Genomic DNA, 144,179 nt, shown 5'->3' on the forward strand with positions numbered 1-144,179 from the left:
AGTTGCAGGAATTGATGAGAAAGAGTGGTCATTGTGTGCATGTGACAACAATATCCCAAATTCTCCAAAAAACATGGCTCGTATGGGAGGGTAGCAAGAAAAAAGGTTCTCCTCAAGAAAAGCCACATGCAGTCACGACTATGTTTTGCCAAAACGCACCTTGAAAATTGTGAGGCCACATGGAAAAAGTGTTGTGGTCAGATGAGACTAAAACTGAATTATTTGGTATCAACGCCAAATGATATGTCTGGCATGTCCAATATAACACAATTCCTACAGTAAAGCGTGGAGGTGGGTTTTTCCTGTTATGGGGGTGTTTCTTTGGAGCAGGGGCTGGAGCACTTGTCAGGATAGAAAGAAAAATGGAAGGGGCAAAACACTCAAATTCTTCAGAAAAACCTGCTGCCCTTAGCCAGAAAGTTGTCAATGGGAAGAAGGTTTACCTTCCAACATGACAATGACACAAAGCACACAGCAGAAATCACCACACAGTGGTTGAAGGAGAAGAAAGGGAATGTTCTTGCTTGGCTAAGTCAGAGCCCAGACTTAAACCCCATTGAAAATCTTTGGAATGACTTAAAGACTGCAGTCCACAAACGGTCACCATCAAATTTAACTGAACTTCAGCAGTTCTACAAAGAAGAGTGGGCACATATTGCAAAGTCTAGATGTGTAAAGTTAGTAGAGACATATCCAAACAGACTAAAGGCTGTAATTAAAGCAAAAGGTGGTTTAACCACTTGTCGACCAGCGCTGTAGTTATACTGCAGCAGGTCAGCTCTGTCCCACAAAACAACGTACCTGTACGTCGCTTCGCGAGACCGCTAGTTGGGGCGGCGCACTGCCAGAGGCGTGCACGTGCGCTCATTCGCCACAGGAGGAACCAATCAGCTGGACCGGCGGCCGCAATGTCTGCCGGGCACCCGCGATCACCTACCAGAGAGGCAGAACAGCGGTGTGCCATTGTAAACACAGCACACCGCTGTTCTGTCAGTGATGGACACAGGGATCCTGTGTTCCTCCTATTTAGGAACACAGGTCTCTGTGTTCATCCAGTAAATAAATCCCCCCCACAGTTAGAAAGCATATGCTAGGCACATGTTTAACCCTTTGATCGTCCTTGGTGTTAACCCCTTCCCTGCCAGTGTCATCAGTACAGTAACAGTGCATGTTTTTAGCACTGATTACTGTAGTTATGTCACTGGTCCCCCCAAAAGTGGCAAAAATGTCAATCAAGTGTCTGATCTCTCTGCCACAATGTTACAGTCCCGCTAAAAATCGCTAATCGCGGCCATTACTAGTAAAAAAATTTAAAAAATAAAAATGACATAAATCTCTCCCCTAGTTTGTAGACGAGATAACTTTTGCGCAAACCAATCAATATACACTTATTGGGATTTTATTAACAAACATATGTAGCAGAATACAAATTGGCCTAAAATGATGAAAAAATCTTATTTTTACATTTTTTTTTATTGGGAATGTTATATAGCAGAAAGTAAAATATATATATATATTTATTTTCGAATTGTCGCAGTTTTTTTGTTTATAGTGCAAAAAATAAAAATAGCAAGGTGATCAAATACCACCTAAAAAAAGCTCTATTCGTGGGGAAAAAAATGACATCAATTTTCACTGTAGGGATAGTATTGGCCAGGCGATAAGCGGTACCTGGTTTCCTCCAAACATGACGCTTGCCATTTAGGCCTAAGAGTTCAATCTTTGTTTCATCAGACCAGAGAATTTTGTTTGTTATGGTCTGAGAGTCCTTTAAGTGTCTATTGGCAAACTCCAAGTGGGCTGCTATGTGCCTGTGCTTCTGTCTGGCCACTCTACCATACAGGTCTAATTGGTGGAGTGCTACAGAGATAGTTGTTCTTCTGGAAAGTTCTCCTCTCTCCACAGAGAAACGCTGGAGCTCTGTCAGAGTGCCCTTCAGGTTTTTGGTCATCTCCCTGACTAAGGCTCTTCTCCCCTGATCGCTCAGTTTGGTCGGGCAGCCCGATATAGGAAGAGTCCTGGTGGTCCAAACGTCTTCCATTTACAGATGATGGAGGCCACTGTGCTCATTGGGACCTTCAATGCTGCAGAAATATTTCTGTACCCTTCCTAAGATCTGTGCCTTGATACAATACTGTCTCGGAGGTTCCAAGACAATTCCTTGAACTTTATGGCTTGGTTTGTGCTCTGACATGCACTATTAACTGTGGGACCTTATATAGACAGGTTTGTGCCTTTCCAGTTCGTGTACAATCAACTGAATTTACCAAAGGTGGACTCCAATCAAGTTGTAGAACAACCTTAAAGTGGAGTTCTGCCTCCCCCTCCACTCCCTCCAAAAATTAAAAGTCAGCAGCTGCACATACTGTAGCTGCTGACTTTTAATATTAGGACACTTACCTGTCCTGGAGTCCAGCGATGTCGGCACCGCAGCCGATGTTTCCATCGGCTGTCGGGTGCTGCCGCTGCCATTGCCGATAAGGGAACCCAGCTGTGAAGCCTTGTGGCTTCAGGAGCGGGTCCCTACTGTGCATGTGCGAAGCGCGCTGCGCATTCCTATTGGCTTGGCGGCGGAGGAGGGAGGAGGGGGCTGATCTTCCGTGGGACGGCGCCACGGCGCCGTATCCCGGAAGTGGGGAAGGGTACCTGTCAAAAACAGGTACCCGTTCCCCCCTCCCCCCTAAAAGGTGCCAAACAAGGCACCGGAGGGGGGGGGGGGGACAAAAGAGCGGAAGTTCCACTTTTGGGTGGAACTCCGCTTTAAGGACCATCACTGGAAACAGGATGCACCAGAGCTCAATTTTTAGTATCATTGCAAAGGCTGGTAATACTTATGTACATGTGATTTTTTTACGGTTTTTATTTTTAATAAATTGGCAAAGATTTCAAACAAACTTCTTTCACGTTGTCATTATGGGGTATTGTTTGTAGAATTTTGAGGAAAATAAGGAATTTAATCAATTTTGAAATAAGGCTGTAACATAACAAAATATGGAAAAAGTAAAAGCACTGTGAATACTTTCCAGATTCACTGTATGTAACTCACACTTGGTGCCCAATGAGGAGGGGAACATGGAGGAAGTGTCTCCCGAGTCCCGCCTACCCTACATACATATCAAGAATTAGGTCCCGGTACACACTGGGGCAACTTGTCAGGCGACTTAGCCGCCTGACAAATCGCTCTCCATTCAGTGCAATGGAACCGTTCTAATCAGATTAACTCAAGTCGCTCCGACTTAGAAAAAGGTTCCTGCACTACTTTGGGGGCGACTTACATTGACTTCTATTAGAGAAGTTGTTTGCAAGCCACGTTGAAGTTGCGCTGCACAGGGCGGCTTCACAGTCGGGCGACTTTGAAGCCGCCCCAGTGTGAACCCAGCCTAACTTTGATCTTAGCTGTAATATACTTCAAAACACACTGAGGTGTGCACAGACCTTTGACCTGTTCCAGCTGGCCATATGCATCAATGAAAGGGTAGGTGGGTGAGTTTTAAAGTGGAAGTAAAGACAAAACAAAATTAACGTTAAACCTACTCCCAGCCACATTCTAAGCCTAATCTATCTAGCCCTGTAAAGAAAAGATCACTATACTTACCTACAGGGCCGCCATCAGGGGGGTACAGCCCATACATATGTAGGGGGCCCAGACATCTCAAGGGGCCCAGTCCCGAGGGATGCCCAGGCTCCAAGTTGACACCTCCCCTTTTTTCCTTTCCTCCCCTACACTGGCAACTAGTCCCCACTCTCGCTAGTGCCACCCGCTGCACTGGCACCTGACTCCCAGCCTCCTGCTGGCCACCACTGTCAAAATTATTGTTTGCTAGGACCCTGGCATCCTAGCATTCAATCATATGCATTCACAGGCCCAGGCAGAGGAGAAGGATGTAACTTGGTGGGCAGGCCCGGGGGGCCAGGCCTAAAGCTGTGTAAGGGGCCCCAAAACTTCTGATGGCTGACCTGCTTACCTATTTTGAAGCCCCTCAGATCCGGTCTCCAGTGGCGCTCTTTGTGTGCAAGAGAAAGACAACATTGACTGGGAAATGCCTGGGAAGTGACATCACCCCTAGACTTACTATGAGACTTCCATTGTCAGCTGCCTCTTCTACACACTGAAGCTGCTAATGTTAACAGCTCAGCCTGGGACCAGTCGTGGGCATATGACAGCCAATCACAGTGGTCACATAATCTGAAAGACCTCCTTTGCCTCCTAGCATTCAGATCCTCCTAAAGGGCCAGTGGGCATCAGCAAGGGGTTAAGATGACCCTGTCACCACAGGATCACTTCTACACACAATGTAACCTGTAAGAGAAAAGGGAATATGCTTACCTTTCTGGGAGCCTGAGAGTTAAAAAGCTTCCTCTGTGTTGCTCCCCAGCGGCTGTCAGTATTCTATACTTCTGGGTGTATAGCACATTTGCCCCCCTGCTGAACACTGTGGTTCCTTCCACTGGCTCAAACACCATTACAAAATGTCCAAGCTGGCAGAAGGAACCAAAGTACATGGTGGGGGTATTTAAGGCACAAAAGAAGTCAAATACTTGCAGCAACCGGGAACCAGTAAATTGGCAGATTTTTAATACACAGCTCACTAGAAAGGTAAATAGATTTCTTTTTCCGTTACAGGCCATCTTGAGTGTAAAAACCAAAAATAAATAACTGGCGCACAACGAGGAATATATATCACCAGGGGCTATACCAATGTCACCGGACATACAACTAACCAGTTAAATAACAATAGGTAACAATCAATGGAAAGGGCAGATTGGAAAATAGAAATAAAAATCCATATTTGGCAATGTCCATAGAAAGGTCCATAAAAAGTCTATGAAAAGCTCAAGGTGCACTTCTGAGGCAGCTCTAGTGACAAGTAGAAGATACGCTTGGAGTCAACTGGAAGAAAACACAGGCGCCACTCTAAGTGCAGTAACTTGAAACTTTAATTGGGATAAACCCCTATATAGGGGGGTACTCACAAAGGGGATGATTAAGAACAGCTCATAAACACACTCCGGTAGGAATCAGGATGGCTCGAGCGGTGACAGGTAGACAGGCTGTAGCGGTAGCTACCGCACTTCCTCGTCCCGGGGACACTCAGAAAACCTTCCGTCGTCACTTCCGCAAGCGTGGTTACGTCATGGCGCCGGCGACGCGTTCTCGGAGCATGCGCTCCTTCTTCAGGCCGATAGCGCGCCATCTTGGATATGGGCTTAAGTAGAGAGGGAGCCAGGATCTGCCGGGTCCTAGTGTCCACCTGGAGTTCAAATATTACGGCGGGTTTTTCCATTATGATACGTGTGACAGCATCTAAACATGGCTAGAATGCTTTTTTGTATATACAGAATGGTAATAGAAATGTTTTAGCAGTGGTTACAGCTGTCAAAGTACAACATTAAAATACAATACAATACAGCACAACATGCTTGCAGTGAACAATGTCGTGGACCATAAAAAAATATAATAAAAAACATAATAAAAAACTGGTGGAAGTTGTTATAATCAAAAATAATGAATCAATGCTAATAGAGAAGAAAATAAAAAGATAAATAAAAAGATAAATAAATAAATAAATAAATAGATAAATAAGATAAATAAGATAAATAAACTCATCTTGAGTGTAAAAGTGAGCTTGTGATGACAGGGTTACTTTAATTTCCTAATGAATCTAACAACAAAGAAATAAATTCTGAGGTTGCCAATGGGCAACAACTTTACAGTCCCTTTAAAGAAAACCTTCACTGTAGGCTGCCATTGCTGACTTTTCCTGAAAATGCAAGTTACCTGGCTGCCATGCTGATTCAATAGGTTTAAAGCAGTACTTAACTCCTCCCACTACCCCATGTTTGTTTCCTTACCTGTAGTGCTCCTCAAAGCGCATACTCACCTGCACAGTGAGTCCAGCGTTGTCCCACTGCGATCTGAGCGCATACTCACCTGCTCACTGAGTCCAGCGTTGTCCCACTGCGATCTGAGCGCAAACTCACCTGCACAGTGAGTCCAGCGTTGTCCCACTGCGATCTGAGCGCATACTCACCTGCTCACTGAGTCCAGCGTTGTCCCACTGCGATCTGAGCGCATACTCACCTGCACAGTGAGTCCAGCGTTGCCCCACTGCGATCTGAGCGCATACTCACCTGCACACTGAGTCCAGCGTTGTCCCACTGCGATCTGAGCACATACTCACCTGCACAGTGAGTCCAGCGTTGTCCCACTGCGATCTGAGCGCATACTCACCTGCACAGTGAGTCCAGCGTTGTCCCACTGCGATCTGAGCGCATACTCACCTGCACAGTGAGTCCAGCGTTGTCCCACTACGATCTAAGCGCATACTCACCTGCACACTGAGTCCAGCGTTGTCCCACTGCGATCTGAGCGCATACTCACCTGCACAGTGAGTCCAGCGTTGTCCCACTGCGATCTGAGCGCATACTCACCTGCTCAGTGAGTCCAGCGTTGTCCCGCTGCGATCTGAGCGCATACTCACCTGCACAGTGAGTCCAGCGTTGTCCCACTGCGATCTGAGCGCATACTCACCTGCACACTGAGTCCAGCGTTGTCCCACTGCGATCTGAGCGCATACTCACCTGCACAGTTAGTCCAGCGTTGTCCCACTACGATCTGAGCACATACTCACCTGCACACTGAGTCCAGCGTTGTCCCACTGCGATCTGAGCGCATACTCACCTGCACAGTGAGTCCAGCGTTGTCCCACTGCGATCTGAGCGCATACTCACCTGCACACTGAGTCCAGCGTTGTCCCGCTGCGATCTGAGCGCATACTCACCTGCACACTGAGTCCAGCGTTTTCCCACTGCGATCTGAGCGCATATTCACCTGCACAGTGAGTCCAGCGTTGTCCCACTGCGATCTGAGCGCATACTCACCTACACAGTGAGTCCAGCGTTGTCCCACTGCGATCTGAGCGCATACTCACCTGCACAGTGAGTCCAGCGTTGTCCCACTGCGATCTGAGCGCATACTCACCTGCACAGTGAGTCCAGCGTTGTCCCACTGCGATCTGAGCGCATACTCACCTGCACAGTGAGTCCAGCGTTGTCCCACTGCGATCTGAGCGCATACTCACCTGCACAGTGAGTCCAGCGTTGTCCCACTACGATCTGAGCGCATACTCACCTGCACACTGAGTCCAGCGTTGTCCCACTGCGATCTGAGCGCATACTCACCTGCACAGTGAGTCCAGCGTTGTCCCACTGCGATCCGAGCGCATACTCACCTGCACAGTGAGTCCAGCGTTGTCCCGCTGCGATCTGAGCGCATACTCACCTGCACAGTGAGTCCAGCGTTGTCCCACTGCGATCTGAGCGCATACTCACCTGCACACTGAGTCCAGCGTTGTCCCACTGCGATCTGAGCGCATACTCACCTGCACAGTGAGTCCAGCGTTGTCCCACTACGATCTGAGCGCATACTCACCTGCACACTGAGTCCAGCGTTGTCCCACTGCGATCTGAGCGCATACTCACCTGCACAGTGAGTCCTGCGTTGTCCCACTGCGATCTGAGCGCATACTCACCTGCACACTGAGTCCAGCGTTGTCCCGCTGCGATCTGAGCGCATACTCACCTGCACACTGAGTCCAGCGTTGTCCCACTGCGATCTGAGCGCATACTCACCTACACAGTGAGTCCAGCGTTGTCCCACTGCGATCTGAGCACATACTCACCTGCACAGTGAGTCCAGCGTTGTCCCACTGCGATCTGAGCGCATACTCACCTGCACAGTGAGTCCAGCGTTGTCCCACTGCGATCTGAGCGCATACTCACCTGCACAGTGAGTCCAGCGTTGTCCCACTGCGATCTGAGCGCATACTCACCTGCACAGTGAGTCCAGCGTTGTCCCACTGCGATCTGAGCGCATTCTCACCTGCACACTGAGTCCAGCGTTGTCCCACTGCGATCTGAGCGCATACTCACCTGCACACTGAGTCCAGCGTTGTCCCACTGCGATCTGAGCGCATACTCACCTGCACAGTGAGTCCAGCGTTGTCCCACTGCGATCTGAGCGCATACTCACCTGCACAGTGAGTCCAGCGTTGTCCCACTGCGATCTGAGCGCATACTCACCTGCACAGTGAGTCCAGCGTTGTCCCACTACGATCTGAGCGCATACTCACCTGCACACTGAGTCCAGCGTTGTCCCACTGCGATCTGAGCGCATACTCACCTGCACAGTGAGTCCAGCGTTGTCCCACTGCGATCCGAGCGCATACTCACCTGCACAGTGAGTCCAGCGTTGTCCCGCTGCGATCTGAGCGCATACTCACCTGCACAGTGAGTCCAGCGTTGTCCCACTGCGATCTGAGCGCATACTCACCTGCACACTGAGTCCAGCGTTGTCCCACTGCGATCTGAGCGCATACTCACCTGCACAGTGAGTCCAGCGTTGTCCCACTACGATCTGAGCGCATACTCACCTGCACACTGAGTCCAGCGTTGTCCCACTGCGATCTGAGCGCATACTCACCTGCACAGTGAGTCCAGCGTTGTCCCACTGCGATCTGAGCGCATACTCACCTGCACACTGAGTCCAGCGTTGTCCCGCTGCGATCTGAGCGCATACTCACCTGCACACTGAGTACAGCGTTGTCCCACTGCGATCTGAGCGCATATTCACCTGCACAGTGAGTCCAGCGTTGTCCCACTGCGATCTGAGCGCATACTCACCTACACAGTGAGTCCAGCGTTGTCCCACTGCGATCTGAGCACATACTCACCTGCACAGTGAGTCCAGCGTTGTCCCACTGCGATCTGAGCGCATACTCACCTGCACAGTGAGTCCAGCGTTGTCCCACTGCGATCTGAGCGCATACTCACCTGCACAGTGAGTCCAGCGTTGTCCCACTGCGATCTGAGCGCATACTCACCTGCACAGTGAGTCCAGCGTTGTCCCACTGCGATCTGAGCGCATTCTCACCTGCACAGTGAGTCCAGCGTTGTCCCACTGCGATCTGAGCGCATACTCACCTGCACAGTGAGTCCAGCGTTGTCCCACTGCGATCTGAGCGCATACTCACCTGCACAGTGAGTCCAGCGTTGTCCCACTGCGATCTGAGCGCATACTCACCTGCACAGTGAGTCCAGCGTTGTCCCACTGCGATCTGAGCGCATACTCACCTGCACAGTGAGTCCAGCGTTGTCCCACTACGATCTGAGCGCATACTCACCTGCACACTGAGTCCAGCGTTGTCCCACTGCGATCTGAGCGCATACTCACCTGCACAGTGAGTCCAGCGTTGTCCCACTGCGATCCGAGCACATACTCACCTGCACAGTGAGTCCAGCGTTGTCCCGCTGCGATCTGAGCGCATACTCACCTGCACAGTGAGTCCAGCGTTGTCCCACTGCGATCTGAGCGCATACTCACCTGCACACTGAGTCCAGCGTTGTCCCACTGCGATCTGAGCGCATACTCACCTGCACAGTGAGTCCAGCGTTGTCCCACTACGATCTGAGCGCATACTCACCTGCACACTGAGTCCAGCGTTGTCCCACTGCGATCTGAGCGCATACTCACCTGCACAGTGAGTCCAGCGTTGTCCCACTGCGATCTGAGCGCATACTCACCTGCACACTGAGTCCAGCGTTGTCCCGCTGCGATCTGAGCGCATACTCACCTGCACACTGAGTACAGCGTTGTCCCACTGCGATCTGAGCGCATATTCACCTGCACAGTGAGTCCAGCGTTGTCCCACTGCGATCTGAGCGCATACTCACCTACACAGTGAGTCCAGCGTTGTCCCACTGCGATCTGAGCACATACTCACCTGCACAGTGAGTCCAGCGTTGTCCCACTGCGATCTGAGCGCATACTCACCTGCACAGTGAGTCCAGCGTTGTCCCACTGCGATCTGAGCGCATACTCACCTGCACAGTGAGTCCAGCGTTGTCCCACTGCGATCTGAGCGCATACTCACCTGCACAGTGAGTCCAGCGTTGTCCCACTGCGATCTGAGCGCATTCTCACCTGCACACTGAGTCCAGCGTTGTCCCACTGCGATCTGAGCGCATACTCACCTGCACACTGAGTCCAGCGTTGTCCCACTGCGATCTGCTGTCAGGTCCCACATTGACTTTTGGTCCTCTTCAGGTGGTTGCCCCTTCTTGGTGTAGGCAGCCTGGACCCATCACCCAGCCCATCCTCTGGACCACCCTCTGGCCACTCTGTGTACAGATCCTTCATTTTCCTGAGAGATGTGATCTGTGTACCCCAGAAGGCTGCAGGATCAGGTAACTGTCATTGGGAATGGCGGCAGGGGGTGGGGCTAAAAATGTAAAAAATATAATATAAGGCAAAAACAAACAAAAAAAAATACCTGCAATTCTGCTTGCGTTGGGGTTGGTTTAAAACAAACTCCCTTTTGAGAGTTAAGTTCTGCTTTAATACTTTCTCAAGCACTAACCTGATGCAAGTATGCAAATCAGGATTTCTGACAAAACAGGAAGTGTGAGGAAATCTCTAGTTGTCACAAGAAATAGTGTCCCCATTGGAAGGTTTTCCCTCTATTCCTGTTCAACCCAAAATGTAGAACTTTCTTTCAAGTTCAGAGATAACTGTAAGCAAGATAAATAGATAAGGTGAATCTCCCTAATGGGGACACATACAGCAATAAAAACCTGTCATTCCAGAAGTGCGGTGCTAAAAATAGCAATAAAACATGTGTACACAAAACGTCGGCGGACTCTGTTTTTCTCAGCGGGGGATCAATCCACCAATCCCCGCTGAGCAGGCGGATGACAGGTCCGTCTCTGCTCACTGTGCAGTGATGGACCTGTCAGATCCCCGATCTCCTCTATGGGAGATCGGATGAAAACTCACCACCTGTCCGTTTTCATCAAATCTCATCTGATCCTCTAGACGGATTGAAAATAGGGTCACCATCCGTCTGGCAGAATCTGATCGAATAGCAGCAGGTGTTAGTGGACACATCACCGCTACCCCATAGGGGTGCATGGAGCATCCGATCAGGTCCACCTGAAAAACTGACAGACGGACCTGATCGGAAAGCCCATGTGAAAGGGGCCTAACCAGAGCAAATAGATTCCTTAAAGCGGAGTTCCACCCTGGATTTTTTTTTTTTTTTTTTAATACCCCCGGGACAGTCAGGGCTAGTGCATTCCACAATGGCTAGCCTCTGATCTGTCCCGGGTTGCACTAACCTGTTAGGACAAATACTTACCTTGCAAACGTCTTGTCCAGCGCTGCCATCTCAGATGTGGGCAGCTTGAAGCCAGCGCGTCCTCTTCGGCGTCTTCTTCCGCCTTCTTTGGTCCCACGATGCTCTGCGCCGGCCCCGACGTCACTTCCGGGTCGCGCGCGTCATCCCTCCACAGCTTCTGGGCATGCCCAGAAGCTGTTTAGAAGGGGATGACGCGCGCGACCCGGAACTGACGTCGGGGCCGGTGCAGGCGCAATGATTCCTGGGAGCTATGACGTCCAGCTCCCAGGAATCATTGCAGAGCCAGGAAGTGACGAGGGGCCGCGGCCGAGGAAGGAGGAAGAAGGAAGTAAGGTAAGTATATTTTCTTCGCTACGAGGTAAGTAAAAAAAAAAAAAATATGCGATTATCCATTTCTTTTTCAGGTGTCCCGGAGCAAGAAGATGGAGGTAAGTATAAAAATAGGGTGGAACTCCACTTTAAGATAAAAAGTCAAGTATATCCAAAAGGTCCCCTGCTCAGAATTATGAGCGTCCAATGGGTTCTGTTACAGCCTCATAGATGTCACATCAATGACCAGCCATTATCCACGTCAGATCCAGGCCATTTCTGCCGCTTTCTGTTTACATTTAACAATCAGAATTTTTTCCTAGAAAAGGAACCCCCAAACATTATATATGTTTTAAAACATATAAGGCCCTAAAGAATAAGTTGGTGAGGTTTTGCATTTTTTGTCACACGGCATTTGAGCAGCTTTTTCTGCAATTTTCGTGAAAAAATATTTTTTGTTTTTAATGCAAAAAAAACACAATACATAACCCATTTTTTGTACAATTTAAAAGAGTATGTTACGCCGAGTAAATAGATACCAAACATGTCATGCTTAACAAGTGCACACCCATTTTTACTATCTCTAGAGAACGCTTTAAAAACCTTTATAAGTTGCCACTTTAGGTTTACAGAGGAGGTCTAGTGCTAAAATGACTGCCCATGATCTGACATTTATGCTGACACCTCACATGTGTGGGACAATCACTGTTTGCGCATATGCAGAACTGGTGCATGCCTTCACCTTTGCGCATGAGCATGGGGGGGGGGGGGACACTTTACATTTTTTTTTGTTTTGTTAATTATTCATTTTTTTATTTATTTTTTTTATTTTAAACTGTTGCTTTACATTTTTGTAATCACTTTTGTTACTTTTACAAGGAATGTAAACATCCCTTGTGACAGCAATAGGCATGTGACAGATAATCTTTATAGAGAGACCCCAAATCCCCCCTCTAGACTTAATAGCATTCAAAACCCCAAGATCTAGGTTCTTGAATTATTTTATTTTTTGGAAAATGGCGCTGATGACAGCTGGGTAAACCGGAAGTGATGCCAGTTCATTGCTTCTGGGTTACCCGATGGAGACCCGATCAAGGCAGATCCCGACTTTGTTCAGGTGTCTGGCCAGCCGGTGGACATGTCGGCTGGTTGCTCGGGTCCCCCGGTGGGATGGGGGAACCTGAGCGAGCTGTAGAAGGGGGGGGGGGATACCCATCCCCCCCCCCTGTTGCTTGTAATGGCAATCGAGTGGCTAGTTAGCTTGCAAGTGAGCTGACCACCAGCTCTAAAAAATGGTATTGGGATGATGCCTGCAGCTGCAGGCATTATCCTGGTACAACCACTTGAAGTCAAGCGATTTTACAGCGTTTGGCAGCAAGTTGCTGAGGGAACATGTAGAAGAATAAAAGCATGGAAGCGACATAGTCTATGGCAAATCTGAGTTGGTGCTGTGGGCTAGGTACATTGATGACATCCTCTTCCTCTGGAATGGCGACCTTGAGTCCCTCCAGTTCTTTATGGGGGATCTTAAACTCGGAACCCTGCGTTCACTATATCTAGTTCTCACCCAGTAAACAGAACATGGAAATGCGATAGTTTTAGTAAGTATAAACTGCTTAATACCTTTTCTCATCAGCAGTATATAGCAGTCTTTTGACTTCTATCAGTGTCTAGTTAAAGCTTATAGGAGGAGTTTTATTCTGCTCTGACTGTCCTATGAGGATACAGGACCCCTGACCGTACAGTGCTGATTGGCCCCGTGCTGATCACATGCACTCTCCCAAGAAAAATAAAACTCTGTAGCAATACATACCGAACTGTGCATGTGCAGAGTGACTCCAAGGCTCTCCTACATCAGGAGATGGTTTGGGGACTGTGGAAGAAGGGGAGGATCAGACAGGCTTTTTACACAATGTGGATGATTAACCCCTGAGATTCCACAGTGAGTATAACAAGCATGCTTTACTGCATATACAGACTGATTTTTTCTGTTATGGGTTTAGTAACACTTTAATACCACAGCATTTTTTTTTGTCTTTTGAAGCTAGTAAGGAGTTTATTCATTTTTTGGATCACAAAATAAGAGTAGTTCTTCATCGGTTGATAACCAGCAACTCTTTCTAATTGATAGATCATAATTCTTTTATAGCTGTGGATAGTTGCTATCATAGGGCACGGTTGAATTCTCTACCTCGTCAATTTATGAACTATTTGGTATTGCATTCTTTTGGACTTTTCTTTTTTTTACTTTATTTGTCCTATTTACATGAATATTTATAGAGATTTTGTGTATGCGTGTTTTATTGCTATTTTTAGCGTGCCACTTTTGGAATTATATTGGTTATACCATTTTTATCGATGGTTGTGCCAGCAGCTTAAGTAGGGCCATTCTATTTTTATACTTAGCAGTAAAAACGTGACAGGTGTTTTATTCCTTCTCCAATGTATCCAAAACCTAAAACAAAGTTTTGCCTTTAGTTATACCTTATAGACCCCAGCCAAGCATGTAATATTAAACCAGACATAGCCCCTCCTATCTCTCTCAGTGCAGGAATCACATGTCTCATAGGTACGGAGTGACGTCACCCGCTGCGCCCGCTCTCGCCGTACACCTTTCCAACTCGTGTATGACAGACTGAACATGTGACTTAGAATGCTCGCTCGCCACGCCCTCTCCTCTCAGTTGACAGCTGCCGCTGTACGGGCACGCCTTTTCCGGTTGTGGGCGGAGCCCGGGAGAGTCGCTGGAGACATCGCCATTGTAGGCGGGCACCGCTGGGTGACGGGACCGGGAAGGAGCTGCAGGCCGCCTCATCGGATAGCTCGCTCGGGACCGGCTCCGGGGCAGCCGTGACCATGGCCGTGGATAGCAGCAAGTTCAACCATCTGTCCCTCACTCAGCTCAATGAGCTGCTGGAGGATGACGCCAAGCTCGGGCAGATGGCTCAGGAGATGGACGAGGTAAGGGAGGGAGGGGGCGGCTGAGGGCACCAATCAGAGGAGGCCTGTCCTGGGGTGGGAGCTCTTTATTACCATCATTGTCACTGCTAACAATACAATCACTGGGCAGCTTTTTATATAGTGGGGAGGTGGGTTACACCTTGTCAAGGTTTTCTCCCTGTCCCCATTGGGGAGATTCACCCTCTACACAGGTGACTCTTGTCACTGAAAGTGAGGGCGGATCCTAAATGTTAGCGTTGTCACCAGGACAAGAGGTGAGGCTAAATCTTCTAATGGGGACACCTGTGTCAGGGTTTGTTTATAGGAATGAGCCTGGGTGTGTTCAGATCCCACTTGAGTGAGACCGCCAGGACGCTGTCACTGTCCTGGACCAATCATAGGCGCCCGAGGCACTCCCTACCCCATATGTATACATGGGCCTTGTCTGTCTGCGTGTGGGGTGGGGAGTGCCTTGGACGCTTGTTGTTGGCCCAGTACAGTGACAGCGTTCTGGCGGTCACGCTCAAGTGGGATCTGAACACACAAGCTTTTACCTACGCTACAGAGTAAGAAGATTGTGCAGGTTTGGATCACTAATGTGTGTTAGCTCAGGGAGATTTCCTCTAACTTCCTGTTGTGTCTCTGGAACAGGAAGTGAAGGAAAATCTCCCCAATGCTACACAGGCAGCATTAAGACATAACCCTTCCCTTCACTATATAAAACAACCTTTTGGCTCTTCATAGGTTTTACAATTTCCCTCATTCATGTCATTTGTCATGTCCAAGGATCACATTTGTGTTGTAGTTTTTGTTATTAATGATATTTTGTTCTGGAAAAACTGACGTGTATTCTGTAAATGCTGGTGAAACGAGTAGAAACGGTCACTGTAGATATTGCGTCCTCCTCCCTGTATACAGTTAGTGCAGTGAGGCAACACATGGCGGATTTTACATCATTTTTTCTAACAGAATTTTACATCCTTTTTACTTCTTTCTAGCACAGTGATGTGGACAGCTCCCGATCTGTTATGTGATAGTGTGTGTGTGTGTATATATATAATTATTTTTTTAAGAGGGTGAGAACTTGTCAGGTGTGTTAGGCCCCATTCACGCCTTCATTTTGTTGGTTGACAGCGTTTAGATGTGAGGAAATCAGCAGGGGGTCCCAGCGATTGGTTTCGGGAGGCTGTCGGCTCCTGCAGCTAAATGACAGCACTCGCAAGCAATCATTATGCAGCAATTGCCTGCATGTGATTGGTCCTGGACGCAGACAGGCAGCAATCAACACATGACCTAGATTAGTGGTCGCGAACCTTTTGGACTTCACGGACCACTGAACTCACAAGTTTGAGTCCCGTGGACCGCTAACATAAATTTTACATGCCTTCTACACGCAATGCTGCGGTTCCCTCCCCCTGGATCACACTCCTTCTTTTTTTTTTTTTTTTTTTATACACACAATAATATCTGGCTCTCTGCCCCCCACCCCCTTGGATCACACTGCTGCCTTATACACACAATACTTCAGCTCTGCCCCCCACCCCCTGGATCACACTGCCTTATACACGCTATAATCCGGCTCTCTGCCCCCCACCCCCTGGATCACACTGCCTTATACACGCTATAATCCGGCTCTCTGCCCCCCACCCCCTGGATCACACTGCCTTATACACGCTATAATCCGGCTCTCTGCCCCCCACCCCCTGGATCACACTGCCTTATACACGCTATAATCCGGCTCTCTGCCCCCCACCCCCTGGATCACACTGCTGCCTTATACACACAATACTTCAGCTCTGCCCCCCCCTGCCCTGGATCACACTGCTGCCTTATACACACAATAATTCAGCTCTCTGCCCCCTGGATCACACTGCTGCCTTGTACACACAATACTTCAGCTCCCCCACCCCCTGGATCACACTGCCTTATACACGCTATAATCCGGCTCTCTGCCCCCCCTCCCCTGGATCACACTGCTTTATACACACAATAATCACACAATAATCTGTCTCTCCTTTCCCTCCCCCTCATCACACTGCTGCTTTATACACACAATAATCCGGCTCTCCTTTCCCTCCCCCTCCCCTGGATCACACTGCTGCTTTATACACACAATAATCCGGCTCTCCTTTCCCTCCCCCTCCCCTGGATCACACTGCTGCTTTATACACACAATCTGGCTCTCTGCCCCCCCTCCCCTGCTGCCTTTTGCACAGTTCTCCAGATCTCTGCCCCCTCCCCCTAGATCACACTGCTGCCTTATACACACAATGCTCCAGCTCTCTGCCCCACCCCCTGCCCTACTCGTTCTCTACATCACGCTACTGTTTTAAGTAGACTCATCATTGGATCTCACCTCCTTCTCCAGCCATGTGCTCGAGCTCTGTGCTCCCTCCCACAGTCTGTAATCAGCGCTTTCATTGAAAGACCCCTCCCCCTCTGATTTCACAGGACTTGGCACTACAGAGGAGGTATTTGGTATCAACTGTCAGCACGCATTGAGGTATACATCTGCCACAATGTTGATTTGCACCCAAACTCTTGGGAACCACCAACATTTTCTCGTGGTCCACTAAGCGAAAGCTGACTTATATTTTAACTCTTCCCTTGAGCTGTTTTCTAAATACAGTAGGCCTGTGTACAAAATCAAAAGTTGGGCCTCCTTCACCAAGAAAATAAAAAATGGTGATGCCAATGCACAGTCTTCTAAAACATTCCCGGGCTAGACACCCAGGTGTGCCAGTGTTCCCTATAATGGGTGGACAACTTGATATGGAATTCAGGAATCAGTCTTTCCAATTCAATAGCCAGTAGGATTTCTTTTCAGGAGCCAGCTTCATTAACAAAGAACTATCTGTAATTTTTTGGCAGCATTGGCTACCTGGCTGCTGGGGTTTGTCCAGCCCTGCCCTATAGATAACTCAATCTGCCGCAAAACATACTCCTATAGGCTATAAATGATACAGCTATCTTCTATAGCGAATCCTTTGCCCCCTATCTCACATATGTCTCATCACACAGACATGTATTTTCCATTGTGGAACCTGGCTCAGCCACACCTCACTATAGTCCCTGTGCAAACTCTTCTCAGGGCAGTCTGCTGCCTTCAGAGGGTGAGCGTGGATTCAGTGCACAGGAGCCTACCGCCAGCTTATATCACTAGAGGGAAATGGATAGTGAGGTGTGTGTAATGGGTACAGGACTCTACTCGTTAAGGTTGATGTACCCTGCCTAGTGCCCGATGATGGGTGGTGTTGCGGCTTTCTGAATCAAGTCCCCATTGCGTGCAGTGAGTGTGCGCAGTGGGCCCCCTCCCCCTTGGGGCCTGTGTGCACTGCACACAATAGGAATACACCAGTGCCTTTCCCTCTCTAACTAAAACTAAAATAACCTTCTTATATTGGAATCTTTTAAGGCCGGTTTACACCAGAACGCACGCATTCCTGTGTGATCCTACATGTTCCTGTGCCGTGTAGTTTTGACAGCCCATTAATTTCAATAGGCTGGAATACAGAAAATATAGTGCTAGAACTACTTTTTCAGAACCCACCAAACCAAATACTGTGGTACTATGTGATTTAGTGGCTGCATTTTTCCAGTCGTGTTTGGGGTGCTGTTATCAATTCATTGGCACCCTCTTGCTTCTCACATGGGCAGCGCATTCACCTGCCGTTCGGGAAACCCACACAGAATGCACCTTTCCCGCACTGCATTTTGGTGTGTGTGGGCCCTTAACATACTATTTATAATTTTCTCTGAATATCTATTTATACTAAGTGATAGTGAGGGATTGGCACCGGCTGTAACTATTACGGTGCTTACTGAAGTTCCATTCTATTTCTTATTTAGGATTTATATAGCGCTAACAATTTGCACAGCGCATTACAACCTTGGGTGCATACAGGACAGTTATAATACAATTCAATACAGGAGGAAGCAGAGGGCCCTGCTCGCTAAAGCTGACAATCTAGAAGTGTTAATTTCGTCGACCAAAACGTTTTCGTCGACTAAATTACAATTTTAGTCGACTAAAATACGTCTAAAACTAAAAATTCAGATGACTAAAATACGACTAAAACTAAAATGGCATTTTTAGTCCTAAGACTATAACTAAAACTAAATTAAAAATTTACATCAAAATTAACACTCCTCTGCTGGCCATTTCTATATCGGCAACACAATTCCATCCAGAGCCTGTAATAATAGCACATTAAAGTTTAAACATGTATTGCAGCATACGCATACGCATAAGTAAGGGGCATCTACTAAGCTGCTGAAAACTAAAAAAATTAACGAAAAGGCTTTTCTTATATTTTTCCCTGATATTTAATGTTGGTAATATATTCAGGTAATACGTGCAATGACATTACAGCCAATGGAGTTCAGTTTATTTGGGTTTTTTGTATTTTAAAGTTGCACTTCGGTTTGTCAAAAAGCAATATTTCTGAAATGAAACTTGGTTTTATTTGTAAAGATGTTATATATCACAATGGCTAAGTGCCGATTCACACTAGTATGACTTGTCAGGCGATTTGTCAGCCTGACAAGTCGCGGACCGTCGCGGTCCATTGTGTAGTACAGGACCCGTACTAAAGGAGTGACACAAGTCGCTCCGACTTAGAAAAAGGGTCCTGTACTACTTCAGGGCGACCTGGAGCGACTTGCATAGACATTCATTATATGAAGTCCGTGCAAGTCGCGCTGAAGTCACGGTGCACGCAACTTCACAGGTCGCCCCCGAAAGTCATGCCGCTGCAGTGTGCACCAGCACTAAATCTGTGTCTGTAGTGCGTGTTCAAACCTTCTAATAATATATTATTCGATTTTTACTCCAGGAGTATACAATTCATTTGGAAATGCTAGAGAAATGTTTAAATAATGCATTACAAAATTAACCTAAACCCATTTGATTTGTAGTATGAGATTTTAGTCGACTAAAACGTACTGGAGATTTTAGTTGATTAAAATATGACTAAAATAATTCAGATGACTAAAATAGGACTAAAACTAAAATGGCATTTCAGTCAAAAGACTATAACTAAAACTAAATTTGCTGTCAAAATTAACACTGCAATCTAGATAATTTCATCTTTATTTTTTTTAACTGTTGCTACGACTCCTGAATCTCCCCCCAGCAGATTTAGTTTGTCCCAGCCCCTGCCAACTGTAACTTTTATGGGACAGTTAGTACGCAGACATGATGGAAAAAAAAGTAAAAAAAACATGTGATACTTAAAGAAGGAAGTAATATGATGATTACTATCATTAGAACTGTTAACCACTTCCACTGAGGGATGTCTGTTTAGGGAGAGAAGTGTTTGTAGACATATAATGGTTCCTCAATCAGACTAAAATAGGAGTATACATGCAATATGGATGCAGGGATCTTCCCTCACTGCTCTATTATATTCTGATAGGAGGGGCTCCCCCCGCTCTTCAGAATACACTGATCAGTGCTGCAGCTATTGGCTGATCGAATGCTAGCTTTCCAGCAGGACATTTCAACAGAAGTCTTTTGTTGGACTGGCTTCTGTTGAACAGACAGGGGGACGCACAGACCGAATTTCTGTATGCTTATTCCCAGCTTAACTGGCTGGATTGGATAAATATCTTTTTGCTCTTTGATTGTGAGCTACAGCACTATATTTAATGAGAGTTCGTCTCGGCTGAGCTTGTTCCTAATTTGTTGATATGGCCATGAGAACAGGAGGGGGGTGGGGGGGTTGATTGTTGAATCAAGCTGTTTAGTCTGTATTGGCTTGAATGTCAGCGATCGCTCTGGATGATCAGTGTCATATCACAGGCAAGCTTTAATCTCTGCTGCAGGCTCAACAGATTTTGGTTAATTTTTTTTTTTCACCCCTTAAGAGAAGTATGGAGAAAGCTTTTTGGCCATACTTCTCTTGTGGGTGCACGCACTTCTGCTCTCCTGAGACCCATATTCAGCCAAAGGCTAAAGTTGTCTGTTGAGTGATGCCACAAAGCCTGTCCGGGCTCTGGGAGAATCCCAACCATATTGTTGGGATCCACCCAACTGCTTTGTTGACAGCTGGCTTCAGCTCTCAGCACATGGCTGACAGACGATGCCAGCTGTGCCCGCCTTCTCTCCGACCCAGTGAGCGCTAGAAGAAAAGAGAGTGATGCCTAACAGTCCCTGATCTCCGTTCTGAGAACTGATTGATCAGTGGTCATGTGATCGCTCAGCTCTTGATCTTAGAGCCGGAGGGGGACAGCTGCTGCATCAGTGATGTTGCAGCACAGAGTATGTCGTTTTTTATTTTTAATCCCAAACTTTTCCTTTAGCCCCTTTAGGGGGTTTGACATTCTGGGGGGCAAGGCTTGTGACCATGATGTGACCGCCATGTTTGGCTGTCATGGCAGTCGCAGTATCTGAAAACTCCCGATCATCAGAAGCGATCAGTAGCTTTCTGTGAGCTGCTGGTCACTGCTGGGAGTGTGCAGAAGAGGTTAAAGAGTAACTCCACTTTTGTTGAGAAAAAAACATTCCCCTCTGGGTAATCAATGTACATTACAAGGATTTTTAACAAACTTTATTGCAGATTCCTACCTTTTGTTCTGAAGAAATAGCGGTTTGTCTGGGTCCATGTGTAGAGTAAATCTTTGGGAGTGTTTTTTTTAATTACTAAGCTGCTGCACTTGCAGGGCTCTGAGGATATTTGCAGGGTCTGCCTCCCTTTAGACGTGATTTCTCTTATTGGGAGTAGTTCACCAAAAATGACGTTTGTTGTAGGGGATGCTCAGAATGTGACTTGTATCTTAGGCTCCAGTCACACCTGAACATGTTTTTTTTTTTTTTTTTTTCCAGGTATTTGGCGGCAGGCATTGCCCTTTATCAAAAACGCTTGTAATCTGCCCAAAAAAAAAAAAACTCGTGCTTTTTTTGAGCTTCAGGTGACAAAATGCTCATATGTGAACAGGGGCCATTGAAATGAATGGGATTTTGCTTGTTGGGCACTTTGAGACTGCAGAGATGAGCATTTTACGAGCTGAAAAACGCTCAGGTGTGAACAGTGGCTAAGTGCATTTCTGTGGGGGGCGTTCTGTATACCATCTGCCTCCATTTTGCCTTATTGTATTTTACAGAAAATTGCAGGGCTGCAGATGGAAAAGGAAAGGGCTTTTTTAATAACATTCAATTATAATATGACTTGCTTTGCAGTTGTATACGCTATATTATACTTTTTATTTATTTTTTTTCCCACTTTCATTGCATCTGTCTGTAATTTCCTTTTTTTTTTTTTTTTTTTGCTTGGCCAACATTTTTCAAATTAAGTCGAGGTTGACATGGGGTGAAGACTTGTTGTATGTGTTTATTGTGCACCGCCATTGAAATTGTTTGGAAAACTTTGCACATTGATGCACCAGAACATAGGTGTAAATGGGCCCCATAGAAAAGGGTGGCAATCCTCTTTTATGTAGTAATGCGCACTGGCCAAAATACCTTTAATCATACGTGTAGATGGGATTTTGTGGTTCACAAACACAAAGGGGGACTTGGATAACTTTACATTTTTTTGTATTTTGAGGTGAGATGTTGGACCACTTAAAGTGATTGTAAAGGATTTTTTTTTGTAATCACAATCCTGTGTATACCTTTCTCTGTGGAGTGGTTTTGCACAGAGCAGCACCGATCCTTCCCCCCCCCCCCCCTCCTCCTCTCTTCTCAGGTCCCTTGCTGTTGCTTCTGGCTCCTCCTCCCTTACTGGTGTCCCCAATAGGAAACTGATTCCCATGGGGGCACTCGTATATGCTCGCTCCCGTACCCCGCTGCTGCGTCTATTGACGCAGACAGCGAGACTTGGCTCTGCCCCCCCACTTCTTCATCATTCGAGTTAATTGACGAGCAGGAATCAATGGCTCCCACTGCTAACGATCTGCTCAGGGAGGAGAGACAAAGCCAGGGGAGCAGCAGCTTTCATGCACAATGATGGGGTTCAGGTAAGTAAAAGGAAGGGGAGCCTGTGACAGAAGGTTTTTACCTTAATGCATAGATTGCATTAAGGTAAAAAAATCTCAATTCACCAACCCCCACCCCATCCTAAAACAGCATGTCCTCAATTCTTACAGAGCTGTTCTCTGCTCACTCACAGCTGTCCAAAAATAAAAAGCCTCCAGCAAATGTTTATTAACATTGTTTATTTAGCAGAGACCCTAGAGAATAAAATTTGCGATCGTTGCAGTCTTTTTGTCACACTGTATTTGTGCAAAAGTCTTTCAAATGCAATTTTTGGGGAAAAAATACACTTTTTATATAAAAAAAAAACTAACTGTAAAGTTAGCCCAATTTTTTTTTTTATATAACGTAGAAGATGTTACGCCAACAATCGTGATCTTTAGTCTAAGCAAAAAAATTGTGTTTCTCATTTTATCGAGAATCGTGCAGCTCTAATCCCAGACTGAAGTCTATTGATCTCGGTCAGACCCTGCATGATAGACTTGTTGGTAAAATAAGAGGATTAGCAAGGCCTAGAAGAAGACTACACAGGTCTTATGCGCTCATCTGACTTAGGTGCGCCTGTCCTCACTGGCTGTCAAGTTCTTTGGATACATTTCACTCATTTATTATAGATGATCTGATTGGAGATGTGTGGTGAACAGTCTGTATTGCCCCCAGAGGCCAATCCGTTTCTGTGTTTTTAGGGCAGCTTAGAAAATAAAAGTGAGAATCCATTTGCTATGAGGCATTTAGACATTTCATACATTTACTGTCATTAAGCCCAGTGGTAGATGTAAGCATTCATCGCTGACTGTTGGGAATGCAGAAAGTACCTGTGCCTCGTACACATGATCAGGTAATCGTATAAAAAAAAAATAGTTTTCGAATTGATTGCACGATATGATCGTTCGTATTCCACTTTGGACAACGTTTCGTCGAACAAAATCGTTAGGGACAAACACGAAAACGTTTGTTGTACGATAGTCTAGCGAACGACAATAGTGTAATCAGTACAGTCAGCATCCACTAAATTCGATGGACAAAGACCACGCATGGTCAGAAGCACGGAAAAAGCCTGGCTGCCATTGTTTTTGTTTTGTACTATCTGATACGTAGCTACACAACCAGGAAACGTTTCCAGAATTGTATGAAAAAAATCATACGGTTAGAACGCATTGTTGAATTCGATACTAGTATCGGACAACTTATTGTTAGTATTTTGTTGCTTAATCTGATCACGTGGACGAGGCATAAGGGTAACATTCAGTGCCGGTTCACATTTCTGTGATGCAGGAACGCTGCGAATATACAGCGTGTTCCCGCATCGAATACGCACCCCTGGCAGCTCACACTGCCAAATGCGATACGCTGGGGGTGTCAATTTAAAAGTTAATGACACCCCCAGATCAGATCACATATCGCAGTGCGATCTGAAAGTTTGCACAGAATCGGATCGCACTAGTGTGAACCACCATGCGATCCGATTCTGCTGCGGATAAAAAAAGGGTCCTGTGCGTGTTTTAGTGCGATTACGGTGCGAATTCAGCCATACAAACTGTATGGCTGAATTTGCACGCATGTAATTTTAGGAGCAGTGCGCTCCGAATTACATGCAAACTCTGTGATCGCACAAATGTGAACCGGCACTCAAGGTATTTGTAATTCCTTATTGTCAAAAATTCATCTATCCCTCCCCCAATGAATGTTGAGTAAATACAACTCATTGTGAAGAGTACTGTTGTATCCTAGCGCTGATGAATAAAATGGAATTCTATAATACAGGGCTCCACAAGCCCTAGGCGCCAGGTAGCCAGTGCGACCAGAAGTTTAGACCTGGCGCCAGGGTTGCCGCCTAAATGCTCCCCACGCCTGTGTGTGCCCAGGACTGGCATAGCGGGTGCCGCCATGTATAGGGGAGGGAGGAGAGCGGACACGCGTCTGCTCTCCTCTCCTCCTAGTTGTTGACCCAAAAGTGATGTCGTTTCTGGGTTCTTTGAAAGTTTCTCCAGCCATCGAAGGCTGGGAAAGAATGCAATGCAGTGTTGATGTGCATTACATTCAGTGGAGCACAGGGGAGACATGCAGGGTCTTTTAGACTCATGAAAGATAACCATAAAAAAAATATTTGCATTGAGGACTTTTTTTCACCTATGTGTTTGGGGGAAGGAAAAATGGTTTTAATTGTAAAAAATGTTACACCTGAGCACATAACCCCCCCCCAAAAAAAATTTGAGGCCCCCCCTATATACACACATGCACAAACATAAACGCATGCGACAGAGCACCTATGCCTGAAAATGTTGATTGCGGTGCAAATGGAAGATATTGCAGCTCATACCGGAATAAGACCAATAATAATTCTAACACCAGACCTCCTTTGTAACACTAAACTGATGACTTATTAGGGGGGCCTTTAACCACTTAAGCCCCGGAGGATTTGGCTGCTAAAAGACCAGGGGGTATTTTGCAATTTTTTTTTTTTACTGCGTGACTTTAATGGACCATTGCTCGGTCGTGCGACGCTGTACCTAAACGAATTTGACGTCCTTTTTTTCCCACAAACAAGAGCTTTCTTTTGGTGGTATTTGATCACCTGTGCGATAATCATGCGCTATAAAAAAAAAAAAAGAGCGTAAATTTTGCAAAAATAATATTTTTCACATTTTTTTTATATGAAATTCCCCCCAAACAAAATGTAAAAATCTAAATTTAACATTTTCTGCCAATTTGTTTTATGCTACATATGTTTGGTAAAAAAAATCGCAAAAAGCGTATTTTGATTGGTTTGCGTAAAAGTTATCGCGTTTACTAACAAAGGGAAAGATTTTTGTCATTTTTGTTGTGTTTTTTTTTTTTTTTTTTTAACGAGTAATGGCGGCGATCTGCTATTTTTTTTTTTTTTTGCGACATTGCGGCGGACAGATCGGACCCTTGACTGACATTTTTGACACTTTTGGGGTTACCAGTGACATTGCTGCAGTAATCAGTGCTATACATATGCACTGTTACTGCAAAAATTACACTGGCAGGGAATGGGTTAACTGTATTGGAGAGGGAGGGGTTAAGTGTGTCCTAGGGGCGTGATTCTAACTGTAAAGGGACATGGCTATTGGTGTAAAAACAAAGATCAACGGTCCTACATAGTAGAACCGTCTGATCTTCATTTTTACACCAGGGAGAATGACAGGCAGCTTGTTTACATAAGCCGCCTGACTTTCTCCCTTCACCGGAGCGATCAGAGTGACACGCACTGACTTGTCAGTGAACGAGCCGGGGCGGGCGCGCGCCCGCCCGCAATTGGCTCACAAGTCAGTGACAGGCGAGTGACGTACCCCTACGTCACTCTGCCTGGCCGGGGCTGACTGCCGCAGTATATAGTCGTGCGACGGTCGGCAACCGGTTAAAGTGTTGCCTATTTTTTTTTTTGTGCCCCCTAAAATCAACTTTTTAATGTTTGTATTTTTTTTTTTATTACTTAAATTTTCTGTTTCCTAGACCTCTTGTGGTACAATTGTATGACATAAAAATGTGAAACTACCACTATTTTATTCTCTAGGGTGTCTGCTTTCAGAAATATTTAATGTTTAGGAGTTTTATGTAATCTTCAGGCCTAAACTAACTGTGCAAAAAAAAATGCAAAAACTGCTCTGGCAGCGACACGTTTAAGGGATAAGTTCACCTTCAGGGACCTGTTACATGTTCCAGCTGTAAGATTGGTTAAAAAAAAAAAATAAATTGGCTTCCAACTTTTTTAGCTGGCTCCTAGATTCAAAGCAAATTTGTCAAGCCCTGCTGTAATATTTTGGACTGGGGATGTTACCCAGATGGGGAGAATTTTTATTCAGGTGAAATCATTCCATTTTATGCAGCGATTTGAGATTAGCTTGTTTTTAGAATCCACATCCATCAAGTTTTGTACATATACAGTTTGTGGTTCCCAGTGGTGGTGTGTCTAACTGCTTTTATAAATGCTTTAGAGTTGCATCTGCACCCATTCCTGTGTTGTCAGACTGAAGTTCCTTCTAATAGAAATCTATATAAATGTGTGTAAAGTGCTGTATGCTCTTGGATAATAAAGTAGCAACATTGTTAAGCTGTAAAAGCTTTAAAACAAGTCATCACTCACCTCTCTTGCTGGGTGCAGTATGAAGTTATTTATTCTCAAAGGTCATAACCAAGACTAAAGCCGGGTTACCTTTCTAACAGCTTGGAGACAGCCACTGGGTATATTGGTGCCAGCTACGATATGAAGGAAGCACTGAAATGGATCACTGTAGAGGCGAAAATCGGTGGATGAGCAAGGGGCCGAAAAAAAAAAGCACTGTCCCTTTGCTATGAATGTTTAGAATGTCAAGAATGTATAAAGCTGGAGTGCGCTGTCAGAAAAAAGGAACAGAGCTGGGGCTGCCAATCAGCTGGAGGTCCCTCCCTGTCACCATTTTTCTCTTGGTGTCAGGAAACCTTGTCAGATGTGATTCATGTTTATAGCCGATGAACAAAGCAACAGACAGAAATGGCACTTGGTGTTCCTAATTGAGACAAGTACACACTATAGAAGGATATGATTTGTTCATATTTCATGTCTGAGGTTTACAACCACTTTAAAGCGGAACTACAGTGGGTACGGAAAGTATTCAGACCCCCTTAAATTTTTCACTCTTTGTTATATTGCAGCCATTTGCTAAAATCATTTAAGTTCATTCTTCTTCCTCATGAATGTACACACAGCTCCCCATACTGACAGAAAAACACAGAATTGTTGACATTGTTGCAGATTTTTGAAAAAAGAAAAACTGAAATATCACATGGTCCTAAGTATTCAGACCCTTTGCTCAGTATTTAGTAGAAGCCCCCTTTTGATCTAATACAGCCAGGAGTCTTTTTGGGAAAGATGCAACAAGTCTTTCACACCTGGATTTGGGGATCCTCTGCCATTCCTCCTTGCAGATCCTCTCCAGTTCTGTCAGGTTGGATGGTAAACGTTGGTGGACAGCCATTTTTAGGTCTCTCCAGAGATGCTCAATTGGGTTTAAGTCAGGGCTCTGGCTGGGCCATTCAAGAACAGTCACGGAGTTGTTGTGAAGCCACTCCTTCGTTATTTTAGCTGTGTGCTTAGGGTCATTGTCTTGTTGGAAGGTAAACCTTCGGCCCAGTCTGAGGTCCAGAGCACTCTGGAGAAGGTTTTTGTTCAAGATATCCCTGTACTTGGCCGCATTCATCTTTCCCTCGATTGCAACCAGTCGTCCTGTCCCTGCAGCTGAAAAACACCCCCACAGCATGATGCTGCCACCACCATGCTTCACTGTTGGGACTGTATTGGACAGGTGATGAGCAGTGCCTGGTTTTCTCCACACATACCGCTTAGAATTAAGGCCAAAAAGTTCTATTTTGGTCTCATCAGACCAGAGAATCTTATTTCTCACCATCTTGGAGTCCTTCAGGTGTTTTTTAGCAAACTCCATGCGGGCTTTCATGTGTCTTACACTGAGGAGAGGCTTCCGTCGGGCCACTCTGCCATAAAGCCCCGACTGGTGGAGGGCTGCAGTGATGGTTGACTTTCTACAACTTTCTCCCATCTCCTGACTGCATCTCTGGAGCTCAGCCACAGTGATCTTTGGGTTCTTCTTTACCTCTCGCACCAAGGCTCTTCTCCCCCGATAGCTCAGTTTGGCCGGACGGCCAGCTCTAGGAAGGGTTCTGGTCGTCCCAAACGTCTTCCATTTGAGGATTATGGAGGCCACTGTGCTCTTAGGAACCTTAAGTGCAGCAGAAATCTTTTTGTAACCTTGGCCAGATCTGTGCCTTGCCACAATTCTGTCTCTGAGCTCTTCAGGCAGTTCCTTTGACCTCATGATTCTCATTTGCTCTGACATGCATTGTGATCTGGAAGGTCTTATATAGACAGGTGTGTGGCTTTCCTAATCAAGTCCAATCAGTAAAATCAAACACAGCTGGACTCAAATGAAGGTGTAGAACCATCTCAAGGATGATCAGAAGAAATGGAAAGCACCTGAGTTAAATATATGAGTGTCACAGCAAAGGGTCTGAATACTTAGGACCATGTGATATTTCAGTTTTTCTTTTTTAATAAATCTGCAACAATGTCAACAATTCTGTGTTTTTCTGTCAGTATGGGGTGCTATGTGTACATTCATGAGGAAGAAGAATGAACCTAAATGATTTTAGCAAATAGCTGCAATATAACAAAGAGTGAAAAATTTAAGGGGGTCTGAATACTTTCCGTACCCACTGTATATATAATTAGAATTAGCATGTCTGTGTGTATAATCTCTACACACCCGTTAAAATGTCAGGTCTCTGTGATGTTAAAAAATTACAGGTAAATAATTTCAGAATTTTTTCCACCTTTTTTTTAATGCGACCTATAAACTGTAAAACTCAGTTGAACAACAAACTGAAATATTTTAGGTGGAGGGAAGCAAAAATAAAAAGCTAAAAAAATATGGTTGCAAAAGTGTGCACACCCTTAAACTAATACTTTGTTGAAGCACCTTGTGATTTTATTATAGCACTCTCTTTGTGGGTATGAGCAGTGCCATCTTAAGAGCATTAAAGGCCCCCGGGCTATGCAGTGCACTGGGGCCCTGCCTACACAATCACCCACGAGAATAAAAATGCAAATTATTGATAAGGCTATACAGTATGTGTTGGTACAGCAGTGCCAGGCTAATGACAGGTTTCAAGTTCGGTGGCTGGGTCCGGTGAACACACACACACACTTACAGGAGTTAGACTTGACTGTGCTGTGTGTGACCCAAGTGGCCTGACAGCAGCGGAGGGCCGACAGGCGCTTGCCACCTGCTAAGTTTGGCGGTGGGATGCACAGGGGAATCGGGACTAATGCTTGGCTGGGTCGCTGGTCAGGTGGGGCCCCCTGGGCAAATGGGGCCCCCGGGCAACTGCCCAGCGTGCCCATTCGGTAAGATGGCCCTGGGTATGAGTCTATCAGCATGGCACATCTTGACTTGGCAATATTTGTCCACCTCTTCTTTGCATAAACACTCCCAGTCTGTCAGATTGCGAGGGCATCTTCTGTGCACAGCCCTCTTCCGATCACCCCACAGATTTTCAATCAGATTTAGGTCTGGGCTTTGGCTGGGCCATTCCAAAAATTCAATCTTCTTCTGGTAAAGCCATTCCTTTGATTTGGATGTATGCTTTGGGTCGTTGTCATGCTGAAAGATGAAGTTCCTCTTCATCTTCAGCTTTCTAGCAGAAGCCTCAGGGTTTTGTGCCAATATTGACTGGTTTCTGGAACTGTTCATAATTCCCTCTACGTTGAGTACGGCCCTGTTCCAGCTGAAGAAAAACAGCCTCAAAGCATGATGCTGCCGCCACCATGCTTCACTGTGGGTATGGTGTTCTTTTGGTGATGTGCAGTGTTGCTTTTTGGTCCAAACATATCTTTTGGAGATATGGCCAAAAAGTTCGACCTTGGTTTCATCAGACCAAAACATTTTCCCACATGCTATTTGGAGACTTCAGATGTGCTATTGCAAAAGTTAGCCGGACTTGGGTGTTTTTCTTCATAAGAAAAGGCTTCCGCTTTGCCACTAACCCCCCCCCCCCCCCCCCAGAACCCAGACATATGAAGAATACCGGAGATTGTTATATGTACCACACAGCCAGTACTTGCCAGATATTCTTGCAGCTCCTTTATTGTTGCTGTAGGCCTCTTGGCAGCCTCCCTGACCAGTTTTCTTCTCGTCTTTTCATCATTTTTGGAGGGATGTCCAGTTCTTGGTAAGGTCACTGTTGTGCCATATTTTCTCCACTTGATGATGACTGTCTTCACTGTGTTCCATGGTATATCTAATGCCTTGGAAATTCTTTTAGACCCTTCTCCTGACTGATACCTTTTTAACAATGAGATTCCTCTGATGGCTTCTTTGGAAGCTCTGCAAACCATGGCTTTTGCTGTAGGATGTGACTAAGAAAATGTCAGGAAAGACCTACTAGAACAGCTGAACTTTTAGAGTTAATCAGAGGCACTTTAAATGATGGCAGGTGTGCACTGACTCCTATTTAACATGACTTTGATTTTTACTCTTCCCTCATCGTCTCCCCCCCCCCCCCAAAAAAAAAAATATATACATATTTTCTGCTTGTTTTTCAATTGAGTTGTGCAGTTTATAGGTCACATTAAAAGGTGGAATAAGTTGTTAAATGATTTATCTTATTTTTTTACATCACAGAAACCTGACATTTATAACGGGTGTGTAGACTTTTTATATCCACCATGTGAGTGATCTACTCTGTAATGGTCACTAAGAGGCTCTACTTCTAGTAGCGGTAGTTTGGCAGTTGAGAACAAATACATTTTTAAAGGGTTTGTGAAAATGTTGCTCGGCAGATATTTCATGGAACACCTATTTAATGCAAGGCATAAATTACAAATATGTTCTGTCTCTGTGAGTGTTCTTCATTTCTTTTCGGGCTTGTTGTGTTTATATAATCACCTAGTGACACATTTTTGTGTTACCAAGTGTCAGGTGTAAGTGATCCTTCTTCAGCTATGACGTTAGACAGGTGAGGCAACCAACTTGATTAACCGGAGTTGATTTCCTGTTTCAAGAAAGATCACATGATCTGCTTGGCTTGCTTTGTCATCTGCTAGCACAGACTTAGGCAACCATTCTGTAATGAGCACTACTTGTAATCCTCCTGGCCATTACTGGAACAGGCTTGTTCCTGTTCTGTGTTTTTAATGACCTTGTGTTACATTGCTTCCTCATTTTACTTTATGGCACGCCATTACCTTTTTGTTCTGTAAAAATGTCTATAGTAATCAACAAGATGAGACTTCATTGTTTCCAGTCTTTCTCAGCGAGGAATGACGTGTCTGTTTTCTACAGCCTAGAGCCACCACACTCTTGCTGTGCACAGAAAGTGAATGTGAACCAGGACCAGTTCCCTTAATTTTGGGCTAAGAAGGCTGAAGATTCATCAGACAGTACTGAGGTTTAGAGAGAGCGAGGCATGAGGATATCTAGAAACCCTACAGCTGGGTACACCTAGATGGAAGTTTTGTCTGGCTCAGTGGCAACCAACCAAATTTTGGATCTGTAGACCGAAGCCTCTCTTTAGATCAGGGACTGCTGGAAAATCTACTTTGATCAGCAGCTTGGAGCAAATTGGCTGCAGCACTGGTAAATGTATTCTGACAATGGAGAGTCCCTGCTGTCACAATGCAACATCCCAGCTAGGGGGGTATCCTGACACCCGTGTACCCAAGTTAGGACTGTAGTTGCTATTGCCCCTTCCCCTGGCTCTCTAGATGTGCTAGAATTTCAACTTCTGTCATCTTCTCCATTCTCTTTTGCTTTACTGGGGTATGTCCTGTCTGTGTAATTCTACAAGTCAAATAATTTGTCTTATTAGCATCTCTCTAATGTCCCTAGAACTGTACTTCCATTATGTACCACTGTCTCTCTGTTCACCTACAATTCCCAGCCTTTTCCAATGGTCCCAGCATGCCTCTTTTGGCTTGGTCTCACATTCAACAGGCTTTGTCCTCCTCTGAAAAACAACCTGCAGTGGAACACTCTTCAGCAGGTGTTTGACAGGTGATGGGGAGGCAATATGACTCCTCATTCTGTTTTTTGGTACAATCCTTTTTATTGCATGCAGGGGCTACACAACAGGGAACAAAGCATATAGGCATGATTTATATCTTGTGCAACCAAACATTTGGGTAATACAAAACCTCAACAGGACGACCTTGCAGTAGGAGCCAAAGGTCTGCATCAGTTGCCTAAGCCAAAGGGCCTGGGGGCATACCAAGAGGAAGCAGAAGGGGTGAAAGGGGCAAGCCTAGAGAAACAAGAGGGGGGAGAAGATTCCTGGGAAGGACAAGATGGGAAGTAGAAGGAAGGGGGAGGTTAGAAGGGTTCTGGCAGGCTTGGTTGGTTAATATCAACATTTTTAAGTAGCCCAGACATGTCGGATGCAGGCTGGGGAGAACCTACAACCACCAAGGGGCCCATACTTTCAGAAATTTGGCATGGGAATCATGTAAAATACTGGACATCTTTTAGTTTATGGGGTCGTCAGATTGCTTTCTACCGCTGGAAACGATATGAAGGTGACTTCCAGGTCCTAGTAATAGCGTATTTGCCAGCAATAAACGGGTACGATGCAAGCTTCTGTTGCTACGAGGAAAGGCGCTGGGCAAGGCCTCTTCACCTACTGTTTTGTCCCCCCCCCCCCCTTTTTGTTTCTCATATGAATTTTTGTTTTTTTGTTTCTTCCTTTTTGAGTCAAAAACTGGTGGTTATTGAAACTATGTACTATTCCCAGATAGTTCAGCTGTTGTAAGTAAAGTACCACCAGATGGAGATACAGGACTATACTGATATCCCTAGATTTTGATACTATTGTATGCCTTTACCGTTCTTGATAGCCTCAGAGCCCATTCACATTAGCGCGACTTATCAGCCTGACAAGTCGCGGTATGTTGTGGTCCATTGAGTAGTACAGGACCCGTTCTAATAGGAGTGACACTTAGAAAAAGGGTCCTGTACTACTTTGGGGCGACCTCGGAGCGACTTGCATAGACTTCCATTATGTGAAGTCTCTGCAAGTCGCGCCGAAGTCGCGGTGCACGCGACTTCACAGGTCGCCCCCCCAAAGTCGCGTCGCCTCAATGTGAATGGGCTCTTAATGTAAAAAAGTTTACTAAATTTGTATTTATTTTGTAAAACTAATAAATAAAATGATTGGAAAAAAAAAAGGCTGCAACCACATGCAATCGCATACATGTGAATCGGTAATGATCAGTGGTGGTACCTCTGGTGAATATGACAGTCAGTTTATTATTTTAAGGTACATGTCTCCAGCCCTGAGCAGCTGCATGCCCTTCTTTAGGTGGGCTACGCCACATGCTTTTACCCTGGGCTTCCCGTGTGAACGAGCCCCATAGTTTTTAATTTTCATGGAGTTTAAGACCTTGCCAATTTCCCTAAATGGGCAATATCTGCCTCTGAGGAGGCTGCAAGCAGGGATGAGCAATTTGTATTGACCATGAATTGCCAGGTAGGCTTCCCCCCCCCCCCCCCCTACATTTAGCCCTGCTGCAGGCAGGCTAACGCCGGTAAACTGACCTTGCCCCCGCTATGTATCGGGGGCTCTGCTTTCCCATCTGCGGGCCCGGGACCAGCATAGCAGGCGCTGCCAGGTAGAGGGGGGAGGAACACATGCGCTCTCCTCCCCCTTCTTGTTCCTGACCCAGATGCAACGTGTGATGTCACTTCTGGTTTACAGTTGTCAGTGTCCCTGAGCATCAAGGCCAGGAATGAATGTAATGCAGTGCAATTTGAATTACATTTAGGGTCTTTTATACCCTGGGTGTCTCAATAAAGAGAACCTGTCACCATAAAATCATCACATGGGGGACTTTTTGTCCCCTATATGAGGAAAAAAAGTTAGTGATTGTAAAGTCGCATGTTTTTAAAAAAACAAACATGTTATACTTGCCTTCTCTGCGTAGTGGTTTTGCACAGAGTGGCCCGTATCCTCCTCTTCTAGGGTCCCTCTTCACAGCTCCTGGCCCTTCCTTCCTGTTAAGTGCCCCCACAGCAAGCAGCTTGCTATGGGGGCACCCAAGCCCAGCTGCAGCTCCGTGTGTCCGATCAGATACGGAGCTGCTGTTCAGCCCCGCCCCCTCCTGATAGGCTAACTGACTTTAATTGACAGCAGCAGGAGCCAATAGTGCTACTGCTGTGTATCAGCCAGTTAGGAGGGAGAGTCCCGGACGGCCGAGGGACTTTTGGGACATCGCTAGGTAGAGAAATTTTTTCCTAGACCTTTGCGATTCTATCTTGTGACATAAATTTAAACTACAACTATTTTATTCTCTAGGGTGCCTGGTTTCAGAAAATGTCATGTTTTCGGGGGTTATGTAGTCTTCAAGCCTAAAATTATTTTTTAAAATCTGTGCAAAAAAAAGCAAAAGCGGCTCTGGCAGCGAAAGGGTTAAGGGGTAAGTTCACCTTCAGGAGCATGTTGTATGTTCTACCCATTTTTAGGGTGGAACGTATGACATGTTCCCCCTCCTGCAGCCCTCTGTGACTCTAGGCAGAAAAAAGCTTGAGCATGCATATGCGGCAGTCCCTGGGGGTATACTTCCACTTCTGCTATAGGTATTCAGTTTTTTTTCTGCCTAGTCAGGTGTAAGGACCTAGTTCCTTGCTGGGATCTCTGGGATTTTTTTTCCTTTTTATTATTTTGTTCAGAAGTCTGCTCTGGTCTCGCCTACGAGCCTGGAATATTTGGGACTGACTCTGGATTTGGCCTCGGCCAGAGTTTTTCTCCCTCTTTTTCAGAAGTTTCAGGAGGCGATTTGGTTTCTGCTGTCCAGCAGACAGTCATCTCTTCAGGACTTGTATGCGGATGCTGGGCCTGATGGTGTCCACCTTCGAGGCGGTTCCACATGAGATCTCTGCAAAAGGAGATTCTGGTGAAGTGGAACAAGGATCCTCAGACTTTGGACAATCTGATCATGTTGAGCCGGAAAACATGGGGGTCCCTGGTTTGGTGGCTTCATTCTCTGGCACTTCAGGGAAAATCCTTTCTTCCTCCTGTACTGGACAGTTGTCACCACGGATGGCAGCCTATCCAGGTGGGGAGGCGTCCTCAGTGCGGATTGTGCTCAAGGGGTCTGGAGGCTACCGTTTGATGTACTGGAGCTCCGAGCGATCAAGCTTAGCCTGGATCATTGGACAGTTCGTCTCCAGGGATGTCCGGTACAGATTCATTTAGACAATGCCACGGCCGTGGCCTATGTCAGTCACCAAGGGGGCATGAGAAGTGTGCTGGCGGATCGGGAAATAGCCGACATTCTAAAGGGGGCAAAACGGTCTGTTCCAACCCCCTGCTGTACACATTCCAGGATTGGAAATTTGGCAGGTGGACTATCTCAGTTGACAGGCGTTGGACCAGGGAGAATGGTCACTTCATCCGGAGGTGTTCAGTCAGTTGTGTCTCCGGTGGGGGACTCCCAAAGTGGACCTGTTGGCCTCTCGCCTCAACAGGAAAGTTCAGAGGTTTGTGGCATTTTCACGGGACCCTCTAGCCGATGCCAAAGATGCCCTAGTGGCTTCCTGGAGTCATTTTCGTCTTGTATACGCCTTTCCTCCTCTCAAGCTTCTGCCGCAACTCCTGCGCAGGATCGAGGCAGAAGGGATTCCAGTCGTTCTAGTGGCTCCATACTGGCCTCGCCGGCCTTGGTATGCCGATCTGGTGCGACTGGTCGCCGATGTTCCTTGGAGACTCCCTCTCAGGGAAGATCTGCTTTCTCAAGGACTGATCTTTCAAAGTCAATTGGCCTCACACTCCTTGGTGCGTACCTTTCTCCAGAGAGTGAGACACTTGGATGAGGCGAAATCTTGCATTGAGGTTCAGACCGAAGAAGATTGATGGTTATTTTGTATTTCTTCTATTTGCTAAAAATTGCTCCAACAGTTTTCTCCTTCTCACCAAACTTCTTGTAGCCCATTCCAGCCTTGTGCAGGGCTACAATCTTGTCTCTGACAGCATCGTGGTTTTTTTTTTTTTTTTCCTGTATTTTTGGTTGATATTCTATCGCTATCATTTAAAATACACCTTTGATAAAGATTCTAGACCCTTCATTTCTTTGTAAGTAGACAAACTTACAAAATCTGCAGAAGACTAAATAATAAATTCTCTCTCTCTCTCTCTCTCTCTCTCTCTCTCTCTCTCTCTCTCTCTCTCTCTCTCTCTCTCTCTCTCTCTCTCTCTCTCTCTCTCTCTCTCTCTCTCTCTCTCTCTCTCTCTCTCTCTCTCTCTCTCTCTCTCTCTCTCTCTCTCTCTCTCTCTCTCTATATATATATATATATATATATATATATATATATATATATATATATATATATATATATATATATATATATATATATTATATATAATAAAAAGGTGGTACATGTGAAGAAGTTGTAACATTTATAAACTTCCTAGTTGCTGAATATGAAAATGTCTGTGCTAGCACATAGGGCAATACCACAGCTTGTGCCCATCCAAGCATGGCTACACTTTGCTTCCTCCTAGAAAGTGCTAAGCCAGGTAAACACATACTGAAAGTAACCGGTTCAGCAGGAACAGGTTTACCGGCTGTTCACCAGAAGCCAGTCTAATGACCTACTTTAGTCGAATGTTCTTGCTGGAAAACCAGCATCCGATCAGCCAATGACCATAATTGCTTATCACTGGGGGGGCGGGGGGATGAGAGTCCCTGCTGTCAGAATACAGTAGCGCTCAGTGACGTGTTTAGGCAGTGATCTGTCAGGTTTTTTCGTTTTAATCCGTTAGTTTGACAAAGAAAAAATGAACGCTTTGGGCCGGCTTTACATGTTTCTAGTGTTGTGCGTTTTGTTAAGACACCCCATTAAAATGGGAAATTGTACACTCAGATTGCATAGTGTATGGCCAGCTTTTTAAAACTACATGGGAGGGAGTGGGTAGAGACATTCAGCTGTCATTGTTTTTGTTTAAACACCTCAATTTCACATTCAGGCCTCATTCACGCCTTGTAGGGAGCGCTTTATTTTATTTATTTTTTGGTGCCCTTTTCTCGTGACGCACATAGGGCAGCCCTTTGATTTCAATGGTTAATTACGCATACATAACAAAAGTAGCATAACAAAGTAGCCCATGGGACATTTTTCTTTGTTGCAGTTTGCATGTTTCTTTACTGTGTGGTTTACCACTTTTTGTTGTGCATGCATTTTTTTTCAAGTGACAATGTGTTTGTTTTGGCCGTAATGTGTGAAGTATATTTTAGGTGTGTAAAGGTGACCATACACTATACAATCTGAGTGTAAAACCTACTTTAGATTTTTAGACCAAAACTATATAATAGGGTTGTCGTCCTAGCTATCCAATCACTCTGTATCCAACCAAGGCAGGCCCTCGCATTGCATAGTTGGTTGATCTAAATGAGATTGTATACTCAGACTGTATAGTGAACTTTACAGACTTCAAGTGAAACACTACTGTTTTTAGTTCTACAGCTCTACTCCACTTGGGCTCCATTCACATTTGGCATTTTTGGGACCTTGGGTAGAATCTGTGATTCTGTCTGCGATCTCAAATTGCAAAATGCACGTTTGGGCGCAATTCATTTTCAATGGCACGTAAAACATAGTGTGGTAATCGTGACAAACCACACCACGTAAAGTGTGTCACCCAAAAGAAGCTCCTGCTCCTTTGGGTGATGAGCTTTGCGAGGTTGCGGTTTGCCATGTGATTTGAATACGGCAAAACTGCACCACGTTTTGGGTGCCATTAAAAGTGAATGGCACCGGATATTGCACTTTGCGATTGCAGTGCAATTTAACATTGTTGGCAGAATTGTATTGATTCTGCCTGAGATCTCTAAACGCCAAAAGTGCATGGAGCATAAGGTTATGTGATAACTTGGCTCCTGTACACCCTGCCAAATGAATGAGCTATACAGGAAGGTGGTAGGGTACAAAACAATTGATCAGCAGGGGAAGACATTGCATTCTGTGAGAATGGTACTCTCATGCAATCATTGTCAGTAAGTACAAAGGTGGGTGGGAGCAATCACCTGGAGGGGGAGAACAGGTGCAGGGTGTTTCAGCTGCTGAAGCATTTCCTTTTTCCACTAACAGAAGCTCAAGAAGTCTGTGTCCTGGGCATTTGTCCCTGCGTGCATACTGCCGTAAACCTTTGTAACACTTGGTATCCTGTTCAGCTGCAGCAGTTGGCAGCCTTTCATAGTTTGACAGGCTGTCATCAGTGGGGTTGGATGATGTACCTCTTCTCACAGACAAGTCCGATCTTGACAGGGGCCCTAAGGGACTCTCAAGTGACAGAATTTTCAACACAAATTCTGGGACAGGCGTTATCTTTAATTTGTAAATTACACTAGTTGATGATCCAAATCTCATTGCATCGTATGTGTATAGATAGTGATATTTTGCATTTTTTTGCTAGCAGCTTTTCACTTGGATCATAAGCGCTGATTCACATTCTTTTGTTTTATATCCTAGATGTGTGGTGGTGTGAACTGCAAAAAAAATGCAGCATGTCGCATTTGTTAAAGAGAGAAATTACTTTGTGACATTTCAATAAAGTTAAAATAAATAAACCATGTGCATGTAACACATGGTTCCACTCTACACAGCTTGCCCCAGCCAATGTGAAAGAGCCTTTAGGGCATGGGTGCTCAACTTATGGAACTACAAGTCCCATGAGGCCTTGCAAGGCTGACTGTAACAAGCATGACTCCCGAAGGCAGAGGTATGATTGGGTTTGTAGTTCCGCAACAGCTGGAGGGCTACAGGTTGAGCTCCCATGCTTTAAAGAAGAAGTAAAGCTTCCTCTGTAACTTGTACCTATAGGTAAGCCTTAGGCTTACCTATAGGTAGTGTAAATGGCTCCTAAACATGTGCTGTTTAGGAGATATTTACTTTGCATGCAGCCAGAGACCTCACTAGCGCATGCGCTGTGAAGGAACGGATGCCTGTGCTCATGCGCTGGAGAGACGACATCGTGGCTCCAGCCAATCTGATGGCCAGGACGGCGCGAACCTGGAAGGAAGACGGGTTAACATGTCAGCGGTGTGCGGGCGCTGCTGTGGGGGCTTCTTTCTAAGGTAAGTATTTCATAATAAGCTAGTATGTGATGCATACTAGCTCATTATGCCTTTGTCTTTCAGGTTTTAATTCATTTTTTTTTTTTTGTTTGGAGGCCTACAGCCTCTTTAAGGTAAATCAGTGAATGTGACATTACCAAACATTCACTGCAAATGTGTTTTCCTGTTGCAAGTGGTCTAAATTAGTGATTGATTCACCTACAGTGAATGTTTTGTGTCACATTCACTTTCTTAAGACTATTGCTCTTGATTTGAAAGTTATAGAAAAAGTTTTTTTTTGTGTACATCAGAAGTGTTCATTGTTGCTGCCTCGTGTAGCCGTTTCTCTACAGTGGATAGTACTTCTAGTTTGGATTTTAGAACGGCCATTTCTTGAGAAAACCTAGTAATGCTGAGGACATTTCTGGAAGCAAAGCTCTTTACTGGTACCACAGCTTGTATGTGGTTTCATTCTGAAGGAGAAATGTAGTATTTAGAGGATTCAAACATGCTTGAGGTTGCCAGTTTTTATCCTTGGTCAGGTCCTAAAATTGTATACCAGAATGCTTCCAAACATTTTGTGGTATGGCATTCCACATTTGGCACTAAAATGATAAAAGGGAAGGGGGCAAAGAGCAAGCATCTGAATCAAATATACTCTTCTTCCATAGGTTGTAGAGGCAAGGTACCCCCCCCCCCCATCTTTAGCCTACTGCTAGTTGTCCTAACCATCACCAGTAGCGATGAAATGTGTTGCACTAGCTGTATTTTATGTGACCACAGAAGTGTACCCCCCTCAAATAAAAAAAATGTAATTTATTTACATTCAGTTACTCAGGGTTGCCATTTTATCCTTGTTTTGAGTCTCCAACTCAAGTCACACTTCTGTAACTTCAGTTGGAGTCTAAACGTTGCTGTCTGTATACTGGGAAAGATGCTTCCCGAATGTGGAGGTTAAATCTGACCCCAGAGGCTGTGTAGCAGTATATTGCAGACAAATGGCTTGTGGTCATTGGTCAGCATGGTCCTATGCCAGCACAGACCAGTGTGAGTCTCTTTTCTCTGCCAGGACATAACTCTCATTGGTTAGTGTGGTCACATGACTGCACTGAACAATACCAGACAAGCTTATTATACTGCTGCTTTTATGTTCTCTGCCCAGTCACAGGTGGGGAGGGACTGGACTGTATTTTGTGGCAGAGCTGTGCAGATCTCAGCAGTGGATGGACAGAAACACAAATCTTTTGGCAGGTTACACACTGCTATACAGTGAGGGGGAAAAATAATTTGATTCCCCTGCTGAGATTTTGTACATTTGCCCACAATTTTAATAGTAATTTTATTTTAACAGTGAGAGACAGAATAACAAAAAAAATCCAGAAAAATGCATTTAAAAAAAAAAAAATTTAATTTAATTTGCATTTTAATGAGTGAAATAAGTATTTGACTCCTTCGCAAAACATGATTTAGTACTTGGTGGAGAAACCCTTGTTGGCAAGCACACAGGTAAAACGTTTTATTGTAGTTGGCCACCAGGTTTGCACACATCTCAGGAGGGATTTTGTCCCACTCCTCTTAGTAATTTGGAGAGTTTTTGAGGCTGACGTTTGGTAACGTGACCCTTCAGCTCCCTTCACATATTTTTTTATTGGATTAGGGTCTGGAGACTGGCTAGACCACTCCAGAACCTTAATGTGCTTCTTCTTGAGCCACTCCTTTGTTGGCCGTGTGTTTTGGGTCATTGTCATGCTGGATTACCTATCCACAACCCATTTTTAATGCCCTGACTGAGGGAAGGAGGTTCTCACCCAAAATATAACGGTACATGACCCCGTTCATTGTCCCTTTGATGTAGTGAAATCGTCCTGTCACCTTAGCAGAAAAACACCCCCCAAAGTATGTTTCCACCGTCATGTTTGGCGGTGTTGATGGTGTTCTTGGGGTCATAGGCAGCAGTGCTCCTCCAAACACGGCGAGTTGAATTGATGCCAAAAGAGCTCTATTTTGGTCTCATCCAACACTTTCACCTAGTTCTCCTCTGAATCATTCAGATGTTCATTAGCAAACTTCAAACAAACCTGTATATTTGCTTTCTTGAGCAGGGGGACCTTATGGGCGCTGCAGGATTTTAGTCCTTCATGGCGTTACCAATTGTTTTCCTGGTGACTATGGTCCCAGCCACCTTGAGAATATTGACAAGATTCTCCCATGTAGTTCAAGGCTTGACTCCTCACCGCTCTCATGATCATTGAAACTCCACGAGGTGAGATCTTGCATGGAGCCCCAGACCGAGGAAGATTGACAGTTATTTTGGGTTTCTTGCATTTGCGAATCGCACCAATTGTCACCCTCTCACCAAACAGATTGGCGATGGTCTTGTAGCCCATTCCAGCCTCGTGTAGGTCTACAATCTTGTCCCTGACATGCTTGGACAGCTCTTTGGTCTTGGCCATGAAGAGATTGGAATCTGATTGCTTCTGTAGACTGGTGTCTTTTATACAGGTAAGAAGCTGAGATTAGGAGCACTCCCTGATCTTAGCTCATTACCTGTGTAGAAGACACCTGGGAGCCAGAAATCTTACCGATTTTGAAATGGGATCAAATACTTATTTCACTCATTAAGATGCAAATAATTTATAACTTTTTTGAAATGCGTTTTTCTGGATTTTCTTTGTTCTGTTTCTCTCTACTCTTTCTACCATTAAAATTATAGAATGCTATTTTTTTTTGTCAGTGGGCAAACATAAAAAATCAGCAGGGGATCAAATACTTTTTCCCCTTACTGTATGTATTTCTCTGGTTGCCTGGAGTTGAGCTTTAAAAGATCAGAGCTGCAAGGCATTGCTAGTGTGAAGTATACAGGAAGCCACACACTACAGGGTTTCCCCTATAGTACAGAATCAAAACCTTGATTCATGTAAAATTGTAGCAGACACAATGGTATCAAACGCATAATGAAAACTGTTCTACTAGATGATGTGAAAGAAGTTTGTTTGAGATCTTTGCAAATTTTATAAAAATGAAGGAAAAATCGCATGTACATAAGTATTCACAGCCTTTGCTCAATACTTTGGTGAAGCACCTTTGGCACCAGTTACAGTCTCAGGTTTTTTTGCGTGTGATGCCACAAGCTTGGCACACCTATTTTTGGGCAGTTTCTCCCATTCTTCTTTGCAGGACCCCTCTTAAGTTCCATCAGCTTGGATGGGGAGCGTTGGTGCACAGCCATTTTCAGATCTCTCCAGTGAATGTTCAGTCTGGTTCAAGTCTAGGCCCAGGCTAGGCCACTAAAGGAAATTCAGAGTTGTCCCGCAGTTACTCCTTTGTTGGCTGTGTACTTAGGGTCATTGTCCTGTTGGAAGATGAACCTTCTCCCCGGTCTGAGGTCCAGAGCGCTCTGGAGCAGGTTTTCATCAAGAATGTCTCTGTACATTGCTTCAATAATCTTTCCCTCGATCCTGACTAGTCTCCCAGTTCATGCCACTGAAAAACTTCCCCATAGCATATTGCTGCCACCACCATGCTTCGCTGTAGGAATGGTATTGGCCAGGTGATGAGCGGTGCCTGGTTTCCTCCAGACATGACGCTTGCCATTCAGGCCAAAGAGGTCAATCTTTGTTTCATCAGACCAGAGAGTTTTTTTTCTCATGGTCTGAGTCCTTCAGGGGCCTTTTGGCAAACTCCATGTGGCCTGTCATGTGCCTTTTACTGAGGAGTGCTTTCTGTCTGGCCACTCTACCATACAGAGATCTGAGGAAGGAAGCTTGCCTCCCGAACCACGTCAGCTGTCCAATCACAGGGGTGTGTTGTCCTCGACACTGGAGTTGCAATTGATATGCATATTATCCTTTTCTGTTTGAGTGTGTTTTTGGCTTTTGTAAATAAACATTTTAAAGGTGCCTAAAGTAATGCACTAGGCGTTTGCGCCATCCTTTCTTTATGTTTTTAGTGATTTGGAGTTTCCACACTCGGAGAGCAGCATCGCTAACAATACCATCTTAACTCTACCATGCAGGCCTGATTGGTGGAGTGCTGCAGAGATGGTGGTTCTTCTGGAAGGTTGTCCTATCTCAACCGAGCAAGGCTGGAGCTCTGTCAGAGTGACCATCGGGTTCTTGGTCATCTCCCTAACTAAGGCCTTCTCCCCCAATCACTCAGTTTAGCCTGGCGGCCATGCTTTAGGCAGAGTCCCGTTGGTTCTAAACTTCTTCCATTTACAGATGATGGAGGCCACTTTGCTCATTGGGACCTCAATGCTGCAGAATTTTTTTTTCTCTACCCTTGATACAATTGGTCTGTGAGGTCTGCGCCTTGATACAATTTGGTCTGTGAGGTCTACTGACAATTCGTTGGACTTTCATCGATTGGTTTGTGCTCTGACGTGCACTGTTAACTATCGGACCTTTATATAGATAGGTGTGTGCCTTTTTTAAATCCTGTCCAATCAACTGAATTGACCACAGGTGGACCCCAATCAAGTTGAGGAAACATCTCAAGGATGATCAGTGGAAACAGGATGCACCTGAGCTCAATTTTGAGTGTCATGGCAAAGGCTGTAAATACTTATGTACATGTGATTTTTTTTTTTTTTGCAAAGATTTAAAACAAACATAACAAAATGTGGAGAAAGTGAAGCGCTGTGAATACTTTCTGGATGCACTGTGACTGTGTGTGCTAACGCTTTATGGAGACATTGGGGGGGGGGGAAAGGTGTTGGTTTCCAGTTGGTTTAAGGGCCAATTCACATCACATGCAGTCCAGTGTGTTTTTTCTTTTTCTCTTGCGTCCTCTGACAGTCGCCGCCCACTCATACAGTCTTCACCATTGGGTATTGACCTCTTATCCATAGGAGCAAGCTAGGCATAAGACTTGCTAGAAACAAAGCAATTTGCATAGACCCACCTGTAGGGGGCTGTCCCTCTGGTCCAATACCCCCCTGCTATCAGCATTCCCTACTCAGTTTGCCTTCTGCCTAGTTAGGAGTAAGATAGGCTATCCCTGTGCTGGGGCTACGGTCTCAGCCTTCCTTCTGTTTTTTATTACTTTATTTTATACAAACGTGTTTTCTTGCACTACTAGCTTATTATTTGTTCCTGCGCTAGTTAGTCGGATCTTCGGAAGACGACGGCGTTTGCGGAGCTGGGAGTCGACTGACCGTCCTGGTGTCCCAGGACAGAGAACCTTATAGAATCCCAGCCCGCCATCGAGTGTTTAGCAGGCTATGTGTACGCCCTGGCCTCGCAAACTACCTGTCCCTCACCTCAGGGACTAAAGCCTGTGAGGTGGCCACCTCGCTTGGACTTCTCAACCGCGGTTCCGTACGTTGTTTGGCAGACGGCACCCCCACCACTTTTTGGGGGTGAGAATAAAAGTAAAATGTATTCAAAAACACATGAAAGGTAAGTTATATGTTTTCCAATGGCATAGTTCACACCAGTGTGGTCAGTCCCAGGGTGTACTGAAACACAAAAAGAAAAAGCATCTGGAATGCACCCGAAACGCATTAAAAATGTGCATGCAGAAACGCATCCGGAACGGATCTGGAGTGCGATTCTGTGGTGTGAATCACGAGCAAGTAGAAGCAGTCTTCTGTACTATTTATTTTTCAGGATAGTGAAAGGCAACTGAAGCACCTGGAGATATCAGTGCACACACGGGGATAACAAACTCCATGCAGACAGTATTGAAATGGAAATAGAAGCCATGATCCCAGTGATACAAATGTATACCCTTGCCTGCATGATTTCTGCTTTTCTTGATCCCATTACTGTGCTGTATCAGTTCATCTGGTCTTTTCATGCTGTGCGTTCAAGCAAATATTCCATTATTTCACAGATCTAAGATATAAAGGTTCAGAGATCAGATCATGGTAGCAGCTCGGAAAAAGTGATTACTGTGCTATTGGTTATGATCATAGGTTGTAGTGTATCATGCAACTGCTTACACTGGACTTTTTATCACCCTACTGGGAAAAGAAAAAATATAAATGCCAACTAAGGCTAGATAAAACCAGAAATCAGATTTGTTTTGGGCAAAAGTCCTTTTTGCTGCAGTGTTAATCATGGGGAGAAGGTGAGGAGTTGTAGAAATGTGACTCATGTCATAAAATGATTACCTGCATAGTAGACACAGTTGTCATGGGTATGTTTCGATGGAAATCCTGATGTTCTGACGTTGAATACCACTCCTCAAGGTCTTCGATCAGTTCATGTTTTCAGGGTCATGGTTGAAAAGTGAAGTGTTCTAGATAAGAGGATAAAAAGTGAAGGGAAATCTTTCCAATGGAATTGGACAAAAATACTACCTAGACATAAACTGCTTCCCACTCCATTCCAGAAATAAAAAATGTTTTGGCTGGAGTTGGGCTTTAAACCCGCCTTTTATGTTCTGTGTGATTTGAGGAAAAGTGAACTTCCAGCTAGCTCAATGGTGGTAACATGAATAGCAGCTGGGACAGAGCGCTAAAAAGAAAAATGCCAAGTGGATATTGTATGAGATAAGTAATGATTTTTGTCTATGCTGACCTTGTTCCCCCATCCATGTAAACTTTGTGAATGGAGGACTCTACAATGCCAACTATTCACAAAGCTGCAACACCTACAGCTGACTGAATACCTGAATAGTGACTGCATCTGATTGGAGAATTGTTCCACTTAGCTCAACTGATTTAAATCTACATTTCTCTATCGTTCATTGACAGACGCAGCTCCATATTCTTCTTAACCATTGGGTTAGAAACATACATAGAAACATAGAATGTGTCGGCAGATAAGAACCATTTGGCCCATCTAGTCTGCCCAATATATCTGAATCCTATGAATAGTCCCTGGCCCTATCTTATATGAAGGATAGCCTTATGCCTATCCCATGCATGCTTAAACTCCTTCACTGTATTTGCAGCTACCACTTCTGCAGGAAGGTTATTCCATGCATCCACTACTCTCTCAGTAAAGTAATACTTCCTCATATTACTATTAAACCTTTGCCCCTCTAATTTAAAACTGTGTCCTCTTGTGGTAGTTTTTCTTCTTTTAAATATGCTCTCCTCCTTTACCGAGTTGATTCCCTTTATGTATTTAAAAGTTTCTATCATATCCCCTCTGTCTCTTCTTTCTTCCAAGCTATACATGTTAAGGTCCTTTAACCTTTCCTGGTAAGTTTTTTCCTGCAATCCATGTACTAGTTTAGTAGCTCTTCTCTGAACTCTCTCTAGAGTATCTATATCCTTCTGGAGATATGGCCTCCAGTACTGTGCACAATACTCCAAGTGAGGTCTCACCAGTGTTCTGTACAGCGGCATAAGCACTTCTCTCTTTCTACTGCTTATACCTCTCCCTATACATCCAAGCATTCTGCTGGCATTTCGTGCTGCTCTAGTACATTGTCCTCCCACCTTTTAAGTCTTCTGAAATAATTACTCCTAAATCCCTTTCCTCAGATACTGAGGTCAGGACTGTGTCAAATATTCTATATTCTGCCCTTGGGTTTTTACGCCCCAGGTGCATCATCTTGCACTTATCCACATTATATCAGTTGCCAGAGTTCTGACCATTCTTCTAGTTTTCCTAAATCCTTTCCCATTTGTCGTTTCCCTCCAGGAACATCAACCCTGTTACATATCTTTGTGTCATCAGCAAAAAGACAAACCTTACCATCGAGGCCTTTTGCAATATCACTTATGAAGATATTAAACAAAATTGGTCCCAGTACAGATCCCTGAGGTACCCCACTGGTAACATGACCTTGTTCTGAATGTTCTCCATTGACTACAACCCTCTGTTGTCTGTCACTCAGCCACTGCCTAATCCACTCAACAATATGGGAGTCCATGCTCAATGACTGCAGTTTATTGAGAAGTCTTCTATGTGGGACAGTGTCAAAAGCCTTACTAAAATCTAGATATGCAATGTCTACTGCACCTCCACCGTCTATTATTTTAGTCACCCAGTCAAAAAAATCTATAAGATTTGTTTGACATGATCTCCCTGAAGTAAACCCATGTTGTTTTTCATCTTGCAATCCATGGGATTTAAGATGTTCCACAATCCTATCCTTTAATAGGGTTTCCATTAATTTGCCTACTATTGATGTCAGACTCACTGGTCTATAGTTACTCGATTCCTCCCTACTACCTTTCTTGTGAATGGGCACGACATTTGCCAATTTCCAATCTTCTAGGACGACTCCTGTTACTAATGATTGGTTAAATAAATCTGTTAATGGTTTTGCCAGCTCACCACTAAGCTCTTTTAATAATTTTGGGTGTATCTCATCAGGACCCTGTGACTTATTTGTCTTCACTTTAGACAGCAATCTTAGAATGTCTTCCTCTGTAAAGACACATGCATCAAACGATTCATTAGTCATCCTTTCAAGTGGAGGTCCTTCTCCTTCTTTATCTTCTGTAAAAACTGAACAGAAGTATTCATTAAGGCAGTCGGCTAGCCCTTTATTCTCTTCTACAAACCTTCCGTCCTTTGTTTTTAATTTAGTTATTCCTTGTTTTAATTTCCTTTTTTCATTTATATATCTGAAGAATGTCTTATCCCCCTTTTTCATAGACTGAACACAATCAACAGCCTGACTGGGTTTTGGACTGGATCTCCTAGATCCTTAAATTCTCCAAGTCCAGCAAGCGAGCGTGTGCAGGTTATAGGCCCACGCTAGGCCTTGCCACGACAGAGCCGCAATGGACAGGGGCTGGCCCACGAGTGAGACACCTCGCCGGGACGCACACAATCTGGTTTGGTCTGAGTCGCAGCGTGCACCTTGGCCGTCAGCACCCCTACCCAGAGTGGAGAGGTAGTCTGTCCGGAGTGGCGCCCAGCCGATTGTTGTTGGTATGGTGAGTGGTTCTCGCCCATAGCTCTTGCGGTCTCTCCGGGTGGATGTGGGCCCCTCCTTGACCACCCTTCCCTCATTCCCCCACCCCCTCGGGGTGGACATATGGACTGCCTTAAACGGGGGGTGTCGTGGGGGTACTCCTGCCTGCGTGTCTGCATCATGGCGGGCCCCCTCTTCCCATTTTATAGGGGGCTATGTCCTTTTGTCATTTATGGTGGGCGACCCTTAGGTCTAATGGGGGTCTTTTTGTGGAACTTTAGCCGGTGTCTCCTTGCCGGACTTTGGTCGGCGACCTCCCCTGCTTGTTGTGTTCCCAGGGTGAGCTTAGCATATAGCTACTCTACTGGGTCTGCGTCCACGCACTTCGGGTGCTCTGCAGTGAGGATGATTCCCTTTTTTTTCCCAGGGTGCTGGTAGATGCATTGATTGTATTGGTGCAGAAGATTTTTAACATGGGGGGGGGGGTGCTGTGGAAAGCCAGGTATTGAGGGATAGGGTAAAAAGAAAAAAACAACTGCGCTAATCCTACCAAGATGTATGTAAGCAGCGACTTCAAGTGTGACTAACACCCCAAAGACTTGTGGAATATCCATATGAATGGGAGGCTTACCAGAAACCAAATAAACGCGTGCCAAATAAAAACACAAATCCTGACGTTTTCACCAAGGACACTCCGCAAAGGATCTCGTGGTCCGGACCAATGCCCCTCGATGGTGTAGTTATATGCGGGATAAAAGTGAAAACGCCATAGCGTAAAACTAAACAATAATAGTGGGGTAATAAAAAATATATGAAAAATGTGATTGGCACTATCTCAAGATGTGAATCACCACAGTGCCAAAAATGAAAAAAGTGAAAGAATGAAAAACCTCCACCAACAAATCCAACGGGTACTCCTTACCAGAAGTGGAAATGAAAGAAGCGAAAACTGTTATGATGTGAGCGAACCCCTCCACCGACAGGACTGCGGCTTACCAGATAGCTACATCCAAAATGCCCATAGGGAATACCAAGATCCCAACTTGCTGTGACTGCAACACCAAATGTCCTAAACAACCTTACCAGATGATGATAGGTGACAAGCAGATGGTAAATAGCTGGCATATGCCGGAATGGGAGACCCTTATGGCTGCGGTGGCTCAGGATGCGGTATAGATTCAAACATGAAATAAAAGAGGGGCGCCTATAACGTAAAATCCCACAATTTATTGTAAACAAAAAAAGAATCACACTTACAATGTAGACGAGAGATAACAGCAAGGCAGAGGAATACAGCCGCCGGATGGCTTCGCTCGCCCGTACTCCTAGACGCCAGTGAGGGTGACGTCAGCATGCCGTGAACTGACGCGTTTCGTCAGAGATGACGTTATCGAATTGAGGGATAGGGGTCTTTATGACTCATTGATTCCTACACTGTTGAAGGCTAGAAAATCTACCTCCTGGAAGATTTATCATCGTACGTGGAAATCGTATATCTCATAGTGTTTGATTAAGGTGCTTCCACTCTCCTTTTCAGTGGCTAGGATATTGGCTTTCCTCCAAAGAGGGATTGTCTGTTTTTAAGGCAGACCCAATCAAACCACCCATTGTTGTCTATGGGGGCAGCGTATGTCAGCGGACGTGAGTCCACTGTCACTCGCCAGCATCCGATCTGGTCCACTAAAAACAGATGGATAGGGATACATTTGCCACCCATCCGGCAGATTGGATGGAAACTAACCAACCCGTAGAGAACAGCAGGCTGTGCCCCTGTCAGCTTTGCATAGTGGAGCAGACACAGACCTGTAATCCACCTGCTCAGCGAGGATCAGCAGAGAGATCCCTCGCTAGGCAGGTGGATCTGTTTGGATGGATTCCGGCCTGTGTGAAAGGGGCCTAACTACAAAGTTTGAGGGTTTGTTTGTACTTGCTTAGCTGGATGCAGCATTGGTTCAATGATGCATCTGTCCCCTGCTGAGTCTGAAAACTAAGCAATCAAACGCTGCCAATTGCTCGGTTCTCACAGCTCTCTGAGCAGAGAGCTGTTGACTGTCAGTCACCGCTCTCTACTCTGCCCCCTCCCGCATTGCAGTCATTGGGCAGCTGGGCTGTGGAGGGGGTGGGATCGGACAACTCAGGCTCTCAGAGTGGCTCACTGATAGGCTCAACTAGGTGGCGGTCCAGGCTTTTGGGTGAAACCCGACCATGTGGTCGTGATCTTACCCGAGCCTGGACTGGCTCTGTGGCGTCAGCAGACTTCATCCTGCTGTCTACTGAAAACTAGTCATGGGAGTGCAGAACAAACTGCACTCCTAGGATCCACAGGAGAACTTCTCTAATAAAACCCACACATGTACCATCAGAATGTCACAGAAGCCTAATGGGATGCAGATATATTTTAGTATCCTGTTTGCAGCTGTTGTGGGGTGAATCTTTTCTATGATGCACCTACATAGGAAGCAGCTGTTTTATCTACAGGAAGCATGTTGTAATGTTGATTTTCAGATGGCCTTATCATTTTCTGTGTTCCTTTTTTACAGGGTTTATATAGTGCCAACCATTTTCACATTGCTTTACAAAGTGGAGGGAGACAGTACAGTTACAATACAACTAAATGCAAGAGGAATGAGGGCTCTGATCATTCGATTATTGTAAACCACTATGATGTATTTGGTGCTCATTAAAATACAGAGTTTATATAGCGTCAGCAGTTTGTGATATATAGAGACTGTAGTGTTGCAATACAATTCAATTCAAGGCAAGCCAAACTGTGTTGTCTGTAGCAACCAATCTGATATCCAGTCTCACCGTCTAACCTGCAAACAAAAGAACCATGGTCTTGGAATATTGTTCCTATGGGAAATGGAGCCTCTCTCTTCCAGTCGGTATAATCTGACCCAGCAGTGAGGGGGGAGAAACACCAGGCTGCTGGCAAGATAACACTGAGCTCGCAATTCATCTGACAGTGTTACAAAGGAGCTCAAGGGGAATTTCTAGCAAGAACCTGGGAACTCTTTATTATAAACTAATTATATTGTTCGCACCCAATTTCTAATGAACGCATCTACCAAGTGTCCTGATTAGGAAGTCGAGCCATCTACCATCTCATGGTAGATCTTCAAATATATAGAAGTGTTCTTAAAGTTATGTAGATGGCGTTGATCAAACTTTCTATCTTTTTTTTTTTGCATAGTGGAAAAGCCTTTTAGGAAACCTGTTTTTGAGGCTGCCATGTTGACGTCTCCTCTTGAAAATGCTTCCGTGTTTTTCATGGTAATACAATGGCTTTAACACTTTAGGCTCCAAACATGGAACTCATATACAGATCAAGAATCCTGGCTTTCTTGATCTGCATGCAAATACTGGGTCAGTGTCGCTGAAAGGTCTGAATTCAGACAGCCATGTAAGCAGTATTTTCAGAACAAGATCAGGTATGGTACATATTTCTCTCCAGTGTCCTTAAAGTGGTTGTTAAGACACTGTGATAACTTCATACAATCCTCTGGTGCCCCAGTGTGTGTGCTTTATAAAAAAAATATGCCGCTATATACCTTATTTCAGAGCGCCGCTCACGTGACGCTGACGTCCGTCTAGAGGAGAGTAGGAGAGAGGCGATTCACCGGTCAAGTGAGCGCAGAGTGGTGCTCCGAAATAAGGTAGAGTACTGCATTTTTTTTCTTAAGCCACACACATCTATTGTTATTAACAGAGAGGATTGTATGAAACGACAAAAGTAATCTTAGTAGCATGAGGGGAGGGGCGGGCACTGGTTCGCGTTGACAGGAAGGGGAGGGGAAGAGGAGGACAGAGGAGAGCTGTGGATGATGGAGGCATGTAAACTGACCAGTGTCAGGGCTCTGTAGCCATGATAAACCGTGGTCAGCTTAGAGGGGGGACGGTATAGCCAGGCAGGATCAGCCAGGTATTTTAGGTAATAGAAAGGGCCAAATTACACAGCAAAAGCACTGCGCTGTTGTTCATGCTTTAAAGGAACATGTTCCATTTTTTTTGGGGGGGGGGGTAATGCTTTAAAAGCCGCCTAAAGACGAAGCGATTTTCACCACAGGCTGCAGGAAAGCAAATTACTTGGTTTCCCTCATCAACAGTGTCAACAGGGGAATCCCTGCCACAGAGCTATTGTGTTCTCTCGGTGGGGCTGGGAAAACACAGTGAATATAGTTAGCAGCTATAAAAGCCACTAGCAATAGTCACATGTAAATTCAGCAGGGTTTTTGTGCCCAAGACCATCAACTTTGGTACATTCAGCCTGCCCATTTATAGTTGGAATCTTGGACAGTTCCTGCTAAACGGGCTGAGATTGGAACAGTCTATGGCCGGCTTTAGACCGCTCTTAAGGTGAAATTATAACTGGCCTTTGCAGTAAGGCGCACATGGAAGGTAGACGCATGTCAAACAACAAAGAAAAAATTTCCAGCTCCTTTGCCAGCCAGCCTGCAACAAACCGAATTGTCTTGTCTAACAGTTCACGTTAAAACCAGGGGTTTAGTTTGCACACATTTGCAAATATATGTGCAAGCTGCAGCGGCCATGACACCCCCGTGTTATCTGCAGTCCAGACTATAAATTTAAATTGTTCTCTTCATGTTTACCCTTTTACACATAGACTTTTAGGAACCCTTTTACACTGAACCACTTCGATTTCCCTGCAGCGTGGAAGCAGTGCAGTGTATCTACGGTATTCATGTGGGCTAACTGCACTTTCCCATAGGCTTTTATTATGTTCTGTGGTTTTGGTGTGCTTTCTGGAAGTGCACCAAAACCTCGGGACATGATTGAAGTCTACAGGAAAGTGCAGCTAGCCCGTACGAAGAACGCCAGTACACTCAGCCAATCAGTGCAGTGAAGCCACTGCACTGACACCCCTGTCCTAGATAATAGCTGCATTTGGGGATATTCCCCCCTCCCCCCCCCCCCTTTATTTCCACTATCAATCCTGCCAGGAACACATTTCCTGCCCTAGTTTGACAACCATACTGTATCTGTAGTCAACAGAGATAGCTGGGAACAATGCAGAGGAAGGGGGTATAGGAAGGTAGCTCACAAGACTTCTGGCTAGAACGTCTTTTTTTTTTTTTTTTATTTTTTTTTTTAACTCCGTTAAATCAGTCTTTATATGCAGTAAACAGTAAAGCATACTTGTTATGCTCACTGTAGAACCTAAGGGGTTAATCCTCCGCTTTGTGTAAAAAGGCTGTTTAATCCAGTCTTCTCTGATCCTCCCCTTCCTCCACTGTCCCCAATCCATCTGCTGATAGAACAGAGCCTTGAGGGCACTCTGCACATGCTCAGTTTGTTGTGTATTGCTAGAGAGTTCTTGTGTTTTTTTTTTTTTTTTTGGGAGAGTGCATGTGATCAGCACAGGGCCTATTAGCACTGTCCAGACAGAGGGTCACGGCTCCTGCAGCCTCATAGGACAGTCAGAGAAGAATGAAAACTCCTCATACAAGCTGATAGAAGTCACAAGACCGCTATATATACTGCTGAGAAAAGGTTTAGCAGTTTATACACTGCTCAAAATATTGAAACCATTTTTAATCAGAGTATAGCATCAAGTCAAATTAAAATCCTGCGATATTGATGTGGTCAGGTAAGTAGCAGAGGAGGTTGTTAATCAGTTTCGGCTGCTTTAGTGTTATTGAAATTAACAGGTGCACTAGATGGGCAACAACAAGAGGACCTCCAAAACAAAGGAATGGTTTTACAGGTGGAGGCCATGGACATCTTTTCTGACTGTTTTTCACTAGTTTTGCATTTCGCGAGGGTCAGTGTCACTACTGGTAGCATTTGGCAATAAATGGACCCTTTAGAGGTTGCACAGGCAGTCCAACTCCTCCAGGATGGCACATTGATAAGTGCCATTGCCAGAAGGTTCTCAAGAGCATGGAGGAGATTCCAGGGGGCAGGCAGTTACTCTAGGAGAGCTAGACGGGGCAGCAGAAGGTTCTTAACTCATCAGCAGGACTGGTGTCTACTCCTTTGTGCAAGGAGGAGCAGGCTGAGCACTGCCACAGCCCTACTAAAGGACTTCCAGCAGGCCATTGGTATGAATGTCTCTGACCAAACAGACATCATGAGGGTTGCCTGAGGGCCCGACATCCTCTACGGGGCCCTGTGCTCACTGCCTGGCACTGTGGAGCTCGATTGGCATTTGCCATTGAACTCCAGAATTGGTAGGTCTGCCACTGGTGGCCTGTGCTTTTCACAGATGAGAACAGGTTTACCCTGAGTACATGTGACAGACCTGAAAGGGTCTGGAGAAGCTGTGGAGAACGCTACACTACCTGTAATTTTGGTGGTGGGTCAGTGATGGTCTGGGGAGATTAATCCATTAAGGGACGCACAGACCTCTACAGGCTACACAATGGCAGACTGACTGCCATTAGTTATCGGGTTGAAATTATTGGACCCATTGTCAGGCCCTACGCTGGTGCAGTGGGTCCTGTGTTCTTCCTGGAGCACGACAATGCCCGGCATCATGTGGCGAGAGTATGCTGACAGTTCCTGGAGGTTGAAGGAATTGATACCCTTGATAGGCCCCCACGCTCGTCTGACCTAAATCCAATAAGAACACCTCTAGGACATTGTGTTGATCCATCCAATGCCACCAGGTTGCACCTCAGTCTGTTTATTAGCTCAGTGATGCCCTGGTCCAGATCTGGGAGGAAATACCCCAGAACACCATCCGTCGTCTCATTAGGAACATGCCCTAACATTGTCAGACATGCATACAAGCACATGGGGGGCCATACAAATTGCGTACCGATTTGGGTTGGTGCAATGAAATTTCTGCAAAATTGACTAGCCTGCTGCATCCTTTTTTTAACTTTGATTTTTGGGATTTCTTTGAATTCAGCCCTCTGTAGGCTGATTTTTCATTTCCAGCAAACGATGAGATATCCTTTCCTTCCCAATACATTACCCAGTCCATATCAGTATAGATATCCAGCATGATATTTTTCCCAATTGAGATCTGATGTGTTTTCAAAGTGTTCCTTTATTTTTTTTTCAGCAGTGTATTTACTAAAATTATTGCATTTCCATGTACTGTGGGAGACCAGATATAGTGAATGTAAGGTCCTGGGTTTAGTAACACTTTAACAGACTACGACGGAGCAAATTGGACATTTGATAGTTTACATACTTTATATATTGGAAAGAATGATTGGAATTCCAATCGGCAATGATCTATTGTTTGACTACTGTAGGTGAATGATAGTTTGCTTTTTGAAGGCAGGAACAGAAACTGGTTGATGTAATGGGACAGTGGGTGAATCATGGAGCGGGTGATTCTGTAGTGTAATGATGGGTTTGCCAAACAATCACGTGGCCCATGCAGAGTCATCTATTTATGTCATTGAAGGATCCTGCTGTCTTGTGCCATGTGTATTACGTCTGTTTCTGAGAGCCCTATAAAAGCCAATTTTGTGGCAGCTATCGAACTACAGTCACTTGTATGACCGAATGTACCAAGAGTGGCTAGTAAAGCTGTGGACTTTGTAGCCAGGTCATGGCCACCCAGGCTCTACAGATTTGCTGGGATTGATATGATGTAGCTCTTTTCTGCTGCTAGCACAACCTGCTCCCTCCCCGCTGTCTGCTGCTCCCTCCCCGCTGTCTGCTGCTCCCTCCCCGCTGTCTGCTGCTCCCTCCCCGCTGTCTGCTGCTCCCTCCCCGCTGTCTGCTGCTCCCTCCCCGCTGTCTGCTGCTCCCTCCCCGCTGTCTGCTGCTCCCTCTGGGACTACTGGCTTTTATTTAGAGTACATGTTCCATATATAGATACATTCATTGATGGTAACCTGGATTAGGAAGGGCAGTAAAACTGATTTGAGGGATTTTAGGGAATGGGGAAAGCTTCCTTTCTGTGAATTTCCCAGCCTGTGTGTAAAGGGTTCCTCACTGATGATGGTGTGTGTTCCCTGTTTTGTAGGCTCAGAGTCTTCAGCTCAGTAAAGAGATGACACTTGCTGGCAACCGGAGCTTGGCAGAAGCAAACCTGCTTTACCAGCCTAGGCTGGACAGCCTAAAAGCCACTGTGACCCAGAAATACCAGGAGCTGCAGACTGTCATGGAATCCAATCAGCTAAAGAAGACAAAGCTGGGTAAGTTATTGTGTTTGGAAAGACACTGGTGCTGAAATTTTCTTGAATTTGTCTTTGTTGCTTATAGGCTTTGTTCACACCTAAGGGTGCGGGAATTGCAGTGATACCCGTAGTGAAAACGAGCAGGGCTGCCATTCATTTTGAATGGCACCCCCACACATTTAAAATTGCAATGCGGGTGCAGGAACCGCAGGGAAATTGCATGGTCAAAATTGCCTTTTTCTACGGGTAACACAAGCACGGCAGCTCATTGACTAGACTGCCATGCCTGCTCAAACTCTGCCCACAAATGCATAGATGTGAACCTAGGGTTTTAGCTTGCTTTGATACCTTTATGTTAATAATAATAAAAAGATTTCTCCTCTCAATGGGATTTTTTGGGCAACGAATGAAGAAAAAGGTAAAAAATTCATCAATTTTATTGAACAGTTATACAAAAATACATAATAAAAATACAAAGCAGAGCCAACAAGCTCCTATTATGTTAAAGCGTGTTTTAAGCGCAAACTTATGCTGAGTTGTTATTGCAGTGCTTACCTTAAAGTGCCACGATACGTGAATAGAATTTTTTATTTGTTTATTTTTTTTAAATCAAAGTTTATATTCTTCACAATACCTTGTATTGCTCTTGACCTCTTCCAAATCCCCCAAATTCTTTTTATTTATTTTTTTGCCCCGTAATCTGACTTCCTGTTAGAGGGCGGCAGCATTTGTTCTCCATCTTCATCTCCCGATATAGACTATAGACTATGGAATTTGTAGTGTGCATGACCAATATGAACGTGCACAGCTTATTCCAAAGCGAGGGGGAATAGGAGAGGTTCTGGACCTAACGGAGGATATTACCAGGAAGCAGAAAAACAGTACGAAAATAATTTCTTGAAAAAGAGAACAGCGCCATTAGTTTGGAGGAAAAGGATTTAGTGTCACTTTTAACTACTTGAGTTTGCCTGTATACTCCCCTTCAATGCCAGGCTTTTTTTTTGTTTTTTTTTGTGATGTGGTGACAATTGGACTTACAATTACTCGGTCATGCAACACTGTACCCAAATTACATTTTTTTGAGACAGATAAAACTTTCTTTTGAGGTGGCATTTAATTGGCAATTTTTTTTTCTATTATATAAAAAAAAAAATTGCTTCAATATCATTACCAAAAAAAAAAAAAAAGTTATCATTGGTGATCTATGGAACTGTTAACCGTACCCTCCTCCCAAAAAATCTCAGCCATTGATGGAAAGTGGCAGGGGATATACAATGCAGTAGCCTGTGCATTGCACCCACGATGCACTCAATGAAATGCAATTCTCTTAAGGCTTCAATATTTAAATATTTATTACATGCCCATTTTTTTTTTTTTTTCTCTATTGCCTGCACCCCCACTGGTGAGATTCCCTTGCTATTTGCTCTGATCACTGACCAAAGTGACTGAAAGTGCTTTAAGAGAAAAACTCCCCTCTCTTTGTAAAGATCTCCTCACTTTGCTTCATCTCTGGGACAGAACGTTAAGGGAAATCTCCAAAAAAAGACCAAAAGGGGGGGGGGGGGGGGGGGTTGACGGGTTTGAACTGTCCCTACTTTGACCAAAACAAAAACATTGTGTTTTGGCAGTTTATAAAAATACATTGGGTACAAGGGCAAGGAGGCTTTCCCGCATTGCTTCTTTACCCGGTTGATCCCAACACCTAAGTAGCTCTAGCATTGTCACATACAATGCCCTCATATTTGTGGAATTTTACTTTTCTGCTCAGATGAGTTATCATCCAGAACATGAAGTGAGAGAACACAAACTACAATAAAGCCTGTTCCCTTTTTTTTTTTTATAGAAGACCCCCCCCCCCCCCCCCCCAAAAAAAAAAAAAAAAGTCTAGAGTTGAGCTTTAGGACCCATATACACTGTAAGCACACAGAAGACAAAGCCTGCATACAGTATATAGGGTCCTTTCACATAGGGTGGACTCCGCCTGCAGGAATCTGTCCACTGAGCAGGTGGATGACAGGTCCGTGTCTGCTCTACTTATGCAAAGCAGACACAGACACACCCCGTTTTCCACCTATGGGTGGCCAGATGGAAACGGACTGCCTGTTTGCCGACTGCCATCTGTTCCGATCCACTGGACGGAACAGGAACTGACCTCGTCTGTTTTTAGTGGATCAGATTGGCTGTAGGCGGGTGTAAACAGACACGTCTGCTTGGATCCACCACTCCATAGAGGAGAATGGAGGTTCTGATTGGGTCCGTCTGAAACATGGACATGCAGACCTGTTCGGAACATGTGAGCGCCTGAAGAAGCAAATTGTACATGTATTGACAAGATTTTTATGAAGCTGATCACTTGTACATCTAAAAAAAAAAAAAAAAGTTTGTAAAGTAAATTTTTCATGGTGAGAGTGGAGGAGGGTAGACCCTCTGCTAAATTTGTGTTGCAGTCATTAATATGGCAGGGGGAACTTTCCCTCTATTTTTTCTGGTGACTATTGTCACCAGAGCATGAGGCGAGGGGAAATCTTTGAGTGGGGACAAATGTGTTTGTGACATTTTGTTTAAGATGGGAATTCCTCTCACTTTGGGGAGATTTTCTCATTTCCTGTTGTGTCCCCAGGAAAGGAAGTGGAGGAAATTCTCCCCAGCTGGGCACAGTAAAAAGTAATTTGACAGGTTTTAACCTTCTCTGCTGTGCCCAAAAACTAAAACAACAAACTTTGTGGTATAAAAAGGCTCTAGAATCAGATAGAAACACATTTGGTATGAGATTACATTTGCTAAAGTAAAAGATTTGTGTTTTGATATTACAGATCAGCAATCTGTGAATGCTTCATTGGAAACTTTACTGGCACTTCTGCAGACTGAAGGAGCCAAGATAGAGGAGGAGACAGAGGTAATGCTACACTTCCAGTCTGTGCCCTGTGCTATGTATATGTAAAGGAGAGTTATGGTGTTGGGATTGATTTGTGCTGAGTCTTTTTTGTTGTCTAGAATTGTTGTGAAGAGAACAAGTACTTGCTCCGTCATGGCAACCATGGCTCACCTGTGAGCTGAAGGTTCATGTCTTGCTGACATTTGTCACTTGGATTAACATTTTACAAGGTTCTTACTTACAATTATAAATGGCCATATGCTTTGTGCACTTGGGAGACACATCCAGCCTCCTATAAGTAGTTAGTTGTCAGTTACAAGCAGCTCGGGTGGAAGACCCTTCCATATTTCACTGCTGTGACTGTAAAGCATCCTTACTGTATGGGGAGGTCAAACCTCTCTCCTTCCCAAAGCAAAGAGTGACCCCTTTTGTCTGTGTTTAATCTTAATCATAAAATAAACCACTTTCCACTGAGTTTACTATACATCAGGAGTCTTGAACTAAAATGTACGGAGGTCCAGTCAGTAAAATTTTCTTTTGGCAGGTCTGAATCTCACTTTTGCACCTACCCTTTACATCATAATCCCCTTTTTACATCAGCGCCTCCTCTTTACATCAGTATCCTCAACCCTCCCTTCACAACCCCTCTTAACATCACACTCCTCCCCCCCCCCCCCCCCCACCGTTAAAGCAGCCATACAGTGTCTTCAGTTCCCACTCACATCACAGCTTCCCCTTTACGTTGCAGTGTCCTTCACATCACAGTGCCCCTTTCAATGTAGCCTCCCCTGCACAGTCCTACCTTTTGTCAGGGTAGAAACACTTATAGCCCTCCCAAGTCTCCGGCTCAGCCGCCGCTGTCATGCTTACAGCAGGTGGGGGCGGGAGGAGCTGCAAATTTGGGCTGAGGGTGGGAGCTGCCTAACTTACAATGTTAAGCGTGCGATTACCCACTTGTTAGTATGAAAAGACGCGCAATCTCTGTCCCGATCTGCAGCACCCCCTGCCCCTACCTGTTGGGGATGACGGGTGGCCGGGCCGGAGACTTGGGAGAGCTCACACAGCTAAGTGGGGGGCAGTGGTCCGGATGGAACTGTCACTCAATCTGGGTCAGGAATGCAATCTGCGTTTTAATGATCCCTGCTATAGATCATAGTAATTAAACCACATGAATGCATCACCCTGTAGTTGGGAGGATGCTTACAAGGGTTGATTTACTAAAACTGGAGAGTGCAAAATCTGTGACAGCTGTGCATGGTGACAACCAGCTTCCAAGTGTTTTTTTTTTTTTCATTGTCAAAGATTAATTGAACAAGCTGAAGTTAGAAGCTGATTGGCTACCATGTAGAGTGGCACCTGATCTTGCACTCTCCAGTTGTAAATGTACCCCGCAGTTCAGTTTTTGGCTGAGGCTCTCCATGCCCCTTTATTTGTAATTTTTTAACTCCTGGTGTTTGGAAACTGAGATGAGATCTTAGGCATTGGCAGAAGAAACACCATGTACATGGGACGTTGTTAAAAGTCCCTTTAAATGCTGGAATTTTTAGGACGTTTGAAACGTCCGTTCGGTCGCGTTTGTACCCGCGTTTAGCGGGCGTTTGCGTTTAGAAGCGTTCCTAGAGGTCAAAAAAATTATTTCCCTTTAAAATGGAAAAACGCGAACGCTAAACGCGGGTCATCGCGTTCGGACGCGTTTGAAACGCCGGGAAACACACTTTCGAACGCAAATAATTGCGTTCTAAAAACAGTCCCTGAACGCAACTGCCTGCAAATGACTGTAAACGACCTGGTGTACATGGACAGATAAGATAAAATGTAGATGGATTCAGGGGCTTCTGAAAAAAACGCCCAACTGCTCCTAAATGGCCATTTCCAGCGTCCCGTGTACATGGAGCCTTAGGCAAAAGCTGCATATTTTTGACCCACTTACCAACAGGTCCCTATCTCTTGTTTAAGGGCCCTTTTAAAAAAGGCTTTCTGATCAGGCCTGCCTGGTCCACTTTATTAGGCGGCCTTGGAAACTCCATATGGATCTATGGCTGATGTAAATAGACCCGTGTGCCTGCCTACCCTTGAGTCTGTCCAGGTCTGGAAAAAAAAAATTGAAAAGGACTGCATGACAACTCGAAGGTAGTCTGATGTAGACAGACTAGTTAGTTTACATCTGGCCGCCCATAGAGCTAAATGTGGACACAAACTGAACAGGCACAGATGTAACGAAAAAAAAAAAAACTGACTTCAGCTCCGATTCAGCAGAGGAGCTGCTCAATGATCCCCTGCTGAACGAAGCAGACAAAGCCCATGTGAAAGGGCCCTAAACCCAGGTTCACACTGGAGCTGTTTTGAAATCGTGCGAGGATTTCAAGCCGGCATTTCAGTCTGACTTTGGGGGCTTTGTCACAGACCCCTGTGTGGGTTCCTGCACAGATGTCTATGGAAATGACCCCCCCCCTGAAATTGGCAAAAGTAGTACAGAAACTACTTTTGGGAATCGGTGCAGCGTCAAACCGATTCGTACAGTGCCATTGCTGGCAATTGCCTCTGATTTGACATGTCAGTGATAAGTGTGAACGTGGGCTAAAAGTAATTTTATTTGGAGCCCATTATGTAAACCTTGGTTCTGCCAATGTGTACATGGAAGTGAGAGGTGGGGTGGGACGAGCACAGGTTCACTGTTAGTAATGTAGTCATTTTGTTATAAACCTTTACATACGTGTAAACCAACTAGTGTTAACATTTTTTTTCTTCTTGTACAGAACATGGCGGAAAGTTTTCTTGATGGCGGCGTACAGCTGGATTCTTTCATCGATGAATATTTATCAAAGCGCAAATTAGCACATTTAAGACGTGTAAAAATTGAGAAACTGCAAGAAATGGTGCTAAAAGGACAGAGACTCCCCCAGGTTTCTGTACTTTCACAGCCGAAGCCCTCAGAGAGTGTCCAGGCACCTCCAGTCTCCTATCCATCAGGTTTCAGTAACCCGCCAGCCGCTGTCCCAAGAAGAGCTGTCCCACCTCCCCCATCTGCTCAAGCTGGAATGTACCCAACTCCTTTTGCAATGGCTGCACAACAGCCTACCCCTGGGCTCCCGTATGCAGCGTCTCCAACTCCCCCCATCCCTCCTAGAGTTGGCTATCCACCTATGTCTCAGATGCCACAGCCTGGTTACCCTAATCAATTTGCACCTCAGTATCCTCCAGCTCTTCCTCAAAGACCATCTCAGCGGCTGCCTCCCAACCCTGGTTTCATTTTATAGTAATCCAGTCTCATTGCGCCCCTCATGCAAACATTGGTGCTCCCAGTCTCCCCAGTTCTGTGAGCTGGATATGTATGAAACGTGCACATATTGGACTATGCAGCAATCCGCAGGACAATGGTTTCCCTTCAAAGACCAGGCGCTCATGCTTTTCCCCGTTCAAAAGACAGACTTTCTCACTTTTGAATTAATACTTTGTGGGGTTTGGTTTCAAAGCCTGATTTCATAGGTTAAGGTTGTGATGCAGATGTGAAAACGGAGTGACACCATTGCTGCACCACTGTGTTGCTTTATTTTATTTTTTATCAATGCTGAAGTTATACATGTGAATGCTGCATTGGAATGAATAGTTCTGTTGTGCTGCAGCCATTGGTAATGTTAATCAGCTGGCAGTGCATGAGATTAGATGGCAACAACAAAAATGCACTGGTCCATTGCCAAACTCCTCAGGTTTCCAGTGACCTCCCGTCACGAGGTTCGAGCAGAGTGCTGAACAATGAGGATTGCACTGCATATCTTATACCTGTGATTCTCAGTGTCTCGTATCGTAATCACCCTAACGTTAGGACATTAACCGGATTATTCAGGGATTAGAATGTTACTAAAATCTGTTATGTGCAGACTAAATGCAAATTGAGTGGATGCAATTTTTATAAACTTATGCACGTGGCTTTGATGTGCCTTAGACTAACTGCATACTCCTGGACTATGAAAAAAAAGGCTGCATTTTTTTTTTTAATTGTCCTTTGCTTAGCTTTGATAGTGAGGGCTTTTTCTGTTGTAAGGTAGCGTCTCTTGCTATATTGCAACCTCCAGAAGTGTAAAATAGAATTGGTTTATTTAGTAATTTTCAAAATCTGCTATTTTATTTATGCAACTGTCAAAGCTTGGCCTTATCCTTAAATCTGGCCAATCTTAATTTGTAGTTAATGTTGGCATTTTATGCATTTCTTTTGTTCTCCAGTGGCAGCACACAAGGATTAAGTTCCACATTTAGATCGTTTTAAGTAGGGTAAAGCCATAAATTAACAGACAGGACTTTAAAATTGGTTGTGGCAAAAGTGAGCTTTGCTATCAGATAATGTTTTTGTTTTACATTGCACTACAGATGCAGCATAGCCTTCTGTAGAACTGTGCCCACCATAGACCATGTCCATGATACGGCTCAATTCCAGGTGGTGTTTAAAATAAAATTGAGAGAAAAAAAAAAAAAAAGGCTTTTTTATACCAGCTTCTATCATTGGGTTTCTTTTCTTGCATTGTAGGTTTATTTTGCACCAAATCATGTTCATTTCTAACATGTTTCTTTTCAAAATTTTGTACAATTGTATTCATGTTTGGAATAGTCCCTGGATAAGAGACCAAATGTGAGCAGAGTTAAAGGGTAAATTCACCTTTTGAAACCTGTTATCCCCCATATTTAGGGTGCAACATGTAACTGTTGATCACAGGTGCAATGCTTTGCAGGCTCCTAGTAAAAAAAGATGTGCATTTATTTATTTTTTACAAAGGTAAACTTATCCTTTTTTAACAAATGTTCATTGAGCACACACTTATGATGGGAAGACCTGCTGTAATAACTTGATCATCTGAAGTTTCTGCGAAGCCTCCAGAACCCTTCTCATAGCTAGAGACCTAGCCTAGGTATTTTTCATTGAAATGTTTTGGCATTATGCTTGGCACATCAGTTATACCACATATGCACTACCTACCTTAAAACCAAAAAGGGTTGTGGTGTCCACTATAGAGGAGACTTCAAGAGCATGTTTTAGTACTAAACTCCAAATTACTCCATGCAGACACTACTATAGGACATGTTTATAATGTAAAGATTCTGTAAAGGTTTACTTGTTGTCATAACTAATACTACAGTTGTTTAATTTACCTTGATATTTTCAATAAATTACAAATTTTGGACTTGGATGGTATTTTATATGTATATTCAAATTGGGTGGGGGAGCAATGGGAAATCACTTTGTGAGTGCAGATATCATTGTCTGTTCTGGGGTTCTTAAATAGATTTTTAGGAAACATGCACTTCCATTGTCACACAAACAGCATCTGTGATCATTTCCAAGCATATTTGCTTATTGGTTTTTGGCATCAATCCAGTCCTACAGTCCATAAAATTGTCTTTTGCATATATTACAGCATATAAATGTATGGGTTATATGCATGCTCAAGTGGTCTGTTTCTTCAGAAAGCATTTTTTTTCATTTAAATTCCTGTGGAACACTAAACCTTTTCTGCTCATGGTCTGATTACACACACAAGTTTTTAGGTTTGGAATTAGGGCTTTCAGTTCTAGGCCCTCCTTGCTATTTTTCTTTTTAACTCGGGTGGCCAGACCATTTTTTGCCATTTTCCCACTTTATCATTTTTCACTTACAGCTTTCAGGATTTGTAGACAGATGGGAGGACAGCTGCAGAGAGCGCACAAGGCTGGGAGGAGTGTGTGCCTTCCTACAGTGCCAAGACAACAAGGATCAGGGAAGTGAGGGGGACACGTGGTAGAGGAGACGATTATATTTGTTATAAATGGCTGCGATCAGCTATTCACTGTTCAGCAAAGTCTAGAACTCTTCTGATATAAGTTTCATGGTTGCTGAGCAAACTTGAGCTGATAGAAGAAAGTGCAGTTGGTTTTATTTGCTGTATACCTCACTATCTTTGTCCTTGTTTGGGAGGTATTCTATTTTGACTGTCAAAACAGGACGTGAGAAAATGCCTCCCCAATAGGACCCAGACAACAATAAAATCTTGAGAGATTGTAAACTTTCTGTACTCTTGTTGGCCTTTGATTTTGTTCCCTTTTAACATATTTAACATATATCAAGGTTCTACTGCTTGCATTTACTTAACATCTGTGCATAATGCAAGGCTATACAGTGTGTTTATATTATATATATTTCTCTTTCGTTCAATGAGGGACACAGCTCCTGATTGTTAACCATTGCAGTGCAGTCAGTGCAAAACTGCTAGAAAAGGAGCAAGGCAACAGCTACACATGTCACAGTGGATTGGACTGGAGTCAGTGGAGGACTACCTCTGTCTGCAGTATGACACTCACTGCAACTACAGCAGTCAGTGCAAACCCGCTAGGAAAAAAAAGCTAGGCAACAGCTAGACATTGGATTGGAGTCAGTGGGCTACCTCTGCAGTAGGGCACTCACTGCAACTACAGCAGTCAGTGTGAAACTGCTAGAAAAAACAGCTAGGCACAGCAAGACAGTGGATTAGACTCTTAGCAGTAGGGCACTTACTGCAACTACAGCAGTCGGTGCAAAACTGCTAGAAAAAAACGGTAGGCAACTAGTGGAGTCAATGGAGTGGACACTACTCTTTTCAATACTCCCAGTTAAGTAGAACAATATTATACTGCAGAAAGCAGAACATTTCAGCATGTCCATGGTCACCTGTTAAAGGTCTTCTGTTTTGTTCATACAATGCTGCCACTTCATAAACATGCTCAGGAGGAGTGGAGGACAGAGGAGCAGAGGGAGAGAGAGGTATCCTCTTCTAGCATTGGAAACAAGTCTTTTGTAGCCTGCCTTATTTTTTCTCCACCACTGAAGAGGGTGACTTCTGTCAATTACGGCTTCTTTCAAATAGAGATGAAGTTCATCATCCAGGCTCATTGTTGCAGATTCAGGCTCCATGTACACGGGACGTTGTTAAAAGTCCCTTTGAATGCTGGAATTTTTAGGACGTTTGAAACGTCCGTTCGGTCGCGTTTGTACTCGCGTTTAGCGGGCGTTTAGCAGCGTTTGCGGGCGTTTGCGTTTAGAAGCGTTCCTAGAGGTCAAAAAAATTATTCCCCTTTAAAGTGGAAAAACGCGAACGCTAAACGCGGGTCATCACGTTCGGATGCGTTTGTGCGTTTGAAACGCCGGGAAACACACGTTCGAACGCAAATAATTGCGTTCTAAAAACAGTCCCTGAACGCAACTGCCTGCAAATGACTGTAAACGACCCTGTGTACATGGACAGATAAGATAAAATGTAGATGGGTTCAGGGGCTTCTGAAAAAAACGCCCAACTGCTCCTAAACGGCAATTTCCAGCGTTCCGTGTACATGGAGCCTAAGAAGAAATTGAATCCTCCGCATGAGGCCCCAGTAAAACACAGAAAATGTCCTGATCAATTCAACCACGATGAAGAAGATTCTCTTCTGTTCGTTGATGTATTTTTGGACATTTGTCTGTTTTTTCAGCATGCTGCTCTTAATAAAAAATAGTGTTCTGGACTTGTCTTTTCGGGAGCAACCTCCTGTTGAATATCTTCTGTCAGTCATTGTTTCGCCTTAGCCAATACATCATCAGAAGAGAAAGCATGGTTCTTGTATCGAGGATTCAAAAGACTTGCCATCACAAAATTTTTAATCTCTTCATGCTTCTCAAAACATATATCACAGCTCTTTGGTCTGACAGACCAACGTTTGAAAGTTGAAGGGTGTTGTGTGCCATGATGACACAGAGGTCTGACGTATCGGCAAGCCTCATTCCTTTAGGCATGTTTGCTCTACTGTCTCGAAGTTGCGCAAGCATCGCTCGGTCTTTGTTGATCACCTATTCTTCAAGTATGTCTAGAAACATTTCTCTACTGTACTCAGCTGTGTGTGATCCTTGCATCACTTTTGTATTCAACACCAATTGCCTTTTTGTCCATTCACCGTCAATGAAGTGGCATGTAAGAATCAGTAGTGACTCTGACTCTTTTTGTGACCAGCAGTCCTTCGTGAATGAGAGCGAGTTGCCAGCATTCTCTGGTTGCAGCATAGCCTTTACTTTGTCAACTACCTTTTGGTGTAGCTTTGCCGGCATTTCGGTTCGATAATACTGCTCACTCTTCAGTGTGTAGCTTGGCTCAAGCATGGATGTCAACAGCCTAAATCCTGAGTCAGACACCATTGTAAATGGCTGGATATCAGTGACAATCATCTCTCTGATTACTCTGTCCAGCAGTTGGGATCTTCAATCTGAATCTAGATAGTGATGTGTTTTTTTTTTTTTTTCACAAACATATCTGTTATTGTTGCCTGGGATAGTGGAGGAGGTATTAAATCAAAATCACATTGATATGCATTTTGTTTTTTTCTGTGCTGCATGATACAATTCAATATGATGAACTCTTAGATGGGCCCAAAGATTTGACGTATTTCTGTTTTTTGGAGTTATTGATCCCATGCTTATGATGTTTGTACATGTGGTGCACACTGCTGCTTTTCCTGGAGATGGTTGAGACGAGAAATAATCCCAGACCACACTTTTACTCTTTCCTCCTCATCCATCTCCATTTCAACTTGAAAGACACAAAAAAAGATTAAAGAAATGGCTTGCTGAAGTTGCTGCTGATGCTGGCACCCTGATGTGGGTTGGTGGCTGACACCTGGCAGTGTGGCTGGCTTGGTGTCACCCTGTTGTGGGTGGCTTGCTTGCAGGAACACTGGTGGCACTGGCTGGCTTGGTGTCACCCTGTTATGGTTGGCTGGCTTTCAGGAACAGTCTCTGGTGCCTGGTTAGCTTGCTTGGTGTTGCCCTGTTATGGGTGGCTGGCTTACAGGAACACTGGTGGCTTGGTGTCACACTGTTATGGGTGGCTGGCTTGCAGGAACACTGTGGTGGGCTGGCTGGCTTGCTTTGGTGTCGCCCTGTTATGGGTGGCTGGTTTGCAGGAACACTGTGGTGGGTCGCTGGCTTGCAGGAACACTGGTGGGGGGCTGGCTTGGGGTCACCCTGTTGTGGCGGGTAGCTGGCTTGCTGAAACACTGGTCATGGTGGCGGCGGGTGGCTGGCTTGGTGTCATCTGGGTAGCTTGCTTGCTGGGCTGGCACCCTGTTGTGGTGGGTGGCTGAGGCCAGGGCCTATGGATGGATGGTTGGCAGCGTGACCGGACTGCAGCTGGCTGTAACACGAGGCTGTGGGAGGTGGTCTTAAGTGCAGCACGCAGTGAAGGCGTCACTTATGGGCCGCGCAGGCGTGGGAGGCGGTGTTAGAAGGCAGAACGTGTGTGCACAACATACGGAATGACGTCACAAATCTATTAGCAATATCGGTAAATCCAAACGCCGATACAGATATATCAGGGAAAGTGCATATCGGCACCCGATATATCGGTGTTGCCGATAATCGGTCGATCTCTAGTATACACCCACTCTCTGCTATAGGCACTGCCTGTTTTTCTGCCTAGTCAGGAGTAAGGACCTAGTTTCTTGCTGGGATCTCTGGGCCAGGCAATTTTTTCATTTTGAATGGAATTTTTTTTTTTTTTTTTTATTTTGTTCCTGTGAGAACTACAATTAACTGGGCGATGAGCTGGATAATCTAGATCCTTAGGCCCCTTTCACACATACAGTCCGTTCAGTTCATCAGTTCAGTCACGTCAAATGTATCAGTTTTTCATCAGTTTTTCATCAGTTTTTCATCAGTTTTTCATCAGTTTTTCATCCGTTTTTCATCCGTTTTTCATCCGTTTTTCGTCAGTTGTCGTCAGTTGTCGTCAGTTGTCATCAGTTGTCATCAGTTGTCATCAGTTTTTCATCCGTTTTTCGTCAGTTGTTATCCGTTTTTCATCCGTTTTTCATCCGTTGTCATCAGTTTTTCATCCATTGTCATCAGTTGACATCCGTTTTTCATCCGTTGTCATCCGTTTTTCGTCCGATCTGTTTTTTTGACGGATGAAAAATAGGGCATTCATCCGTTCAAAAAAACGGACATTGACGGAAGTGGATGAAAACGGATGTTAACTGATGATCATCAGTTGTCATCCGTTTTTACATAGAGATGCATTGATGTCCGTTTTTTCATCCGTCAACGGATGGATGAAAAACGGACAAACGGACAGCATGTGTGAAAGAGGCCTTAGGGTACGGCCAGCGAGCACATGCAGACCGCAGCTCTACGCAAGGTCGGCTGCGACATAGCCCCACTGGACAGGGGCTGGCCTGCAAGTTAAACATCTTGCGAGGACGCATACGAACTGGCTTTGACCAGAGTCGCAGTGTTTCCTCCTGGTTGACTGCACCCACGTTACAATGGAGCGGTGTCCTGTACGGAGTGGTGCCCACCCTGCTCCTGGTGTGGCAAGTAGCTACCCCCCCCCACTAAAGCTGGAGGATTTTGGGGTGGACTTGGGCCCCTCCCTGGGATGGTCAGACCCCAGGTTCCCCTCCCGTCCCCCAGCCCCTCTAAAATTTTGGTCACTGGATCTTTCGTCTCCCCCAGATGAGGTGATGCGCTGGCTTTGCCACATACTCTTAAGCAGAGATGTATAGTAACGAAGTAGAACTACTTAAGTACTGAAATGCGGTATCTGTACTTTCCTGGAGTATAATTTTTTCTTCTACTTTTACTTCACTACATTTTTTCGATGATTTCGATACTTCTACTCCGATATTTTTTTTTTGTGCTGCATAGTTACTCGTTACTTTTAAAAAAATTACCACTGCCAGAACAGTAGATGGCAGGTTGCATAAAGCTAAAAAAAAATGTGTATAATGTCATTTGTAAATCAGCGCATACGAAAATAAAGGCTGTGTATAATAAAAGCTGCTATACCAAATCTTTCCAATAAAAAGAAAATATGAAACAAACAAATAAATGGTGCTACAGCGCTTAAAGTGCATCAAGAAACTACTAACAAACACATGTTAATCATTTGAATAAATCATTTGAAATAATAAAAAACAATATGATGTTCAAACTTTTGACTTCTTTCTTTAATAACTACATAACACAGTACTTGTACTTCTACTTTTAGTACTTGAGTAGAATTTTTTTTTCAAAACTACTGGTACTTTTAGTACTTAAGTATCGCAAGTAGTTTTTTCAAAAAATTTGCTACTTAAGTAAAAAAAATGTTGGATACTTTAGTACTTCTACTTAAGTAACTTTTTCTGCGAGCACTTCCACTTCTACTCAAGTCACTTTTTGATCGAGCACTTGTACTTTTACTCAAGTAGAAATTTCGAGTACTTTATACAAGTCTGCTCTTAAGGGGGGTTGGTTGTAGTTGCTGCTGACTGTTTTTTCCCGGGTGTGCAATGGGTTGGTGACTAGGACAGGGATGTCTTCGGAGCTTCCCTGCAGCGGTTGTTGGGCTGGGGGAGCAAATGTTTTTACCATCCATGCGTACGTGCCTCACGTGGCCAGATCCGGCCAAAAATTTAGGCTGCGGCTTTGCAGCCTACTCGTCGGAATGTGAGGCGGCCCCTGTGAGGATGGCTGAAGCCACTGCCTCCCATCTGGGCCTCCCCCCTCCCCTGCTACCCTGGGTTGTCTGCTCGGATGGGGCTTGCTTGCCCTATTGCTGGACCCTTGACTGGCCTCCCCTGATTATTTTTCGGGGTGCGCTTAGTATATAGCAACACTACTGGGTCTGCGTCCACGAATAATGAGAATGATTCCTCTGCTCCTCTAGCTGCACTTAAATAGACACTGGTGTATGCACTGTTTGTGTCAGTGTGTGAAACTTTAAAAACGGAGGTTGCGGTTGATGCTGCGTCAGAGGCACTGGTTCCTTTTGGCACCCACAGGCCCTCCAATGTGGCGAGGGTGTTTCTCTTTCTGCCTACCTTGACAACCTTTGGAGTTCTCCAAAACGCAGTGGTTGCTAGGTGTTTTTTACTTGCAGTATCCTTATGAGGATTTACTGCGTAAAAAGTGGACGGTCCCACCTGTAGTGGACTAGCTGGTTTCCAGGTCAAATTGCGTTACCTTCTTTCTGGTTGAGGACCCCGACCATTACAGGTCCAGCTAATAAGAGGGTGGATGCTCTGGCCTGCCATATGTGCGCTGTGGCTGGTTCAGCAATTAGGCTGGTAATTACTATTGCTCTGGTGTTGCAAACTCTGAGCGAGTGGACTAAGATTTTATAAAGGGACCTGCAGGGAGAATAGCTTCCCCCTGTCTTTGTGAAGCTGGTGGACCGGTTGGTCCAGGGGCTACAGTTTGTCTGTGATGCCTCTTTGGATGCGGCTCCTTTTGAATTCTAGCCTGTCTGTATCAGCAGTGGTCCTTTCATATTGTCTGGCTGAAATGCTGGTCTGCAGACTAAGACTTCTAAGCTGTATCTGATCTCCCTTTTGTAGGGGGATCGCCTGTTTTGGAGCTTCCTTGGATGACATTAAGGGTCTCACTGGGGGGAAGAGTGCTCTTCTTCCGCAGACTACCAAGGGCAAGGAGCCCAATCGTAGGCGTGGGCTATTCTCAGCTCCTAAGTGGCCGCTTCGTCTCTCAAGACAAGGTCCTCCACCAGAGGTTCCAAGAGGACCTAGTCTGGCAAGCCATGAGTGGGCTCTTCCAGACCGGTGGATAAGGCTGCCTCTGCATGAAGGGGTGCTCTCCCCTGGATCTGGGGTGGGGGGGACGGCTTCACTGGTTTCCAGATCCATGGACCTCTGTTACAGGACAAGTGAGTCCACAAAGTTATTCTGTCAGGCTATGAGATCGAGTTTGGTCTTGTCCTCCGGAAAGGTTTTTTCCCCTTCCAACCTGCACTTGTCTCCCGATCACTTACGGGTTCTCTTTGGGGTAGTGCAAGACTTATTACAAGGGGTGATTGTTCTGGTTCTGACTTCTAGGCATTTGCAAAGGTTTTTTTTTTTTTTTTTTTTTTCCACTCAAACCTCTTTACAGTCCCCAGGAAGGAAGGCAAGCAAGGTATGTCAATTCTGGACCTCAAGGCGCTAAGCTGCTTTGTGTGAATACAGAAGTTCCGCATAGGAGTCCATTTGCATGGCAGTGGCGTCCCTACATCAGGGGCATTTCTTCTCGCTTCTTTCAACACATCAAGGATGCCTGCCTGCACATTCTAATATGTGCTGATCGCCAGCGCGTCCAAGGATCTCTGTTCCATTTTGCCAGAATCTCCTTTTGCAAAGGTCTTGAGTGAGACTGAGCAAACGGGACTGCTTTGAAGGTCGAAACAATCAGACCCAGGGCCCTCATGCAAGCCTGCAAGGAGGACTGATCGGTCGTCATCAGCAACCTGACTGCTTTTAGCAGCTTAAAAAATTTGTCCAGGGGGAGAAAGACCCTTGCCAGAGCAGAGTCGAGAGTCAGCGCCAGATAAGTGACCCCTACTCATGGCATCAGAGCAGATTTTTAAAATTGCTAGTCCACCTGAATTCTTGAAGGATCTGAATCGTGATAGAGATGTTGCCAAACAGATCTGAGTGGGACGCAACAGGAGATTGTCCATATATCCAACAATGGAGATACCTCGCTGACATAACAAGGCCAGGACCTAGGTAAATACTCTCTGGGAGCCAAGGCAAGACCAAAGGGTAACACCACAAATTGAAAGTGCTCCTCTGCCACCACAACGCGGAGGAATTGCTAGTGTCCCTCGAAAATGGGGACATGGAGATAAGTATCCTTGAGATCAATGGAAGCCAGAAAATTGCCCTGATTAAATGATGCCACCACTGACCGAATGGACTCTATTTGAAACTTCTGCACCCACACAAAGCAGTTCAGAGCCTTGAGATCCAGGATTGGACGCACCTTGCCCTCCTTTCTGGGCACCATGAACAGGTTTGAATAGAAACCTTGAGAGCGTTCCTGCTGAGGAACTGGCGCAATCACCCCTTGAGCCAGGAGATCCTTCAAACGCTCTAGAGACAGGTGAAGATTTGACTGAAAAAACCCGAATTCTGGTCCGGCCAGGGGACAATCTTGTACCCGGAACAAATCAGTTCGCGAACCCAATCATCCTGAATGAAGGAAGTCCAGGGTTCCTGGAAGAAGCGTAGACGCCCCCACTCCTGAGCCGGGTGAGGGCGCCCCTTCATGCTCAAGAGGACTTGTCAGCAGCACCGGACTGACCAGCCTGGGGCTTGCCCCAATGCTTTTTAGCCCCTCCAGAAGCTCTGAACAGCCTACCTTTATTTGTGCCCCAGAGGCACGAAAAAAAACCCTGTGAGCAGAAAAAGAGGGACCCTGCTTAGTACGGGGAATCTTACCCTTGGAGGATTGAGGAAGTAGAGTACTCTTCCCGCCAGTCAAGCCCTTGATCAACTCATCCAATGAGTCACCAAACAAACGCTCTCCAAGAAAGGGGAGGTCCTCTAGGGCTTGCTTTTTTTTTTTTTTTTTAAAAGGTTAACTTTATTGTACACATACAAAGAAGTACGCAACATATCATCGAAAGAACAACAAATAGTCCAGTCAGTGCATAAATTACATAGTGAACGTAAGAGATTCATCAAAATATTCAGATATAACAGCAAGGGTCATGTAAGCTGCGAACAGGTTATCATTAAAGTGGAGTTCCACCCTATTTTTATACTTACCTCCATCTTCTCGCTCCGGGTCACCTGAAAAAGAAATGGATAATCGCATATTTATTTTTTTTTTACTTACCTCGTAGCGAAGAAAATATACTTACCTTACTTCCTTCTTCCTCCTTCCTCGGCCGCGGCCCGTCGTCACTTCCTGGCTCTGCAATGATTCCTGGGAGCTGGACGTCATAGCTCCCAGGAATCATTGCGCCTGCACCGGCCCCGACGTCAGTTCCGGGTCGCGCGCGTCATCCCCTTCTAAACAGCTTCTGGGCATGCCCAGAAGCTGTGGAGGGGTGACGCGCGCGACCCGGAAGTGACGTCGGGGCCGGCGCAGAGCATCGTGGGACCACAGAAGGCGGAAGAAGACGCCGAAGAGGACGCGCTGGCTTCAAGCTGCCCACATCTGAGATGGCAGCGCTGGACAAGACGTTTGCAAGGTAAGTATTTCGTCTTGCAGGTAAGTGCAACCCGGGACAGATCAGAGGCTAGCCATTGTGGAATGCACTAGCCCTGACTGTCCCGGGGGTATTAAAAAAAAAAAAAACAAATCCAGGGTGGAACTCCGCTTTAATGTAGTATTATGGCAAAACGAATGTCACGCTTTTATTCATAGTATCCCGTCTCCATCTATGTATTAGGATATTTAGTGCGATCAGAGTTCACCCAAGTATCCCAAACTTTATGGAATTTGAGGATAGTCTCTAGCTTCATACGTCAATTTTTATAGTGGAAGTGCCTGATTGACCAATGTCAGCCAAAAGGCTACAGTAGGAGGAGTGGAGGATTTCCACTGCCTAAGTATGGATTTCTTGGCATAATATAACACTAGTCTCACAAAAAGCTTAACATTTTTTTTGATAAGGATTCATCATCTAAATACCCTAGAAGGCATCTCAAGGGATTGCATATGTTAGGTATCAGGGCTAATAAATGCAGTCACCTCCGACCAGAATGCCCTGACAGGTGGGCATTCCCACGCCATATGATTAAAAGTGCCATCAGCTATGGAGCAACGAGAGAACGATGCTGATGATAGTCTATTTAGCCTAAACAGATAGGGAGTGTAATATGCTCTATATAGAAATTTTGTTTGAATAACCTTGTCCCTGGAGGAAATAACAGTAGATACCTTCAATGAAAGCACTTCTTGCCACATTTCCTCCGTAAGCTCCGGTATATTTGTACGCCATTTGGATTCAGTGAGATTGAGTCTGTCAGTTTTAGAGTGTAGTAGTAAGGAATAGTATGTGGATACAAGTTTAGAATGATTTGGGTCTAATTAATGACGCTCTAAAAGGAGAGGGCTGTATGGAGATATTACGCAAGCCAAATTGATTCGCAGCTAAATGCTGCAGTTGAAGATATCTAAAGGATGCAGTTTGGGGGAGGCCATATTCTGTTTGGAACTCTGTGAATGAGCAGAATGTCTATGCAATAAATAAATGGGATATTAACCTTACTTCCTGCCTGGACCAATATGCCCCATCTGTTCGCCTGAAAAACTCTCACAACTGCAGGTTGTGCCATAAGGGGGCATTAGGAGAGTGGGAGGTAGTAGTAGTTGACCGCAGCAGGTTTGATGCTTTAAAAATCTGCATATCATGTCTCTACCCAGAGTGGATTGACGATGAATGCGATGTTGTAATGATTCATAGGATGTGAGCATCGCTGCCTCCAGAGCAACGGCTGCATTATTATGTTTCCGGTAAAACCAATGAGTATGAGCCAACTGGGAAGCAATGTAGTATTTATGGAGATTAGGGGCTGCTAGGCCGCCTTCCTGAACCAGTAGCTGGAGTGTATCCTTTGCTATTCCAACTGACTTTCCCCCCCCATATAAAAGTAAGGATAGACTCAATCTCACCGAATCTGTGTTTAGGAATATACACTTGAGAGATACTCAGAAGATAAAGAAAATGCAGTAAAAAGATCATTTTAGAAATATTGATTCTACCCAGTATGTTGAGCTGGAGGTTAGCCCACAAGTTCAGATTGTTTTTTAATCAGTTAAGAAGAGGATCTAGATTATTTCTGATATATAGTGATAGCGGTTGTTGTACTATTACCCCTAGATAATGGAAGGTATCTACGATTTATAATGGGCACGAGGATGGAAGAGTTATGGGAGAATCAGAATCCACTGGAAACAGGAGGGATTTCTCCCAGTTCAGCCTGAACCCCAAGAAGTGGCCGAAGCGGCTGATGGCCTCCAATAACGTGATTATGGAAGAATTTGAGCCTGCTAGATATATCAACATATCTTCTGCATAAAGGGACACCTTCTCCTCAAGCCCATTAATCATTAGGCCCTTAATACCGGGATTTGCCCTAATCAATTCAGCCAGTGGTTCTATTGCTATGGCGAAAAGCAACGGTGACAGCCCTGTCTAGTCCCTCCTTCAATAGGGAAAGGGTCCGATACATATGTATTTACTCTTAAACGGGCTTTAGGTCTGTAATACAATAATTTAATCCATCTGAGGAAGTTATCACCAAACCCAAACTTTGCCAATATTTTGTGCAAGTATGGCCATTCCACCGAGTCGAATGCTTTATGTGTATCCAGAGATAATATTATCCTGGAACCTATATTGTCATGTTTGGTCTGGATATTGGTAGTACACAGCCTCCGCAAATTGACAAAAGAAGAGCGACCTGGGATAAAGCCAGTTTGGTCCGACTTTATAATCAAGGTAATAACTAACTGTATTTAATCTGTGGCCATGAACTTTGGCTAAGATCTTGACGTCAGAGTTAATCAGGGAGATAGGACAATATGATTCACAATATAGATGGTCTTTATGAGGTTTTGGTATAAGTACAATTAAAGCCTCAGACATGGAGGGTGGCAAACAACCCTCCTTCAAAGCGCAATTGTAAACTTGCAGTAAGGGATCAAAATCTCTTTCAGATTAAGTAGTAAGAACTATTCTATAGGAAAGCCATCCAAGCACGGCATTTTATTATGAGCAAATTATTTCATGGCAGCACAGATTTCCTCCGATGTCAGAGGTTCCTCCATTAAGTTTGCTCTGCTGACAGTTTGGGAAACTGGATGTCCCAGAGATAGTCATCCAGTTCCACAATTGTATAATGTACCTTAGGAGGTATATAAATCAGAATAGAAGGAAACAAATGCCTCTGCAATTTCAGTGGTTTGTTCCACTATTACCCCTGCTGAGTTTATAATTCTAGGAATGTTACATGGCTGGAAGTCAGGCCTCGGATAGATATGCTAGGAGGCGATTATTCTTATCTCTCAGCTCAAAAATCCTTTGGTTTTGGTACAGCAATTTCTTTTGAGTACGTTCCAGTAAAACCAAGTCTAAGTCCCTGGCTTTTTGTCTCCAAAAGGGGTAGTTTTCAGAGGTGGGAGAGCCAGAATAGGGAGACTCTGCCTCATAATTTTATTTTTTAGCATCCAGCAGTGGCAAACATGCCCCTCATAGTGGCCTTAAATGCATCCCAGACCATGGGTAAGGCAGTGCTTTGGTGATTGACAGCCCAGTACACATTCATATCAAACCACACCTTGGTCCACCACAGCCTGATCCGCCAACCAAAGGGGACTAATGCCCCGTACACACGCGTCGAAAATTGGCAGGGAATTTTCGGCCAACGTCCAATCTGCCGATTTTCGGCTTGTTAGTATGATGCTTCCGACAACCAACTCCGACTTTTCGGCCGAAAAAAATCTGGTGTGCAGGCTATAAAATTTTTGTTGGCCGTCAACACAACGGCCGATTTTCGTGCAGTCAGTACAGATTTCGACAGGGAAAAATCTGATGAGCAAGTCTAGGCATGCTTAGTGAAGAAAAAACACAAAGAAAACAAACCAACACATGACATCACTTCTGAAGTAGAATTTTGTTGAGAAAATGTGTGTGCAGTCTAGGCACATTTCAACCAACAAAACTTGGACAGACGATCGGTCGGCCGATAATCATTGCGTGTGTACGAGGCTTAAAGGCCTGTACACACGTACCGATTGTCGGCCGTAAATGTTCGGCCAACGTCCGATCGGCCGATTGTCGGCTTGTTAGTATGATGCTTCGGACAACCGACTGCGACTTTTCGGCCGAACAAAATCTGTTCTGCATGCTATAAAATTTTTGTTGGCCAACAACAGAACGGCCGATTGTTCGTCAGTCAGTACAGATTTCGGCCGACAAACATCAGATGAGCAAGACTGGGCATGCTCAGAGAAGAAAAAACACACGAAAAGTAGACCAGAACATGACATCACTTCTGCAGTTGGTTGTTGTTAGCCGACAAAATTCATGTGCAGTCTAGAGCACATTTCAACCAAAACAACAACACTGGACAAAAGACGGCCGATCGTTCGGCCGACAATCGGTGCGGTGCTTTAGTCTCCAGATTTTGTAAGAGGTGGGTATATTCAAGATGAGATCAATCAATAAGGGCGATTGGTTGGGTACCGCTCTAGGGAGAAATCTGATTGCAGGCAGCTTGTCAAGTAATACTTGGGATGTGAGACAAATCAAAAAGGGACAAGGTACCATATGTATCAAGAGTGGCATGAGTATTCCCTTAATTCCGAATGTTTCCATCCAAGCATCCACCAAATCAAACTTATTAAGATAGGAAAGAGGAATGGAATGTACAGTGGACCCCCCGCGTCGATCCAGGGAGTTATTCAGGACCGTATTAAAATCGCCAGCTATCAAACGGGTGCTGCCCCACCCCATGCAGCAGTGTCCACTTCCCACTAAAATACCCGGTTATCTCAGACTCACTACCCTACCCTACCCTGGAAGGTATTTTAATTCATTGTGTTCTATATTGTTTTTTCTTTTTTTCACTGCTACTGTTACTCATAGGGTAATACTCATAGGGTACAGCACCCCTCCCCCCTTGCTAGTTTCACCACCATGACTCACACGCACTCCTCCCATTCTTTTCTCTGACTTTGGTCGCATCACGTGGAGCATAGATGGCGGCTACTAGTTTCACATGAACTTAAGGCTGTGCTACTTGCTTGTATGAATCCTGCTTCTACATCACTGCACCTCCCCCTTTTTTCTCCTCCTATCTCCCCGAACACCAAACCTGGGGGAAGAACTTGCACTGTGTGTAGCACCCTACACCGCTTGGGACAACCCCATTTTCCACACACTCCGAACTCTAGTAGCCAGGGTACCACAGATTGGATTGAGTTCCTGTGCGTGGGTAGGGACATCCCTAGGCATGCGGTTGATACATATACCCCCGTGATGCACTAGAGTAAATTAGTGCCTCGCCTGTATGCACAGTTTCTCACTTGCCTCCTTAAGGAGGAGAAAAAAGGGGGAGGTGCAGTGATGTAGAAGCAGGATTCATGACCCATTCGGCAACATAGTCTTCTCCACCATGTACACACCCATCTAGGCTCGTGGCCGGGTTCTAGTCCGTTGGCTAATCCTAGTTTCCTCTTCCGGTTAGACCTACTCCAACCCCCCTATTAGTGGTTCCCCTGTCCCTACGCGGACACACCCCCCCCTACAACTTCTTACACCACTAATCCCGCAGGTTCCCTAAACCACTTCACCCAGACCCGGCAGGCCGGACCTGGTAGTGGTTCCCCCAACACCCCCCCCTTCCTCCCCACTTACCCTCACCCCTCTTAACCCCCCCTTTCCTTCTCCCGTTTCTTCACTCTCTCCCACCCTTCGTAGAGGCACCTTAGGTCCCCTTCCCCATGGTCTCTACACTCAAACCGTACTCTCCTAATGTGAGAGGCCTCAGTGTCCCGGAAAAATGCTCCAAGCTCTTTCTTGCTCTTCGTAAACCGAAAGCCGATATAGTTTTTCTTCAGTAAATTCTCTCCCTCACAGTCGTTACTCTCGCATCGACTATTTCTTCATTTCCCAAGACCTAGTGCCAGCACTCAAATCGGCCTCTATAGAGCCGATGTTCCTCTCCGACCATCACCCCATAAGCGTCACCCTCACCCTCTCTGCACACCCGCATGCTTTGCGCGCATGGCGACTAGACAGCTCTCTCCTTTCCGATACGGCACATAGCGCAGCTCTCACAGAACGTCTCTCCCATTATTTCATGGACAACGCCACCCAGGATACTTCTGCGATCACGCTGTGGGCAGCGCACAAGTGCATGATTCGTGGAGAACTCATAGCGCTGGCTTCCAAACATAAAGCCCACCAGGCACACGTAGAAGCACTCATGTGGAACATAGGCGCTCTGGACGCTCCCACAAGCAATCCCTGGTGGAAGCCACCCTTGCGGAACTTACTCTAGCCTGCCAGGAATTGTTAGAGGATCTGGGGAAATCTGTCCGCCGTAAATTCGCCCTCTCCCATAGCATGTTCTATGAACATGCCAATAAATCTGGCAAATTACTCGCCAGGGCTCTCCAAAAGAAGAGGGCGGCAAACAATACATACCATCTCTGACCCCTCGGGTAAGGCGTTTGTTTCCGCACCAGATATAGCTGACCAATTCGTTCGCTACTATTCTAAACTATATAATCTACCGCAGGCAAATACCCCTGAGCTTCAACATTCCAGATTAAGTAAGATTCGGCAGTTCCTACAAAAATTCTCCCCTCCACCGCTCTCAGAAGAGGCCATCTCTGACCTAAACGAACCCATTACCTCTACAGAAATTCTCGCGCAAAACCAGGCAAATCCCCGGGTCCTGATGGTCTTCCTGTGGGTTACTATAAAACCTCCGACATCTTGATACCCCATATGGTCCACACTTTCAACACACTCCCAGACTCAGCTTCCTTGGGCCTGGATTTCTTGGAAGCCCATATTTTAGTTATCCCCAAACCGGGCAAGGACGCAACTCTGGTTCCCAATTATCGTCCCATATCTCTTCTCAATGTAGATATAAAACTTTACGCGAAAGTTCTGGCCAAGTTATCCCCAAACCGGGCAAGGACGCAACTCTGGTTCCCAATTATCGTCCCATATCTCTTCTTAATGTAGATATAAAACTTTACGCGAAAGTTCTGGCCAATCGCCTTCTTCCCTTCATCCCGGGTGTGATATCCCTCAATCAGGTGGGTTTTATCCCAGGTTGGGAAACGAGGGACAACACCATTAAGGCGCTCCATCTTCACCATTGGCTTTCTTCGTCTCAAACACCTGTTTTTTTCGACGTGGAGAAGGTGTTCGACAGGGTTGCTTGGGACTTAATGTCTGAGGCACTCAGGGCCCTTGGATTGTCGGAACGGTTTCTACAATATGTCTCGGTCCTCTACTCTCCCCACACAGCCAGGGTCCGGATTAACGGATCTCTGTCGGACGCCTTCTCTGTGTCGAACGTTACGAGACAGGGTTGCTCCCTATCACAGCTAATTTATATCCTCACGCTGGAACCATTGCTGCGTCAAATCCAGGAAGACTGGACATCAAAGGAGTCTCCGTAGCAGGCAAGACTTATAAACTGGCAGCATATGCTGATATCTTACCGACCCAGTACTCACTATCCCAAACCTCCTTTTAGTCCTCAAAACGTTCCAGGAACTTTCCAACTTGAAAATTAATTACACTAAGTCGCGAGCCCTTAACGTCTCCCTCCCCTCTTCGCTTTTGCAACTTTGCAGCTCCAATTTCCCCTTTCAATGGGAGTCTCAAGCTATTACATACTTGGGTGTGCAATTGCCTAGAAAGCCATCTGACCTGTATGCGAAAAACCATCTAGCAATCTTACATATGGTTAAATAGGATTTACAGTCATGGTCACAGGGTCCTTTCTCCTGGTTCGGCAGAATTGCCATTATAAAGATGAACATCCTCCCCAGACTGCTGTATATCTTACAAGCCATCCCTAGCCAAGTACCACATACCTTCTTTAAGTCTTACCAGCGCATGTGCTCTGATTTCCTGTGGCACTCTAAGAAACCTAGACTGGGTTGGGATACACTCACTCGCCCTAAATCGGAGGGTGGCCTGGGCCTGCCGCATCTACTGAAATACCACTGGGCTTGCCACCTGTCCAGAATAGTGGACTGGCACGCCCATGCAGAATCCAAGGATTGGGTGACTCTTGAGAACGCTGACTCCCAGTTCCCTTCACATCACCTGCCCTGGATGGCACCGTCTACAAAGGCCAAAGCACTCCCTTTTGCACCCGCTAACGGGAGCCACACTGAACATATTCCGTATGGTTTATCGGAAATTGGACCTCTCCCGAAACGCAGCCTGCTCTCATCATTACACTCCACCCCTGAATTCCTTCCGGGTCTTCCGTACTTACCCCCAGAAGGCCCCTCTCCAGACTTGCCCTTCAGGGCTACTCACTTTGACAGATGTCGCCTGTTATCTTACCGAGAACTACTTCTCAAATACCCGACGGCTAACATACCCTTCTATAATTTCCTACAAATTCGTCACTTTCTGACCCGCACTCAGGCCTTGGCAGATTGGTTGAGGCCCCTTACCCCTTTTGAACAGATCTTTGCTGCCCCAGGTCCTCACCGCCACCTGATATCAATTCTATACTCTATGCTCTTCCCGATGGCCCACAAGCCGACAGACGCACTAAGGTCAAGATGGGAGGGAGAGTTGGGATTGCACCTCTCGGGGGATGACTGGTCTCACATTTACCACCATAATCATAAGGGATCCCTGAATGTGCTTGCGCAAGAAACAGGCTTCAAATTATACTCCAAATGGTACAGAACCCCCGAACTATTGCATAAATTCTCCTACATGTTGGAGATGTTCTCAGCACAAGGGGTCTTTGCTTCATATCTGGTGGGATTGCCATTCTGGCGAGAGGTCCATTCCATAATCTCCCGTATTACCACCTTCACACCAGATTTTACCCCAGCGCAATAGCTCCTGCACCACACATCACTGTCCTTCGCCAACTATAAAAAATCTCTGACCTTACACCTTATTAACGCGGCCAAAATGTGCGTTCCATGCCACTGGTTATCCACCTCCCCCCCCTACTATAGCGGAATGGTTCCGGAGGGTACAATGGGTTGCTGAGATGGAGGACCTGATTGCCCAGGCCAAGGACTCCAACCACAAACACTACACGACTTGGGCACCCTGGATACACTTCCGGTCTCTGCCCGACTTCCAAACACTGAGCACTTAACCGCCAAATTCTCCTGATCGAATGTACGTCACCACAGATGGGTACACTCCATCTATCCTACACTTAGGGGACCGCTCCTTATCCCCCCGCCCCTCCCTTACCTCCTAGTCCTCCCCTCTTCCCCCCACTTCCCTCTCCCCTCCTCCACCTTACCCCCTTTTCCTCCCCCCGTCACGCCCCACCCCCCTCCTGACCCTCTGTCATACAATGGTCACTTCCTTTCACTGTCTATCTCGCCACGTATCCCTGCTTCGCAACACTCATAACTGGGATTTGCTCGAACATGGTGTACGCTCCCTGTCCCCTGACACAGCAAGTTCCCCACAGGGGGTGTCAGAGTTCAGGTCACTGAGGTCACTAGCTCGGTCACTCAGAGGGAAACAGCAGCAGACCAGAAAACCAGTTCCACCTAAATTCAGGAGCAACAATTTATTCCCAACCCAGCTTGAAGGGAAAGAGAATAAAAAAAAAAAAGGGTGAGGGGAGGGGGGAGAAAATTCCCTTGTAGTGTGCCATATCATACTAGAATCATCCGTCAAGTTGTAGAAAGAGATAGTATAGGCCAGGAAGATATGATGACTGGGATTAAAATGGCCGTTATCGCATAAGCATTACGACTGTGATGACATCCAGAGTTATGATTATTCTCAGTCAGTTATCAGCGAGAAGGAGCGCGACGGTTGGAGCGATGGCATCAATCCAGTGAGACGCTTCTTTTGGATCTGTAAAGAAATGCGTTTTCCCTTGATAGAGGACACGTAGTCTAGCCAGATAAAGCATACTGTATGGAATTTGCACATCCCTCAGGCGTTTTTATTTTACAGCGATAAATGTTGCACGCTGCTGTTGTGTGGCAGCCGAGAAGTCTGGAAAAATAGAAATAGCGTTGCCATTGTACAATAGTCAACCCTTATCTCGTGCAGCCCTCAGGATTATCTTTCTATCCCGAAAATGCAATAGTTTGATTAACAGGGAACGTGGGGGTGCACCACAAGGTAGAGGACGCAATGGGACTCTGTGCACGTTCAATCGCAAATAGGCAGGAAAGCGTTGAGATGTCAAAAGTATCAGCAAGCCATTTCTCCATAAAGGCCTCTGGATTCCTCCCCTCAGAGCCCTCTGGGAACCCCACAAATCGCAGATTATTGCGTTTTAGGCGATCTTCTAAATCAGTCAGTCAGTTTATCCACAGTAGCTTCCTGATCTTTACATAAATCATTAACTGTAACCTGCAGGGGGCAAGAAGTGTCTTCCAAATCACTGACACGCTGCTCAGCATTAGTCACCTGTGTTTCAGATTATGTACATCTTGTTTAAGAAAGGATAGATGCATGCAAACAGAGTCAATTTGTGTAGTGAGGGTAGCCTGGCAATGCTGTATAGCCTCTATTATTTGAGATAGGGAGGGCTCAGCCTGTTCCCCATTATGAGTAGTGGCAGTATGTGACTCCTGTGGCTCCACATCAGCTAGGAGGCATGCTGGCAGTTCAGCTAGACTAGAGTCTATAATGTCTGGTGACTCACCCCTGATAGATGGAGGCTGTGCAGGGCGATCAGGCCGTGTCTGTGTGGTCTTCGGTCCATGAGGAGTATCGGCGCCATCTTGGGTCCGGACAGCAGAGGAGAGGGGAGCCTTGAAGTCTGGGGCATCTGCACTGGTAGATACGATTTTCACCATCTCATATGCCGCTCACCACGATCAGGAGTGGTATGGAGGTAATCTGGACAAGTTACAGAGGCTGGGTGGGCAGGATTAAGTGGTAGATTGCACAGAGCTCCAAAGAACTGCTGCTTACATCCCGGAAGTCCGGCCACGCCCCCCAGCTAGGTCTTTCTTAGAAGCTTGGTTAGCCGACCAGCTCTTCAGCCAAACCATGCATCTCAAAGCAATGCCCAAGGCCGAAACCCTGTCCACCAGGGGAGCCGCATCCATAGACGCATCACACAGGAACACCAGAGCCTGGATCACATGTTCCAACAGTTCCAGCTGTTCTGGAGGAACAGTCTCGGGGTCCAAAGACTCCTAATCCATTCCGTCACTGTCTGTGAGACTAAATCAGACACAAACACTGGTTTCAAAATGGAACCCGTCAACACGTGAAGATGGCGGGAAAGGGAATCCACCTATCTGACCACCGGATTCGTAAAAACCGGGGAATCTTCCACAGGCACAAGAGTAGATTTGTTTAATCTGGAGACAGGATGGTCCACTTTAGGTGGCACCGTCCAACGGTTGGAGACCTTTTCAGCAAAAGGATACCGGCGTTTAAAGCATTTTGGCACAACTAACACGTGCTTAACGCGCCGCCATTGGTCATTCACAATATCGTGAAAAGTGTCGGGACAAGGGAAAACCTTGCCAGCTTTCTGAGACTTCTGGGAGCCAAAAGCCACCTGCGTCCCTGCCGGCGTGGGCTCATCAGCCAATGTTAAAGTGTCCCGTACTGAAATAATCAGGGCTTCCACAAAAAGCGTGTTCCCTTCACCATCTGACTGAGAGGACAGTGACCCCTCAGGAAGGTAGAGCATCTGGGGCAACATCATCCTCTGAATCAGAGGAAACCTCCATAGATGGAGGAGAAGGCAGCGGTCGTTTTCAGCTATCAAACTTTTTCATGACTAAATCAACTTTTGGCGCCAGGCTTTCCAGAGCTGCTGAAATCGCGGCCAGCGACTGCGATCCAGACTGTCCGGGAGTCGCAACGAGCGGGTTTGAGGGTAGATTCACAGTTTGGGACTCCATATTGCAAGTTACAAAAAACAGAGTACTGTCGCTTTAAGAAGCGCCGATCGCAGCTCCCACCACCGTTCACAGAGGTCTGCAGAGATCCCCTTTAAACTAAACAGCAGAGCGTGCAGGAATATGTCCTCAGAGACCCCAGTACTGTACCACCTCAGAGAAAATATCCTCCTGATCATTCCAGCAGCATGCATAAAGAGACAGGAAATTACCTCGGCCAGCAGCAGGAAACAGAGCACAGGAAGTGATCTCGCCTGAATGAAAGGTCATGCTGCTCAGTGCAGCACAAAGGCTACACAAACATGGTTGTCCATACAGTTGCAATAGGAAGCTCAGGGAAAATGGCTGCCCCATACAAGTCTATGGGGAAAAAAATTACATTGCCCACACTTAAGATGGCGGCGCCCACGGCGAGCCATGCAGCCAGGAACCGACACTATGAAGGCCTCAGGATCCACAACAGGAACCAGCAAGCCCAAGGTACCATGCCCCCCCGGGGCGCCATGCGCCTCAGACACATAGCCCATTGCAGTAACAGGAAATAAGGGGGGGTGCAAGACACACAGCCAGGGGGACAGGCAGGCCAGGGGGATCTTTGAGGAGGTACAAATCCCATTATCCCCAGGAGAGGGCCCACATCCCCCCCAACGCCAGCAGAGGCAAGGGGGGCACATTTACTCACCATATCATGGACAGGGTGGGCTCTGCTCCGGGCAGACTGCCCGGGGGTGCTGCCATCCGAGGGGTACGCTGCGACTCAGGACATTCTAGGTCCTCGCGTCCCGGCGAGGCATCCGCTTGCAGGCTCGTCCCCATCCGGAAAAGGGGCACTGTCGTGGCCAGGCCTAGTGTGGGACAATAACCTGCTCACACTCGTAGGCCAGGCTGGATCTATATTATCCAGTGCGAAGCCCCAGCCAGCATCGTTGCTTGTAGATCACCAGGAAATTCTTCCCTGAACACTAGATAGCAAGTGAGTAAAGAGAAATAAGAAAATATTCTGAAAATAATACAAAAAACAGACTGGAGTCCCAGCAGGAAACCTAGGTCTACTCCTTCTCTAGGCAGAAACAAACTCATATGCTGGGCTGTGTCTGTGAAGGTTATGTCTGGAGGGACAGCCCTGTGGGCGTGTATATGTAAAAACTTTGTACTAACGTACTGCCTAGACTACGCCTGCAGGTGGCAGCATAACCCACACAGCTCATTAAGATGAGGCTGCGTCTAACAATGGACGATAGAGAAATACACATTTATAACTGCCAAAAGATTTTCATCATCCATTTTCATTACTTAAAAAGGTTTCTAAACCCATAAAGGTAAAATCAGTCTGTATATGCAGTAAAGTATACTTGTTATACTCACTGTGGAACCTAAGGGGTTAATCCTCTGCATTGTGTAAGGCTGTTTGATCCTGTCTTCCCTGATCCTCCTCTTCCTCCACTGACTCCAGAATATGTCCAAATAAAAGAGAGTCCTGGATTCAGGCTGCACATGCTCAGTTTCATGTGTATTGCTAGAGTGCATGTGATCAGCATAGAGCCAATCAGCCCTGTCCAGACAGATGGTCAGGGGTCCTGCATCCTGATCGGACAGCCAGTGCAGTATAAAGACTCCTCTCCCACAAACTTTAACAAATGCTCGCTTGACACGGATAGAAGTCACAAGACTGCTATATACTGCTGATAGGAAAAGGTATTAAGCAGTTTATATTTACTAAAAAAATTGTATTTCCATGTTCTGTGTACTGTGGGAGACCAGATATAGTGAATGCAGGGTCCTGGGTTTAGTAACACTTTACGATGTGTATACCTTTGCAGCACGGAACATCCAAGTTTAATTCCTGATTATTACCACATCCAGGGTCTTCTACCTCCTCACTAGATAGTGGTGATCAATCAGGGTAACCCCTTCATCATAATGTCAAAAATAACTGGCGCATCACATGTAATTTCACACAAAGCCTAAGAGGCATTTTATATGCAACAAAAACAAGGACTTAAGGCTATTCACATAATTTTATTGCTTTTTTTTTTTTTTAAACATTTACAAAGGTACAAAACCCAAGATATATGCAACATAGAAGAAAGCTGGTGTATGAAAACAAACCTGATAAATCTATGTCCTGATGGGCAATTAAAAAGGCAATACATCAACAAAAGACCAAAATGAACCACTAAAATACATTCTGCTCCCTGTCTGTATACCTAAAAAGTACTTGTCTGGTGAGACTGATAGCCAGGAAGTTGTGCCCTTAGGTGATTTTCTACGTAGCATAAAAAAGGTATATATAAAAAGATCACGTGCATTGAAATCCTAGAGGATGAAATCACTGTCTCTCGGATTTAAATAAAAGTAGAAACAAGTGTGCCCCGTTCAGAATAGAAAACATCTAGGTAAATAAATAAAATGTCAGTATTACACTCTCCTGTTTTGAAAGCTGCAAAAAGAGAAGATTACAAACAACAAAAAAGGCAAGACAGAACATTATAAATCAAATGTCTCGTACTACAACTAACATTTTATCTTTAGTTACAGCCATGAGAAGTGATTGCAATGCATTCTAGAAGCAGTGGAAGACTAGGAACTGGAAAATTATTAATTGATGGTGGAGTTGCCAACCATTGAAGGTACTGCAACTCCACCACCGTCTCCCTCCACTCATAATGCAAATTAAAAACAATTAAAAATATGATTTTTATTTATTTTTTTATATACAATCATTTGATTTTAAACATCTACACATAATAGTAGTCTCTATTTTGTAACTTTACAGCTCACATTAGGATTCTTCCTTGATTTACAACAGAGGTTGTGGTTGAATAGGTTTTTGCTTATACCCCATCCCATTTCCAGCTATTGGAATTCTCAGTTTTCACATAGCCCTGTACCTTCCTTTCTACAGGCTGATGTCACCGTAAAACAAATAGCTGGGCCAAGCTTGATGCATTAAACTGAAAATGATGGCTTACGCTGTGTTCTAAAGCTGACCAAGCACCAGGTATATTTCCTAAATTTGACCTGCTAGATAAGCAAAACTTATTATGTAGTCTGAGGGCAACCCTACTGGATATAAAGTGAACATATTGTTTAGGAAGGCCTTGTGTTACCCAGTTATTGGTTAAGAAAATGCTGCTCTAACATATCAGAACCAAGGAAGCTTTAGCTGGCGTAAGACCAGCTTATAAAGAGAACCAATAACAGCTGGGCTTAAAAAAGAATATGAATATTTAGGCTTTAGCTATTACAATAGCAAAGAAATATTCATGAAGGATTTATATTTGCCTCCTCATGTACACTTTACTTATTTTAACTCTGAAATTCTGCTTCAGAGCCTGAGGTGTAAGGTCATGTTAAATCTGGCTGTTGGCTTACTGTCAGCTGCATGACCTGACACACAGGACGCTGGAGCATGGAAACAATGAGGTCAATTAGCTGACAGGCAGGAACTAAAAAACTTTCACTCCCTGATGTAAGCTGAAGAGAGGGACTCTCACAAAATAGGATAAGGTAAATAAGGGGGCAAGTACTGTATAATTCTTGCACAATGATAATAATTTAAGGCTGCGCCTAAATTCGCTCTTAAGCCCAATCTTGACTGGCTCCCTTTAAGAACAAGTAAAACACTATAATAAAATAAACCTAAATAAAACATCTGTTCTTCTTTCTAATATAAATAAGCAGCTGAGTGGGGAAAAAGCAAACCCAACCACCCAGAGCGACTATCTGTATAGAACACAGATGTAATGGCTAGAAAGTGCCAGCAGTACAGTATTTCCTGCACATTCCAGGGATCATGTGATGATGTTCACGCCGCATGGAGCAGATAATGCACATCTTGTCTCTGCACAATACCAAGTAACAGGCTAGAAGTTTATGAGATTTGCTTGATAGACACCATCATCTTTATCAATCTAGAAAAAAAAAAAGCAAAAATCAAGCTCATATCCGACACGCTTTTTTCGTCCCCATACCTACAGTCACAGCCAGACAATTAAGCAGTTTAACGCACAATAGAATGTCCTTTTCGTCTAATCCAGCTATGGGCCTTGAGTGATTTGCTACATGGATTTCAGAAAACAAAATAAACAGAACCTATTCTAAACTTTGTAACTAGTGAAATCTTATTTGCAGTTTTTGATAATCACAGCTACAGGTGCATGTAGTTAATTGCAGGTTTGTTTGTCTCATGTTGCAGGTATCCATCATAATTCCAGCCATGGGAATCTGCGGACAATGGTAGTAAAGGCCTTAACATGACATTTCATGAAGCAAAAAAAAAAAAAAAAAAAAATTGTACATATACACACACACACTACTGTGCAAATGTTTTAGGCAGGCATGAAGCAACGTAAAGTAAGACTTCTTTGGCTTCAAACAAGCATCAATTCTTCTACTCATCCATCATGCCATACTATCAGGGAGGTATGGGATTGGCCCCAAATTTATTCTGTAGCAGGACAATGACCCCAAGCATACAGCCAATGTCATTAAAGTGACATAAAGGGTTAAAAAAAAATAGATAAAAGACACAACCACAACAAACATGGTATACATCCCTGCTCTGTGTAATGGTTTTGCACAGAGCAGCCCCGAACCTCCTATTCTCAGGTTCCCTGCAGGGACTCCTGCTGGCTTCTCTTCAGCTAGTACCCCCAATAGCAAGCTGCTTGCTCTGAGGGCACTCATGCATGCTCGCTCCTGACCCCCCGCTCCATGTGTCTATAATACTCACAGAGCTGTGGCTCAGCCCCACCCCCTACTCTCTCCTCATTGGCTCACTAACTGTGATTGACAGTAGTAGTTTGAATTTCTGTTCTTTTCATTTACTTTCTATTTTGTTAATTGATAAAAACAAACAATTAACACTTCTATTTCTGAAAACATTCAGAAATTACAGCATTCTTTCACACCTGCCTAAAACTATATTATATATATATATATATATATATATATATATATATATATATACACACATTATATATATATATATATATATATATATATATACATACACACACACAATTGTTCTCATAAGTTAACATACCCTGGGAGAATTTATGATTTTCTTGGCCATTTTTCAGAGAATATGAATGATAACACAAACTTTTCTTTCACTCATGGTTAGTGTTTGGCTGAAGCTGATTATTATCAATCAACTGTGTTTACTCTTTTTAAATCATAATGACAACAGGAACTACCCAAATGACCCTGATCAAAAGTTTACATACTCTGGAGATTTTGGCTTTTGGCCTGATAACATGCACACAAGTTGACACAACGGGGTTTGAATGGCTATTAAAGGTAACCATTCTCACCTGTGATCTGTTTGCTTGTAATTAGTGTGCGTGTATAAAAGGTTAATGAGTTTCTGGACTCCTGACAGACCCTTGCATCCAGTGCTGCACTGACATTTCTGGATTCTAAGTCATGGGGAAAGAAAAAAGAACTGGCAAAGGATCTGCGAGAAAAGGTAATTGAACAGAATAAAACAGGAAAGAGATATAAAAAGATATCCAAGGAATTGAGAATGACAATCAGCAGTGTTCAAACTTTCATCAAGAAGTGGACATTGAGGGGTTCTGTTCAAACCAAATCACGGTCAGGTAGACCAACTAAAATTTCAGCCACAAATTCCAGAAAAATTGCAAAGAAAAACCTACAAATAACTTCAGGTGAAATACAGGACTCTCTGAAAACATGTGGCCTGGCATTTGAAGAAAGATGGGCTGCATAGTCGAGTCGCCAGAAGAAAGCCATTTCTACGCAAATGCAACAAAGTATCCCGCTTACAATACACCAAACAGCACAGAGACAAGCCTCAAACCTTCTGGCACAAAGTCATTTGGAGTGATGAGACCAAAATCGAGCTTTTTGGCCACAACCATAAACGCTACATTTGGAACATTCCAACATGACAATGATTCTAAACACAAGGCCAGGTCGATCTGTCATTGGCTACAGCAGAATAAAGTGAAGGTTCTGGAGCGGCCATCTCAGTCTCCTGACTTCAATATCATTGAGCCCTCTGGGGAGATCTCAAACGTGCAGTTCATGCAAGACAGCCCAAGAATTTACAGGAACTTTTTGCCAGGAAGAATGGGCAGCTTTACCATCTAAGATAAAGAGCCTCATCCACAAATACCACAAAAGACTTCAAGCTTTCATTGATGTTAAAGGGGGCAATACACGGTATTAAGAACTGGGGTATGTAAACATTTGATCAGGGTAATTTGGGTAGTTTCTGTTGTCATTATGATTTAAAAAAAGAGTAAACACAGTTGATTGATAATAAATGGCTTCAGCCAAACACTATGAGTGAAAGAAAAGTTTGTGTGTTATCATTCATATTCTCTGAAAAATGGCCAAGAAATCAAAAATTCTGCCAGGGTTTGTAAACTTATGAGCACAACTGTACATACACACACACTTTTTCGCATATTTTGTTTTTTGTTGGAATAATAATAAATTAACAATCCGAAACATACTGAAGTCGTTCACCTCGACAAAACCCTGCAAAAAGGCTAGAAATAAAAACAATTATCTATTACTGCTTTATATGGGGAAAATATGTGCCATAAAATGTGAATGCAATAGTGAAGGGGAGTTTTTGATGCAGAGGCAACACAGTGGCAGTGAGCGTATAACTTCAGAAACACAACCTACTATTGTGGTACACCATACCTTGTAATCTCCCTTGGGTGGAATGTTGGGTTTCTGTGGCAGTTGAGGCTTCTTCAGAATTCCAGGTTTCTGCGTTGATTTTACTGCTTCATCTGTTTCATCATACACTCCTGCCAGGGCATAGTGTTTCTTTCTCAACTCCCCAAGTCGCATCCTTTCATTCTGCAGCGTGTTTTCCAACTCAAGGACTTTAACCTGGAGTAAAAAAAACAAAAAACAAAAAAACAGTATTTTAAACATCAAAAGCTGTTCTTACTATACGCTCTGCGTTTATTCAGATTGTGTGGCATGGAAAACGTCCCCGTCTTAGCAGAAACCTGCCAGCCCATACCAAATTAGGAGGTGGCATGGGATTCCCAGACCCTGCCCTATACTACACAGGAGTCCATATGACTAAAGTCATAGATTGGTAGGGACACCAAAATCTCAAACTATGGGTCCAAGTTGAACATGCGTTCTCTAGAGCACAGCTCGCAGGGCTGCCTTGACGGGTAGACAATACTTGGCCCCTATCACAGGCCATCCGCTAATAGGTCTACTCTGAACAAAATAGATTCTTCAAACTTACCTCTTTGGAGAGCTTTCCCTCCCCTATGACACCAATAATTGGACATCAGGGATTTTTGCCTGGACTGACAGATTCTACATTCAGCTCTCTGTCCCCAAAAGGATGAATCACATTCTGCCTCCTGGCTTTCATTCCTCTTGCCTAAATCAATGGAGATCCCTCCAACTTTCTCACTTATTATGTTCCCTACTGAAACACACGCATTTCCTTAGGAAATTACATGTTTTTGAAGAGACATGCTTGAGTGAAGGCCCGATCCGAGGATCTCTCTCCAATTCATACAAACACCTAAAAGAGTTCAACGTGCAGGCATCACCCCCTTCCTTGCGAAAAGGGAGAGGGAGCTTGGAGTTACTTTTTCCGACCCCCCAAAAAGACTGCATACTCTACTTTGTGCATAAATCTTCCTTTAGTAGCAAATATCAGAAGTTAACTTATAAGATAATGACCAGATGGTACAGAACACCGTCAGTCCTTGCCAAACTGTTCCCACAACAAAGTGATAGATGCTGGAGATGCCATTCATCTGAGGGCACTCTCTTGCATATATTCTGGGACTGCCCTGTGCTTGTCACTTTATGGCAGCCTGTGCTCCAACTCATCCAGAAGTTAACAGACGTCTCCTTACAAAATGACCCAATGGCAGTACTGCTCAATCTTACACCACTGTCAAAGAAAAGATATCATAAATCTTTAAACAGGTTGAGAGCTGCACAGGCATGCATTCCGGCTATGTGAAAGCAACAGACCGCCATGACAGTTACACAATGGCTTGCCAGGGTGAACGAGATTGAGAATATGGAGGATAATATGGCCCTTCCTGGTATGAACGAGGAACATCAGAAGAGATGGATACATTGGAACCTCTTTAGAGTTTCGGATGAATATCTGAACTACTCTGGTTCCACATAGAGGATGAATGCCTTTAATTGAACCTACAATGCTAAATGCTCCTTAAATTGGTGACTTCCCTTCCGTTCCTTCCTTTCCCCACTCCCCCCTTTTTTTATCTCTCCCGCTCATTTCCCCCCCCCTCTTTCTTCCATATTCTCTTACAGCTACATCTTTCCTCACTTGCTGTTTTCTTAAAAAACCTAAGGCCCCTTTCACACATACGGTCCGTTCAGTTCATCTGTTCAGTCACGTCGAAATGTATCAGTTTTTCATCCGTTTTTTCAGGCGTTTTTTTAAATCCACTACCAATGAAAAACGGACCGTTTGCATTAGTTTTTCGTCGGATCCGTTTTTTTGACGGATGAAAAATAGGTCATTCGTCCGTTCCAAAAAACAGACATTGACGGAAGCGGCTGTCATCCGTTTTTACATAGAGATGCATTGATGTCCGTTTTTCATCCGTCAACCGATGGATGAAAAACGGACAAACAGACCGTATGTGTGAAAGGGGCCTAAAGTGTTTTTGGATTCCCACAGACTCAAGTTTCTATTGCTACCCATATATACCATACCTTTTTGCCTTTCACTGTTCATTTTCTGTATTTACCAACGTATACAAGGATGTTTTTTTGGAGAAATTTTTGGTTAATTTGCAAAACATGTAACTGCTTGTTGTTTGTGCAGTATCCTTTAAATAAAAAAAATATATATACACAAGCTGTTCTTAAATTGTGAAAAGCTAAAAGGGTCCCCACATAGGGCAATTTAGGTACTGTACTTTGTAGCACTAATTGCACAGTGACCCCAAGAACTAGCTGGTAAAGCTGGTCATACAGTGCTGGATCTATAAGTGTGTAGGACAGTTTGGAAAGGAACACAAGGCAAAACAATGGGCTATTTGAAACATGCTTCTTTCATTGTTACATGAAATTGCAAAAAAAAAATAAAGAATACCATTTAAAACTACACTGTGTAGAAAATATTCCATCCTGAAACATCTGGAAGTTTTAAATAAGATTTTTATTTTCAGAATTTCAGCTTATGCAGATAACATTTGAGAACGATCTGTCTATTCTTTCACAGAAGTGATAAAAATAAAGAGACAAGCAAGTTTTACCTGGGTTTCCATCTCTTCTTTCTTTAGCTTAATTAGGGACATTCCAGAGAAGTCCATGGTATCTGCAGGAAACATGTTATTACTTAGATTTTATTTGCTGGAATTATCTTATTAGGTCACTCTCTAGTAAACAAACCTTTATCTTCAATCTGTTCTCGGCCTGACTTTGTGGAGGCCATCACATTGGCTGCCATCTCATTCACGTGGCGGGAGCACTGCTGCAGTTTAGACAGGTTCTTGCTGTTTCTATCTGCCTTCACCTAAAGTAATACAATACAAACATAGCTGTAAAAACAAACAATTACAAGGATTTTGTGCTGAATCATTCCAGAGGACAGAGGGCGATTTAGGTTTAATTAAAAATATTTCACCTAGCTTGTAAATTATTACTGCAATACCGCAGAAGTGTATATCTTTTAGAAGTCTAGAAAGAAATATGGTGAATAGTACAGCCTCAAAGGAGGCTACCATAAGGCTGGGTTCACACATGTGGCCGCGGGTTTGTGCCTGGGTGTCCAGTGCATCCTGTTCACCAGTCCAGGTGCGAATCAAGTCCAAATTTTTGCCTGAATTCTCACCTGAATAGGACCCAAAGACGCACAGGACCCATTTTGAATGCGGACCGCGGCTGCCCCAGACCTGTATGAACTGGCTCTATTGAGAGGCGGTCACACTTGCCTGTCATAAGAGTTGGATGTGGAGCTACCTGCATCCAATTTGCATAGTGTGAACCCAGCCTAAGGCCTAGAACTTTCATGGAGAATCTTATTTAGGATGTCTCTTTGGTCTCAATTGTGAGCATGGGCGCTGAGAGAATTTTCATTTCTGGAAAGAAAACGTTTTTGTGATGTGTTCAGGGACCAGACCCAAGTATTCCAGAAGAGAAGGCTGTAGCCAGAACACAAAGATTAGAGCTCACAGCCATTGGCTGCCAGCGCTGTTCAGCTGCTGGTTTTCCAGCTTGCCCATTTGACAGAAGCTAGTTGTGAGTCTGGCTTCTGTCAGACAGGCAGCTGTACACACCTACCGAATGTTGGCTGGTTCCTGCTGAACTGGCCAATATTCAGATCTTGCATACCCAGCTTTATTGTTAGTGTATTTTATGTGTGGTCCAAGATAATTCCTCTTCTTCCAATGCAGCCCAGGAAGATAAATGGATTTTTGTAAAATCTTACCGTAAAATCCTTTTCTCTTAAGCTCATTGACAGACGCAGTCCTCTTGATTAATATCAAATCCGGTTATACTGCCCTCTACAGGAGTAGGACACTAGGCAGAAGGAAAACGTTCTGGCCACACCTTAGGGGCAGTCCCAGAGGGTATATCCTCTCTCTCCCTGCTACAGGATGTCAGTTATGTCACAAAGCAGTGTCAGAGAATTTAACCCAACCCAACTCAAAAGTAGAGGGGCAGGTACTGCGTCTGTCAATGAGCTTAAGAGAAAAGTATTTTACGGTAAAATTTTACAAAAATCCATTTTTCTCTGTCGCTCATTGACAGACGCAGTCCTCTTGATTAATATCAAATCGGGACGTCCCAAAGCAGTGCCACAAATGAGAGGTGGGATAACAGAATAAAAATTTAAATCCAGAAGGCCCAACCGGTGCCTGACTAGAAGTCTTAAAGGCTCATCAAACCAAAGGATGAGACTCAACTGAAAATCCAACTGAAAAAAACCCTCGAGGTAGACCAACGGTCTCCTCAAATTGGGGCCTGCTGAACCTTGCGGCCAAAAGAGGCATCCGCCGATGCCATCACATCAACTTTGTAAAATTTTGTAAAGGTATGAACCGACGACCAGGTGGCCGCCTTGCAAACCTGGACCACTGACGCCTGATGGCGGAAGGCCCAGGAAGCACTAAGCGCCCGAGTGGAGTGCGCCTTAACAGGGAACGGAGGATTCCGACCCTTAATAGAATAAGCCTGTACCACCGTCTGTCTGATCCATTTGGAGATAGTCGCGGCAGATGCAGGCAACCCCTTTTTGGGGCCATCCGTGATCACAAAAAGTGAATCCGTTTTACGAAACGAGTCCGTAGTTTTCAGGTATACCCTGATTGCCCGAACCACATCCAAGGAATGTAACGCAAATTCCCGAGGATGACTGGGCTTAGGACATAGGGAAGGTAATACAATATCCTCATTCAGATGAAACTCTGAAACCACCTTAGGAAGGAAGGATGGATACGGACGAAGAACAACCTTATCCCTATGAACCACCAGATATGGGGAACGACAAGATAATGCGGCCAGTTCTGACACCCTGCGTGCAGAAGTAATGGCCACCAAGAAGGCCACCTTCTGGGATAAAGTAAGCAAGGGAATCTCCCTGATATTTTCAAAGTGAGGTTTCTGAAGAACCGACAACACCAAATTAAGATCCCAGGGCGGTAAGGGCGGGCGCACTGGCGGAGCCAAGTGCCGCACCCCCTGGATGAAATTCCGCACCAAGGAATGGGTAGCCAAAGGTTTCTGAAAGAAAATTGCTAACGCTGAAACCTGACCCTCAAGGCCAGCTTCTGCTCAACTCCTTGTTGCAGAAAAGCCAAGATTCGGGTCACTGAAGGATTCACACCACGCAATATAAAACCTCCATGTGCGATGATAGACCTTTCTAGAAGTCGCTTTCCTTGCTTTAATTAAAGTAGGAATAACTGAAGTTGACAATCCCTTGTCCTTCAGCACCTGAGTCTCAATAGCCAGGCCGTTAAAGCCAGCGATTGTAAAGCAGGATGGAAGATCGGTCCCTGAGACCGCAGATCCTCCCTGAGAGGAAGTCTCTAGGGAGCGTCCGCGACCAGCCTGACGAAGTCGGCATACTCGGGTTGACGAGGTCAGTCCGGAACTACCAGGATAACTGGAATTCCTTCCACCTCTATCCTGCGAAGAAGCTTCAACAGCAACTTGAGAGGAGGGAAGACATACAGTAGCTGATACTGTCCCCACGGGGCGACCAGCGCGTCTGCTGTGTTCGTTCGCGGATCTCGGGAGCGGGTTACAAAACTCCGCGCCTTCCTGTTGAGCCGAGCTGCCAACAGATCCACCTCCAGGGTGCCCCAATGAAGGCACCGCTGGTGAAATATCTCTGGATGAAAATCCAGAATCTAACGGCTGACCTAATCTGTCTGCCGATTTTCCACCCCCGGAGAGCATACTGCGGGGAGAGCCGGAACAAACCGTTCCGCCCAATGAAGAATGCTGGCCACCTCTATGGCCGCCAGGGCACTCTTGGTGCCCCCTTGGTGGTTGACATAAGCCACGGCCGTGGTCTTGTCCAACTGAATCCAAACTGGGTTGCCCTGAAGCTACTTGGTCCAGAGAATCAGACAGTCTGATCGCTCTCAGTTCCAATACATTTATCGGTAACCTGGATTCTGTCGGAAGAAATGACTTCCCCTGGCTGAGCATCGGAGACCGAAGCTACCAGACCAGAGACTCTCTGGTCCGCTCGCTCAATCGGATCCAATTGTCCAGAGAATCGGCACAGGAACAACTGGAGAAAAAAGCTGCCTAAAAAAATTTTTCTAAAAAAAATCTTGCCAGGACCAAGATCCCAGCAAGGAACTTAGGTCCTTACTCCTAACTAGACAGAAAAAAACTGACATCCTGTAGCAGGGAGAGAGAGGATATACCCTCTGGGACTGCCCCTAAGGTGTGGCCAGAACGTTTTCCTTCTGCCTAGTGTCCTACTCCTGTAGAGGGCAGTATAACCCGATTTGATATTAATCAAGAGGACTGCGTCTGTCAATGAGCGACAGAGAAAAAAGGTTGGACACCAGTGGCTAACTCTTACCTTGGATGCAGCCACTAGCTGTGCTGTACTGGCAGCAATTTCATGGGATCCAACAATAAGCTCTTCATATTTCCCTTTATGAAGAACAACATTATCTGCTGATTCCCTAAAAACAAAACAAAACAAAAAAAATACACATTAGATGACTGTACGAAGCCCCAGCCGGCATTGTTGCTTGTAGATCACCAGGAAATGCTTCCCTGAACACTAGCTAGCAAGTGAGTAAAGAGAAATAAAAGAAAATATTCTGAAAAGAATAAAAAAAAAACTGAGACTGGAGTCCCAGCAGGAAACCTAGGTCTACTCCTTCTGTAGGCAGAAAACAAACTGATGTTTTGGGTTGTGCAGTGGGGGTTTATGCCTGGAGGGACAGCCCCCTGGGCGTATGTATTCAAATTTTCCTGCCTAGACTACTCCTGATGGGAGGAGCATAAACCCACTCAGCTCATGGGGATGAGGCTGCGTCTGTCGATGGACGACAGAGAAAAAGAAAAAATACACATTAGATGACTGTCACCTAACCTAGTGTTCCCCCCATAGTATTCAAAACACAGAAATGAAGTGTTATTAATGTCGCAGATTATTACACTAGCTGGGTGGCTCCCCATCCCACAGCCTTTGAGGCAGATATTAGTCCTTCCGTCCAGCGCGAGTTCTTGGCATAAAATTCCTGGGTTGTCGCTGCTCCCTGGATAATAAATATGAAAATGACAGTTAAGCTCTGGGAAATAAAGTCAGTCTCAATCTATATATCGGATTAGCTTCAAAACAACAATGCCCTCTACATATTACAGCTTTAGATAGTAGACACATTGTAATCCCCTACACACCAATTACAATGTAATATGTATACACTCCACAGCTTTATTCTAGTTACACACTGTATACTGTATGTATTACTTGTATTTATACATCACTATTTTGAAAATTAAGTGAAAATTAAGATGTCAGAATGTTATAAGGTGGCATAAAGCACAGACAGTCCAGTGACCAAGTGGTTAACACTCTTGCCTTGCAGCACTTGGTCCTGGGTTTGAATGTTACCTAGAACAATATGTGCAATGATTTTGAAGTGAAGTTAATCCCTTCATGACGGAAGGTAAAAAAAAAAAAAAAAAAACATCTTAAAGCCTGAACCCAGTTTTGCAAGTTTGGTATGTGTTGGTAAAACTGTACATATCATTGTGACTACTTAGTGTATCTAGGTGAATTATACCTTGTTTGTTGGGATTGTATTTTGTCATAAATGTTAATGGATATCTCCTAATGTTTTATTATCAAAAGTAAAAGTGTACCAAAATATTGAAAAAAATACATTCCAGCTGTATATTTCTTGCCATTACCATGACCCACAAGAAGAAATAAGAAAAATTCTCCTACTCCTGGCATTCACAGAAATCCCACATATAAATGTCATTTGTACCTGTAGCAGTGACCAGAAAAAATAGTGCCAATTTTTTTTTCTACCTACACTAAGGCACTGACTCCAACACTAAATTGAAGGATTGTAAAAAAAAGTTTTTCTATCTAAAACATGTTGACACTAATAACGGATACTGACAAACATAGATCAAGCCCCGATCTAACAATTTTATTATTTTAAAATTTTTACACATGCTTTATTTTTGGATTGCATTTCTCTCTTCTAGTAAGGAGAAAGATTAAAAGAGACATATAGGATTCAGCGTTTTCTCCAGTTATACTTACCTAGGTGGATGCAGTATCGGTCCGGTGCTGCATCTGTCCCCCGGCATCTCTAAACTGAGAACCGAGCGATCGAACACCGCCGACCGCTCGGTTCTGGCAGCTCCCCGAACAGAGGGCTGCTGACTGTCAGTCAGCAGCTCTCCACTCTGCCCTTTCCTCGCTCATTGAAGCGCTGAGCTGTGGAGGGGCGGGGAGCGGCCGGCTCAGACTCTCAGCAGCTGGATGAGAGGCTGAGCTGGGTGTCGATCCAGGCACCTGGTGGATCCGAACACTGTGGTCATGATGACGCAGTGCCTGGACCTACATCGGTGACATCAGAAGAGCGGAATTCAGACTGCTCTCTCGTTCGAAAATGGGTCACAGGAGTGCAGTTAGATGTACAGCCAAATGAGCTTTGGTTGTACATCTCCTTTAATTTGAGCTTTTTGTCTATTTAGAGGAGAAATTACAGGGGAGGGTGTTATGGCTACTAATCTCTGTGATAGTCAATCACAGGCTTTCACAGCATATTTTTGAAGCTCCTGACCATTGGCATGAGACTTGGAGCTGTAGGCGATAGCTTGATCTCCATATGGAGGCATGCTGTGGAGCACAAGGCACAAACACAGGTGTGCATGTATGCGGTACCATGGAGGAAGGCCCACCTCTGCATACAGTGACTAGAAAAAGAATGTGCTCCCCTTGTAATTAACTGGTTTTCTGCAGTAATTTGCCATAAAATGTGATCTGATCCTCATCCAAGTCACATCAATAGCAAAACATAATGTGCTTAAGCGGATAACACATACAATTCAAATTTTTTCATATCTTTATTGAACACACCTTTTAAACATTAACAGCGCCAGAGGGAAAGGTAAGTGAACCCATAGACTAATTTTGAAGGTGTGGTTTAGAGCTACTTTGATTAAAGACACGCAAACATTTTAAGATTGCGGTTCATGACGACGCATCAGCTGTGAGCCATGCCTCGCAAAAAAAAAATACTCTGAAGACATACGATCAAAAGTAGTTGATTGCATAAGCCGGTAAATGGATACAAAGCAATCTCACAGTGTTTAGGCACCCATCAGTCAACATTTAGACACATTTTTTTTATAACTGGAGACAATTTAGTACTGTGGCTACTCTTCTTAGAAGTGGGTGCCCAGCCAAGATGACTCCCAAGGCACAACACAGAATCCTCAATGTGGTAAAGAACAATGCACGAGTAACTAGTAAAGGTTTGAAGACATCAGTCGAACTTGCAAACATCCCTGTTCATGAGTCTACCATACGTACAGGGGGAGAGCTATGGCAGAGGATAAGAAAGTTCCCATGTTATAAACAACCATTGGAAATGGTACTATTTGTACCAAAATAAAAAATATGCAAAATAAGTGTGCAAATTGTGACAATGACCTAAAGTGTTTGTTAACCAATGCCAGAAGTCTGCCAAGCAAAATAGGCGAGTTGCAAGCTCTGGTGCACGACGAGAACTATGATTTAATTGGTATTGCTGAATCTTGGCTTCATTCTTTACATGACTGGGCTATTAATATCCCTGGCTATGCTCTCTATTGGAAAGACAGGGTAAAACGGAGGGATGGTGGTGTCTGTCCCTATGTGAGAAGTGATTTCAAAGTGAGTGTGAAAGAAGACTTAGTTGATGGGAGTGTTAGATGAGCAGTATGGGTGGAAATGTACATGGGTGTACGTAATACAAAGATTATCCTTGGAGTTTGTTATAGACCTTCCAGTATTAATGAGGTGAGATTCAGCTACTTGCAAAGATAGAAAGGGCTGCAAGGCCTGGGGAGTGATAGTACTGGGGGATATCAACTACCCAGACATTGACTGGCATAATGGCACTGCTGGAACAGTTAAAGGGCAACATTTTCTAAAACCTATTACAAGACAATTTTATGGTACAGTTTATTGAGGCCCCCGACTAAAAATGATGCTCTGTTGGACCTGGTAATCTCAAACCATGCAGAGCTTATTCCTAATGTTCATATAAAAGAACATCTGGGTAGCAGTAACCATAATATGATTTAATTTATTGTTAGCTGTAAGCAACAAACGCATACAAGAAATATAAAAACACTTAACGTTGAGAGCAAATTTTCCAAGGATGAGGGCTGCTCTCCAAGACTTCGACTCAGAGGGAATATTGGCATCAATGAACACAGAGCAGAAATGGGAATTCTTCAAAAAGACTGTATGCAAACTCATTGCAAAGTATATTCCCATGGGCAAGAAGTTTAAAAGGCTAAAAATAAAACCTATGTGGCTCATGGCCAAAGTCAAAAAAGCTATAAATAAGAAAAGAACTTTTAAGAAATATAAAAATGAAATCAAGGATGCAAAAATTCAAAATGAACGACAGATTGCAAAAGATAGTAGGACAAACCCCCAAAAATTCTTCAAATATATTAATAGTAAAGAGGTCAGGTCTGAGCATGTAGGCCCTACAAAATAATCTGGAGTAGGTGACTGGGGACAAAGAGAAGGAAAATGTATTAAATACTTTCTTCAGCTCTGTGTACACAAAGGAGCATGGGGGAGCTCATGACCATAATGGGGATGGTATTGACACAGCCCCAAATGATCCACAGTGGCTCAAAAGTGATATGGTCCAGAAATATTTAGACAGAATAAAGGTGGATAAAGCGCCTGGACCAAATGGCATCTAGCCACGCATTCTAAATGAATTGAGCTCTGTCATGTCAAAGACTTTGTCTCAAATTTTTAGGGACTCGTTAAGGACTGGAATAATATCACTGGACTGGTGTAGGGCCAATGTGGTGCCTATATTTAAAAAGGGATCAAAGTCTTTGCCAAGTAACTATAGATCTATTAGTTTAACTTCTATAGTAAGGAAGATACTGGAGGAGTTTAATAAAAGATCAAGACGGGTTCTTGCTAGAAGAAATAGGATTTTTGACTTACTGTAAAATCATTTTCTCTGATGTTCATTGACGGACACAGCTTCTGATTCTTCTTAACCATTGGTTATACTGCCCCCTACAGGAGTAGGACACTAGGCAGTAAAAAGCTTGACTATGCCTATGGGCAGTCCAAGGGGGTATACACCCACTCTCAGCTATAGGCACTCAAGCAGTGTCAGAAGAAAGCCAACTCAACAGAGGGATGGGTGCTGTGTCTGTCAATGATCATCAGAGAAATGGATTTTACGGAAAGTCAAAAATCCTATTTTCTCTTTCGTTCATTGATGGACACAGCATGAGATGTGGCAAACAGCAGAAAAAAAATTCCCAAGGCTAACCATAGCCAACCAGGTAACATGGGGCTCAACCATAAACAAGTGGAGCTCACCTGAATGATGGAAAGCCCAGGAAACACTAAGCACCCTAGTAGAGTGCTCCTTGACAGGGAAAGGAGGAACCTGTCCCCTGATACAATAGGCCTGAACCACCGCCTGTCTTATCCATCTGGAAATGGTCACAGAAGCAGCGGACAACCCTTTGTGAGATCTGTCCGTGAGCCCAAATAGAGAGTCTGACTTCCTAAAAGACTTCATAGCTGCCAGGAACACCCTAATTGCCAGGACCACATCCAAGGCATGCAAGGTAATTTCTTTCAGATGTTTAGCCTGAGGCACAAGGAAGCCAAAACAAGGTCTTCATTCAAATGACAGTCAGAGACCACCTTATTAGGAATAACGGACAGGAAATGAAGCACCACCTTATCTGTGTGAATCACCAATAAGGCGGACAAGATAACGCCGTCAGTTCCGACACCCTGGGCGCAGAGGTGATAGACACTAAAAAGGCTACCTTCTGGGACAGCGTAAGCAGGGGAATCGCTCGAATATTTTCAAAGGGAGGCTTCTGTAGAGCTGAAAGCACCAAATTGAGATCCCAATGAGGCAATGGAGCCCGCATTGGGGGGGGACCAAATGTCGGACAACCTAAAGAAACGTATGCACCAGGGAGTGTGTGGCCAAAGGTCGTTGGAAGAAGCCTGCTAAAGCTGAAACCTGTCCCTTGATACTACAGCAGATCCTTCCTGTGAGGAAGCTTCCAAGGAATGTTGGCGACCAGCCCGCACCAGATCGGCGTACCAAGCCCAGCGAGGCCAGTCCGGGGCCACTAAGAAAACTAGAATCCCTTCTGCCTCGATCCTGTGTAGGACTCTGGGCAGAAGCTTGAGAGGCGGGAAGGCGTATGTCAGACGATACTGACCCCACGGGGTCACCAGCGCATATGCGGCGACCGCCAGTGGATCCCTTGACCGAGTTACAAATCTCTGCATCTTTCTGTTGAGCTGAGACACCAACAGATCTGAAAACATACAGCTGATGAAACACCTCCGGGTGAAGGGACCACTCCCTGTGGTCCAACGCCTACTGACTGAGGTAGCCCCATCTGCCAATTTTCCACCCCGGGAACGTGTACAGCGGAGATGGGCAGGAACGAACCATTCTGCCCACCTTAGAATGCTGGCTACCTCCAGAGCCGCCAGTGCACTTCTTGTGCCCCCTTAGTGATTGACATAAGCCACGGCAGTGACACTGTCCGATTGAATGCGCACTGGGCATCCCTGAAGATGATCCATCCAATGATCCAGACACAGTCTGATCGCTCGGAGTTCCAGGACATTGATCGGCAGTCTGGACTCTTCCATGGTCCAGATTCACTGAGCAGAATGCTTGCCGAGGAAGCCTCCCCAGCTGGACAGGCTGGCATCTGCGGTGACCACTGTCCAATACAGGGGGGGGATTTTCCCAGCCGAAGTGCCAGAGAGCGAAGCCACCATACCAGGGACTCTTGTCCCACTTGGTCAAAATCTCCCTTTGAAGGGACCTCATATTGAACTGTGCAAACAGAGCCACCTCAAAGGTAGATACCATCAGGCCCAGCACCTGCATGCAAGTCTGGAGGGACGACCATCTGTTGGACAGCAGGAGACAAATCGCAGCCTGCAATTTTTGGAGTTTGTCCAGAGGAAGGAGCACTCTGGCTACAGCCGAGTCCAGAGTCAGGCCCAAAAAATCCAGCTTTGTAGACAGAACCAGGAATTACTGCGATCCCCCATTGGCGTAGCAAGGCTAGCACTGGAGCCAACACTTTTGTGAAGACCTGAGGAGCAGAGGCAGGACCAAAGGGTAACGCCACAAACTGATAATGCTTCTTTCCCACAAAAAAGCGGAGAAAACACTGGTGACTGGCACATACTAGAATGTGAAGATAGGCATCCTTGATATCTATAGAGGCAAGGAAATCCCCCTGACGCAGGGATGCCACCACCGTTCGAATGGACTCCATTGTTCACTTCTGTACCCGCACAAAGCAGTTTAGCGCCTTGAGGTCCAGGATTGGACGCACTTTGCCTTCCTTCCTGGGGACTGTGAACAGGTTTGAGTAAAAACCCTGAAAACCTTCCGAAGTCGGAAAAGGAACTACCACCCCTTGAAGGAAAAGGTCTTGTACCGCCCCAAACAGACTCTGTAACCGGTCTGGGGACAGGCACAGGTTGGAAGGAAAAAAACCTTGTTGGGGGACAAGAGCGAAACTCGATCTTGTAACTGGACCGAATGACTTTGTGGACCCACTTGTCTTGTACCGGGGAAGGCCACGGGTCCGGAAACCAGTGAAGACCCCCCCCCCTTCCCACCCCTGATACAGGTGAGAGCGCACCTTCATGTAGAAGGAGCCTTGTCCGCGGGTCTTCAGAAGCCCCCTCTCGGCTTGCCAGACCAGAGTCGTTTTGATTCACAAGAGGTGGTCCTGAAAGGCTTTAAGCCCTTGTCAGTCGCCCCTGAGGGACGAATAAAACTTCTTATGAGCCGAGAAGGAAGGTCCATGTCTACGGTGAGGTTCCTTGCCCTTCGGAGCCTGGGAAAGAAAGGTACTCTTCCCCCCCTGTGAGACCTTTAATTAAATCATCCAGGGTAGCTCCAAACAGGCGATCTCCTTTCAAGGGAAGATCAGTCCAGGCCTTTTTTTGAAGTCTGATCCGCAGACTAGCATTTAAGCCAAACGACACGCCGAAGGACCACAAAACAGAGAGGCGAGCTATCAGAAGAGCCGCATCCAAAGAGGCATCACAGATAAACTGCAGCCCCTGGACCAGCTGGTCCGCCAGCTCAGCAAAGGCAGGGGGGAGTTGTTCTCTCTCCACGTCACAACGTAAGAGCTTAAACCACTCGGGTCAGAGATGGCGTCACCAAGGCAATGGTAAATACCCGCCTCATCGCCGAACCAGGTAAGGTGTACATAGTGCGGGCCACAGCCTCCGCCTTCCAGTCAGCCGGGTCCTTAAAGACCTGGCACACTTCAACCGGAAACCATGGTTGCCTTGTTTAATCTGGAAACCCGGAGGTTCTGCCACCGGTGGGACAGTCAACTTCTTAAGAAGGGACTCCTCATAGGGGTAAAGCCTGGTAAAGCGATTAGGAACCCCACGGGGACGCTTTGGTCATCCCCACTCTTTTGTGACAATTCTGTCAAAATTAGCAGGGAAAGGAAACACCTTTGCCGCTCTGAATGGCTTGTGAGTGTGAAAGGGTAACTGCGCCTCCATCGCAGCTTCAGCTGCATCCTCCATGCTCAGGGTCTCACGCACAGATACAGTCAGTGCATCCACCAGCACCTTTTCATGCGCGGTCACAGAATCATCCTCACTTTTAGAGGATCCCAGGAGTGAGGTCGCAGACCCAGAAACAGATTCAGGATCTGATGAGACAGATGAGGTAGGGGGCACTTTTTGCTAGCCCGTCGCCCGCAAGCCGCCTCCACCGGGGGACACAAGGGACTCCAGGACCGCCGTCAGTGTATGGATGGTTGGTGGGGACCCGGAGGGCCCCGCAGCCTCAGAGAGAGGATCAGGTGAGGAAATGTGCTCAAAAGACTCCGTGAGTCACCAGGGGGACCCTACAAAAAGTGTAACACAGTGCGCTGGCAGCACCGCCCGGTCGCCAAGCACAAGGAACAGAGCGATCCTCAGAGGGAGAGTACCCCACCAGACTCACCACCCCCTGGACACAGGCACTTGCAACCACCAAGATGAAGCAATCAGGAAGCTAAACGATCCAGGAGTCAACACCAGGAGATAAGGAGGGGCTCCCACCTCTGAAATCTCCGCCCACAGGGCTCCGCTGTCATGGTTGCCGCTATTTGCAATGCACACCACAAGAAAATGGCCTCTGGACTGCACAAACATGGCTGCCGTGTATAGGAATACACAGGCTACAACAAAATGGTGGCCCTGTGCGGTGGGTGCCAAGACGTGTACAGGGACCCAGAAACAGGAGCCAGGCCTCAAGAACCGATCCAGGCTGGCAGGAGCCCCCACCAGGTACAAACCCCCCTCCCGCACATGGTCGATGGTCCGGTCGCTGGCAGCGCACCCCCCTGGCCCCCATTGGCAGATAGCACCCAAACAGCCCCAGTGTATGCGGAGGGAGGTGCAGGCTGAGGGACTTGGCAAAAACAAGGGGGGGTGCCTGCGGGAAGGAGGGGAACCCGGGGGTCCGACTGTCCCAAGGAGGGCCAATGTCCACCCCAAAACCCTACAGGGGCAGAGGGGGGGGCAGATACTCACCATACCAGGAACCAGGTGGCTACTAGGGCTGCGGAATATAATCGAAAGATCGATGCATCGCGATTCGACCCTTCGCGATTCTGCATCGATGCGGGCTGCCGGCATAATCGATTAGGAAATGACGTCATCAGCCGCGGCCACGCCCTATCGCGCAAGGGAGAAAAAAAATCACAAGATCGGCAGCTGATTGGTGGGTTAGTGGCGGGAGCTTAATAAAAAGGCTCCGCCCCTCCCCTTCCGTCTCTTTGACCCGGGCCGAGGCGCAGCAAGACATCCCCTGCGTGTATCGGCGTCCCACCTGCGGCCTTGCAGCCAAGAAGCCAGCCAGCCAGCCAAGCCAGAAGCCAGTCCACACTCCACACACAGGAGCGAGGAGCCCCAAGTGCGTCCCCATCGCAGCCAGCCAGCGCCGCCAGCCTCACCTCACCGTAGCCGACAGGCCCTGGAGGCCCAGCCGCCACTGCCAGTGACGCCAGCCGCCCGCCACAGAGCCCAGAGAGCAGCACAGCACCTGTCCTCCTCTGCAATGCAGTGCACAACAACAACCCACACAGTCACACAGCAGGTATGTCCGAACAAATAATTGTGTAATCATTCATGGGGGTCTCGTCTGTATCTCTGGGGGATGTCTGTGATGGGGGGGGGCCTGGGACAGGGGACGGTCGGTCGGGGCCCGGGGGTACTGTTCTGCTGTGGCAGTCTGGCAGCCAGGGGGCTCTCTATGAGTGTCAGTGGGGGCCTGGGGGTCTCTGTCAGTGTCAGCTATGGGGGTCTGGGCAAGGGGGGAACTCACTCAGTGTTTGTCAGTGCTGTGGGGGATTGGGGGAAGGTGTGGGACATCCAGGTCTCTGTCAGTGTTAGCTGTGGGGGTCTGGGCAAGGGGGGGGGACTCACTCTGTGTTTGTCAGTGCTGTGGGGGATTGGGGAAGGTGTGGGACATCCAGGTCTCTGTCAGTGTGTCAGGCTGCAGTGTCAGCTCAGCTGTGGGGGGAGGGGGGTCTCTGTCAGTGTCACTGTCACGGTCACAGGCAGCTGTGGGGTAAGGGGGGGCCCCGGGGGTTTTGGCTCAGTGCATGCATAAGGGAGTCTGACAGACAGACAGTCATATTTTATGAAAGATGTTGCTTGGTTGACTTGTTGCGGCTTAGTTTACAAGTTTTTTTTTTTTAGTTTTTTTTAAACACTGACAGAGTTTGGCAACTTACGTCATCCGTCTCCGTCACATACATGGTAGTATGGTGGTAAATATGGCAGAAGGAGAAAAAGATTGAGAGATAAAAAATGCACCTAGCGTTTTAAGAGCAAACATCTGGGCACATTTCGGATTTTACGAACACACAGGGAAGCGTGAGTTGGACAAGACACACGCCGTATGTAAAGCCTGTCACACAAAAATGAAATACCTAGGGAATACTACGAACTTGAGAAACCATGTTAGCCGTTTTCACTCTGAGTTAGTAACACCTGTCGCCACCAGCAGTGCCACCACTGCCAAGGAAAGACTGCTAGACCAAGATCAGCCAAGAATTGATGCCATACTGTCAACTTATCCGCCCAACTCAGAAAAAGGGAAGAAACTAACCAAAGCTGTGGCAGCTTTCATCGCCAAGGACCTACAGCCTTACTCAGTTGTGGACAACGCCGGGTTTCGCTACCTTGTGAAGACGCTAGAGCCACGTTATATAAGATCCCATCACGCAGTCACTTTACAGAAAACGTTATACCTGCACTCTACCACGACACCAAAGCTCAGGTACTTGCGTCAATGAACCAAGCCAGTCGAGTCGCAATAACGTGCGATTCATGGACTTCAGTCACAATGGAGTCCTATGTTACAATAACAGCACATTACGTTACTAAGGACTGGCAGGTCTTGTCACATGTGTTGCAGACAAGAGCCATTTATGAGTCTCACACAGGTGCTCATCTGGCAGAGCTACTGTCTCATGTCGTGGAAGAATGGCAGCTGTCTGATAAAGCTGTAGTGCTTGTGACCGACAACGCGGCGAACATGATAGTTGCAGCTCAAGTTGGTAAATTTCCTCATGTTAAATGTTTTGCCCATACACTCAATCTTGCATGTCAGCGGGCACTGAAAGGGGCCACGCTCTCCAGGCTTCTCGCCAGAGAAGCAAGCCACTGTCTAAAAGAGAAACAGAAATGTCTGAGCCTGAAGAATCATAAGCTAATAACTGATGTGCCAACAAGATGGAACAGCGCATATGACATGGTCGAGAGGTTCTTAGAACAACAACCTGCAGTTTGTGCCACCTTGCTGTCTCCAGAAGTCAGAAAAGGAGAGTCTGATCTCTGCACTCTCAATGAAACAGATGTGTCAAATGCAGAGGACGCTGTGAGTGCATTAAAGCCAATGAAGGATGCAACCTTGCTGATGTCAGAAGAGCGCAACCCAACAGTGTCTCTCATTGCCCCTCTAAATGCACAACTGCTCCAGAGCATGACAGACACCATGGGAGACACAGCCATGACCCATGAGATCAAGAATGCCATCAAAACAGATCTCCTGAAGAGGTACAGCAGTGAGGCAGAGAAGAAGATCCTTCATACAGCCTCTGCACTGGATCCTCGCTTTAAAGGACTGCCTTTTATTCTCACAGAGGAGGAGAGATCGGAAGATATACTGAGGAGGCTGCATCTTTGGAGGTAATTAGAATTTCATCATGTTTCCTGCCAGACAGCTAGAAGCTCAGCTACATTGTGTTGTGTAATAACATGCCCTGATTCACTGATGCGGTGTGGGAAGTGGAACTGTATGGTATGGATTACCGTGCAGTTTCCCACACCTCATCAATGAATCACACTCTTAGTCAGTTCAGCTCTTCTTATACTATTATCTTTTGTTCAAACACACAGATTACATCTAATAGAAGGACAAATGTGGATGAAGTGCCTAGGGAAAAAGCAACTGTGGAAGAAGAAACAACACCCATTGAGGACAGCCATTCTCCTCCCAAAAAAAAGGCCACATCGCTGCTCATGACTTTGCTGGGGCAGTCTTTCACTGATGGTGCAATAGAACCTAAGACCCCCTATGCCAAGGCAGAAGACGAAATGGAAAAATATTGTAAAGCCCCACCTCTGCCTCTCACTGAGGACCCTTTAAAATGGTAGCGTGAGCATGAGGTCATAATCCCCCTCCTCTCTCAGCTGTCAAAGCACTACTTGTGTATCCCAGGTACAAGTGTATCTGCAGAGTGGGTTTTCTCTACTGCAGGAGATGTTATAACAGCGAAAAGAAGCAGTCTTAAACCTGAGCATGTGGATCATCTAGTGTTCTTACAGAAAAACCTACATGTTCCCAAATGCTAAGCACTGAAATAATTACTAATTCATGTTTTTAATGAATTAGTAATTACTAATTCAGTCTGCCGCCAGTCACCAGTCAGTCACATCACCAGTCTTGTTTTATAGCTTTATAGCACTGATGGTTTGTTTTTGAAGATTGTCCTGTCCAATGTGTCCATTTCCAATCCATAATCCGTTCTGTTGCTTCACACTAAAAGTGTCTAGGCAAGTAAACAGGGGTTCATTTAACCCTCAACCAAATAAATAATATTAAAGTGTATTTTCTTCTAGACAACTGACTGACACCAAGCCAGCCACGGTGCAGCATTATAGGAAGGAAAATCATTGAGAGAAATAACTTGTACATTTGAAGCTTAACCTCGAGTAAATCTTATCTTATTGGATCACAAACACCAATTGTGGATTCTTGTGTAATATACTATATTTGTGAGTTTGTGAATGTGACCCCCATAGGATTTCCTCAAGGTTAAGCTTCAGTTTGCAATTTATTCTCTCAAGGATTTTCCTTCCTCTAATGGTGGCTTGTTGGCTAGCTTGGCTTCAGTTACAGATGTAATCGACATGGTAGAGTGCTGCTCAGTGCAGTGCAGGTAAAGTTTTCTTTCTGTAACGTGACTGACTGACTGTCGTGACAACTCAAGAGCTTATAACGCAGCTCTAGCATTAACTCAACACACACACACTATGTGTGTGTGTGTGTTGAGTTGATGCTAAGGCTGCGTATATTAGCTTTTGAGTTGTCACGAGTCACGACATACACACACACACACACACACACACACACACTGTGTTTAGTTGACTGGCAATGGCAGTGGCAAACACAATCGCAGTGAACCTGGAACATTTTATATTTTTTACAGCTTTTCTGGCACTGGAGAGATGGAGAATGGCTTGTTTACAAAATTGGTCCATTCACACAAGTGAATTGATATTTAAGCTTAAGTTTATATTTGTATAACTCCCCTCTAGCAGCCATCAACTCACTTCACTTGAGTTGACTGGCAGTTGGAGGGGGAAACAAACATCACGGTGAACATGGAAGTTATGCAGCAGTGCACTATTGCCAGGTTCACCCTTGATGTTTGCTACTAGTCAGGAAGTGCTCTGTTTTGTAGAGGACAGGTTATGGCACACACCTGGAATTTATTGCAACGCATGTCTGTCTGCTGGTGTCTGTTGTACTCTGTAGCAATAGCAAGTGTAGGGGGTTCCCTCAACCAAACAAATACTAAAGGTAAAAGTGTATCTAGACAACTGAAGGCAAGCCAGGCAGCCACGGTACAGGAAAGGACACCCTTGAAAGATTAAATCAATCATACATTAAAGCGTAAAACCTTGATTACATCTTTACTGGATCACAAATACACACAAACCTGACCTAACCTATATGCCTTGAGTTGTACCAGTGTGCCAATGCCAACCCTTTCTTCAGTTCTCATGATTCTGATGCAGACTGTTGTGTGTTTTTTTGTGATCCCATGAAGATTTACTCAAGGTTTAAGCTTCAGTTGGTGATTTACTCTGTCAAGGGTTTTCCTTCCTCTAATGGTGGCTTTGGCTTGGCTTCAGTTGGGTTTAATCGTGGTAGAGACAGAGACTGTCTGCAGGACAGGTAACATTTTCTGTAAAGTAAGTGACATAAAAGTGACATAAGTGAATTGATAAGCTTAAAGCTTATATTTGTAACTCCCCTCTAGCAGCCATCAACTCACTTGAGTTGACTTGCAGTTGCAGAGGGAAACAAACATCACGGTGAACATGGAAGTTATGCAGCAGTGCACTATTGCCAGGTTCACCCTTGATGTTTGCTACTAGTCAGGAAGTGCTCTGTTTTTTGTAGAGGACAGGTTATGGCACACCTGGAATTTATTGCAATGCATATGCCATATTCACATAAAAGGATTTATATATAATGATTTGTGGGAATGTATGATGACCATTTTCACAAGAATATTAGCTTGGCTGGCTGGCTGGCTTCTTCTATCTTGGCTTGCCTTTAAAGTACAACTATAGGCCAAACTTTATCCAAAATCCAAAAAGTTTTGCCTTTAGTTGTACTTTAAATGGTGGTAGGCCTGGCTTATATTAATATTTTCTTTTATGAAGCAGTAAACTGCACTACTACAGTTTTTTACTAATTTTACTGTTACTTCTAGTAAAATACTAGTGTTGTTGTCTGTCTCTGCTCTGCTGTTTGCATTTTCAGACCTTCCTATATGTTTGCAGTGCAAGTGCACTAAAGTATGCAGGGCTTGCAGGCCATGACAGGGTCCAGGAAAGTGTCCTTTGAAGCAAATGAAAATAACGGAATTTTTGTAAAATCTTACCTGTAAAATTCCTTTCTCTGAGTCCTCCGACAGTCGCCGCCTCTTCATATTCGTCACATATGGGGGGTATTAGACTTTGCTCCGAAGGAGTAGCTAGGCAACAGAATATGTTAACAATAAAGCTTTAACATATCCCACCCTCAAGGGGTGGTCCCCTCAGTCAATACCCTCCTACTTCCTGCAACCATATCTCAGTTTTAGTGGAATAGCAGTAGAGTATACATTCAAACCCCAAAAGAGGGGCGGGGGCGGCGACTGTCGGAGGACTCAGAGAAAGGAATTTTACAGGTAAGATTTTACAAAAATTCCGTTTTCTCTTACGTCCTCCGACAGTCGCCGCCTCTTCATATTCGTCACATATGGGGACGTCCCAAAGCAGTGCAAACATGAGGGGTGGGAAACGCATCCGCGCCGAAAGGCAACGCAGTCTCCACATCAAAGAAAGGAACCTTACCAAAGGAAGGAAACCAGCTGGGCAACAGCAAAAATAAGTGCTCAACAGGAGCAACAACCCAGGAAAAGACAAAAAAACCCGGGGATACAAAAAACTATCCCAACAGCCAGGAGTCCCCAACAAGGGACCCTATGGAACAGCCGCACTAAGAACCTTGCGGCCAAAGCAAGCATCCGCCGATGCCTGAACATCTACTTTGTAGAATTTTGTGAAAGTGTGCACGGTCGACCAAGTCGCCGCCTTACACACCTGGGCTACAGAAGCCCCATGACGGCAGGCCCAAGACGTACTCAGAGATCTAGTAGAGTGCGCCATCACAGGCACAGGGGGAACCTTCCCCTGCAAGGCATAGGCCTGTTCAATGGTCTGCCTGATCCATTTGGCGATGGTAGAGGCCGAAGCCGCCATGCCCTTCCGAGGACCCTCTGGAAGAACAAACAAGGAGTCCGTCTTACGAAAAGACTCAGTCGATTTAAGGTAAACCCTTATCGCCCGAACAACATCCAGAGAGTGCAATCTCACCTCCTTTGGATGTTTAGGCTTCGTGCACAACGAAGGCAAAACAATATCCTCGTTAAGATGGAATTCCGAAACTCGTTTCGGCAGAAAAGAAGGATTAGGTCGCAAGACCACCTTATCCAAATGAACAACCAGGTACGGAGACTTGCAGGACAAAGCCGCCAGTTCCGACACTCTGCGAGCCGAAGTGATCGCCACCAAAAAGGCGACCTTTTTGGACAACATAGACAACGAGATCTCCCTGATCTGTTCAAAAGGAGCACGTTGTAACACAGATAGAACGAGATTCAAGTCCCAAGGGGGCAAAGGATCCCTCCTAGGAGGAACCAGATGCCGCACACCCTGAATAAAGGTGCCAACCAAGGAGTTGGAAGCCACGGGACGTTGAAACAGAACGGCCAGCGCAGACACCTGACCCTTTATCGTAGCCAGCGCCAAACGCTGATCGACACCCGTCTGAAGGAAAGACAGCACACGGGACGTGCGGGGTGAAAACCCCCTGGACTCACACCAGGCAAAATAGGCCTTCCAAGTGCGGTAATAAACCTTCCCCGAGGAAGACTTCCTCGCGTTGATCAAAGTATGAACGACCTCTGGAGAGAAACCCTTCTCCTTCAGGACCTCGGTCTCAACAGCCAGGCCGTCAAAGCCAGCGACTGTAAAGCAGGATGGTAAATCGGTCCTTGAGACAGTAGATCGTCTCGAAGAGGCAGACGCCAAGGGGCGTCGACCGCCAGATTCACGAGGTCTGCGTACCAGGACCGGCGAGGCCAGTCCGGTGCCACAAGAATCACCGTGCTGCGTTCCGAGTGTAACCTGCGAAGGAACCTGGACAGCAACTGAATCGGTGGAAACGCGTACATCAGCCTGTACTGATGCCACGGGGCCACTAACGCGTCCGACGCGTCTGCCCGAGGGTCGCGCGTCCTTGCCACGAACCTCTTCACCTTGTAGTTGAGGCGAGACGCGAACAGGTCCACATCTGGAAGACCCCACTTCGCGCACAACATCTGGAAGACAGCCGGGTGGAGAGACCATTCCCCCTGATCCAGGGTCTGGCGACTCAGATAGTCCGCCTGCCAGTTCTCCACTCCCGGAATATGAACCGCCGTTATCGCCGGGACATGAGTCTCGGCCCAAGACAGAATGTCGGCCACTTCTCGAGCCGCTCGGGCACTCCTGGTGCCCCCTTGGTGGTTGATGTAGGCCACCGCCGTGGCATTGTCCGTCTGCACCCGAACCGGGCAGCCCTGCAGCCGGTCCGTCTAGCGATGAAGACAGAGCCTTATCGCACGCAATTCCAGAATGTTGATCGGGAGGGAAGACTCCCCCTCCGACCAGGTCCCCTGGGCGGACAGGACGCCCAGAACACCACCCCAGCCCGACAGGCTGGCATCCGTGGTGATTACCGTCCACGAGATCGGACGAAACGACTTGCCCCCGGACACCAACGGGGACTGGAGCCACCACAGAAGGTTTTCCCTGGTGCGATGACTCAACGAGATCTGAAGATCCAGAGATTGAGGTCGCCCGTCCCACCTGGACAGGATCTCCGCTTGGAGACCCCGCGTGTGAAACTGCGCGAAAGGAATCGCCTCGAAGGCCGAGACCATCAATCCCAGACATCTCATACACGTCCGCAGAGACGAGTGTGGAACGTCCCTGAGGGACCTGACTTCCTCCTGAAGAGTCCTGAGTTTGTCTTCCGGCAGGAAGACCTTCGCCTGCACCGAGTCCAGTATCATTCCCAGATAGGGGAGACGAACCGACGGACTCAGTGTCGACTTTGGAACATTTATCGTCTAACCAAACTCCTGCAGAGTTTGCATTGTGACAGACAGGTCCTCCTCCAGACCCTGTCTGGTCGCAGACCGAACCAGAATGTCGTCCAGATACCCCAGGACAGAAATGCCCTGGGCCCTCAATAATGCCAGAACCGGTGCAAGCACCTTGGTGAAGACCCGCGGAGCCGAGGCGAGACCAAAGGGCAACGCCACGAACTGGTAGTGATCCTCCGCAATGGCAAAACGAAGGTATCTCTGATGACCCTCGAATATGGGGATGTGAAGGTACGCATCCTTCAAATCGATGGAGGCCATGAATTCCCCCGGAACCAGGGCAGCCACCACCGAGCGCAGGGATTCCATGCGGAACTTGCGAACCCGCACAGAGCGGTTCAGAGCCTTCAAGTCCAGAATCGGACGAACCTTGCCCTCCTTCCTGGGCACGGTGAACAGATTGGAATAAAACCCCCGAAATCTGTCCCGATGAGGCACCGGAACCACCACTCCCTGAGCCCTCAGGTCCCGCACCGCCAGGTGCAGATCCCGCAGGCGCTCTGGAGACAGTTGAAGATTTGAGGGAAAAAATCTGCTCTCCGGCCGAGAGAGAAACTCGATCTTGTAACCAGATCGAACGATTTCCAGAACCCATCTGTCCCGCACACGGGCCAACCAGGGCTGAAGAAAACCGAGCAAGCGTCCCCCCACCCCAAAACTGGGTGAGGGCGCCCCTTCAGGCCGAACTGTTATGGGCTGCAGGTCCGGATTGGCCGGACTTCTGTTTCCCAGACCAGGGCTTCTTCTGAGAGCCTTGGCCTTTGAACGGTTTGCCCTTGTAGTGCGGCCGAAAGGCACGAAAGGACCCCTGAGGGGGCCGAAAATTAGCATGCTTCTTCCCAGAAGCCCCCTTAGCCTTGGGGAAATGGGGCAAGAGAGTGCTCTTACCCCCGGTGATCCCCTTAATCAACACATCCAGGGACTCCCCAAAAAGGCGAGACCCATCATAAGGCAGATTGGCTAAGGTCTTACGTGAAGATTGGTCCACCGACCAACATTTCAACCAAACCAGGCGGCGAGACAACACCGCCACGCTGTGCACACGTGCAGCCAACGGAATCAGGTCCAGGTCCGCATCACACAGATACATGACACCCTGGTGGATCTGATCCACCATATCCAGGGTCGCCGCCGAGGCCGAATCGGCCACTAGGACGCGCCTAAGCATCTGCGTCCAACTTGCGATCGCCTGGGCCGCCATGAGAGAAGCAAACAGAGCCTTAAGCATAGAACCCGTAACAGAATAAGTATGACGGGCAAGAGACTCCAGTCTCCTATCCGTGGCATCACGGAAAACAGGGGAACCCTCTGCAGGAATCGCAGTGGCTTTGTTCAAAACCGCAATTGCATGATCCACTGGCGGAGGCACACACCACCGTTCATCAGTGGCAGGCAAGAAAGGATAACGCAGCTTGAATTTACTTGGTACCGCAAAAGGCTTGCGCAGATCGCGCCATTGATCCTTAACAGCGCGCTGAAAATCAGCATTGCAGGGAAAAACCTGCGGCGTCCTGCGTTTTCTCTGCGTCCCATAAGCCGCCAAGGCAGCGGGGGGACACACTTCGTCCTGCAAACGTAGCGTCTGCTTAATGGAAGCAATCAACTCATCCATGATTGCAAGCTCTTCAGGCGAGCCAGGGGGAGAATTATCAACCCCCTCAACTTCAGCCTCTACCTCAGACCCCACCAGATCAAGAGAGGAGCGGGACCCCGATAAGGAGGTCCCTGCCAGAACAGCCCCATCACCTTCACCCTCAGAATCAGAGGACAGAGCAACTCTGGGCCGTTTAGTAGATTGAGCAGCCACCAGCATTTGCACCTGGGCAGCAAGGCCAGCCACAATAGTGGCTAAATCCCCCCCTGGGGGGGAAACAGCGGTCCCCTGGCTTTCCACCAATACTGTAGGAAACTTGCCCTCCTGAGAATCCATTGCCCCTGTAATGCCAGACAACCAAGGGTTAACTGCCCCCTTTTAGCAAGCGCGGCAAGCGCAGCCCACCGCACCACACTCAGGCACAATGAGACCCCCACAGGGAATATACAAACTGAGTACAGGCAATGGATGACAAGAACAGAAGGATAAAACCTGAGGAGACCCCGCTGCTGCTGCTGCCTCGATCGGTGTTCCTGGAAAGAGGAAGTGATGCTGCCAGGGCGCTCCATGTAAGCCTATGGAGGCTACAAGAAAATGGCCGCCGTGCATGTAAACCATGCGGCCGGAGCGGGCGCCGGTAAAATGGCGTCGTTTGGCGCCGAAAACGCCGCTCCACAGTGCATAAAAACACACACATTACATCCCAATATAAGGATACATGTTAGATCGCCGCAGCGATCGCTGTATATGCCCAAACATGCCAAGAAAAAACATGCCCCACAGCACACAGCTTCTCACACTGCCCAGCCTGACACACTCAGTGTCATACAGCTCCCCTCCCCCCCCCTTGCAGCCCACAGCATGCAGCCGAGAGATAGGGAGACAAGCAGTGTGATTAAAGGCAGGTTACACAGTCCCAGACTGAGACCCCCCCAGACAGACAGGTCCCCACATAAATACACTTACCTCACATGGCGTGGGGAACCCGCACAGGCGAACAAGCCGCTGCACATGAGGCAGGGAGAGTCGCAATTCAAGACGCACACAATGGAGGTTAAGAAACCGCACAGCGTCCGGTGAGGTAGCCACCTCACCAATCATCCCTGCACCGAACAGGGATGGGTCGTTCACTGTGCCAGGAGCGTTACCTGGCTGAACGCTCAATGGCAGACTGGGAAGCCACTGACCCACGACCTGCGACCAGGGGGATCAGCCCGAGACCCAGTCCGCATGATCCTCTTCGTCCGAAGAACTAACTAATGCTGACAAAAATAACAGCTAAGTAAAGGTAGAGAGAAAAACTCAAACAAAATATTAAAAAGAAGAAAGAGTCTGGGACAGAAAGTCCCAGCACAGAGAGAGCCAGCCACTCCTGACAAGCTAGACATTAAAACTGAGATATGGTTGCAGGAAGTAGGAGGGTATTGACTGAGGGGACCACCCCTTGAGGGTGGGATATGTTAAAGCTTTATTGTTAACATATTCTGTTGCCTAGCTACTCCTTCGGAGCAAAGTCTAATACCCCCCATATGTGACGAATATGAAGAGGCGGCGACTGTCGGAGGACGTAAGAGAAAAAAAGGATTCTTTTATTTGTGACTGCTTGATTGATTGTTTTTTTTGATAAAGTTTTGAAAACCATTGGGCTGGGCATGGGCATTGGGCAGTAATCGTGATGCATCGCGGAATCGAATCGTATCGAATCGCGACCCTAATAATCGTAATCACATCGAATCGTGAGGTAAGTGAAGATGCGCAGCGCCCTAGTGGCTACTGCTACAGACAGATCCTCCTCTCCATTGAAATTGGGGAGCTGTCAGCCAGGAGGAACGGTGCGACCAAGGCCAGGTCATATGCGAACTCGCAGGGCCAGCCCCTGTCCAGTGGGGCTATGTCGTGGCCGACCTAGTGCGGAGCTGAGGTCTGTGCATGCTCACTGGTCAGACTGGGGTGACCATTGGATCTAGGTTGTCCAGCCCGTCCCCCAGTCTGGCAATTGATAGTAAATCTCACAGGAAACAATCCAGGAGGAAAAAAATTTGTCTATCTGAAAAATTTTGCCAGGACCAAAGATCCCAGCAAAGAACTTATTCCTGACTAGGCAGAAAAAAAACTGAGTGACTATAGCAGAGAGAGGGATAATACCCCCTGGGACTGCCTATGGGTGTAGACAGAAGTTATTTCTGTCTAGTGTCCTACTCCTGTAGGGGGCAGTATAATCCAATGGTCTAGAATGACAGGAGCTGTGTCCGTCAATGAATGAAAGAGAAATGCACATTTTGGAGTGGCCCAGTCACTCCAGACCTTAACCTCACAGAGATGCGAGAGTAGGGAATGACCGATTATGGGCAAGGCCAATATATTGAGGGCTGATATGCACTTTCCCCGATATATCAGAATCGGCCCCGGAAGTTAACAATATTGCTAATATTTTTGTGACGTCATTCTGCCTTCTTAGGCCGCCTCCCTCGCCTTGGACAGCCTCATGTGGAGTCGGGACTAGTCTCGCAGGAGTGTATCACAGCCATACACCCACCCACAGCAGCCCAGTGCCAGCCAGCTACCCACAGGTCTTGTACCAGCCAGCCACAGGCACTGTACCAGCGAGCCAGCCAGCCACCCACAGGCCCTGTACCAGCCAGCAACAGGCACTGTACCAGCCAGCCCCCCACAGGCCCTGTGCCAGCCACCCACCCACCACAGGGTGCCAGCCAGCCACCCACCACAGGGTGCCAGCCAGCCACCCACTAGCCCTGTACCAGCCAGCCACAGGCCCTATACCAGCCAGCCACCCACAGACACTGCTGTACCAGCCAGCCACCCACAGACACTGTACCAGCCAGCCACCCACCCACCACAGGGTGCCAGCCAGCCACCACCACATGGTGCCAGCCAGCCACCCACCACCACAGGGTGCCAGCCAGCCACCCACCACCACAGGGTGCCAGACAGCCAGCCAGCCACCCACCCTCCACAGGGTGCCAGACAGCCAGCCACCCACCTTCCACAAGGTGCCAGACAGCCACCCACCTTCCACAGGGTGCCAGCCAGCCACCCACCACCACAGGGTGACAGCCAGCCAGCCACCCACCCTCCACAGGGTGCCAGACAGCCAGCCAGCCACCCACCCTCCACAGGGTGCCAGACAGCCAGCCACCCACCTTCCACAAGGTGCCAGACATCCACCCACCTTCCACAGGGTGCCAGACAGCCACCCACCTTCCACAGGGTGCCAGACAGCCACCCACCGACCACAGGGTGCCAGACAGCCACCCACCGACCACAGGGTGCAAGCCAGCCCCCCCCCCACAGCGTGCCAGACAGCCAGCCGCCCACCACAGCGTGCCAGACAGCCAGCCGCCCACCACAGCGTGCCAGACAGCCAGCCACCCACCACAGCATGCCAGACAGCCACCCACCACAGCGTGCCAGCCAGCCACCCACCACAGCGTGCCAGACCGCCAGCCACCGACAGCCCCTGTACCAGACCGCCAGCCACCGACAGCCCCTGTACCAGCCAGCCACCCACCACAGGCCCTGTACCAGCCAGCCACCCACCCACAGGCCCTGTACCAGCCAGCCACCCACCCACAGGCCCTGTACCAGCCAGCCACCCACCCACAGGCCCTGTGCCAGCCAGCCACCCACAGGCCCTGTGCCAGCCAGCCACCCACAGGCCCTGTGCCAGCCAGCCACCCACAGGCCCTGTGCTAGCCAGCCACCCACAGGCCCTGTACCAGTCACTCACCCACCCACCACAGGGTGCCAGCCAGCCAGCCACCACAGGGTGCCAGACAGCCAGCCACCCACCCACAGGCCCTGTTCCAGCCACCGAAAGGCCCTGTACCAGCCAGCCACAGTACAAGCCAGCCGCCCACAGGCCCTGTACCAGCCAGCCACCCATAGCCCCTGTGCCAGCCACCCACCACCACAGGGTGCAAGCCAGCCAGCCACAACCACAGGGTGCCAGCCACCCACCACAACAGGTTGCCAGCCAGCCACCCACCCACCGCCACAGGGTGCCAGCCAGCCACCGCGACAGTGTGCCAGCCAGCTACCCACCGCCACAGGGTGCCAGACAGCAAACCACCCACTGCCACAGGGTGCCAGACAGCAAACCACCCACCGCCACAGGGTGCCAGACAGCAAACCACCCACCGCCACAGGGTGCCAGACAGCCAGCCACCCACTGCCACAGGGTGCCAGACAGCCAGCCACCCACCGCCACAGGGTGCCAGACAGCCAGCCAGCCACCCACCACAGGGTGCCAGACAGCCAGCCAGCCACCCACCACAGGGTGCCAGACAGCCACCCACCACAGGGTGCAAGGCAGCCAGCCACCCACCACAGGGTGCCAGACAGCCAGCCACCCACCACAGGGTGCCAGACAGCCAGCCACCCACCACAGGGTGCCAGCCATTAAACAAAAATGAACATGTTCAGTACCAGATTTGTGTCAATAATTGTCTATTCTTCAAAACTTTAAATGTACAAAATATTGGCCGATACCGATATGCGATGGCCAAAATATCCGTATCAGCAACGAAAAACCAATATCAGTCGATCCCTAATGCAGAGATGCTGTGGAATGACCTCAAGAGAGCCGTTCATACTAGATATCTACAAATGTGTCTGAACTGATGTAGTTTTGTAAAGAGGCATGGTCCTGAGCATTATGCAGGTCTGATCCAGGGCTACGGAAAGCGCTTGCTTGAAGTAATTACTGCCAAAGGAGGTCTGAGCAGCTATAAATTTCAAGCGTTTACTTATTTTTTCCTCCAGCACTGTGAATGTTTAATGGGTGTATACAATAAAGACACAGGAAATTAGAATTGTTTGCATGTTATCAGCTTAAAAACATTTTGTTTGTCTATTGTTGGGACCTAGATGAGGATCAGATCACATTTTATGCCAAATTACTACATGAAACCAGTTAATCCCAAAGGGTTCACATATTTTTTCTTGTCACTGTATGTGAGATGTCAAGGTCAAAGAGTTAACCACTACCCATCCGGCCATAGTACATAGACGGCCAGGCGGGAGTAGCGCTGATGCAGGAGGAGATACCCAGTACATCTGCCGTACCAGTATGCCTCTTCATAAATACCTTAGATTGTCTACTTTGCAAAAAGGGCCTCAAGAGAAAAGATGAGAAAACTGGTACATCAGGACTAATCGATTTTGAAATATATATATATATATATATATATATATATATATATATATATATATATATATATAGATACACCATAGTTTCCTTAATGTTACCTGTAGCCTCCTTATCCACTTTACGGCCGCCCACCGCAGATATACTGCGGCAGGCAGCCGCTCCTGGGCAAAGCGACGTAGGTATATGTCGCTTGCTCTCAGGAGGCTAGGGGGGGAGCGCAGGCCGCACGTTCCCGCTTGTGAGCGGGGAAGCCGATGCGTGTGTCAGACGGCTCCGATTGCCGCCTGACACCAGTGATCATTCCCCGTTGAGAGAGAAGAATGGTCAGCTGTTGTAAACACAGCTGACCGTTCTTCTCTCTGCAATGATCATAGAGCCCATGTGATCCTTCTATATAGAATAACTCCCCTAGGCTCACATTTAACCCCTTGATCACCCATAATGTTAACCCCTTCCCTGCCAGTGTCGTTATTACATTAACAGTGCATATTTTTAGCACTGATTACTGTAGTAATGTCACTGGTCTCCCCAAAAGTGTAAAAAAATATCAGTCAGAGGTCCGATCTGTCCGCCACAATGTCGCAGTCCCGCAAAAAAATTGCAGACTGCCGCCATTACTAGTAAATAAAAAAAAAAAATGATAAAAATGACAAATCTTTCCCGTAGTAAGTAGACGCGATAACTTTTGCGTAAACCAATCAAAATACGCTTATTGCGATTTTTTTTTTACCAAAAATATGTGGCAGTAAACTAATTGGCCTAAAATGTTAAAAACATTTTGATTTAAAAAATTTTTTTTGAGAATGTCATAGCAGAATGTGAAAAATGTTTTTTTTTTTTTTCCAAAATAGTCACTCTTTTTTTGTTTATAGCGCAAAAAAAAAAAAATCGCACAGGTGATCAAATACCACCAAAAGAAAGTTTTATTGTGGGGACAAAAAGGACATCAATTTTATTTGGGTACAGCGTTGCACGACCGTGCAATTGTCCATTAAAATAACAGTGCCGAATCGCAAAATAGGGCCTGGTCATTAAGGGGGCAAATCCTTCCGGTCTTAAATAGGTTAATGTTCACAAAGGCACAATAATATACAGTAAAACCTTGGATTGCGAGCATAATTCGTTCTGGAAACATGCTTGTAATTCAAAGCACTTGTATATCAAAGCAAATGATGGAAATAATGCAAACTCAGAGGATTCGTTCCACAAAAATTTTTTCATAAGTCCTTCAGTTTATAGTCCTTTTAAAAAGATTTTAACAATGTAATAGGTTGTTTAACCATAAAATGTCCATCCACAAATAGCAGCCTCCATAAGGGGATTAGATGCAAAATCCAGCAGGAGCTACAGAGTATAAAAGAGAAGAGAAGCGCCTCTGTCGGTTCACACTGTGGCGACACGACTTCGGGAGCGACTAGTGAAGTCGCCGTGCAATGCGACTTGCATGGACTTCACATAATGGAAGTCAATGCAAGTCGCTCCGACTTCGGTCAAAAGTAGTGCAGGAACTATTTTCTAAGTCGGAGCGACTTGAGTCGCTCCTATTAGAACGGTTCCAATTGCACTGAATGGACCGCGACTTGTCAGGAGGCCAAGTCGCCTGACAAGTCGCGTTAGTGTGAACCGGGACTTAGTGTACCAACATGGTTACATTTAATGAAGGTGCAACATTTAGCAACTCGCATGGTTGAGGATTAAAACAGGCACATATAGTATATATTTAGTCAGGTTGAAAAAAGACACACGTACATCTGGCTCAGCCAATAAAAAACAGTAAAGAACACCCAACCCTACAATCCTATATACATAATCCTATACCCGCAGTTGATCCAGAGGAAGGCGAAAAACCCTAGCAAAGCATGATCCAATATGCTACAGCAGGAGAAAAAATTCCTCCCTGATCCCCCGAGAGGCAATCGGATATTCCCTGGATCAACTTTACCTATAAATATAGTACCCATTTATATTATGTACACCCAGGAAAGAATCCAGGCCTTTTTTAAAGCAATCTACTGAGCTGGCCAGAACCACCTCTGGAGGGAATCTATTCCACATTTTCACAGCTCTTACAGTGAAGAAACCTTTCCGTATTTGGAGACTAAATCTCTTTTCCTCTAGAAGTAAAGAGTGCCCCCTTGTCCCCCTGTGTTGACCTTAAAGTGAATAACTCAACACCAAGTTCACTACATTGACCCCTTATATATTTAGACATGTTGATTACATCCCCCCTTAATCTTCTCTTTTCAAGAGAGAATACATTCAGTTCCTCTAATCTTTCTTTATAGTTGAGCTCCTCCATGCCTCATCAGTTCGGTTGCCCTTCTCTGCACTTCCTCCAGTTCCCCGATATCCTTTTTGAGAACTGGTACCCAAAACTGAACTGCATATTCCAGATGAGGTCTTACGAATGATTTGTACAGGGGCAAAATTATATCTCTCTCTCTGGAGTCCATGCCTCTGTTAATTCAAGAAAGGACTTTGTGTGCTTTGGAAACCACAGCTTGGCATTGCATGCTATTATTAAGCTTATGATCTACCAAAACACCCAGATCCTTCTCCTCTATGGATTCCACCAGTATGTATGATGCATGCATATTCTTAGCCCCCAAATGCATAACTTTACATTTATCAACATTAAACCTCATTTGCCACATAGTTAACCAATGAAACAGTGCATTGAGGCTGGCTCTTAAGTTGGAGACATCCTGTAAAGAAGTTATTTCACTGCAAAGCTTGGTGTCATCTACAAAGCCTGAAATGGTATTTTTAATCCCAAACCCTATATCATTTATAAGGCTATTAAAAAGTACCAACACTGACCCTTCGGGTACACCACTGATCACTAAACCATTCAGAGTAAGATTCATTAACCACTATTCTTTGAATTCTAACTTTTAGACAATTTTCTATCCATTTACAAACTGATCTTTCCAAGCCTGTAGACTTTTCCTTACACATTAGTTGTGTGTGGGGGAACTGTGTCAAACGCTTTTGCAAAATTCAAGTATACCACATCCAAAGCCAACCCTCTTGTCCAAGGTTTTACTTGCCTCCTCATAAAAATAAATCAGGTTTGACAGCTTCTGTCTTTCATGAATCCATGCTGTCTGTTACTTAAAATATTTTTTCCAGCAAGAACTCATCTATATGGTCTTTTATTAAACTCTCCAGTATCTTCCCGACTATAGAAGTTAAACAGGTCTATTCGTTTAGTTACTCGGCAAAGACTTTGATCCCTTTTTAAATATAGGCACCACATTGGCTCTAGGCCAATCCAGTAGTACTATTCCAGTCCTTAACGAGTCCCTAAAAATTAGAAATAAAGGCTTTGAAATTACAAGAGCTCAAATCTTTTAGGATGTGTAGGTGGATGCCATCTGGTCCAGATGCTTTATCCACCTTTATTCTGTCTAAATATTTCTGGACCATATCATTTTTGAGCCATTGTGGATCATTTGGGGTGTCAATACCATCCTCATTATGGTAATCTCCCATGCGCCTTTGTATACACAGAGCTGAAGAAAGTATTTAATAAATTTGCCTTCTCTTTGTCCCCAGTCACCCACTCCAGATTATTTTGTAAAGGGCCTACATGCTCAGACCTAACCTTTTTACTATTAATATATTTGCACATCTTAATATGCAAGCATCCAGGGTAAAGCTGTCCACATAAGACCATCCCCTGCACCGCAGGCTCTCACCGCTGTCAGTCTGCTGTCAGTGACTGGGAAGACTACCCTGCAGTAGAGCGATCTGAAAGCGAGGCTTGAATCGCTTGTGGAGCGCAGTGTGGAAGGGATGTCGTCGATGGCGGTGCAGAGGATGGTCTATGTGGACTGCTTTACCCGGATACCTGCATACTTAGATGTGACTGTATTAATCATCAACCATGTGAATTGCTAAATGTTGTATCTTCATTAAATGTAACCATATTGCTACACTTAGAGGCACCGCTCTTCTCTTTTATACTTGTATATTAAGACATTGCTTATTTATCAAGTCAAAATTTATAAAAACAAAAATGTTGCTCGTCTTGCAAAACACTCGGACCAAGTTACTCTCAATCCAAGGTTTTATTGTATACTGATGGTTATTTTTACCAAAGAAATGTAGCAGAATACATTTTGGCCTAATTTATGAAAAAAAGGTTTGCAAAACTTGATAACTAAGAAAAACATTTTTTTTTTTATTTTTTATTTTTTAATATGTAATTTACATAGAAAAATATAAAAAACCCAGTGATGATTAACCACTTGCGGACCGCTCACCGAGTATTTACGTTGCTACTTTGACGTTAAATACCGGAGATATGTGAGCAGATAGCTGCCATAACGCTAGTATTTGTTTTACACGGTGGGCGGTCCCCTTTTTTTTCACAAAAGTGGTCCCAGCAGCGGATTCGCCACGAGATCACTTATGGGCAGCAGGAGAGGTGCCCACCCCCTTCCCGCCACTTCCTGGTTGTTTTCCCCACTTACCGGAGCCGTCGGTAGCAAGGAAAACGATCCGATCCCCTGTGTTGCTAGGCAGGAAGTCGAGTGAGGGCAAGATGGCTCCCACTTGAATCTACGCCCTTGGAGGACCGGAGCCATGTCAAGCGTCACTTCTACCCAACGGCCTTTGCTTTAAGTGTAAATGTGAGATCTGAGGTCTTTTTGACCCCAGATCTCACATTAAAGAGGACCTGTCCTGCTTTTTTCCTTTTACAAGGAATGTTTACATTCCTTGTAATAGGAATAAATGTGATCAAAAAATGTTTTTTTTTTTTTTTTAAAAGGGACAGTGTAAAAATAAAAAGTAAAATAAATAGGAAAAAATAAAAATTAAAGTGCCCCATCGATCCGAGCTCGCGCACAGAAGCGAACGCATATGTAAGTCGTGCCCACATATGTAAACGGTGTTCAAACCACATGTGTGGTTTTGCAGCGTCTAGCACTAGACCTCCTCTTTAACTCTAAACTGGTAACCTGTAGACATTTTTAAAGCGTCACCTATGGAGAGTACCAAGGTTTGTCGCCATTCCACGAGCATGCGCAATTTTAAAGCATGACATTTTAGGTATCCATTTACTCGACGTAGCATTATCTTTCAAATTATAGAAAAAAATTGGGCTAACTTTACTGTTTTCTTATTTTTTTTAATTAAAAAAAAGTGTATTTTTTCCAAAAAAATAATTATTCTTGTAAGACCGGTGTAATGATTTCCATTTTATTCTCTAGGGTCCCCGCCCAAAAAAATAAATAAATAAATAAATAAATATACGTTTGTGGGTTCTAAGTGATTTTCTAGCAAAAAATACTGATTTAACTTGTAAACAACAAATGTCAGTAAAAGGCTTGGTCCTTGAGTGGTTAAATACCACCAAAAAAAAGCTCTATTTAAAGCGGAGTTCCGGGCACAAAATCGATTAGGTCCGCTGGATCTTCTTCACCTGAAAAGGAATTAGATAGTTAGGTATATATTTTTTTTTTACTCACCTTGTAATTGTAGATAGAAAATACTCACCTATTCTCCACTTCCTCCCTCTGTGCCGCGGCTCCGCTGTCACTTCCTGTCTTGCGATGATTCCTGGGAGCTGAACGTCATCGCTCCCAGGAATCAATGTGACGGCACCGGCCCCGCTCGTCACTTCCGGGGCGACGCCGCATTCCCTGCTAAACAGCTTCTGGGCATGCCCAGAAGCTGTGGAGGAATGCGGCGCCGAACCGGAAGTGACGAGAGGGGCCGGTGCAGGCGCATTCTGGGAGAAGAAGACACGGAAGAGGATGCAGAAGAGGATCGCGCCGGCTTCAGCTGCCCACAACAGAGATGGCAACGCTGGAGAAGAAATTTTATAAGTGAGTATTTCTTCTTGCAGGTAAGTGCGAACCGGGACAGATCAGAGGCTAGCCATTGTGGAATGTACTAGCCCTGACTGTCCCGGGGGTATGTTTATTAAAAAAAACTTTTTCGTGCCCGGAACTCCACTTTAAAAAAAAAAAAAAAAAAATTACAAAAATGTAATTTGGGTACAGTGTTGCATGCTTGAGTAGTGCTGAAAGCTGAAACTTGGTCTGGGACTGGAAGGGGGTGAAAATGTCCAAACTTGAGGTGGTTAATATGTCGACACTATATAAATACAATAAATAAATTAAACATACCCTTCCACTCTCCACAATCTCTTTTTGCAGATCGGTAGAGGTTATCACTAGCAGTCGAATGGCCTGTAACAGAAAGAAGCGGATATCCCCATTTATACAGAATTTTATTACATTAAGACTTTATTTAAAGTGATTGTAAATTCTTTTTTTTTTTTTCAATAAAAAAAAAACAAACATGTTATACTTACCTCCCCTGTGCAGTTGGTTTTGCACAGACCAGCTTGGATTCTCTTCATCTGCTCTCCTGGTCCCTCCCTCCCTTTGAGTGCCCCCACAGCAAGCAGCTTGCTATGGGGGGCACCGGAGCCGAGTCACAGCTCTGTGTATCCATTCAGACACAGCGCTGAGGTTCGGCCCCCGCCCCCTCTTTCTCCTCATTGGCTAACTGACTTTGATTGACAGCAGCAGGAGCAAATGGCGCCGCTGTTGTGTCTTAGCTAAGGATGAGGAGAGTTCCGAATGGTGCAGAGAGCCGTGGACACCGCTGGTTCGAGAGAGAGCTCAGGTAAGCATTAGGAGGGGCTGAGGGGGGCTGCTACACAAAGACATTTTTTTTTATCTTAATGCATAGAATGCATTAAGATAAAAAAAAACAAAAAACCTTCTGACTTTACATTCCCTTTAGCATCCTCTGCTAATATGAATGATGACAGTTCTGAGGCCTTTAAACAGTGACACCTAGAGGTGTATTAATAAAAAAATTGTATTTCATGTTGCATGTATGGTACATTTGTTTTGTGCTAGTGAAATGTCAGTGAAATTGAATTTCACTGTTTTCACTCCCCTTCTGAGGTTCTTCATTCATAATACCACATCATGGCCACTAGACTTGGCAAGTCAATTTTGCCAGCATTTGCACAGAACAAGTATATATGCAGTTTCACAACATTAATCGCTCTGCATTTTTTATACACTACACACCAATTTATTAATTTTATTTTGTACTTATCAACAGATTCCATCTTGAGTCCATTGAAGGGAACACCCTTCCTTCTCCCAGCATGGATCAGTTTGTAGCATGCTGTGCCAAAAGCTTGAATCTAAATATAGACTGTGGGTGCTATGTCCCCAATGGACTCCAAGAAAAGGATTTTATAGTAAGTACAAAAAATCCTATTTTCTTCCACATCCAATAAAGAACAGGAATTCAAATACATTCGACATCCAAAAGAAGTCCAACTGAGGGACAGGGAAATATAGCAACAACTGCTAACAGGCCAAGAAAAACTGGGGACTGCGTGCAGCGTAGAAGCCACCTGAAACAGGAATGGCAAAATCTGAACAGGGTGAGGCGCAGTCTCCTACCAGATATGGGAGCTGCCAATACAACCAGAAGCAGGGCAAGGAGAATATCACCATGATGCTTAAGATGTAGACAGAACATCCATCCAACAGGAATGATGATTCCCCATGGAAGATAACACAAAATGTAATCTAAGAAGGTGATCAAAAAAAAAGAAAAAAAACACACACAAACCCCCCCCCCCCGCCTGAATTCCTATGAAGGGAAGAAAGGACCCAAAAACATGATGTGGTCAATAGAAGGCTGGAGACAACCCCTAAAAGGGAACAGGCCTCAAGTAGGAACTAGGACAAAACATGTCAAGGTGAGAAAGACCAGCTGGACTACATGGGAATGCCGAAGGCTTTCATGCTTCTAGTCATTAAGATTAAGGGGATGTAAACTCTGGCAATCCTGCCCCTTTAGTCCGAGAACTCAGGCATTGAATCCCAGGAAATCAATGTGACCGAAGGGATATAATGCATGGGAGGCCCCCCCTTACAAGGGTGGTCAGGAATGGAAGTTAGACCTTCACCCTGCCAGACTTGTGACCTAGGAATCACCAAGTAGAACTGAGGATGAGGCATATACAGCCTCTCTGGCACCCTTTAGAAGGATCCTGCTGAGCCTGCCAATCCCTGACCACACGCTATCGGTCTCAGGGGACTCTTGATCCCCCATATCTAGCATAGTGTCAACAATTTATGGTTCACTTTCAGGAATACTTGCGACAGAGGTAGCAGAGGAACTGGCTTGATTAAAGCTTAAAGCAATGGGCTCTGATGGTATTCATTAGACTTAAGAGTTTTATTAGAACTTTGAGATTTAGTTGATTGACCATTAACAGGTCTTTTTAACAAATCTCTTCTAACAGGAGAAGTTCCCCATGACTGGTAGACAGCTAATATTGTACCTATCCACAAGAAGGGTAAGAAGGTAGAATATGGCAAATACAGGCCAGTGAGTTTACCATCTGTTGTACTCACTCAAGTTAATAGAAGCACACCTAAACAGAAGGATCATTGATCACTTAAAATCACAACTTGCTGGACTGAAAGCATCATTGGCTTTACTGAGGGCAGATCATGCCAGACTAATCTGATTTTACCTTTTCACGCTGGCACCTCCTGGCCCTTTAATGGTTTATGACACTGGGAGGCAGGGCTTAAGGCCATGTGACTGCTGTGATTGACTGTCAGGTGATCCAAAAACTCCCGATCACAAGCAGTGGTCGGGAGCTTTCGGTTAGGCACTGGTAACTGCCAGGAGGGCGCGTGCTCTTGGGAAAAAGATGTTTGGGCAGCAATTCACACAAAAAGCGACCACTCAGTGCCAAGTACCAGGAGGCCCCATATTTGTGTGCGGCTGGTGCCAAGGGCTTATTGTTTGACTAGATCACTAATGTTTTGGACCATGATGGCCCATCTTGATTTCTGCAAAGCATTTGGTACAGTTCTACATAATGATCTAATAAAAAAGCTGTACAATCTAGGACTTAACCCTTGGGTGGTTTAGTGGATATGTGGTTGGCTAAAGGATGGGTACCACAGTGTGGTTGTAAATGGGTTCATTTGGAACAGAGACCAGTCACTAGTTGTGTACTACAGGGCTCTGTACTTAGTTCTGTTCTATTTAACCTATATGTAAGTTATATAACTAAAGGGTTGGTGGATAAGGTATGTCTTTTTGCTAATGCCACAAAGGTGTGCAATAGGGTTGAGGCTCTTGGAGGTGTCTAACATAGAACATCATTTGGCTAAATGTATTGTCAAAGTATGTGGGAAAGGGGAACAGCTTCGTCACCTTGGAGGGCCTGTGGGTGCCAAAAGGGACCGGCCTGTGGGTGCCAAAGGGACCGGCCCCTCTGGTGCATCATCAGCCGCATCTCCTCCATCTTTAAAGTTTCACACACTGACACAATCAGTGCATCCACCAGCGCCTTTTTATGCGCAGCTAGAAGAGCTGAGGAATCATCCCTACTATCTGAGCATGCAGAGTGCGTGGACGCAGACCCAGAAATGCGGTAACTCGCATACACGACGGCCGAATCAGTTTCAGGATCTAATGAGACAGATGAGGCAGGTGAAGGCCAGGGACACTTTTTGCTAGCTGGTTTGCCCAAGACCAAATCCACCTTGGACACTAAGGACTCCAGGACCACTGTCAGTGCAGTCAGTGATTGTTGGGACCCGGAGGGCCCCGCAGACTCAGAGGGGATCAGGTGGGGAAATGTGCTTTAAGGACTCTATTAAGGGACAGGGGGACCCACACAAAAAAAAGTATTTAACACTGCTATGGACACCCACACCGCGCTGGTGGCACTACAAGGCCCAGCACAGATGCACTATTCACTGCTATAGCAGAGAGAGGGAGAGGGAACCCTACAAAAGCTCACCACCACCGATCAGGCACTCACAGCACCAAACGAACTGCACACCAAGTGATGATCAAGAAGAGAAAGATTTAAGAGTCAGCACTAGGGAATGAGGAGAGGCTACACAAACATGGCGGCCGAACCATAGCACAAAAAAGCTACAAGAAAATGGCAGTGCCCCGGGGGGGACCCCAGGAGCATAGAAAACGACCCCAGCAGGAAGGGGGGACCCTGGCAGGAGCCCCCTCCTGGCACAGCCCCCTACCAAAAATCGATTGTCCGGTCGCTGGTGGCACGCCCCACCACCCCCATCGCCAGCTCGACACCTCAGAACAACCTAAAAAGGTATGGCAATTCCATGGGAGGGGTGTGGGCAGATGGGGGTAACAAGTCCGCAGAGGACCACCGATAAAATGGAGGGGGGTGCATGGAAGGATGGGAGCCTGGGGGGTCCGTCCATCCCAGGGAGGGGCCCACATCCACCCCAAAACCCTCCAGGGGTAGAGGGGGAACAGCTACTTACCATACCAGGAACAGAGTGGGCACAGCTTCTGACAGACCACCGCTCCATCAGAATGTGGATTGCTGTGGCCAGGAGGAATGCTGCGACACAGGCTGAGGCTAGGCCGTATGCGCCCTCGCGAAACGTTTAATTCGCAGGCCAGCCCCTGTCCAGTGGGGCTATGTTACGACCTAGGCCTGCATGCGCTCGCTGGCCAGACTGGGGGGACCCTCTGAATCTAGATTATCTAGTCCATTGCCCAGTACGGCAGTTGATTGAAGCTTCTCACAGGAAACAAAACAACAATGATAGAAAAATTCCATGTACATAAAAGGAAAAAAAAGTGCCATGACCAGAGATCCCAGCAAGGAACTAGGTCCTTACTCCTGACTAGGCAGAAAAAACTGTGGCTTATAGCCGAGAATGGGAGTATACCCCCAGGGACTGCCCAAGTTTTTTTTCTGCCTAGTGTCCTACTCCTAGAGGGGGCAGCATAACCCAACAGTGAAGATAAGGAGCTATGTCCGTCAATGAACGAAAGAGAAATTAAGGTTTACAAATCACTTTAACAGCATACTTCACATTCTGAATGCTTATTAAAACAAGAGTGAAATCAGTTTTGTAAGAATGAGCCTCCTGTCACATTGTCTAGAAGGCACTGAAATGTACCTAAAAGACAAATTACCACATTAATATTTCAAAAGATTTTTCAACTTTTAAAACCCCAAATAAAAATCTCACCTTCATTAGGTCTGTACACGAGTTGAGGATCCTGTCCAAAGACATAAAACAAAATGAGCAAAACATAAAAGTTAATTGTATTCTATTTTAAATAAAACCTGTTAAAGTCATGGATAGTTTAAATATGAACATATAATGAGGAAAATTCACAATCAGATGTCACTTTGTATAAAAAGCCATGTGTCAAAAAGACAAACCGATCCAGACATGCTAGGGGTTAAATTACAGGCAAATTTCATAAATCCAAAGCGGAGCTCAGTCCCACTCTGTTCCTTTCTTTGGCATGGAGTCCACTTATCACTTTTAAAAGATAAAGATGGAGACTTGGCACCAAAATCTGCTGCTACGAGTTAAAGTATAACTAAAAGCAAAACTTTTTTTATGGATATAGTGGTGAGGGATTAGAACAGCTGTTGGGTTTTTATTGCGGTCTGTGCCCACATTAGGAAGATTTACCCTCTCCATTTTTCCTGTTCACGATTATTATTTAAAGTGAATGTAAATGAAAACCTCAAGTTTTGGGTTGTTCCCAGAAAAGTAAGAGGTAAATCCTCCAATAGGGACACTAGTTCTGGTGACATGGGGGGCCCCAAAGAATTCCCTTTATTTGCAGGGATTTCCTCTCACTTCCTGTTTTGGCTAAAAGGACAGGAAGTGAAGGGAAATCTCCCAATGAGACAAAGATGACAAAAAAAAAAAAAAACTGACAGGGGTTATTAACTTCCCTTACTCTATCCAAAACGAAAAAAAAAAAAAAAAAGTTTTGCCTATACCACCTTCTACTTTAAGTCAAGACTTGCATACAATGACATCTGGTTATATTTCTGGATCTACTGATTGTCATTTTCACCGACGATAAATCCTACTCATATTTGTTTATATGCTGATGTAAGCTGTGCAGGTTTGTGGCATTTACTATAATCAGAAATACACACTTCCTGAGAGGCCTGTGTGCTGAAACACTTCTGGGTCAGCATGTCCACCTACTGGAGCCAGGTTCTGTGACCCTATACAACTTACAGCATTAAAGTTAAATTATACATAAGGGAAAGGTAATTTTACCTTCATCTATCACCAAGACTTAGTACAACTGGTTTCCTTCAATAGGTAGAGAGAGAGGGTGGGAGATGATTTGGATTATGGGAGAATAAAGTGTTATGGACACACATGGAATAAGTACACAGTTAATATAGTATGATTATTCACATATTTCACAGGGTTGAAAGCCTGCAAAGGCCGGGGGGGGGGGGGGGGGGGATTTAGGGAGAAGGTAGAGGGGAGAGAAAACGGGAAGAAAAAGTGAAAGAGGAGACATATCTTTACTTTTTTTTTTTTTACACGATCGAGATACTTTTGTATTGTCACAAATACACAAATGTAGCTGGAGGATGGGAGATGGTTGGAGGGGGAGAGGGAGGGACAATAGAGCGATAGATAGGATATGGGGCGTAGGCAGGAAAGCCTGGTGGGTCTGAGAACTCTCCTGGACAAATTCAGGTGAACCCACAGCACTAGACCCTGAGAGAGCTCCCTGGCTAATTTAACCAGCACACTCTAGTCTGGAAAGAACCACAATGCAGAGCCCAGTGCCTGAAGATTACATTCCTGGCTAGCTCCACATATCTAGTCCAGCAGGATATGGGTACAGCCTCTAAAACTAGGAAATGCCAATCAAGATAGCTGCTATACAAGGACCAGCTCAAGCGGTGATGTAGCGGGAATCTAAATTAAAATCTATAGAAGAGGAAGTTACTCAAAGAAAAGTTACCAAAAATGTAAATGTTCTCAACAGAGCTAAGGAGAAAATACATCTTCCTAGGACACTAGCAAAAAAACAAGAGTATGCTAGGTATTGGAGGGACTATACTGGAAGCTGGCTTACAATTGTTCTGTTTGCCAGTGTCTAATCCTCCTGTAAAATGGCAATATAACCAGACTTTATCTGAATTCCTGTGTCCATCAATGAACAAGAAAGAAAATCAACTTTAGATATACTTTACTGTGGTATGAAATGCTCATGAGACTATTGTAAATTAGACTGATGCAATAACTGACCTTTCATTTACTTCTAGCTTGACTCCAGAGCTGTCTTTACGAGCCAGGTTCATCATTTCCTGTCAGGAAACACCGCATCAATTTTGGCAAAACATTTTTTTTTTTTTTGCAAAGCATTTTATTTATACTAGCAAGATGAAGGGGCAGACACTATTGAGATAGAATAAAACAGGAACAAAAAGAAATAGTTAGGTTTGTAAACATTACTATACTGATCAATAAAAAGTAGGTAAATAAAAATATAAAAAGAAGAAGATACAGCGCCACTGATCACAATTAAGTGCAAATAGCTAAAAATGTGTGCAAATGTTCAAATCAGTGCTAAATGTGCTGTTACAGTCCAAATGCAAATAACAACTAAATCAATAAGTATGAAGTGCTCACATCAATAACTGGTGTGAATCTAGCGTAAACACATCAGATTGTGCAAATTGGCAAAAATAAATAAATACTGAATCAATAAGTATAAAGTGCTAGCATCAATAACTAGTAAGAATCTTACATAAAACACATCAAATAAATTGTGCAGATTAGCAGAAAAACATCATAATATATCATGCGATATATGTGACATGAAGAAAAAAAGGTCCATACATAAAAGAACAACAAAGTGCTCAGTGCCTATCCAGTAAATAAAATGGATAGTGTAAAAACACAGTTGCCAAGTACAATCACACAGTCTCTTCAGTGACCATAAAGTGCACACGTGCCAAAACCGATGCTGTTGGTGCTCATGTTCCCACAACCACAATCAGGTGGTCTCTCATCTTAGGTTCTGACCCTTGTTTTACCACTGGGTCAAAAATGCTCAATATCCTAGGGAGGTATGCCAGGTCGTGTAACCAAATCAAGGAATCCTGAGACACTGTGCGGACTTTAGAATGGCTCTGTCTTTATGATCGATAATCTCAATTCACAACATATGGCAAAGAAGGAAGGAATAGGTAGATCTAATGCTCTCTGTATATATAAATTTTATTAAAAATAAAATGGGAATACACTCATACATATGAGCACATGAGCTGTGCAGACTAGAGAAGGCAGTGAAACGATCGAAGGGAGACACAGGAAGCTCTCCTGTTCTGCTGCCGGGTCACGTCCGTCTGGAGTCCCCGCCCCCTATATGCGTGTCCTCATGCGCTGTGGGCGTTCGACTTCTTCAGTAGGGGTCCGACCACTTTCACTGCCTTGTGCTCATATATGAGAGTGTATTCTTATTTTATTTTTAAAAAAATTTATATATACAGAGAGAATTAGATCTCCCTATTCCTTCCTTCTTTGCCATATGTTGTGAATTGAGATTATCGATCGGGAAGACAGAGCCATTCTAAAGTCCGCACAGTGTCTCAGGATTCCTTGATTTGGTGACACGACCTGGCATACCTCCCTAGGATATTGAGCGTTTTTGACCCAGTGGTGAAACACGGGTCAGAACCTAATATGAGAGGCCACCTGATTGTGGTTGTGGGAACATGAGCACCAACGGCATCTGTTTTGGCACGTGTGCACTTTATGGTCACTGAAGAGACTGTGTGATTGTACTTAGCAACCGTGTTATTACACTATCCATTTTATTTACTGGATAAGCACTGAGCACTTTGTTCTTCTTTTATGTTAGGACCTTTTTTCCTTCAGGTCACATATATCGCATGATATATTATGATGTTTTTCTGCTAATCTGCACAATTTGATGTGTTTATGCAAGATTCTTACTAGTTATTGATGCTAGCACTTTATACTTATTGATTCAGTATTTATATATTTTTGCCGATTTGTACAATCTGATGTGTTTACGCTAGATTCACACCAGTAATTGATGCGAGCACTTCATATCTATTGATTTAGTTATTATTTGCATTTGGACTGTAACAGCATATTTAACACTGATTTGCACACATTTTTTGCTATTTGCACTCTATTCTGATCAGTGGCGCTGTATTTCTTATTTATATATTCATTTTTTGTATGTGTAGTGATTAACATGTTTTTTGATATAGCTGCCACGATCATTTTCATTATTTTTTATTTCTTTAATCGACCACCAGTGTGCAATTCTATACTTAGTCGCACTGATATTCACACTTTTTAAAATAAAAATAATAGGTCCCCTGGCAATCTTACCCACCTTTCTTGTGTTTAGCATGTTATTGGTAACTAATTTAAATGGGTAAAGTGCCTGAAAAATCTAATGAGAGAACTCCATTTTCAGACCACAGTCCATATTCCCATCCCGCACGTTCCTGGAATGAGCTCTTAAAGTACCGGGTGCTGCAACGACCGCTAGCTGGATACTGGAACATGCACAATAATGTAGATATTCGTAAGCACACCAAAAATTTTCGATTTTGTCCATATAAAGATAGATCACATCACAAAATAGTGTGGTGCAATGTTTCATCGTCACACAGGACGCTTTCATCAGACATGAATGACAAAGAGGTTTGAAACATTGCACTACACTGTTTTGTGACGTGATCTATCCTTAATAAAAAAAGCTTTGAATGAAAATCGAAGATCATTGGTGTGCTGGCAAATACCCACATTACCATTTCCAGACCAGACACACCTTGTAGTGCTGTAGTAACAGGGAAGTTATCAAGAAGCAGACAACATGTAGAACCAGAGAGGGCAGTCTGACTAATGAAAATAAACATTAGCCACAATGTACTTAAGTCTTATATTCTCATAGACAGAGAAGCGGCTACCACAATGACGTATTTCAAATCAATATAAAAAAAAGACAGTTGTACACAAAAAAAAAAAACCCTTAATATGCAGTTTTATTCCTTACATCATCTGTGTACATAATAGTGTCAGCCATTCTGCTACCAAGGTAAATTGGGGTATAGAAAAAAGTGCAAGGCATTTAAGCAAACAGAATGGAGTTAGGTAGAGATCTATATAGTTTTTTGCTTATAAAATACATAATATAGTGCTTATGACACACAAACATGACAGACAGCAGCAGCAAAATAATCATATACCCATTATTAGCCTAAATGTCAGTATAAAATAGTCTGCACTTGGTGTTTAAAACTGGCCACAGACAGAAAAAAAACAATTAACAGATTCCTTCATCTAGACAAAAGAGGTGGATGGGGGAATCCCACAGCTAGAACAACACTGTATTCTGACATCAGAACAATACACTGATCAGTTGCTGCAACTGCTGATTGACAAAAGTTTTCCAGCATGTTTATTCAACAGAAGTCGATCAAACTATCAACTTCTGTCAAACAGGGAAAGCTACACACTGATTGAAATAGAGCTAGTCCCTGAATTTTGATCGGTCTATGGCCAGCTTAAGACCTAGCCATAGGAATAAGCTCCAAGTCAACCTATAAGTGCCGGTTCACATTAGTGCGATCACAGAGATCGCATGTAATTCGGAGCACACTGCTCCTAAATTACATGCGATCTCTGTGCGGTGCAAATTTCAGCCATACAGTTTGTATGGCTGAATTCGCACCACAATCACACTAAACACGCACATGACCCTTTTTTAATCTGCAGCAGAATCGGATCGCATGGTGGTTAACACTAGTGCGATCCTATTCTGTGCGAACTTGCAGATCGCATTGCGATATGCGATCTCAACTGGGGGTTTTATTAACTTTTAATTGGTACCCCCTGCGTATCGCATATGACAGTGTGAACTGCCAGGGGTGTGGATGTGATGCGGGAACACGCTGCATATTCGCAGCGTTCCCGCATCGCAGAAGTGTGAAACGGGACTTAAACTACAATTAAGAAAAACAAGTTCAAACTTCATTATACAAATGTTACATCAAAAATGACACAAAAAAACTTTGTATCTAATCTATTATAGACCACCTGCTACCACCATACCGCTCTGGCATTCTCGTAGTAAACTGTGTTTTTGGCTTTTAATATGCACGTCTTTTTGTCTTCTCACAAAATATCTCTATTTGAAATATCTCTAAATATATCTATCTTGTTTAATGATACAGGGAATTTTGTAAACTTCCATCTTCTGTACCCGTGAAGAAAGGTGGCAATCACCTGAAACGCATCAGGCACTGGAGGATCACCCACCTCCCCAAATGAAGTTGTAATACTATCTGTATTAAGACGGTTTATAGCCGTGATATTTCTTATTCATTGTGTTGTATTTGTATGACATCTAGTATGTGTAACCATGTATATACATTAAATAAGTATTTTATATGCAACAATAAAACATTTACATTTTATCCATTTTGGTTAGCGGTCACCTTTATAATCCCATATACCTAAGGGGGTATTTCTTCGGTCTCTAACTCTTCTGGGAAGGCGGTCCACAAGGTTTAGGAGTGTCTATGGGAATCACTTGGTTGAGGGGGGATTATGGTGTGGGGTTGTTTTTCAGGGGTTGGGCTTGGCCCTTTATTTCCAGTGAAGGGAACACTTAAGGCATCAGCATACCAAGACATTTAGGACGATTGCATGTTTTCAACCATGTGGAACAGTTTGGGGATGGCCCCTTCCTGTTCCAACCTGACTGTGCACCAGCACACAAAGCAGGGTTCATAAAGACATAAATGAGCGAGTTTGGGGTGGAGGAACTTGACTGGCCTGCACAGAGTATTGACCTCAAACCAATAGAGCACCTTTGGTATGTGTTAGAGCGAAGACTGCGAGCCAGGCCTTCTAGTTCAACATCAGTGCCTGATCTCCCAAATACACTTTTGGAAGAATGGTCAAACATTCCCATATAGACACAATTGTAAACCTTTGGGACAGCCTTCCAAGAAGAGTTGAAGCTATTATAGCTGCAAAGGATGGGCCAACTCAATATTGAACCCTACGGACTAAGACTGGGATGCCATTAAAGTTCATGTGCGTGTAAAGGCAAGCGTCCCAATACTTTTGGTCATATCTGGATAATAAAGAATACACATAATAAAATTATTTTACTGTGACACTTATTTGTGGATGTATGAGGACTATGATGATATGAAGTACCTTGAGACCCATCATCTGAAAGATTGTATTTGATATATAAATATATATATATATATATACACCATAGTGTATAAGTGGAATTGGTACATTATTAGATAAGTAAACCACAGAGGTCATTATTTTTAAATAGTTTTAAGAATGTCCCTTGGGTGTTTAAATATATTACAGAAATATAGGAAATACCGTATAATAGTAAGCTTCAAATCATTTAATAGTTTTTTATATTTTGTACCCAGCACTGAGGTAATCAACATTACATTTTTTTTGCATGTGTTATTAGCATATTTGGCATTCCTTTACCTGGGAAAAACTTGCATGTGTAGATGCTTAATGACAACTTTTCCTTACAACTTTCCCTTTGTATATGAGTAAATAATTTATAGTCCAAATAGAGTGTTGCAGGATATAAAAAAAATTGGATTTTTGACTTACCGTAAAATCCATTTCTCTGATGTTCACTGAAAAACACAGCTACTTATCTTTTTGACCATTGGGTTATACTGCCCCCTACAGGAGTAGGACACTAGGCAGGAAAAAGCTTGACTACGCCTATGGGCAGTCCCAGGGGGTATACTCCCACTCTCAGCTATAGGCACTCAGTTTTGTTACAAGCAGTGTCAGAAGAAAGCTCCACAGAGGGGTGGGTGCTGTGTCAGTCAATGAACATCAGAGAAATTGATTTTTCGGTATGTCAAAAATCCTATTGTCTTTTTTGTTAATTGACGGACACAGCTCCTTATCTTCTTGACTATTGGGATGTCCCAAAGGGAACATCAAGAAAAAAATTCCCAAGGCTAAACTGTAGCCAAGCAGGTAACATGGAGCTCAACCATAAACAACTGGAGCTCACCTGAAAAAAACAATACACCCTCAAAGAGGATCAGGTCCTCTAAACAGCAGCCATCAAAACCTTGCGGCCAAAAGAAGCATCCGCAGATGCCAACACATCCATCTTATACCACCTCCTCCTTATCAACCTCCGCTTGCCAATTTTTACCCCTGGAATGTGTACAGCAGAGAGGGCTGGAACGAATCGTTCTGCCCGCCTTAGAATACCGGCTATTTACCAACCTGCCAGGGCACTTCTTGTGCCCCCTTGGTGATTGACATAGGCCACAGCCATGGAAATTGTCCAATTGAATGCGTACCGGACATCCCTGAAGAGGAATTGTCCAAAGATCCAGACAAAGTCTGATCGCTCTGAGTTCCAGTACATTGATCGGCACTCTGGACTCTGGCAGAATCCAGACCCCCTGAGCACAATCTGTGCCAAGAACACCGCCCCACTCAGACAGGCTGGCATTCGTGGTAACAACCGTCCAATAGAAGGGGGAGAAAGGATTTTCCCTGTTGAAGTGCAGAAGGACGAAGCCGCCAGATCAGGGACCCTTCCTCTCGTACTCCGGCTCAACAAGATCAGATTTTCTAGAGGCTGAGGATTCTTGTCCCATTTCACCAGGATGTCTTTTTGCAGAGATCTTACGTGGAACTGTGCAAACCGAACCGCCTCAAAGGTAAACACCATCAGGCTCAGCACCCGCATGCATGCCCGGAGGGATGACCGTCTGCTGGACAACAGAAGCTGAATTGCCTCCTGCAATTTCTGTAGTTTTTCCAGAGGAAGAAAGACTCTGGCTGAGGCAGAGTCCAGAGTCAGACCCAGATAGTCCAATCATGTGGACGGAACAAGAACAGACGGTTAAAGGTTCAGAATCCAACGGAACTGCCTCAGAGTCCACAGAGTAATTTCCAAGTTGTCCATTAGAGCAGTCGGCCACTCCGCTAGCAGAAGAAGATTGTCCAGGTACCCCAGTACAGCAATCCCTCGCTGACGCAGCAATGTTAGTACCAGGGTCAACACTTTCATGAGGGCCCGAGGAGTGGAGGCGAGACCACAGGGTAACGCCACAACCTGATAATGCTCCTTGCAAAGTGGAGGAAGTGCTGGTGACCGGCACATATTGGAATGTGAAGGTAGGCGTCCTTGATGTTGATAGAAGCGAAAACATCCCCCTGATGTAGGGACGCCACTACCATGCGAATGGACTCCATTCGGAACTTCTGTACCCGCAAAAATCTGATTTTTTTAAGATCTTACCGTAAAATCCTTTTCTCTTAGCTCATTGACAGACGTAGTCCTCTTTGATTCACATCAATTGGGTTATGTTGTCTCCGCAGGAGTAGGACTAGGCAGAAAGAAAAAACGTTCTGGCTCCACCCTAGGGGCAGTCCCAGAGGGTATATCCTCCCTCTCTCTGCTACAGGAAATCAGTTCTGTTGTAAAGCAGTAACAGAGAATTTAACCCAACCCAACTCAATGATAGAGGGGCGGGTACTACGTCTGTCAATGAGCTAAGAGAAAAGGATTTTACGGTAAGATCTTACAAAAATCCGATTTTCTCTGTCGCTCATTGACAGACGTAGTCCTCTTTGATTCACATCAATTGGGACATCCAGAAGCAGTGCCACAAATGAGGGGTGGGATTGACAGAAATCAAAATCCAATCTAGAAGGCCCACTAAAAAAATATTTTTTCTAAAAAAAAAAAATCTTGCCAGGACCAGAGATCCCAGCAAGGAACTTAGGTCCTTACACCTGACTAGACAGAAAAAAACTGATTTCCTGTAGCAGAGAGAGGGAGGATATACCCTCTGGGACTGCCCCTAGGGTGGAGCCAGAACGTTTTTTCTTTCTGCCTAGTCCTACTCCTGCGGAGACAACATAACCCAATTGATGTGAATCAAAGAGGACTACGTCTGTCAATGAGCGACAGAGAAAAGCAGTTTAGCGCTATGAAGTCCAGAATTAGACGTACCTTGCCTTCCTTCCTGGGAACTGTAAACAAGTTTGAGTAGAACCCCAGTAGACTTTCCGAAGTTGGAACTGGGACAATCACCCCTTGAACAAGTCTTGCACTGCCCCAAAGAGACCCCGTAAGTGATCTGGGGACAAGCGCAGGTTGGAAGGGAAGAACCTTTCTGGAGGATAAGACCGAAATTCAATCATGTAGCTGGACTGAATGACTTTGTGGACCCCCTTGTCCTGTACCAGAGAGGTCCACGGATCCGGAAACCAGCAAAGAAGTCCCCCCACCCCAGATACTGCTTAGGGCGCCCACCAGGTACAGTTCCCTCCCAAAAGTCGATCGTCCAGGTGCTGGCGGCGTGCTCCTCCCCCCCCCCCAGACTGAGCTAAAAGGTATGGCCACCCCATGTGTAGGGAGGGGGATGGGGAGATGCGGGCAGATGGGGGGGTAACAAGTCCACAGAGGACCACCGAGAAAAAAAGAGGGGATGCTGCATGGGAAGGAGAGGAACCCGGGGGGGCCAACCGTCCCAGGGAGGGGCCCACGTCCACCCCAAAACCCTCCAGGGGTAGAGGGGGAAAAG

The 144,179-nt window shown here is 45.4% G+C and overlaps 2 protein-coding genes across 2 annotated transcripts in view; one reads left to right on the forward strand and one right to left on the reverse strand.

The window, feature by feature from the left end:
* Positions 1-14,207: 14,207 nt before the first annotated feature.
* On the forward strand, positions 14,208-62,743 carry VPS37B (VPS37B subunit of ESCRT-I). The gene is made up of 4 exons (XM_082243453.1): positions 14,208-14,465; positions 55,809-55,980; positions 58,776-58,858; positions 61,594-62,743. The coding sequence occupies exons 1-4, from the start codon at positions 14,361-14,363 to the stop codon at positions 62,092-62,094; spliced, it is 861 nt and encodes a 286-aa protein (XP_082099579.1). The 5' UTR covers positions 14,208-14,360; the 3' UTR covers positions 62,095-62,743.
* A 25,876-nt stretch (positions 62,744-88,619) lies between these two features.
* HIP1R (huntingtin interacting protein 1 related) overlaps positions 88,620-144,179 on the reverse strand; it is a 271,144-nt gene continuing 215,584 nt past the window's right edge. The window contains exons 24-32 of the mRNA XM_082258417.1: positions 135,826-135,884; positions 133,771-133,801; positions 128,872-128,934; positions 98,838-98,938; positions 98,251-98,356; positions 94,596-94,719; positions 94,460-94,521; positions 91,881-92,075; positions 88,620-89,110 (exon numbers count right to left, since the gene is read on the reverse strand). Coding sequence (XP_082114543.1) covers positions 89,063-89,110; positions 91,881-92,075; positions 94,460-94,521; positions 94,596-94,719; positions 98,251-98,356; positions 98,838-98,938; positions 128,872-128,934; positions 133,771-133,801; positions 135,826-135,884 — 789 coding nt within the window. The 3' untranslated portion in view covers positions 88,620-89,062. The remainder of the gene's footprint in view (positions 89,111-91,880; positions 92,076-94,459; positions 94,522-94,595; positions 94,720-98,250; positions 98,357-98,837; positions 98,939-128,871; positions 128,935-133,770; positions 133,802-135,825; positions 135,885-144,179) is intronic.

The sequence above is a fragment of the Pelophylax lessonae genome, assembly GCF_965119305.1.
Source record: "Pelophylax lessonae genome assembly, chromosome: 1".
Taxonomy (NCBI): domain Eukaryota; kingdom Metazoa; phylum Chordata; class Amphibia; order Anura; family Ranidae; genus Pelophylax; species Pelophylax lessonae.

Excerpts from the sequence above, each read along its gene's own strand:
- VPS37B (XM_082243453.1), top strand. The coding sequence starts at position 14,361 with ATGGCCGTGGATAGCAGCAAGTTCAACCATCTGTCCCTCACTCAGCTC. Across the intron at positions 14,466-55,808 it reads TGGCTCAGGAGATGGACGAG|GCTCAGAGTCTTCAGCTCAG; the intron begins GTAAGGGAGGGA and ends CCTGTTTTGTAG. Across the intron at positions 58,859-61,593 it reads AGATAGAGGAGGAGACAGAG|AACATGGCGGAAAGTTTTCT; the intron begins GTAATGCTACAC and ends CTTCTTGTACAG.